General features: G+C 40.0%; 2 protein-coding genes across 8 annotated transcripts; both read right to left on the bottom strand.

Moving 5' to 3' along the window:
• Positions 1 to 1,223: 1,223 nt before the first annotated feature.
• slc51a (solute carrier family 51 member A) lies at positions 1,224 to 26,958 on the bottom strand. The gene is made up of 8 exons (XM_072262292.1): positions 26,829 to 26,958; positions 23,563 to 23,717; positions 21,878 to 21,951; positions 19,029 to 19,187; positions 17,352 to 17,463; positions 16,659 to 16,805; positions 3,352 to 3,457; positions 1,224 to 2,654 (listed from the first exon to the last, which is right to left on the bottom strand). The coding sequence occupies exons 1-8, from the start codon at positions 26,902 to 26,904 to the stop codon at positions 2,524 to 2,526; spliced, it is 960 nt and encodes a 319-aa protein (XP_072118393.1). The 5' UTR covers positions 26,905 to 26,958; the 3' UTR covers positions 1,224 to 2,523.
• Positions 26,959 to 55,106: 28,148 nt separating this feature from the next.
• On the bottom strand, positions 55,107 to 85,558 carry LOC140199067 (zinc finger X-chromosomal protein-like). 7 transcript variants are annotated; one of them, XM_072260524.1, is made up of 12 exons: positions 85,330 to 85,557; positions 83,409 to 83,545; positions 77,320 to 77,403; positions 76,392 to 76,429; positions 73,847 to 73,944; positions 72,115 to 72,681; positions 65,873 to 66,031; positions 65,194 to 65,337; positions 63,985 to 64,026; positions 62,064 to 62,201; positions 60,518 to 60,658; positions 55,107 to 57,230 (listed from the first exon to the last, which is right to left on the bottom strand). In XM_072260524.1, exons 5-12 carry the CDS (start codon positions 73,911 to 73,913, stop codon positions 56,035 to 56,037), a joined length of 2,454 nt encoding a protein of 817 aa, XP_072116625.1. In that variant the 5' UTR covers positions 73,914 to 73,944; positions 76,392 to 76,429; positions 77,320 to 77,403; positions 83,409 to 83,545; positions 85,330 to 85,557; the 3' UTR covers positions 55,107 to 56,034. The 7 variants fall into 7 exon arrangements, with proteins under 7 accessions (XP_072116625.1, XP_072116624.1, XP_072116626.1 ...); XM_072260523.1 differs by having other exon boundaries at positions 85,336 to 85,557; XM_072260525.1 differs by lacking the exon at positions 83,409 to 83,545.
• Between the last annotated feature and the right edge of the window lie 30,391 nt (positions 85,559 to 115,949).

The raw sequence follows: 115,949 nt of genomic DNA, 5'->3' as shown, positions 1-115,949 counted from the left end.
ACTACAGAGTAAATGCTGACATAAATAAAAAGAGATTATTTGGTTTTCTATATATATATAAAAAAACACAATTCACGCCTTCTTCATAATTGCATCAGTATCTTGAGGCCCAGGATATATCTTAAGAGAGGTTTACACCCAGGAACTTCATGCAGTAATCCACCACACTACCAATTGTCATATTATCTGCATACACACACATTTTTAAAAAAATATATATGTATATACACACATATATACATACATACACACGTACATACATACATATATATACACACACACACATACAAACACACACAGTATAGATCCCAGTGGATCACCACTCATCAAACATCCAGCCAGAATAAGTCTTCTATTGGCAAGCCAATTTTGAATCCATATATCCAATTCACCATAGATCCTATGCAGCTTAATCTTCCGGAAGAACCTCCTCTCATGAGGGACCTTGTGAAATGCCTTACAAAAATCTGTGTAGACAACATTCACAGCCCTGCATTCATTAATTAGCTTCATCATCTCTGTAAAAAAATTCAATCAAGTTTGTAAGACACAACATGCCCCACACAAAGCCATGCTGACCATCTCCAATTAGGCCATGATCTTCTATTTGCTCATAAATCCTATCCCAAAGAATCTTCTCCAGTAATTTCCCTAACACTGATGTAATTTCCAGGATTATTTCCATTTCCCTTCTTGAATAATAGAATACTATTAGGTACTCACTCATCCTCTGAGACCTTGCCAGTGACTAGATTAGACACAAAGATGTCAGTCAAGGTCCCGGCAATATTGTTTCTTGCCTCTCTCAATAACCTAGGGAATATCCCATCAGGTCCTGGGAACTTATCCTCCTTCATGTTCTTTAAGACACCCAATACTACCTCATTTTTTAAATCTCAAATGCTCTGGTATGCATTGGTGTATGCAACCATATCAATGACCAATATGTTTTTATTCATCAGGCAATAATAATTTAAAATATAATGGTTATAATTTATTTATAGGCACAAGCTTAATGTTACACAAAAGTTACAAATGCAAAGGGCAAGGAATGTACACAACAACACAAGTGTAACTGAAGTAACTGATATTTGATTAACTGATATTATCTTCAATTTTTTTTGCTTTTTCTTATTTCATGTACAACTGGATTATATTACCAGACATAATTTGATATTAAAGAACACAAGTATACAAACACGTTTTAATTTCTTCATGTTTTATTAAATATTACTAGTTACAGGGCAGAACCATGAAGAAAAAATAAAAGCAACAGAAGTGTTTTAAGATGTACTGGATTTTAACTACTTGTATCTTTCTTGGAAGCTAGGTATAAAAATCATATAAACATTTATTGGATAGATGTAGTTTGTCAGTAACATTAAGAGAAAGGCACTTTTCACCTTAAGTATGGCACTCAGTCAGAATGAACAAAGATTTCATCAGCAACACACACAGAATGCTGGAAGAATCCAGCAGGTCAGGCAGCATCTATGGAAAAGAATAAACAGTTGGTGTTTCAGGTCGAGAATCTTCTTCAGGAAGGGGGAAGAGGCCAGAATAAAAAGGTGTGGGGAGGCAGGAAAAGGATAGCTAGAGAGTGCTAGGTGAAGCCATACGAGTGGGAAAGGTAAAGGGCTAGAGAAGAAGGTGGGGGAAGGGTATTTTTGTTTTAAATTGGAAAGAGAAATCAATATTCATACCATCAGGTTGGAGGCTATCCAGATGGAATATAGGGCATTGCTCCCGCTACTTGAGGGTGGCCTCAACTTGGCACAAAAGGAGGCCATGGACCACCATGTCAGAATGGAATGGGAATCAGAATTAAAACATATGGCCAGTGGGAAGTTCCAATTTTGGTGGATGGAGCAGAGGTGTTCAACAAAACAGTCCCCCAATTTACAAGTTGTAATTCCTCTAAGTTATTAATTTGTAATGTGTGAGAGGTTCATAGTTTCCTCAGCTTCAGATGTTGATCTCCCTCTTAAATGAGAAATCATATGGAGAATTATTTAGCCCTGCGTAAAATTTTGAACAAGTTGACTGACTCCCCCAAAAAATAGTCTAGATAAGAAATGGTATCAACAGCAAAATATTGGCAAGCCTATTGCAGTTTTCATATTTTTTATTCATTTCATTTAAAATCTACTCTATAATTCAGACAGTACACCCATAATTTCCTGACCAGAGGCTGATGTGGACATGATATCTGGTTTGTCAGTGCTGTGCAAATAGACTTGTGGATAACATACAAGCACACTTTCATCCCACTGATTAAAATAGTAAAACTATTGTCGTATTATTGAAGACAGTTGCTTTGTGATGACAAAACTATCAATTAAGTCAAACGTAAAAGCTTTCAGAATCTAATCAAACATCTTTATTGAAAAACTGGTGTTACTGGAATGCCCAAAAGAAAACTGGGAAACTGTCAATACCTCAATACAAATCTAGTAAACAATGTTCAGTTATTGCCTTATGCTCTTGAGATTTTGCTTTATGCCATACTATAATTCACAAGGTTTAGGGTATTTGTGTTTTTATTGAGGTTTGCATTTCATCTATTTCTAGGGGATTGTATTTTCTTCTGTAGTAAATGCGTGATAGCATAGTTATAATAAACATCTCCATTATGAGAAGCTGCTGGTTCATATCTGAAAAAGACAGAAGTATATTTTGTTAGTTGAGACACTTGTATTTTAAGAAGATTTCCAAATTAAAGGATACAGAGGCAACTAGTAACAAGACAAAAATATTTACTTATAACTTCATGAGTCTCTATCACAAACATGCTCACTACAAATGCTAGTTGGAGGATTTTTCACCATTTTATATTCCTATCTTGGGCTAAAGCTGTAACTGACTTGTGCTATTAACAGAAGCTTAGCAAGTGCCATCCATTTCTGAGGAATAGGTTTTTCTTCTAACAGAACTGAACTTTTTCAAAAATAAATATAGGAATATGCAGTGACAAAGAAAAAAATCACTGCATTTCATCTGGCTGGTAGCAAGTAAGCTTGCATGCTTTTTTCTCAATCTTAAATTGATTTTAGAGTAGGTCAAAAGAGCAGCACAACATTGTGGGCTAAACACCTATACTGCTCTATGTTCAGGTAGTAAAGAAATACTGTTCTTCAGTGTTTTCACCATCAATTATGTTCTTTTACTCAAAAGGAACATGATATATATTCATTTAGCACACCACATGGCAAATCCTGGGAGTTGTAAAGCGAACTCTTCTGATTTTGCAGCATATTATTCAGATATTTATATTGATATTCAAATGGTATCATGGTTTAGAAATTTATAGCTATTATACAATAAATCTACAACAGTGGATAAACAACGTACATGCCGCTCTGGCTGTTGGTGAAAATGGAGGTGCACAGGCCAAACCTCCTGACAATGCTGTTATGTTGATAATGGCAGATTGGAGCTGAGTAAGAATGAATGAAATCTGTGGAGAGAGAGGAAGAAAAACACAGAAAATGAAAATTAGCAAGTATAACCAAAATAAGAATTGTACTCAGAAAGAGATAATAACAGTTCATAATTCTTTTACATTGGTCAACCCCAGAAGTCAAAAAGTCAGTCACATTACTTGAATATAAAATGATATTTTCTCTCATACTCACACTGTAAATAGATCTTCAGCCCTGGGCAGGGTGCTGGGATGCATTGGCCTCTGAGATTTTTAGAGCACCTGAATTGGTTAATTGTTGTTATTAATAAGAGTTATTAATCATTTGGAGTTCCTTGTGTTTTTCCTGAACAACTGCTCTTTGTCATTCAGACTCTGTTTAAGCTCGCTAAATTTATTTTGATAGACATTCTGTGTTACTTGTGTTGTATAAGTGGAAGCCTGATTACTGATTAGTTTTGAGAATGTTACTTCTCACAGTGTTGCTTGGCCGAGCCGTTGTTCTTTTGGAATTATGAATAAACTTTCGTCACAGGAGTTTGTCTTTCCTCCACACTTGTGTTTGAATTTTGCTAGTGCACATCATGACAGAAGGATCCCACCAGGTAATGGATCCAGCAGAGGTTGAACAGCTGCATTTTGGCATCAGTCAGCTTTAGGTGAGAATGCCATCTGTTCCCACCTCCATGATTTAGTTTTTCACGTTTATATTTAATCACTTGATGAAATTCATGGTACATAATTGTACCATGATGCTGAGGATGTTCTACGAGTCTGTGGTGGCCAGTGCGATCATGTTTGCTGGTGTGTGCTGGGCAGCAGGCTGAGGGTAGCAGACACCAGCAGAATCAACAAACTCATTCGTAAGGCCAGTGATGTTGTGGGGATGAAACTGGACTCTCTGACAGTGGTGTCTGAAAAGAGGATGCTGTCTAAGTTGCATGCCTTCTTGGACAACGTCTCCCATCCACTACATAATGTATTGGTTGGGCACAGGAGTACATTCAACTAGAGACTCATTCCACCGAGATGCAACACAGAATGTCATTGGAAGTCATTCCTGCCTGGGACCATCAAACTTTACAACTCCTCCCTTGGAAGATCAGACACCCTGAGCCAATACGCTGGTCCTGGACTTATTTCCTGGCATAATTTACATATTACTATTTAATTATTTATGGTGCAACTATAACGAAAACCAATTTCCCCGGGGATCAATAAAGTATAACTATGACTATGACTATGACTATACTGTGAAAAGTGAACTTTCATATAACAAATGAAGCTAGTTCAGCGATAAGAAGAGCCTGTCTATCCTGCCTGAATCGGTAGAATTGAAAGTATAGCCTTCTGTATTCTAATTACCTCTATGAGCAAGATCCTTCCCTAGGTTTTGAGGTTAAACGGCTCCTGTTTTCCAGACCTCAAGGGTTTTTCTGGGTCTAACTGTTCAAGGTTCTCAAGGTCTCCCTTGGACCTCCAGGTCACCATGGTCTTTTCAAGGTTTCTAATGTCTCAAGGTCTCCCAAGTCTCTCTGTCTCTCAAGGTTTCCAAGTCTCTCTGTCTCTCAAGGTTTCCAAGTCTCTCTGCCTCTCAAGATTTCCCAGGCATCTCTCTCTCTCTCTCAAGGCCCCTCTCCAGTTTCTCAGGTCTCCCTCTCAAATTCCCCAGGTCTCAAGTCTTCTCTGGATCTCAAGGCTTCAGGTTTCCTTGGGCCGTCAGGTGCCGGCCATAGGGAGGAGGGTTCTGTAATGGGCCCTTTGCGCCTCTGCATTGGGCTCTGAGGTTTTTAAGAGCACCTGAATTGGTTAATTGTTGTTTAATGAGAGTCATTAATTGTTTAGATTTCATGTTTTTCTTGAGCGACTTTCTCTTTGTAATATGGTCTCCTGGTGCTTTCTGTCAGCTTGTTAAGTTTATTTTGATAGGCCTGGGGATTCTATGTTACTTGTATTATTTAAGCAGATGTCCAATTAGTGCCAGATTTGAGAATGTCATTTTCTTTTTTTATTTTATTTTTATTTGGATAAGGTATTCACAAGTAATACACAAACTTTTTTTTACATATATAACCTTTTCCATTTTTTATATGAGTAAGTCTATATTAATTTGTACATTCACAAGTGCACATTGAGATAATATAGAAAATAATTAGGCACTCAAATAGATGTTTATGTGCAATTGCAATTCTACTCTATTAAACTAAATAATGATAATAGTTGTTATAAAAAAATATTGATAATAGTGGTTGAATACTAATTTCCATGTATCTCTTCTGGTCCATTTCTTTCTGGTCCAAAATTTCCCCAGATCTTTACTTGTGTTAATTCCACACTTTCCAAAAGAAAGAACAGTAAACCTTCAAGTCAAGGGTGCTTACATTAACACTATTACTCTGTTAGTGAGACAAACAGTATAAACTGTTAGGAGAGTCATCTGAAGTCTGCTCGCTCTGGGGTTATAAATTCAATCGATTTATTCCAAATTTGATTTAAAAAATTTCTGTTGAATTCTCAGAGAGTAGGTCATCTTTTCCATTTTAAATATTTCCAGAATGATTTCATGCCAATCTTCTAATGTAGGTGATGTTGGATTTAACCACTTTCTGGTGATTGATTTCTTACTTGCCGCTAAAAGGGCCTGCAGCAGCTTTATATCTTGCTTCTGTTCCAAAAACAATACATGCCCCAAGTAAAGCGTCTCAAAGTTCAGAGGTATCTGAGTCTTAAATACCTTAACTAATGTTCTGTGAATACCTTCCTAATATAAACTTAATTTAGGGCAATCCCAAAAAATATGGAAATGATTTGGCTCCTTGGAGCCACACCTTCTCCAACACGCCATGTTTGTGTCTTTATATTTTTCCTGGTATGGGGTCTTGAAGTATCTTATAATATTTTTCCAACAATGCTCTCTCCAAATCAAAGAGTTAGTCAAAGACCATTGGAGCTGCATATTTTCCCCCAAGCCTCCTCTGAAAGTACCAACCCCGCTTCTCTTTAATATACAATGTGTTTTCATTTTTGGCATGAGAGAGGGCATTATATAATCGAGAAATTGATTTACTTAGTATTGAACTGTAAGCTGAATCCAGAATCTTGAAATATTCTAATTCTACTGTTGATAAGTCTGTATATCTACAACTTTGGTTAACATGTTGTCGTACTTGAAGATACCTAAAAATGTCATTGTGTTTGGGCCATGTTTGTCCTTCAGGGATTGAAAACTTTGTAACAAACTTTTATGTGTGAATGAGGGGTAGGTTGTAAGACCTTTCTTTATCCACAGTTCAAATCTTTTATCTTCTCTGCTGGGAAGAAATTTGGATCATAAGCACACTATCTGAAAAGTTTTGACATGTTATTGATTCCACATGAATTAGCCACCTTCTGCCATACTTTTAATGTGAGATTTATCCCGCTGTTTTTAGTCTTTTCCAATTGGGCCATCAATCCTTTATCAGCTATTGAGGCCTGTAGAGGAAAACTGTCAATCAATCCAAATTCTATTTCCTTCCATCTAGCCTTATATTCCCTGTTGCACCAATATAACAGAGGGGTTATCTGTGAAGCATAAAAATAATTTCTCAAACAAGTAAGTGCCATACCTCCTCCTTCCTTTCCTAACTGTAAAGTGTTAAATCAGATTCTAGATTTCTTTCCTTGCCAGATAAAGCGGGAAATCCATTTGTCCCATTCCATGAAATGATTATCATCCACCTCCACAGGTAAAGTCCGGAAAAGGTAAAGTAACCGAGGGAGAATATTCATTTTTACGGTATTTATCCTTGAATTTAAACTTAACAAGGGGATAAGATTCCACCTATGTATATCTGCTTTTATATCTGAAATTAATGGCCCATAATTTACCTGTGACAATGTTGAAAGATCTTTTGGCAGGGTTATTCCTAAATATTTTAATGATTTAGCTTCTCACTTAAGATCACATATATCCTGCAGTTTTTTGGATACTGTATAATTTAAGGACAAAACCTGCATTTTCTTTACATTAATTTTATAACCTGATATTTTTCTGAACTCATCCAACAGTGTAAACAATCCTATAAATGATTTTTCTGGTTCAAATAGACTAAAATGTCATCTGTGAATATCACCACCTTCTGTTCAATCCCTGCCACCTTGATACCTTTTACAATTTCGCTCTGTCTTAATAGTTGGGCAAGAGGTTCAATATATAGTGCAAAAAGGAGAGGAGAAATTGGGCATCCCTGTCTAGTTCCTCTCTCTAAAATAAAAGTGCCAGAGAGGTCCCCATTTATCTTAACTTGAGCTGTAGGGCTGTCATATAAAGTCTGGATTACTTTAATAAACTTTTCTTGAAAGCCGTATCTACCTAACACTCTGTATAAGAATACCCAACTAACTGAATCAAAAGCTTTCTCAGCATCTAATCCCACTACCATTGTCTCTGTCCTGTTCTAGTATGTGTAAAGTTCTCCTTATGTTGTCCTGAGTTTGTCTTTGCTGAATGAATCCGGTCTGGTCTAAGTGGATGAGGCCAGGTAGAAGCTTTTCCAGTCTACGAGCTAATATAAATGTAAATAATTTGTAGTCCAAATTAAGAACACTGATTGGCCACTAATTACCACATTCTAGTTTATCTTTACCCTCTTTAGGAATAACTGAGATAATCGCCTCTCTCCAGGAAGGTGGAATTTCTCCTCTCTGTAAGATCCAATTAAAGGTGTTAAGTAATAATGGAACTAACTGTGACTTCACCGATTTTTACCACTCTGAGGTAAACCCCTCAGAGCCCGGAGACTTTCCAGCCTTTAATCTAGAGATGGCCGCGTTCAGTTCTTTGGCAGTTACTGGTTCTAATAGGCATTCATTTTGGAAATCTCTGAGTTGGGTAGATCTAAAGAATTCAGGGAAGTGTCTATATGGGGCTCATTGGAGGCCCAGGATTGAGAGTACAGCTCCCGATAATGTGTTTCAAAACTCTCTTGAATTTTCCCTATTGTATTCTCCACAAGCTTTGTTTTTGGATTCTTTATTTTATGAATTGTATTGTCTGCTTGTTGTTTACGTAACTTATATGCTAATAATCCAGCTGATTTTCCTCCTACCTCATAATTCTTTTGTAAGAAAGTTTCTTTGAGTTTCTTATGTGTATATATCATCAATTTCACTTTGCACTTTCTTAATTTCCTGTTTTAAATTAGAACTAATTTTGTTGCTATCTACAACTTGAAGTAGTTTTAATTTTCCTTGAAGGTCTGCTAATTTTTGTGCATTGAATTTTTTCATGTGAGTAGTAATGGAAATAATTTTCCCTCTCAGTACAGCTTTCAATGTATCCCATCACTGGTGATGTTTCTCCCATGGCATTATGGTCTAAGTATTCTTTGATTTCTCCCCTTAATTTCTCCATTACTTTCGGGTTATTGAGTATACACCCCGCCATCCAAAGGTACAGCATTTCTATGAAATGGTTCGTAAGCCGAAATGTCGTAAAGCAAAGAAGCAATTACCATTTATTTATATGGGATAATTTTGTGAGCGTTGGCAGACCCAAAAATAACCTACCAAATCATGCCAAATAACACATAAAACCTAAAATAACAGTAACATATAGTAAAAGCAGGAATGATATGATAAATACACAGCCTATATGAAGTAGAAATATTTTTCCACAATCATTACTGCACTGTTCTCCATAGCGAAAATCTCACGCAAGTGCAGTCGGCAGAAAATCTCATGCAAGCGCTGTTGGCAAAGCAGGCGCCCTCCAGTAACCTTTAAGCTATGAAGCTGCCAAATCATACCAAATAACACGTAAAAATACACAGCCTATATAAAGTAGAAATAATGTATGTACGGTGTAGTATCACTTAGGGGAATCTGGAAGACAGCGCCGAGCACACTGATGATGGTGTGTTAGGCTGAGTCGGAGTTTGGGTGGTGCAGTGGCACCTACCCTCCAGGCCGCCGAGCGATACATTGCCGCGAAGCATGCAGGGGTGCAGTGGTAGCCGGGAGGCACACAGCACATCTTTAAGAAAAAAGCCGAAACAAACATGCTAATTAATCAGGTGCCGCCCGGCACGTAATTGTCAGCCCAGATCAGTGCCGATTTCCGATTGCGTCATCTCTGATCTGGGCCGACAATTACGTGTCGGCGGCACCTAATTAATTAGCATGTTTATTTCGGCTTTTTTCTTAAAGATGTGCTGTGTGCCTCCCGGCTACCTTTGCGTTCTCTGCGAATCGGTATCTGTCCGTGGCCTGGGGGCTGGGGTGGTGGGACACTAGGGTGTCATCTCGTCATCGTCTGTTTCCATTAGAGCAGGCAGGTCATTTTTCTATCACACAGTTCTTTGTAGGGGCTAAAACCATCCTGCAAATATCCCCTAACCGACGTACCCTTTCAAAATTAAAGTCGTACTTTATCATTACTCATTCGGTTTCAATTGTTATCCTTTTTTCTTCCAAATGCATCAGCTCTTCATCTGTCAGTTCTTGGTCATGGGATGCCAAAACCTCTTCAACATCATGTTTGTCAGCTTCCACAAGCCAAACTCACTTTGTCCTTACTTCATTCACCACGATCAAAACGCTTAATTATGTCTAGTTTTACGCTAAGTGTAACACCCTTACGAGCTCTTTCAGGCTTTTCCAACACCTCAGAACTCATCTTGCAAACGGCTGCTCACAAGCACGTGTTTAAGCAATGCCGTTCTGAATCTGGGGAGAGCGGTTGCTCAGGGCGTGCGCTGCCTTTTATCGCGCACTGATTTTTTATCGCGCGCTGCTTTTTTTTCGTAACAGTGAAAACACCTTCTGAAAGCGAAAACAGGGTACTAATGTAGATCTTTCATAACAGTGAGGTTTTGTAAAGCGAACGTTTGAAAAGTGGGGGACACCTGTATACAATACTAAATATTTGTCTAATTTCGACTTTGGGGCAGTTTACGTTCTTTTTTGTCAAGAGACCTTTTCCTACGCTGCCATTCTCTTGTTGACCCGGAAGTCCTCCAAGAATGTCATTCTCATGGTGTCACTCGATGATCTTCTGGAATTAGGAATAAATTCTCAGAGTCTGTCTTCTCCTCCGCACTTGGGTTCCGATATTGTTAATGCACATTGTAATTCTCTCACACTGCCTCTTTCTCTCCCCCCACGCTTTAGAACCTGCAGATCATGGCCATCAGATTTTCAATTATCTAGTTTGCTCATATCCACATGATAAACCAATGAGTAGAACCCCCCCCACCCCATTATTATTGAGGGGAAGTTTTGATTGTTCTCCAACTTAGACAAGCTCAAATAATCAGTGCTGTAATGTGTCACCAAGGAAATGCAGTCCTTTTTCAAGAAATGATAGCAGTTCTAATGAAAGGTCATTGACTTAAATTATTTACTCTGTTTCTGTCTCCACAGAATGCTGCCAATCTAGCTGAGTATTTCCACCATTTTTTGTTTCTTTTAGTTCAAGTGTACAGCATCAATTTTTATTATTAATTACAAGCTTCCAGGATTTTTGCAGACAATTAACAATCCTTCATTGTAATTTGCCTATCATATTCTAACTAGTAGTATAACTTTTCCTAATGTGTAAGAAGATGTAGTACTGCCCATATAACCATTGGGAACTTATCCAAGCTGTTACATATTCCATTGTCAACCACGCTGTACCTTTCAAAATCTAGACCACCAGCCAATTCCATTAATAATATCAAGTGTAGAATACTCCAAGAATGGTCACGGAAGTTTATTTTTGTCTTTGGGCAAAGCTTAAGATATTGAGAGATATTGTTGTCAGATGTTGATAGAAAACACCTTAATAATTTCTACTCTGGATGCCAAAACATTTAGGCAAGTTTTGATCTTCTCTAATGGAGGGAGTGCTCAAGCAAAGTACAAACAGAAAAAAACACTTGAAAAGTGTCCACCATCTAAGCTTAAACCATCACTTATCCATTTGAAGACATGATTTTGTTTTTGCCCAGACCACTCCAGAATGCAACATCGGGAATGATTTGCTGAAATACTATAGGATAACCTTGACATAGGGAACAAAATAACATCAGAAAACAATATAACTCAAGACTACAGTACATTTATAAACCACTTAGTTTATCAAGTCTCTACAGAAGCCTCGATATCCATGCGGAGACAAGCAGTACATGTGCTGTTTAACACGTGCAAGCAATGGGATAATATTGCAACTGTGAAATAAACATAGAAAAGCTGGCCCCAAACTTGATCAGTGGATAAGTGCCAAATCTGTTTAATCTACTTTAGATTAGATTAGATTATGAGAGCATTCACTCCTCTTTTATTATCATTTAGAAATGCATACATGCATTAAGAAATGATACAATGTTTCTCTGGAGTGATTATCACAGAAAACAGGACAAACCAAAGACTAACACTGACAGAACCACATAATTATAACATATAGTTACAGCAGTGCAAAGCAATACCATAATTTGATGAAGAACAAACCATGGGCACAGTAAATAAAGTCTCAAAAGTCCTGGAGTCGATTGACTCCCAAGTCCCCGGTAGCAGGCGGCAAAAGTGAGAAACTCCCTGCCATAAACCTCCAGGCTCCGTCAACTTGCCGATGCCTTGGAAGCAGCCGACCCTGAGTCCATCCGTCCGAAAACTTCGAGCTACCGACCAACCTCTCCAATACAGCCTCCCAAGCGCCATCCTCTGCCAAGCGCCTTCGACCTCGCCCCGGCCGCTGAAACACACAAAGCCGAGGATTTCGGGGCCTTCTGCTCCAGAGATTCCAGTTACCACAAAGTAGCAGCGGCAGCGAAGCGAGCATTTCATAAGTTTTCCAGATGTTCCTCCGTACTCTCACGTCCATCTCCATCAAATCAGAATTGTGCATTAAATGAAATAGCGGCATATTTGGATAGCAGTGACAGGATCGGTCCGAGTCAGCGTGCATTTATGAAGGGGAAATCATGCTTGACTAATCTTCTGGAATTTTTTGAGGATGTAACTATGAAAATGGACATGGGAAAGCCAGTGGATGTAGTGTACCTGGACTTTCAGAAAGCCTTGGTAAGGTCCCATATAGGAGGTTAGTATGCAAAATTAGAGCAAATGGTATTGGGGGTAGGGTACTGACATGGATAGAAAATTGGTTGGCAGACAGGAACAAAGAATAGGGATTAATGGGTCCTTTTCAGAATGGCAGGCAGTGACTAGTGGGGTACCACAAGGCTCGGGCTGGGACCGCAGCTGTTTACAATATACATTAGTGATTTAGATGAAGGGATTAAAAGTAACATTAGCAAATTTGCAGATGACACAAAGCTAGGTGGCAGTGTGAAATGTGTGGAGGATGTTATGAGAATGCAGGATGACTTGGACAGGTTGGGTGAGTGGGCAGATGCAGTTTAATGTGGATAAATATGAGGCTATCCACTTCGATGGCAAGAACAGGAAGGCAGATTACTATCTGAATGGTGTCAAGTTAGGAAAAGGGGAAGCACAACGAGATCTAGGTGTCCTTGTTCATCAGTCACTGAAAGTAAGCGTGCAGGTACGGCAGGCAGTGAAGAAAGCTAATGGCATGCCGGCCTTCATTACAAGGGGAATTGAGTACAGCAGCAAAGAGGTCCTTCTGCAGTTGTACAGGGCCCTGGTGAGACCACACCTGGAATATTGTGTACAGTTTTGGTCTCCAAATTTGAGGAAGGACATTCCAGCTATTGAGGGAGTGCAGCGCAGGTTCACGAGGTTAATTCCCGGGATGGCGGGACTGTCATATGTTGAAAGATTGGAGCAACTAGGGTTGTATACACTGGAATTTAGAAGGATGAGAGGGGATCTGATTGAAACATATAAGGTTATTAAGGGATTGGACACGCTAGAGGCAGGAAACATATTCCTGATGTTGGGGGAGTCCAGAACCGGAGATTTAAGAATAAGGGGTAGACAATTTAGAACAGAGTTGAGGAAAAACCTTTTCACACAGAGGGTTGTGGTTCTGTGGAATGCTCTGCCTCAGACGGCAGTGGAGGCCAATTCTCTGGATTCTTTCAAAAAAGAGTTAGATAGAGCTCTTAAACATAGCGGAGTGAAGGGATATGGGGAGAAGGCAGGAAAAGGATACTGATTGTGGATGATCAGCCATGATCACAGTGAATGGTGGTGCTGGCTCGAAGGGCTGAATGGCCTACTCCTGCACCTATTGTCTATTGTGCACGGTCCCCTACTTAACAGATAACAGACATCACCACTGAAGTGGCTGCATGCGCTGCTGTCGCGCCGCCATCTTCTCCTCCTCCTTTACTTTCTGAACCTGTTCAACCACTCCTTTCCTGATTTGATCGTAAATTCAACACTTCATTGTAACCTACTCTGGTAACCTTTATTATCAAGGATCTATCTTTCTCTGCCTTAAAAAAAATGCAAAGGTTCTGATTCCGCTGCCCTTTGAGGAAAAGTTCCAAATCCATCTTAGACAAAAACAAAGCATCATCCCATCTCAAATATGTGATTTTTTTTTAAAACAGAGCTCCTTAGTTCTAGATTCTCCTTTGTGAGCAAATACTCTTTCCACATTCTCCCTGTGAAGGTACCTCAAACTCAATTGTCATCTAAACTCCAGATACAAGCCGAGCCTATCCAACCATTCCCAGTAAGGCAGATATCCCACCTCTCCCGGAAGTTCCAGGAGTCTCCCGCATATTGATAGTGGCTCCCATATGCCTGCAAATTATATACAATATCCCAGAAATTGATTTTTTTTGAGCAAGCGCAACAGCAAGAGCGTGCGGGGGGAGTGTGAGACTGCGTGCCATGGCAGAGTGTTCCAAAAAAAAATATATAAAAAGTACCTCACCCCAGACTACACCAAAGTGTACCCCTGCCTAATAGGGGTCAAAAATAATGACAGTGTTGCTCGCTGCACTGTTTGCAACAGTGACTTTTCTATTGCCCATGGTGGGTTAAGACTGTAAAAGACATGTTGAGGTGAATTTAACAGGTGTCATTCGTTCATTGGCATAGCTAACGTTATTTAAACTAGCTGGCTCACTGCTAAAGAGCTACTCTATTGCAGACATCCTACTTCTCCTGGAAGTTCCAGGAGTCTCCCGCAAATTGATGGTGCTACCTTCCTGAAATGAGTTTTTGCAGGGTGGGATGTCTGAGTAAGGTAAACCAGCCATTCCAGGTGTCAGACCAGTAAATGCTTCAAATGTGTTTATATCCTTCCTTAAATAAGGAGATCAAAACTGTAGTCAGTACTCTACTCTCAGCAATGCTCATATGACTGGAGAACATCTTCTCTACTTTTGTTTTTTTATTTCCTTGAGTTGCAGGCCCAAAGAGCTCATTACCATTACCAGGGAAGCCTGAAAACTTGAGATAGGCCTGCTTTCAAGTTTCTTATTAGAAAAATTAGACAGGTTAGACAATTAACCCATGAACACTTGTTGTTGAGTCATCGTTGACGAATGGCGACCCTATTGATAGTGTCGTTCTCTACAGGGTTTTCGTGGCAAGATACAAAAGTAGATTGCTACACGTTTCTTCTGTGCAGGTACTGCTGCTGCCCCGTTTGGGACTCAGCCAGATTTGAAATCAGGACCATCCATCTCAAAGTTCAATGCTGATGCCACTTCAGCACAGGCCAACCCAATGATGAACACTACTTCACTATATTAGCTCTCTTTTTGCACTACTTATTCTTTATATTACAGTACTGTGGGAAAGTCTAGGGCACATATATACAAGTCATGAGCAGGACAAAGCCCAAGTGATTTAAAAGTCACAAACCATTTGTAAATGAAATTATGTCCAAGTGAATTTAGTGTCTGCTAAGGCTGAAGTTATCAAAATAAGTGCCCTGGAGTGTACTGAGTCTGCACACTGGGTAACAGCACTAGATGATGGCTCAGTTCCAATCAGATAACATATGAACAGAGACAAGACTGACTGATAAATGCAGGATGATTTCTGCAAGGTCTTTTGGAACGTCATGCAGATACAAGAATCTCGCTCAGTCCCACAGATAGCGTCAGCATCTACCAACAAGGAGCACACACAGCCCAATGAGATAGCTTAAACCAATGCGGTTGATTTGCCTTGTGATCCAAGTTGTAATGTTACTATTTGTCCTCATTAGTGCTTTACCAATTTTTCAAGCATTTGGTGATATGAAATCAGATACAAATTGATAGATTGTTTCAACTCAGATGATATGCACAGAATCACAGTCAGGGAAGATACTATTTAACCCCAGTACTTTGCTCCTCAAGAATCAGAATCCAGTTGGAATCAGAATCATTATCAGATTCATTATCACAATAAAATGAATATCACAGTTGTATATGGTGATACACTTTGATAATAAATTTACTTTGAACATTATACTCAGATGAGAAGGGAGTTCGTCATCTAGAGGGACTCTGAATTTTTAATCTCTAAAGCAATGTTAAAAATATAATTTCTCAGTTTATTTTAAAGCTTGTTTGTCTATACATTCTTTTTGGCAGCCTTTGTTGCTTTTTGTTCTATAGCCATGGCTAGAGAAAGAGTAGGCTTTCTGACTCCAGCTGGAGACATTCCCAGAAATTTCAGCAAACAACAAGACCGCATTAGCATTGATTTTCAAAGGAGGAGCATTTTTGGCCATCTAGATAGCCCTAGACAGCCTATCTGGAAATTTGAAGAGATGATGTGTTCCTTGTACTTCCAGTTCCCCAGCTAAGACTGGAAATTTCATCAAAGTAATAAAAGAAACTCGATGAATTGTGAAAAAGAACGTGGAAGTGTAAGATTTTCCACAACATTAATGTGAATAATTCAAATACACACTCAGGTCAACAACTTATGATTTAATAATCAACTAATTTGCAATAATACTGATAACTGCCCAACACGGTACTATTTTTCACCTTTAGAACATACTCATTAGCCTATATAACCACTAGTGAAATTGTCTCTTGGTTTAAACAGCAATTGGTAACCCTTTGTTATGCCAACGCAGTCAAATCACAAAGTCAATAATATCAGCACAGAGGAATCACTTTCATTTCCGCTGAAGTGAAATAAAAAGGCAACAATCAATTTGGCAAACTTATTTTGTTTAAGATATTAAGATGTTGGTATTCTTTGACGCTTACTTTCCTAACTATCCAACGTATTTTATGTTCATTGACATTTACGTTTTTTTATATTTTAAATAATGCAAAGCAAATATGACATGACTACTTTAAAACCCCACAGAGTCCATTCATACCTGATAAAGGGTGAATTTAGGGATTATCTTCTGATTTTTAAGTTCACCTTTGACTTTATTGAAAATGATTCCAATTGGCCACAATGCAAATATTGTGGAAATGCCAAGGGAAGTGTTAATCCAAATCGCAGGTCCACTAGGTGTAAGCTAGAGAATAATAGGATATACACTATTAAGCTCAGTAAAAATATTTCCAACTATTCTTAGCTCTAAACAATAAACTAAGTAACTTTTACATAGAATTTGATCAAAGTTAAAGGGTTAAAAGGACCTTGATAAATGAATTGGAGACTTAATTTAAATCCATCAAGGCAACTGCAAATTTTAAATTCAGATTAGTTAACAACACTCAGAATGATCGAAGTTAATTTCAGTAATGGTGATCTTAACTATCAGATTTTTTTGTGAAACCCATATGGTTTGCGTGCAAATACATACACACAAGTAAACATGTTTTCTAACTCAGATCACCTTTAATACGTTTATTCTCACTGAGTGGTACAATTCACAAATTACATGGTTAAATTTTAAGAAATAGTTTTGGGATTAACTCGGGAAACTTCATAAATTGTGTTACTTAATCAACAGACCAGATAGAGAAGATAATTCCCAACCCGGTGCTTGAAATATGTCAAAAAATTAACAATTGCTTTGTAAACTAGATATTAGTTGGATAATACAACTATTGCTTACATCATCAAGACTAAAAGTCCCATTCACCCAAAGGACCAATGTGAAGATCATCAGAACTGGACGCAAGAAAGCCAGCTGAAATGTGCCCAATTTCAGCAGGAACATCAGGCGCCTTAAAACAAAAAAAAATAATAATCTTATGTCCACATCCAAAAATCAAAAAAATAAAACATTAACTTGTGCTTCCACTTAGAGGTTAACATTGAGAAATAATTGGACGTACTGAGAAGTGCCTTAGGATATTTATGTTGTTAGTGGACCAGATCTTTTGCTTGCCTCAGGGTCAACTGCTGCCTGGTCTTGCACTATGTTGCCTCTTGTAGTGCAGTCACAGGGATGGCCTTCCACTGGAGGGCTCACCACCAGATCATTGGTGCAACCAAGTGCAAAAAAAAGTCTCTCCTGCCTGAAGTGGCTCACTGTGCCCCTGGAAAACTCTTGATAGCGGGTGAGACTCCACAGCAGGTGTCAAATCCCTCACTGGAAGTGGATGTCTGTGATGCCTCTGGCATTCAGAAATATTCCAAAACACCCGAGAAGTATTGGAAATATCAAACTAATATTTTAAAAATACATCATTAAAGACAAGCTGGTACTATATTTACACATTAATTTTTGACATTTCTGTACTGGAGAAAATACGAAGTTTGGGCTTTGAGATATTAAAATTATCTCCTGGAAAATCTGTTGCATGTGAAAATTAGGAAATGAAAATCTTATTATTTGAACTTACTTGAGCAAATAACTAATGCCATCTAAACTTTCTGAGCTCTACCTCAAGCTAACAAGTGCTTACAGGAAATGTTTGTAGTAATATGAGAAAAATTGTAGTTACAAGAGAAGAAGTTGAATTTGATGTGTCTCTGTCAGGTGAGACTGTTATGGAATAGCTAACAAAAGCAGGGAAGGACAGAATTATCTCAATGTGTAATGAATATTGGCCACGATCTTACTGAATAATGGAGCAGACCTATTCTATTCTACAATGAAAAACACAGTACTGAATTAACGTTTTACTTAGATAGTCAGCATTGCAACTCACCCTTCCAGTCCAACAAGCTAATGCTGTCCAATTACACCCATGTGAGAATTAACTCGCACATCTTTGGAATGTGGGAGAAAACCAAAGCACCTGGAGGAAAGCAGTGTGGTCATGAAGAGAGCATACAAACCTCTTGCGGGCAGTAGTGGAATTGAACCCGGGTCACTGGTACTGTAATAGCATCATGGATGACACTGTGCTATCAGGATGCCCCCATTTTTATCTTTTTTTTAAAAAAAAAGAAGCATTGAGGTCAAACTTGAAAGGACTAAGTTGACGTCATTTTAACACATTTCAAGCAGAACCAAACCAATCAACCCACCATGGTGGAATGCTAATCTAATTCCATCATTGTGGGGTGGATTATAGATAAATAAATAGGTAGATAGATACTTTATTGATCCCAAAGGAAATAACAGTGTCACAGTAGCACTACAAGTGCACAGCTATACAAATATAAGAATAAAAAAAATGTTACCTCAAACAGTCTAACAGGAGGGGGCCATCACTTCCCCAGCTATAGATTGACTATAGCCTTATAAATTTTGGCTTCAGTAACTCAGAATATATTGTGTGTTTCTATGAAAGGAATAACAGACTAAGTACATCATCCTCAAAGTCATCTAAAAACTTACCTTGAAATCCTTCCAAAAGGCAAACATAGGCAGCAGCAACACAAAGGTCCTGTACTAATCTTCACAGGAGTATTTTCAAAATGTTTCAGGAACGCTTCATCACCTCCAAATTCTTCTATCATCATCCGCTGGAACTTATGGATGACAATTGCGAAGTATCTATCCACATAACAGACAGTTACTCTTCAAAAATGTTCTTTCATTTAAAAATCGCCTTGCTACTATATAGTTGTTACACAATCAAGAACATTGCACAGTGTATTTTATTTAACACAGTCTTAAGTTTCAATGAATTTACAAATCTCTTTAGGCATTTCTCCACACAAAATAATTCTGAAGTCAGAATCTGTCACGTAACCAAGATTCGCAAACACGAGGAAATCTGCAGATGCTGGATGCTAGAGGAGGCCATAGATAGACACCTCCCTCCCCTTTCTTGATCCTTCTGTCTCTGGAGATAGCTTATCTACTGATGTCCACTATAAGCCTATGAACTCTCACAGCTACCTGGACTATTCCTCTTCCCACCCTATCTCTTACAAAAATGCTATCCCCTTCTCGCAATTCCTCCAACTCCGCTGCATCTGCTCTCAGGATGAGGCTTTTCATTCCAGGACGAAGGAGATGCCTTCCTTTTTTAAAGAAAGGGGCTTCCCTTCCTCCACCATCAACTCTGCTCTCAAACGCATCTCCCCCATTTCACGCACATCTGCTCTCAATCCATCCTCCTGCCACCCCACTAGGAATAGGGTTCCCCTGGTCCTCACCTACTACCCCACCAGCCTCCGGGTCCAACATATAATTCTCCGTAACTTCAGCCACCTCCAACGGGATCTCACCACTAAGCACATCATTCCCTCCCCCCACCTTTCTGCTTTCCGCAGGGATCGCTCCCTACACGACTTCCTTGTCCATTTGTCCCCGCCATCCCTTCCCACTAATCTCCCTCCTGGCACTTAACCTTATATGCGGAACAAGTGCTACACATGCCCTTACACTTCCTCCCTCACCACCGTTCAGGGCCCCAGACAGTCCTTCCAGGTGAGGCGACACTTCACCTGTGAGTCAGCTGGGGTGATATACTGTGTCTGGTGCTCGTGATACGGCCTTCTATATATTGGCGAGACCCGACGCAGACTGGGAGACCGTTTCGCTGAACACCTACGCTTTGTCCGCCAGAGAAAGCAGGATCTCCCAGTGGCCACACATTTTAATTCCACGTCCCATTCCCATTCTGATATGTCAATCCATGGCCTCCTCTACTGTCAAGATGAAGCCACACTCAGGTTGGAGGAACAACACCTTATATTCCGTCTGGGTAGCCTCCAACCTGATGGCATGAACATCGATTTCTCAAACTTCCATTAATGCCCCTCCTCCCCTTCTTACCCCATCCCTTATTTATTATTTTTTATCTTTCTCCTTTCTTTCTCTCTCCTTTTCTCCCTCTGTCCCTCTCACTATAACTCCTTGTCTGCTCTCCATCTTCCTCTGGTGCTCCCCTCCCCCTTTCTTTCTCCCTAGGCCTCCCGTCGCATGATCCTCCCCCTTCTCCAGCCTTGTATCCCTTTTGCCAATCAACCTTCCAGCTCTTAGCTTCATCCCTCCCCCTCCTGTCTTCTCCTATCATTTCGGATCTCCCCCTCCCCCTCCCACTTTCAAATCTCGTATTATCTCTTCTTTCAGTTAATCCTGACGAAGGGTCTCGGCCCGAAACGTCAACTGTACCTCGTCCTATAGATGCTGCCTGGCCTGCTGCATTCCACCAGCATTTTGTGTGTGTTGCATGTACCAAGATTTGTTGTCAAAGAAAACTTGGAAGCTAATTTTACAAAGCTTCAAACATCTGTATTCTTGTGAGCAGTTATATAAGAGAGTGAACATCGGAAGGTTTATCTTCTTAAGTTGTATGGTGATACTAGTTCTAATATCCATTGAGAGGAGAAATGCTTCAATAGGAATACAGAGTGTTTTCAAGTCAGGCATAAATTGTCCTTTAGAAAAAAAGTCATTTGGCGAGCATGACTGCACTTGCATTTTCTGCACAACCTTGAGCTGTCAACCTCTTTCATTCTACAGTCAGGTCATGGTAAGCAGAAGCTAAACACTGCCTTGGGGAAGCAAGATGTGCATTCCAGACTCACTATCAAGCATATAGTTGCTGCTCTCATACTGCAGAGGTATCATATCTGAGAACAATTGTCTGCTTCACTGGCAGAAGGCCAAGAAAATTTGAAAACTGAATTAAATATTCTATTGTAAACACTAGAGATTGACATTGATTCTGACACTTGAGGGTTTGTTTTAGGTCTAAAAGTCTGCCATTAACAGGGGATTCAGGAAAATAAAATTACCTTCAACCTTCATTCATTGTAAGCACTGACCCCACTGTTGTGAAATTACCCATTTTGGAATTTAATGCCATCAATTTAGACCCTGTATCATTTAATGAAATAAACTATTATGCAGTTCCACAAAATGAAAACAAAAGCCTGAAAAGGAATTGCATTATTTCCATTCCCATTTTTACCCTGCATCGTGTCAAGGAAAATTGTTCAACATTTACTGGTAGCTATCATCTTGAATTCCTTTTTTGCCCTGCAGCTAAAAATCCTTATTGGAAACTCCAAGGAAACATTCAGACCTTCAGTAAACATAAAAGTATATTTCTGTACAAAAACAGGACCTCTAATTGAAGAACTCTTTATCTTGTTTGATAAATGGAATATAATTTTGATGATACTTTGCAAAATGAAGAACATTAAAATTTAATGTATTCCAGGGTTTAAATTAAACAACTTAATTTAAAAATGGGATAAATTAATAAAAATCTCAAAAGAAATACATACACTGCTATTGTCAAATCTGTGATCATTGATGCCAAAGGAATCCACATGCCAATACAAGATGCTGACGCTATCACCTGAAATAAAAGTTTAAAAAACTATGTTTAAGTATACTAAAAATTAACACTTGATTCATATACGCAAACACGAGGAGATCTGCATATGCTGGAATTCCAAGCAACACACATAAAAAATGCTGGTGTACGCAGCAGGCCAGGCAGCATCTATAGGAAGGGGTACAGTTGACGATTTGGGCCGAGACCCTTCGTCAGGACTAACTGAAAGGTGAGATAGTAAGAGATTTGAAAGTGGGAGGGGGAGATTCGAAATGATAGGAGAAGACAGGAGGGGGAGGGATGGAGATAAGAGCTGGAAAGAGCCTCCCATCCCATGATCCTCTCATATCCCTTTTACCAATCAACTGTCCAGCTCTTAGCTCCATCCCTCCCCCTCCTTTCTTCTCCTATCATTTCAGATCTCCCCCTCCCCCTCCCACTTTCAAATCTCTTACTAGCTCTTCTTTCAGTTAGTCCTGACGAAGGGTCTCCGCCTGAAATGTCGACTGTACCTCTTCCTAGAGATGCTGCCTGGCCTGCTGCGTTCACCAGCATTTTTGTGTGTGTTACTTGATTCATATTATTTTTTGTTAAAGATTTCAAAATAACCTGTGTAAGAATACATTTTTTTGAATCGATACATGCAGAGAGTAAAATGACAAATGAAATGCAAGCCTCATTGACTGGGGTCGGTTATTTACATATTAAATAATAAGCAGCTTGATTTCTTAAACAGTCCAGCAGAATGAGAAGTGACCTTTTGAAACAGAGTAAACTTATAGAAGAGTTAAATGAAGCTGCAAGGAGCTAGTATCCCTGACTAGGGTGTCCAAATCAGAGGTCATGGTCTCAATCTGAGGTCATCCCTTCAGTGTACACGAGGAGAGTTTCCACCACCAACACAAAGTGAATCTTTGTAATTCTCTATAAGCAAGAGCTGCTGAGGCTCAGTTTATTCATGACAAAAATTTAAATCAAGTATAAGAAAACAATGCTAAGATAAAATGTTAACCATTTTGTTGAATGAGGGGGCAGGCGCGTGGGGGCTCTATCGACTGCAGGTGCTCAGGGGCTCTATTGACCGTTGAACGAGAGGGCAGGCGCGCGGGGGCTCTATTGACTGCAGGTGCTTGGGGGCTCTATCGACTGTTGAATGAGAGGGCATGCATGTGAGGCTAACCACCAGTACAAGCACCATAGTTTTAAAAATATGTGGATTTAAAAAACACATTTATTAAAAATATTACATGAAATAAAGCAAAGTAAATAAAAAGGATGGCTGCACCTACACCAATCAGATGGATGGCAGCCCTACATACACCAGCTATGGATGGCATAAGGACAGAGGTGCAGATAAGCAGTGTGTCCACATCCTCAGCACCAGATTTAAGGATTGCCTTTGGGTTCAGGGACATTCAGGGGTAGAACAAGTTGCCAGATGCACCCTATCCTGGCCTGCAGCATGTCCCTTACTTGCACTCACACAATTTATGAGGAAGTTTTCTCACTTTGAAAAACCTTGGATGAATTATGTTAAAGCAACGAAATATGATATTTGAAAATGTATGATGAGTTGAAAGCATTTTCTGAAAAAAATAGTATTTCCCAGCTGGGTGTTATAACAGCACTTACCGGTGCAGCCCCGCTGACCCATATTATAGTCGCTCTCCTGTCTGTAGATGGGACTTTTCTCAGCAGATATACAACTTCCTCGCAATACACAAGATTTGCAATTACAGCCATTAGAGTGAGAACACTGTATAAAATGCTGGCAGGCAAATTCAGATCTGTGGGGTGGGGGGAGAAAACATTCACTACTTGAAATGAGCTGTCTCCATTCACAAGCCATTTACAAACTTAAATTTGCACATTTATTCTTATGCTGAATAGATGCAAAGCCTTGCCTCCAATGCTAAACTGTTGTTGAAGTGCAGTGGGTGGTCATATTTCACGGATGAAGATTATCACAAAAATGTAAAGCATCTTATGAAATACAGCACACTGATTAGGAACTGGAATCAGTAAATTTCCTCCGTTGCCAATGAGTAATTAAAGTTAATTACACACATGGCATATTTCTAAAGTTGATTCTGTAATTACCTGACATCCTTCCCCAGAAGTCATCTTTAATGAAACTATTATTTCTATATTGATTTATTTTCTAAAAAGTCTGCAGAAAACAGGAATTTACAGCTTCCATTTCAAGGACAAGCAAGACGGGAGAAATACAAAATTTTACAAATGAATCCCCAAACACCACTGACTAGATTGCACAGATTTAGTTTCACTGGATTGACAGCTTCAACCACTAGTGTCCCAAAATATTTTTCTCAACTTTTTTCCCCCAACAAGCAAATGACAGGCAAGAAGTTTTTTTGGGGGGTAAAAACATGCAGATAGGGCTACATAAACTAAGACTGAAGAAGGCTCATGCAGAGCATAAATACCCTCTAAGCCAACTGAGCAAAGTAACTTCTGAAATTAATTATCATTTTCTCATAAGAAAAACATGTTTGGCTTTTACTGAAAGGAATTATGATATATTTTTAGTTCAATTAAGTATTCATAGATTTACACCGTACAAGGGGGCCTATTAGATTATTAGGTCAGTACTGGCTCAAAGTTTTTCCTGGAACTCTATTTTGCAATTTTTTTTAAGTTAACCATTTCATTTTTTAAAGTTAAGCACATCATCCATTATAGTTTCTGAAAGTGCACCCAACATTCTAACAATTATTTGTGAGGGAAAATTCCGCAATACTAAATAAGGACAGTGGGGTTAAAGAGTAGAAATCTGGAAAATAATTTAAACATTCATTTCACTCAGCCAACTAAACTCTGAAAATTAACTTCATGCTTCTGAGGTGATGACATGAGTTCAAAGGAATTAATGGTCCATTTAAATTTAAAGAAATTCTGAATGAGCCATAACATATGATTTTGGGTTTTTCCTTAATGTCAAGCACTTCAGAGGAATAAATCATATTCCAAATATGATGCAATTACATGAATGTTTAACATGAATAGTACCATTGATTAGAAAAGGAATAATATCAATAAACACCATAATATCATAAGAATATTAAAGGAAATTATGGCAAACAAATGAGAAACATCATAAGTGATATGAAAGGCAGGTATATAACCACTTGTAGAAATGTCTTGTCGATGTAAGTTAACCAGGATGGCGTCCTTACACATGCTCAATCATTGTTTATGCTTCAAATTGTAAATGTGAGCCAGAATTTCAAATGAACGCGTCTGAGAATCAGCACAAGTATATTTATTATTTTTCATCTTCCAGAACAGCAATAATTGTCAAAAGAGAGGCACGGTGTGAGGTGGGGAAATAAATGATCAGTGTGGTCTGGCTATTTGGGAAGTCAAGGGATTTCCACAGTTTTACACTACTGCGTCTTTGCCTCCCCCTCATTTTCTAATGAACATCCTGCGCCGCTGACACAGAGCCTGGTTGTCCTTGGAAGCTATACAGATCGAGTTTCCACTGCACAGAAAAGTGACAGCCACAGTTTCTCTGATAACTGTCGACATAGTCTGTTTACTTTGGTGTGTTCAGGTACTTCATTTTTGAGCGTTTTGTATGGGTTTATTCTCAAGTATTTAACAGTTACGGAAAAAATATTCCACACCGTAACGACCCAATAATAAACACTCCACTCCATCTAAATCATTCACTGATGGAAGTGCATTGTGATCGGACACAAGTCTGTCATTCTTCTTTTCTGATAAGGCCGAACTCATTTTATCAGCAGTGTTTTCCAATAACAGGTAGTAACGATTATATTAACAATGCAACAGCAAGGTCAGGGTGTGGCTGAAATGTGTTTGTTTATTTGCCAAAATAGATCTATTTTATAAAACATCGAGAGCTGAGACGATCTGCACGACTCAGAATCGTGAGATTGGGGGGAAAAGCAGATCCAACCGGCACTGAAGCACTTGTTTGCAAATAACTTACAAAATATACTTTCACCATCCGTTTTCCATGCTCATTGGTTTTTTTTATGACCTGATTTTCAAGCCTGACAGTCAGTGGGTGGCGTCAAAACCACTGGCTTTTCTGTCTTTTATCCAGCTCTTTGATATTTTGGGGAACATCGCTAGAAGCAATATTTTTTTCGAAGCGTATGACGAATTTTAACATCACTTTCTTGTTCACAAATCAACCAGTTCAACCACACTTTGAAAAAATATTTTGAAACTAGAGCGAAAAAATATATGCAAGATTCTGACTCCGTAAGCAGCATAGCTATAAAGGATAAGGGCTCACTTGGATGTCCGGTTACAGTAACTAGAGTTTGGTGCCAACCACAACAACGACGTCTATCCTTGGTATTTGACAGCATTAACAGAAGAACTGTTGCAAATAAGTTACGGAATTGACAAAAGAGTAGTTAACTCTTGGCGTGCTGTAAGACGTGGGGATAGGAATAAGCCTATTTGGAATTTAAAATTAAAAAAAGATTAATGAATGCTTCAAGAAATAAAAATATGGGCATTGTTACTGTGCGACTTCCGCCCAATAATCTCTAAGAAAAGCCGTTTTCTATCTTTTATCACAAGAACCCGCAGGACTTATTTAGGGAAGGTTGGAGCGCTCCTGCCTGGGCTGAATGTGAGATGATTGAAACCCCATCTTCGCATCAGCGTCCACCCACCCCAGTGTCCAGGGCAGGGGAGAGGCTGAGCCGGCTCGTCTTTCAGCCCCGAACCGGGCTCTGTGCTGCTCCCGTCACCCTGACGTCTCTGTAGAGCGAAGCCCACAGAACGGTCACCGCGGCAGTTCGGGTGTAGCCGGTGTGAGGGCGCCGTTCCCCGTGCTGAAGGGTGAAGCTGGGAGCCAAACCCGCCAGGTAACATTCAGTTTGCATACTCACTCCGTAAGATTTCTGCGGCTTTGGGAGGGCTGGAGCCGCAGTAGAACTCCAGGCTCACGTTCCCATAGTCAGTCATCTCTCCGGCGTACAGACTGCGACTGGACTTGCTGCCGAGTTTCCCGGGATCAGTGTCCCCTGCCCCCTGGCCGCTTTCCCCGCCTGCCTGAATCCAGATGCACGGAGCTGGTTGGCTTGAGTCATTTTCGATTACTAGGCGTCCACGTTCTTTTGCAGATAAGCATCAGCTCCTAAAGTTGTAAAGCAATCTATAATACAACCGCTCCTTAAACTAAAATTGCCCAGTAGTTAAAAGGTAAAAAACAAAGACACTTTGGATATCCCAGAAGTTCAGGTAATCAGAGTGCAATGGCCCCGAGAGCATTGTTCGACCTCAAATCTGCCAGACAGCGAACTCGAAATTAACGAGATTGAATGGTTACTTCAAGTCTCCTTCCCACTACCAAATGCAAATTGGATGAACTACACCTCATATTCCCCTTGGGTAACCTATAATCAAATGGTATGAATATTAACATATATAAACATTTCCGATTCCATGTTAGCCGCTTCCCCGGCTCTCCTCCCACGCACATTCAACCGTCCATCTCCCTTTGTTAATCCTCTCCCCGCCCTCCGCCATTCCCACCACCCTTCAAAACCTGGTTTCACCTGTCCATTACCCCTTCCTCAGTTTGGCTCCAGCTACGTGATGAAAGGTTCTGTGGAGACAAAAGGTGTGACACTATCTTTCCAGTCCCAGGAGTGAGCGGGAACGGGGAAGATTGCCAGTATAAAACAACTGCTACGGAGCCTGCAAAAAGCATTCACCCACCCACTTCATATCTGATTGTTTTACAACATTGAATCACAGTAACACTCACAACACGCTGGAGAAACTCAGCAGGTCGGGCGGCATCCGTGGAAACGATCAGTCAACGTTTCGGGCTGGAGCACCTCGTCAGGGCTGTAGAGGGAAGGGGCAGAGGCCCTACAAAGAAGGTGGGGGGAGGGTGGGAAGGAGAAGGCTGGTAGGTTCCAGGTGAAAAACCGGTAAGGGGAAAGATGAAGGGGTGGGGGAGGGGAGGCAGGGAGGGGATAGGCAGGAAAGGTGAAGAAAGGATAGGGGAAAACACAATGGGTAGTAGAAGGAGGCAGAACCATGAGGGAAGTGATAGGCAGCTGGGGGAGGGGGCAGAGTGACATAGGGATAGGGGAGGGAGGGGGAGGGAACTACTGGAAGTTGGAGAATTCTATGTTCATACCAAGGGGCTGGAGACTACCTAGACGGTATATGAGGTGTTGCTTCTCCAACACGAGTTTAGCCTCATCATGGCAGTAGAGGAGGCCATGTATGGACATATCTGAATGGGAGTGGGAAGCAGAGTTGAAGTGGGTGGCTACTGGGAGATCCTGTCTGTTTTGGCGGACGGAGCGGAGGTGCTCGACGAAGCGGTCCTCCAATCTGCGTCAGGTTTCACCGATGTAGAGGAGGCCGCACCAGGAGCACCGGATGCAATAGATGACCCCAACGGACTCACAAGTGAAGTATTGCCTCACTTGGAAGGACTGTTTGGGGCCCTGAATGGTGGCAAGAGAGGAGGTGTAGGGACAGGTGTAGCACTTGCGCTTACAGGGATAAGTGCCAGGTGGGAGATCTGTGGGGAGGGACGTGTGGATCAGGGAGTCGCAGCGGGACCGATCCCTGCAGAAAGTGAAGAGGAAAGATGTGCTTAGTGGTGGGGTCCTGTTGAAGGGTGTGGAACTTGCGGAGGATAATGTGCTGGATCCGGAGGCTGGTGGGGTGGTAGGTGAGGACAAGGGGAACTCTGTCCCTGTTGTGGTTGCGGGAGGATGGGGTGAGAGCCGAAGTGTGGGAAATGGAGGAGATGCGGGTGAGGGCATCATTGATGACAGCAGAAGGGAAACCATGATCCTTAAAGAAAGAGGACATTTGAGATGTCCTGGAACGGAAAACCTCATCCTCGGAGCAGATGCAGCGGAGACGGAGGAACTGGGAATAGAGAATGGCATTTTTGCATGTGGTGGGGTGGGAAGAGGTATAGTCAAGGTAGTTATGAGAGTCAGTGGGCTTGTAGAAGATATCAGTGGACAGTCTGTCTCCAGAGATGGAGACTGAGAGATCGAGAAAGGGGAGAGAAGTGTCCAAGATAGACCAAGTGAATTTGAGGGCTGGGTGGAAGTTAGAAGTAAAGTCGATGAAATTGATGAGCTCAGCATGGATGCAGGAAGCAGCACCAATGTAGTCATCAATGTACCAAAGGAAAAGTTGGGGAGCAGTACCAGGGTGGGTTTGGAGCACAGACTGTTCCACATAACCAACGAAGAGGCAGGCATAGCTAGGGCCCATGCGTGTTCCCACAGCTACACCCTTAGTCTGAAGAAAGTGGGAAGAGCCAAAAGAGAAGTTATTGAGTGTGAGAACCAGTTCCGCCAACCAGAGGAGGGTAGTGGTGGTGGGGAACTGGTGAGGTCTATTATCCAGAAAGTAGCGGAGGGCTTTGAGGCCTTCTTCATGGGGAATGGAAGTGTATAGGGATTGAACATCCATAGTGAAAATGAAGCGGTTGGGACCGGGGAATTGGAAGTTATTGAAGAGGTGGAGGGCATGGTATGTATCGCGGATGTAGGTGGGGAGGGACTGAACTATGGGTGACAAAATAGAGTCCAGGTAGGCAGATACAAGTTCGGTGGGACAGGAGCAGGCAGAAACTGTGAGTCTACCGGGACAGTCAGGCTTGTGGATCTTGGGGAGGAGGTAAAACCGAGCGGTACGGGGTGTGGGAATTATAAGTTTAGCGGCTGAGGATGGAAGGTCTCCGGAGTTGATAAGGGCGGTGATGGTACGGGAGACAATGGTTTGATGTTTTTTGGTGGGGTCCTGTACCAGGGGTAAGTAAGAGGAGGTGTCAGAGAGCTGCGTTTGGCCTCAGTGAGGTAGAGGTCCATCCGCCAGACTACTACAGCACCACCTTTGTCAGTGGGTTTGATGGTGAGGTTGGGATTATCTTTCCCCTTACTGGTTTTTCACTTGGAACCTACCAGCCTTCTCCTTCCCACCCTCCCCCCACCTTCTTTATAGGGCCTCTGCCCCTTCCCTCTACAGTCCTGATGAAGGGTTCTGGCCCGAAACATTGACTGATCGTTTCCACGGATGCTGCCTGACCTGCTGAGTTCCTCCAGCACGTTGTGAATGTTGCTTTGATCCCAGCATCTGCAGATTATTTTGTGTTTATTGAATCACAGTGGATTTAATTTTTTTGACACTGATCAGCAGAAAATGACTATTTCATGCCAAAGTGAAAGCAGATCTAAATTAATCACAAATATAAAACATAAAATAGTTGATTGCATAAGTTTTCACCCCTTTAATATGACACACCAAATCATCACTGGTGCAGCCAATTGGTTTTGGAAGTCACATAATTAGTTAAATGGAGATCACTGTGTGTAGTCAATTGATTGTGGTAAAATATACCTGTATCTGGAAGGTCCAACTGTTGGTGAGTCAGTGTCTTGGTAAATTCACTTTTATTCAATGTTGTAAAACAATAAAATATGAAAACTTCCAAGGGTGGTTAATACTTCTTATAGGCACTGTATGATACACAGAGGAGGGAGCATTCCTAATAAAAATGTCTGTATTGTGATATTCCATAAGGCTACAAAATCTATGTATTGTGATATTCCATAAGGCTACATAATCTGTACAAGTAATGCAAGCTGAAAGTAAAATAAAAATTGAAACAAATTTTGTGAGAGGATTTTTTATTCTGTACCTCAGGTTTTTTCATCGTCATTTGTGAACTTACATTCTCTGAAATGCTATAACGTGGGGGTCACCTGTATGTCGCAGTGGGGGACGGAGCTTGATAGATGATGAGGATCGAAGAAGATTTTAAAAGTTTTTAAGAAGTCAGCTTCTCACTGTTCAGAACAACATCCTACCCTCTGGGTCCTGCGAAAACTGCTTGGCTACGTGGAGAATTTTTAAAAGAAGGAGAAAATGGGCCCCAAGGGTTCAGCCTTTTGACCGAGAACCAAATGAGTTCACTCTGCATGGGTTCCTAGTTTCAGATCAAAGGAATACAGGGAGAACTCCAGACAGCTGCTCAGTTACTGAAGTCAGTTTGGAAACAAAAGTTAAAGTAATAACATTAGTGCAAGTCTGCAGCCAGTGGATACACAGGGTAAAATACATAGGAGGCTTGAGGGCTGCAGCACTTTTTTCCCCCAGGAAAAGGAAGAAAATATCAGCTTAAGTACAAATGGGCCTCACACATATCCTGGGGGTTGTATATCAAAGCCCCTGGATTACTCACATCCTATTTGTAAAGAATGGAGTTGTTTTCCTAGACCAATAATATTCTGGACTCAGTTTACAAATGCACAAGTTTTGAATGTTGCAGAGAGAGAACAGAAGAAAGAAATGGTACTTGGGGAATCAGCTCGAAAGTGTGTCATAGAATGATTAACTTCATAGCTCTGCCAAAAGCTGCAGATATACTTTACCTGAGTTGTAGTTCAGCAGGTGAGATAATATTTCAACCTGCAGCTATTAGATGTGACAGAAATCTATAAATTATGGGAGGAACCATAAGTAATTACATGGTTGTAATTAAAGACCTATCAAGGTACGGTAACATTGGAACATTTATGCATTGTAAAATCTGAGAAAGGTGAAAAAGCACTTTGACCTGTTAGGCACAGAAAGCTTTAGGTTTAATTTGGTATGTCTGATTTTGACTCCCATGGAGATGGCAGGTAAGACAGACAGGACATTCAATCCTGTACAAGCCAGGAAGAGTAATGCTCAATTCTTTAGTTTAGGAAAAAGCAGGGAGCATCATGTGGCACAAGCTGGAAGTCATCCATCATGCAGCCATTCTTAGAATTAGAATCAGGTTTAGTCCGTGAGCCAGGACCCCAAATTTGGGCCACCGCTACCATCTTGGGGGAGTAATTCTTATAGTGATTTTTGGCAAGGTTTTCACCCCTAGTGCTGGAAAATATGTGATAGCATTGCAGCCGTGGTAGCTTTCTGTGATCCCATAGTGATTTGCCTATGGTAAGATGAATTATGCCAGGTACCCGTCCCCTTACTTTGCACAGATGATGAACCTCCCAGAGAAGAATCCTGTGTATGAGGCCTTCAAGACAGGCCAATTCTCAGTGCAGCTGTCATGTAACAACCTCTTTGGGCAGATCCCTGTGGACCAGGCTGTTGAAGCCACAGTGAACAAAGACACACAGACTCCTGGAGGCACATCGTGGTTCAGCCTGAATGCTGGAGCTATCAAGTGTTACTACATAACAGCTGAACACCACAGTGCATTCCTGGGTCAGTTAAAGGAGAGGGTGCAAGGCAACAAATCAGAGCTTTGTCATGTGGAGCTACAGCGGCCAAGAATCCAGAAAGATGAGGAAGCAGTTTCAGCAGTGGTTAGCCTCACACATGAATGGGTCAACCCATTTGCAGAGAAACGGGACCTCATTAGCATCTCTATGGCAAAGGCAGCCCCAAAGAACATTGCCTTCGACCTGATGAAGGCATATGAGATTGGTGAGCAATGCTATATAACCTTCAAGGATGAGAGACTAGAGGAAGATCCAACAGCAAAGAAATTCCATGACCCAATGAAAACCAACAAGCTGAAAACATTCAGTGATACAGCATGTGTAAGAAGAGAGAAGTGAAATCAAATGGGAGGGCAATCACGTTGAAAGCAGACAGGTCTTTGTTTGGACGCATCATAGTGATGGCACAAGGGTGCAGTCCACGTATGGAGGATATCCTTTCTCATCCCCTTGGACCATTGCCCTGGGCCCTGTCCACACCAGAAGGATCGCTGAGAAAGACAAATAAAGCTACTTTAGCCACAACCTTGCAGAAAAACGTAGCAGTAGAAGAGCAACTCCCAGGAAACTCTGCTACAGTGGTTGACGGAATGAACTTGGTCCAAGGGGTGAAAGGTGATCAAGTTACTTTCAGAGATGTTGCCACAACAATTCTGGGTATAGCTCTGAGGGAAGGCAGTTAGAGTAGCAGAATAGATGTTGTGTTGGACACATACAAGGAGAACTCTATCAAGAATAGTGAAAGATCTCTATGGGGTGAAGAGACTGGTCATGAGTTGCAAGGTATCACAGGCACACAGATGGTGAGGTAGTGGAGGAGCTTCCTGACCAAAGTCAGTAACAAAAATAGTCTCATTAGCTTCATAGTCCATGAATGGAGGAAGGCGGAGTACAGAGCAAAGCTACAGGAGAAGATTCTGTATGCAACTTTGAATGACAAATGTTACAGAATCACATCTCAAGCCAGTGAGGAGGTGTCGGCTCTTCAGTGTCAACAAGAAGAAGCGGATGGCCGCCTACTTCTCCATGCTGCCCATGCCACAAGAGAGGGATACCAATCTGCTCAGAAGACACAGATGTCTTTATCATGCCTTTAGCATTTTGTGACAAGATTGAGCCCCCATTGTTCCAGAAGTGTGGCACTAGAACCCGTACAAGGCTTGTAGACATCAGAAAGGTTGCTGCCACTCTTGGCATAGAAGTTTGTAGGGCTCTCATCGGTTTGCACACATATACAGGATGTGACACTGTAAGTGCTTTTGTGTGACACTGTAAGTGCTCTTGCAGGCAAAGGGAAGACAAGTGCTCTAAAACTTCTGACCAGCAACAGGGAAACTCAGGACACACTCTTAGAGTTGGGTGAGGAATGGGACCTCTCCCCAGAACTGATGGACAAACTGGAGGCATTTACAAGTCTCCTGTATGCCCCAAAAGCATCGACCACCAAGGTCAATGAGCCCAGGTATCACCTTTTCTGTGCCAAAAAAGGTGAAATCGAAAATCATCAACTCCCACCATGCAAGGACTGCTTAACAAAACATGCACAGTGAGCCAACTACCAGGCTGGTTAGTATATGGAGAAGATGTTTGGAGAAGGACCCACAAGTGCCAAGCCCTGTTGGCAGAGGATGGAAGATGGAGAGAGAAGAGGAAGCTGAACAGTTAGTGGTGCACTGGATGGAAGGCCAGCCAACACCCGATGCTGTCCTGGATCTACTGGCCTGTAACTGTCCAAAAAAATGTTCACTCCCAAGATGTATATGTGTTGCAAATGGCCTCAGGTGTACTGACATGTGTAGACTGGCAGACTGTGAGAACCTCAGAGAGTGTGGAAAGTTCAGATGAAGATGTGGAAGATGTGGAAGATGGAAAATTATTATGACTATTAATAGGTTATGAAAGTATGGAAAACAAAGTATGGAAATCAGTCTTTGATTAAATATATTCATTTTACAACAAAATGGAGCTTAGGTTATGGCCATGTGGAACCCCACATTTGAATTATTATACTGTAATTCTATATGCTATGACAAAAGCTTAAGATTGTTTTGATTTGATACAACAATATGGAAAATATCATGACATCAATAAAACTCCAGAAATCTCTTCAAATGAGGTTTTTTACCTGGGGGGGGGGGTAACATTTTCTGCTGTACTGATGTTAATGTGGAATATATACAAAAAGTGATTACTTATTTGAATTCCTGAATAAATTCTCCATAAATCCATGTGATTATATGTGTCCTAGGGTTTTTATTGACTTTTCCAAAATAAACAACAGACAAATATTTTTCTAAAAATGAAATGATTCACTCTACTGAAATCGGGCACTGTACTGCGGGTGCCACCAATGACATAGTTTTCAATGTGGAATTTTATAACAACATTTGATGAAAAGTGCTTGTAATGAGATATCATTGTGACAAATTTCAATGCTGAGGGATCACTCATGACAAAATACCACTAGGTTGAATATATATTTTGTACTTTATATTGTCCACTTTTCAGAAATGCTTATTTTAGGGTAGTGTTATGAAATGCATGATATCACACATAAAGTGCAATGCTATCACGTATTTTCTAACTCTAGAGATGTATACCTTGCCAAAAATCACTATGAGCATTATTCCTCTCAGATGGTACCGACCAACCCTACTGGCTCACGGACTAGTTTATCATCACTGTCTTATAAGGTGCTATTTCTAAATCATTGAGTGTGGGTCTTCAGGCTTCTGTACCTCCTCCCTGATGGGAGTAATGAGAAAACGCTATATCCCAGACAGTTGGTTATGGATACTACCTTCTTGAGACACGACCTCTTGAATATGTCCTCAATGGTGTTGGGGGAGGGGGGGTTGTGCCCGTGATATCGATGGCTGAGTCTGCATCCCTCTGTAGCCCTGGCCACTGTAGCTTCCGTACGGGACTGCAGTGTAGTCTGAATGCTCTCCATCGTACGTCTACAGAAATTTGCAAGAGTCTTTGGTGACAGACCAAATCTCCCCAACTCTGAACAAAGCAGAGCCTTCTTTGTGTTGGACCTAGGCCAGATCCTCCGAGATGTTGACACCTAAGATATTAAAGCTGTTTATTAGTCTTTAACATTATCTCGGTGCTGGAAAAAAAGCAGCAGCTTCTTATATGAAACACAAGGTAGAAATGATTCAAATACTGAGTTCCACAACACAAACATCAATACAAGCTTCCCATGAGAACATCAATGCTCACAACCTTCTACAGACGAGCACTTGATAGCATCTGAATATGCTGCATCACTGCGTGGTCTGGAAACTGCACTGTGGTGGACAGGAGGGCTCTACAATGGGTAGTTAAAATCAGTCTCAAAGCAAATCCAAATCATCAGTAAGATCTAGTCATTTGGGTGCAACAGCCAAACTGATTAAAGTGGCTTGAAAAAATTAGATTGAGAGATTTACCAGCAGTCAGACAAGGAAGTAAATATATTTTCTATTGAAAAACAGGAGCAGGTAGAGGAGAAAGAAGGGACCTGGGAGAACTTGGCATTATCTGAAAGGTCAACATTGTCCAGGCTTCGGACCTTCACTCACCTGCAATGAGCAACAGTAGCGTCCAGAATTTCAAAGAAAAAGAGGGAACAATTACAAATGTAACATCGCAGAAAAACCAAAAGGTGAGTGGTGATTAGTTCTGTTTTCCTTCTGAGTTGAGGTTGTCATATAAATTACATTTAAGAACGAGAAACTTGTGACTTTGCGGTGGTGAATTTGTGGAATTTATTACCACAGGCTGCTGTGGAGGACAGGTCATTGGATGAATTTAAGGCAGAGCTTGATAGGTTCTTGATAGGCTTTTGACTGTACATGGCATCAAAGGTTACGGGGAGAAGGCCAGGGAGTGCAGCTGAGGGGGGAAAAAAGGATCAGCAACCATTGAATGGTGAGCAGATTCGATGGGCCAAATGGCCTAATTCTGCTCTTACATCATATGGACTTAAACAAGATTATTTACTCAAAAAGATAATTATAAGTAGCTGAATGAGTTGGTGACACTTCAAAACTAGCAAAGTATATTTAAAGAATAGGCGTCATCCACAGGCAAAAATTTTAATTGGACTATCAGAAAAAGGGATAGAGAAGACATAAGTTACTTTCAACACAGATGGGCAACTGTGAACTACTACCTGGAATTTCTGCTCCATCTGTAAATTACAAGATGCATGTATTATGAGGAACCACACAAGTAGAAAGATCCCCAACACCCATGAGAGCTTATTCAGGGCTTCTAAGTTTGAGGATCAGGGTCACTGTTAAACCTATAGGAGGCTGAGTATTGCCTTAAGTACATATTCTAAGGGATGGCCATCCTGCAACCACAAGAGTTTGTGGTAGAAATGGGCTCAGCATCTAAAAGGGCAGGATGAGCGGGAAATTCAGGGTGTGAGTTCCCCTCTAACCAGTACTCATAACTAGAGACTAGGGTTGGGACTTATCACAGCACAAAGGAATGCAGCTGAGAAGAGGACACATGCCATCTTCGCAGACAAAGGAGTGCACAGGTGATTCTACAACTGGAGAGCAGTAAAAGTGGCATGTAATCATCAACATGAGTCTTGCATTGTGTGTTGCTTCTTAGTATCAGGTTCAGGAGTGTAACATTAAAAGGGCAGGAATTAAAGTTTAATTGTCAGACCTTCACCATCTTGGGGAGAAGTTTGAGAAGAAGGACCATAAGATGGTTTGCTCAGAACAAAGTACACCTATAAGATTAAGGGTAGGATTGGCCAGATTAATGTGCTGATTGGGGATGTGATGCAGGAGCATTGGACACATTTTTAAACATCCTTCATTATGCAGAATGAAATTCAGCTTGGACAGACTGAAGAACCTCTCCACTGCCGAATCCCTCAAAGCTACAGTTGGCAGAAAACTTGCACCACTGCTGACACGTGGCAAAGATGCTGAAGTTTTGACAGCTAAGTTCAATGAAAGTATGACAGAAACAGCTAATGAGTTGCTTGGATAACACCGCTGGAAAACCCAACCCTAACAGAGGAGATCCTAGAAGAGACCCGAAGAAAACTAAGAAAACAACAATAGCAGGAGCTGTAGCATACAGATAGATCTGCAACCAGAAAACATAATCAAGGCCAAAGAAGAATGGGTTGAGAGACAGTGTACCAAGACGAAACAGAGATGGTCACGAGTCAGCACCATCCAAGACAAAGAAGGAAATTGTCTCACAGAAGATGAAGATATTCTCAACAGATGGACTGAGTATTGTTCACACCTTTACAACCATCAGACCCAAGGAAACCCCAGCGTACGTGAAAGCCAGGACCCATCAAACAACAATGAGCTCCCAATTCTGCCGGAAGAAGTAGAAGCAGCCATAAGATCACTGAAGAATAGGAAAGCTGCAGGAATAGACAACAGGAATAGATCCTTTTGGATCTCCCCCTCCCCCTCCAACTTTCAAATCCCTTACTCACTCTTCCTTCAGTTAGTCCTGACGAAGGGTCTCGGCCTGAAACGTCGACTGCACCTCTTCCTACAGATGCTGCCTGGCCTGCTGCGTTCACCAGCAACTTTGATGTGTGTTGCTTGAATTTCCAGCATCTGCAGAATTCCTGTTGTTTGGAATAGACAACATCTCGGCTGAGCTGATAAAACATGGAGGAGAGACAGTGATAGATATTCTTACTAATATCTGCAACACCATCTGGCAGACTGGGAAATGGCCAACAGCCCAGACAAAATTACTCATCATCACTCTCCACAAGAAAGGTAACTTACAGCAGTGCCAGAATTATAGAACCATAAGTCTTATCAGCAATGCAAGCAAAGTGATGCTGAAAGTCATCTTGAACAGACTGAAACCACAGGCAGAAGAAATATTTGCCGAAGAGTAGGCTGGATTCAGAAGTGAAAGAAGTACAACAGAACAGATATTCAACATCCAAGTACCGTGCGAGAAATACAACCAACTTCAACAGGACATCTTCCACGTGTTCACAGACTTCAAGAAGGCATTCGATAAGGTGTGGCACGATGCACTCTGGGCCACAATGAAGAGATACAACCTGAGCCAGAAGCTGATCCAAATCATCAAGCAGCTCTACACCAAAGCTAGCAGTGCGGTACTTGTTCAAGGCACAGTGGAGAGTGGTTCCACACATCAGCTGGAGTCCGACGAGGCTGCCTCATTTCTCCCACACCGTTCAACATTTTCCTGGAACAAATAATGAAAGATGTCCTGGAAGACCATAGTCACTATTGGAGGACAGATCATAAAGACATTGATGGGGTGGTAGGAAGTGAGGATGAATTGGCTGACCTTGTGAACCGTCTGGACAATACATTGACCAGATTTGGCATGGAGATCAATGCGGAGAAAACCAGGCTGATGAGAAACAGTGAGGAGCCAATCACAGCAAAGACCAGTCAGAGGACAAGAACTAGACTGTCAAACGGTTGAAGTATCTTGGCACCATCGTTAACCAAGAAGGATCAAAGTCTGGAGTCCTGGCAAGAACAGAGCAAACAACAGCCACTCTGACTAAACAAAAACCAGTCAGGAGAGACAATAACGTCGCTCTCAGACCCAAGTTGAAACTCCTGCATGCACTCCATCTTCTTGTGCACATGCGAATCATGGACTTTGACAGCAGAACTGCAAAAGAAGATCCAGGCAGTAGAAATTATATGCCTCAGAAGGCAGCTCGGCATCTCCTATACAGACCTTGTCTCGAATGATAACTGGTGCAGCACCCATTTATACAGCACCCACAACCCAGGTGGGGTGCAGGATCCGGAACCATAACAATAACATTATGCAGCAAATAATCAAACAGGAGTAGCTCTTCATTACTTCCCAAGGGAAATAGTTCAGTATGGTACCTGGGGCTAGAGACAATTTCTATTCATTATAGGGCAGATCCCAGGTTCAGTGCTGGTTGTTTTTGCTCTGCCAGTTTGTCAGAGTGTGAATTTGTTGCCCACCTAGCTGGAGTTGCCCTCTGGGTATAAGCACATTGGCACCAATTCTCAAGCAGGTAGCTTATTGCCTGATACCATTGCAAGTTATGTCCACCATTCTCAAGGTGGTGGTTTGTTGCCTGGTAGTGGCACAGTGAGTTGATTTGATTCTGTTGTGTCACAAGGTGTGAAATTCAGTCCCTGTTTTTTGTTGTACAAGAGAAATTTTTGTTAAGCAAAGAATCAAATGAAGTGAAACCCTTCACTGAAGCAGCATAACCATATAACAATTACAGCACGGAAAAAGGCCATCTCGGCCCTTCTAGTCTGTACTGAACTCTTACTCTCACCTAGTCCCACCGATCTGCACTCAGCCCATAATCCTCCATTCCACTCCTGTCCATATAGCTGTCCAATTTACCTTTAAACGACAACATTGAAACTGCCTCAACCACTTCTGCTGGAAGCTCATTCCACACAGCTACCACTCTCTGAGTAAAGAAGTTCCCCCTCATGTTACCCCTAAACTTTTGCCCTTTAACTCTCAACTCATGTCCTCTTGTTTGAATCTCCCCCACTCTCAATGGAAAAAGCCTATCCATGTCAACTCTATCTATCCCCGTCATAATTTTAAATACCTCTATCAAGTCCCCCCTCAACCTTCTACGTTCCGAAGAATAAAGACCCAACTTGATCAACCTTTCTCTGTAACTGAGGTGATGAAACCCAAGTAACATTCTAGTAAATTTTCTCGTAAACACGAGGAATTCTGCAGATGCTGGAAATTCAAGCAACACACATCAAAGTTGCTGATGAACGCAGCAGGCCAGGCAGCATCTTTAGGAAGAGGTACAGTCGACGTTTTGGACCGAGACCCTTCGTCAGGACTAACTGAAGGAAGAGCTAGTAAGAGATTTGAAAGTGGGAGGGGGAGGGGGAGATCCAAAATGATAGGAGAAGACAGGAGGGGGAGGGATGGAGCCAAGAGCTGGACAGGTGATTGACAAAAGGGATATGAGAGGATCATGGGACAGGAGGCTCAGGGAGAAGGAAAAGGGGGAGGAGGGGAAAAACCCAGAGGATGGGCAAAGGGTATAGTGAGAGGGACAGAGGGAGAAAAAGGAGAGAGAGAGAAAGAATGTGTGTATATAAATAAATAACGGATGGGGTATGAGGGGGGAGGTGGGGCATTGGTGGAAGTTAGAGAAGTCAATGTTCATGCCATCAGGTTGGAGGCTACCCAGACGGAATATAAGGTGTTGTTCCTCCAACCTGAGTGTGGCTTCATCTTTACAGTAGAGGAGGCCGTGGATAGACATATCAGAATGGGAATGGGATGTGGAATTAAAATATGTGGCCACGCATCTGACTATCCACATGATCAATGCCTCTCATAATCTTGTACACATCTTAACATGTGCTAAAAATGATCAGGCCCATTGGCTGCTGATGTTAAATGAGCAACCAGAATGAATAAGCGAACCACCAGAAGGGTGTCTGCACACGTGACCCTCACCATGTCATATTCAATTGTGATCAACTTGAGTGCCACTGTCTTTTTACAGGATTTGCAAACAAGGCAAAGGTTTACCAACACCCATCCAGTGACACCATCTTTTCCTAGTTTCCATGAGACATTTCGTTCAAAGGAGGAATTCACAAGGAGTGTCGAACATCCCCTTACACCAAACAGTTTTGTGAAAAATTCACACGGAGTGTCGAACATCCCCTCACACCAAATAGTTTTGTGAAAAATTCACAAGGAGTGTCAAACATCCCCTCACACCAAACAGTTTTGTGAAAATGATGTCAACATTGAGCAGCCAAGATATTTTCATCATGAATTCCTTCCGAGCCTGGAGGGAATTGTAGCCTTGTACAAATTCATGAAACTAAAATCCGCAAATCCGTTACCTTGATGCATCAATCATGGAAAGCATATGTGATGACAACCTGTATACAAATATTTAAAGATGATGGAATTACAAGATGAAATGCATGCTTTTGGAAGAAATCATGAATGAAAAGTTAACCCTGTTTCTTTTTCCATGGAAGTTTTCAGCATTTTAATTCTCACTTTATATTTCCAACATTTGTGATTTTTGATTGTTGTATAAAACGAGATCTGATAAAGCTGGGGAGATTTCATTCCGGTGAGGTTTCATGATTTTCCATTATATATACTGCCTGTAACCTATAATGTTAATAATTGGTCTGAAATATCCTTCTGGCTCTTGGAACTATAATTCCATTCTGTGCAAACACTTACCTGGTTTCAAATAAAAGGTTAATTGCATTTATCAGTAAAGTGGCTCAGAGCCAATCCATATTCCTTACAGGATTCTTGATTATTTAACCATTTAAAGACTGTGACAGAAGGATTAATTAGATTATGAAAACACTCAGTCCTCTTTTATTGTCATTTAGAAATGCATACATGCATTAAGAAATGATACAATGTTTCTCCAGAGTGATATCACAGAAAACAGGACAAACCAAAGACTAACACTGACAAAACCACATAATTATAACATATAGTTACAGCAGTGCAAAGCAATACCATAATTTGATGAAGAACAAACCATGGGCACGGTAAATAAAGTCTCAAAAGTCCCCGAGTCGATCAACTCCCAAGTCCCCGATAGCAGGCGGCAAAAGGAAGAAACTCCCTGCCATAAACCTCCGGGCACCATCAACTTGCCGATGCCTTGGAAGCAGCCGACCACAGTTAACACTGAGTCCATCTATCGGAAAACTTTGAGCTTCTGACTAGCCTCTGCAATTCAGCCTCCCGAGCGCCTTCGACCTCGCCCCAGCCACTGAAACAGGCAAAGCCGAGGATTTCGGGGCCTTCTGCTCCGGAGATTCTGGTTACCAAACAGTAGCAGTGGCAGCGAAGCTGGCATTTCAGAAGTTTTCCAGATGTTCCTCCGTATTCTCACGTCCGCCTCCATCATAAATAATAACCATTTTTCAACCATTTCCATCTCCAATGCCTTGCAATAAGTATATATTACCATTATCAGACAGAAAACAAATCATATGTAAACACAAGAGATCATACAGATGCTGGAAATTGGAAGAAACAAACTAAACACGCTTATTTTCATTTGTCTTGTTCAAAGCAATAAATAATTAAGTTTCATCAGGAAATCTGCAGGTGCCAAAATAGACAGACAAGTGATGAAGGGTCCTGATGACAGGTCTTGGCCAAAAACGTTGACTGTTTATTCTTTTTCATAGATACTGCCTGACCTGCTGAGTTCCTCCAGCATTATATGTTTGTTGCCCAGATAATTAAATTTCATGCCTTTATTGTGGATAATGATCGAAGTGATTGAACTTCAAGCATGAAAATCAGATTCCCAAGCTGTATTTGTTTTTGTTTTCTGTTATCAAAGGAATAAACATAATCAAGTCCCATAAAATTTTGTATGTTTTAGAAAGATCACCCTTTGGTCCAGGGAACATAGGCATATACTACTCAGTCTCAGCTCACATTGCCAATAACTACAGGTATAGATTGAGTAGAATTATCCATTTCTGTGGAAATTGTTTCAGGAGCCTTTGTTGTAATCCATTGAAATGGTCCACACAGTTCGTGGTGCGTCTCATCATATCCATTACAAGAACAGAAAAATGTATTTACTTATACACTTCAAAACCCTGTAATAAAGGGTTTCCCTAATTACTTGCTTCACTGCATGAAAACTTTATGAATCATATACAAGGGAAAACAAAATTTCCTGGTCTCTCACGATTTACAAGTGATATCCTTCCAAACGATGGCTTACTTTCACATTTCTCCATATTATATTCCATGTGATTTTTTTCCTAATCTCTTTACATATCTCTGTCTTCACACCTTCCTCACAGTCTATTCTCCCAAATAGCTCATTATCCTGAAGAAACTTGGATCGATCACTCTCAGTTATTTAAATCATTCCAAGTATGAAAACTACAGATTATAGGCTGGAGGTCTGGACCTGAATTTATATAGTGCCATATTCTGGGAATTTGTTGATCTTCAGTGCGTTGGTTTCTCCTTTGCTATTACTGTGCTCTAATCAGTACACCTATGCTCCTGATTGTCACTACACCAATGGCCCTTCACCGTTTTTGTGTATGTTACCACAATATGGATGCTCTCTCAAATACAGCAATTGTTCAATGTTACTGTATTTCTTTATTGCTAATTTTAATTAATTATACCATGCTCACTTATGTGACTCATATTTATTTTCAACAGTCACCTTTTAACAATGAATGAGAAATGTTTACACTGCAAGCAAATTTCTTTGTTTCTCCTATCATTGCTGCAACACCCTTTCGATTTTTGAAATTCCTTAGGATCACTTATCTTTTTGGCAATATAATAATCTGCTACTATTTACTACTTTCTAATAGCCACAATTGGACTACATTTTTATGTAAGAACAATTTTTCCAACACTTATACAATTTTCTTGAAGAACTAAATAGATTAACATTTACGTAGAACTTATCTACAGCCATAATCAATCTCAGTCAACTTGACCTTTATACTTTCCTATGTTTTATTTAGATTTGCCCAGTTCTAGCCTTATCACAATTGCAAACACGATAAGATTCTATTACATTACAATCACTCTTTCCAAGAGACTTCCTTATTGCAAGTTTAGCAATTGATCCTGTTTCATTGTTCTCTACTGTATCTAAGATTGCCTTTCACCTCAATACTATTACTAAAAAAAATTGCTTTTCCAGTCTTGGGGAGTATCAGCTTCCTAGTTACATGCACCTTTATTTTCTTGTTTTACAGTTTACCCAAAACTTCATTCCTGTTATGTAACTCCCATTGTTGTAAACAGCCTCATAAATTTTAGCTCCACCCAAAGGATTGCTACAACATCCAAATTTTCTGATAAAAACTTTGCTTCCTTTATCCAACTTTTGTCATCAAGGTTGAGTAGAACTGTCTATTTCCGTGGAAATTGTCTCATGAACCTTTGTTGTAATCCATTGAAATGGTACACAGTTCTTGATGCATCTCACCACATCCATTGCAAATGCAGAAAATGTATTTAATTATACACTTAAATACACCCATAATAAAGGGTTTTCCTAATTACTTGCTTCACTGCATGAAAACTTTGAGTCATATACAAGGGAAATCAAAATCTCCTAAACTCTCAAGATTCACAAATGAAATTCTTCCAAACAATGGTTTACGTTCACATTTCTCTGTATTATATTCCATGTGATCTTTTTTTCGCTATTCTCTTAATACATCCCAGTCTTCACATCTTCCTCACAGCTCCCATTGGTGTAAACTGTCCCATAAATTTTAGCTCCACACAAAGGATTGCTGCAACATCTTGATTTTCTGTTTTTATCCAACTTTTGTCATCAAGGTTTCCACTACATTTTTCTCCTCTTATCTGAAAGTAACTCTCCTGGAATATTTGTTCAAGTTTAAAGTTAAAATTTCAAGTTTATTGCCATGGGCATATGTAATCAGGTGACTGTTGAATATCATTTTTTATTCTTAAAGTCCACTTTTGTATTCACTTTGGTTATGCTAAAATAGCTGCCTGTGCCTTTAAGAGAAAATAGTGATGTCATATTGCATGGGTGGAGTAGAACGAAGAATTGCCATGTTCTAGAGAGGACGACGTTCAAATGCTTTCCCCACATTTGGTGAGGAAAGATGAATAATATTTGATAATATCCATGTAAATTCATTTATACTTGTTTGTAAATCTAGAATATCGGTAATTTGACATGTTTTACATGTAGATGCTTTAGATTTTTGTGAGTAAATTGATCAGCGCTGGAATAGCGCTGGAATAATGCGAAGTTCATTATTGGCCTAGTAAGTTCATCATTTTAGTAATTCAACTCCAAGGCAATATATTGTAAAAGTTTATTTTTGTCTGCCTTTATTGTTTCATGACCGAATGTGAAGGTAATGGAGTAATGAGAATGTGTTAATCTCTGTTTACATTGTGTGAGCAAGGAGAACTCATTTCAGGGTCTAGCCTATATGTGTTTGGAAGCTAAGCATATGTGTATCAAAGTATCTCTTAGTTAAGATGAGATGTATTTATTCATATTTTTGATGTTGTGTATAAGGTACAGGGTTGGTGGGAATCTAATGTTGTTTGTATTTTTTTTAAGAATTGCCACTACTGCATTGGTTTTGTATATTTTGTTTTAGTTATTTTCATACTGCATATATAACAAGGGCATGATCTGAAATTTAGCTGAGATTGTAACAGTGGAAACTGTTCTTTTTAAATTCATTTTGTCATTTTATTTTGATACCCTCTTTCTCCATTAAAACATCTAAAACAGATAAACTAATTTAAGACCCAAGAAAGTATTTGTTGTCCTGTGTGTGTAGTTTTCCCCAGGCTACACAACATACGTACTCAGGGAACACACATCAAAGTTGCTGGTGAACCCAGCAGGCCAAGCAGCATCTCTAGGAAGAGGTACAGTCGACGTTTCGGGCCGAGGCCCTTCGTCAGGACTAATGTCAGAACTTCGTTAGTCCTGACAAGGGGTCTCAGTCCGAAATATCGACTGTACCTCTTCCTAGAGATGCTGCCTGGCCTGCTGCGTTCACCAGCAACTTTGATGTGTGTTGCTTGAATTTCCAGCATCTGCAGAATTCCACGTGTATACATACTCAGGGCATGTAATTTAGCTTTTTACAGCAACAATGCAGTACATTTCAAACATAACCACATAAATTACATTATCAAATTATTGTATATTATACAGAACGTAAGTTGGTACCACTTTGCCAAGGTTAATAATTGATTTGGTATCATCTCAAAACTATAATTAGAAGAGGTTAGTGGCATACTAAAAGGAAAGAAATAATAAATTCAACTAAAAATCATTTAGTTTTCGAGGAGATGGGTCATACACTATCTGTGGCAGGAAAGAAATTGATGTAGGGTCAACAAATAATTTTCCTTCCACAGATGCTGCATGACCCACAGAGTTCTTCCAGCACATTGCTTGTTACTCAAACTTTTGTACTGATATGTTGTGTTAAAAACAAAAGTACATTTTAGCAAAATGTAAACTTTGGAATCAAATATACGACATATGACAATTACACTGACGATCTTAGTTTTTGGGAATAAACAGTCCTCAAAACCATTGAAAGGCATGCAATTAATGGATGGACTCCCATAAAGAAATGTTCCGCATATCTACAAGTAGTATACGAATTGTTTTGCCAAGTGTTATCATGAATATAAATAGAGAAAGTTCTTCCAACATGAGAAAATAACTGAGGTACTATAAAGAACACTAAAAAATTCAATAATTTAAACTGTGTTTTACTTTTACCATTGCTTTTTGCAATAGCAATTACTGATACCAAAGATCTGTTGGAATCATTATTTAAATACAAGATTTCTCATATTTACTATTTTATTGAATCTTGTAGATTTTTTTAATGTCTTGCGCTATACTGCTGCCACAAACCAACAAATTTCACGATGTGTTAGTGATAATAAACATGATTCTGAATATCTCACTTGAACAGCTACAATGCTTCCATAATTTTTGGTGGCTATTTTTGTGTTCTCAGAATACCTTAAATAACATTCCTGTGGCTATTGTTGCCATTCAGATTGCATTACAAAGTACTGATGAAAACCAACACAATTTTCAAAATGCTTCATGTACAATTCAAATGTAGGAGGATAAATTTACACAAATATGCTCTAGAGTTTTTAAGCAAAATCGCCACAAAGTAAGTGGTGTTCTGTGGAGAAGGAAACACATCTAGCATTTCATGTCTTTCCACTACATCTGCCAGAGTATTTTATACATTTTCTGCTTCTATTTCCAGTTTCCAGCATTTGCTAATTGATAACCATGGACCACAGCATTACACCAAAACCTCCTGAAACTGACTTAAAGGCCAGGACTTTGATTGATGTAATCAGACCCCATAGGTCGGCCAGAGTTTGTCTTCCCAACAAACATCTTTTTAAAAAAAATTTTGGTAAAAGTCACATCTATACCCTCAAATTTGTTATTTTTCAGTGCTGTCACTTTTGAAATGCATTTAAATGCCCTGACATTGTTTTCAGCATTTCAAAAATCTTTAATAATCAAACAAGCAATCACAAAAATAAAGAAAATATTGTAAATGTAAAGGAAATACATTTTAAAACATTTTAAACTATTTAAGAACATAGAAATATAGAAATCTGCAGCACATTATGGGCCCTTCGGCTCGCGGTATTGTGCCAACCATGCAACCTACTCTAGAAACTGCCTAGAATTTCCCTACAACATAGCCCTCTATTTTTCTAAGCTCCACGTACCTATCTAAGACTTTTAAAAGTGCCCTATTGTATCCGCCTCTACCACTGTTTCTGGGAGTGCATTCCATGCATCCACCATTCTCTGTGTGAAAAACTTACCTCTGACATCCCTCTTGTACCTACTTCCAAGCACCTTAAAACCATACCCCTTTGTGTTAGCCATTTCAGCCCTGGAAAGAAGCCTCTGCCTATCCACACGATCAACGCCTCTCATCGTCTTACATTTTTTAAATGTATTACAACACAAATCAGGTTTTAAAACAGTCACTAAACTCATTACTACCTTATTTTCTAACAGCTGTAAAATCTCCATTGAAAAAAAGTATGTTATTCCCAACCTAAATCTTGCTTGCAGTTGGTAGCGTAACGTTGTCTCCAGATTATACTTATGCACCAACTTTCTCTAGAGATCATTAAAGAAACAGAGCAATGCAGTACCCCCACAGGGAAACTTCAACCTATATAAACCATGTTTCTTCATAATTCTATTTAAGAATTCTTATTGAGACCCACAGGAGTTGGATATTGAATTATTTAATCAATGTCAAGCCATGTATGGCAAGCTAAATATAGAAAGAGAAAAAGTAGTGGTATTAAGAGTTAGAATTAGAAAAACTGATTTATTTTAAACAACTGATTTGGAGACACAAGAGAGACTACACTGCAGATGCTGGAAATCTGGAGCAACTCACACAAAACACTGAAGGTTAGACAGCATCCATGGAGGAAAATGAATAGTCAATGATTCAGGCCTAGATCCTTCATTAGAACTCAAAGAATCTTGAATTTGTAGGAATGAATCTCCAAACATATGAGAGTTAATTTTTAGTTTTAGCATGAAGAGTTAACATGCTATGTGCTAAATTAAATGAGATTGTTTTCCAAGTTTGTAGTAGGCATCCATGTCAAATGTATAATATTTTACATATTTTAATGACATATGCCAATGTAACAAATTTTGTGTGGCTCTGCAGAACAAGTCGGAGTATTTAATTCAAGGTAGAACCTTCCACAGAAAGCAAACTAAAAGGCGGCAAAGAATGGTGGGATTAAGGAAGTTTAGATGCAGAACAAAAGCATACGGACATTTGAAACTACGCAACACATTAAGGCAATCATCTCAATTATCCTAAATGCTAAATCTTGAGTCTGATTATTGACATTCATCTAAAACGCATAAACATATCAACGTATTAAATCCAGGAATTCTTTATCTGTAAGCAGAGCAGAGGGCCATTGTCATATACACTGTGTAATAATTTGATTTTTTTTTGGAGCAAACCTAAACAACCAGAAATCTACATTTTCTGCTTTCATGAATTTCCATCCATACGTTTTCAGGACAATTTCAAACAACAAAGACTAGATCTGGCCAGGGTAGGAATGACTTTGGGACAGTTGTTGTCCCAATTTCAGTCAAGCTCAAAGCAGACACTTTACTCCAGTGGAGCCTGACCCAACCATTAGGAGCTGCTCCTAAAAAGTTCCAACTCCCAGGAACCCCTACACTTCACCTGATAATTCTCCTGGTAGGATGCACTTGGCATTTTGCTGTTTCTGTCTCACAGCGTACTCAAACCCAAAAGACAACTCAGTGAGACCAAGTCTATTTGACAGGCAGTATTAAGGGAATAATCCCACCACTTTGCCACAAAACCCAGGGTTCTGGAGGATTAGGAATAATGGTAGCTAAATGAGGGTAGCAGTGAGTATGAGGAGAAATACAACAATTGGGCAGTGGCTAGAGGAGGTGGCAGTGAGTAGAGATTACACACAATACTCCAGCTGTAACCTAACTAATGTTTTATATTATTACTATCTTGATCAGTTAATAAATGCAAGAATGCCTTCTTAACCATCGTGTTAATGCTGCTGCTGCCTTCAGAGATCTTTGCACAACTACATCACGGTACTCAACACTTTCTTAAGGGCATACAGTACTATTCCATATGGACATCCTAGCCTTACTAGTCCTTCCAAAATGCATTACATTACCTTTTACAAGATTTAATTCCATCCATCATTGTTTTGTTAGTTAAGGGGTAAATATTGGACAGAATATTGACACCTGGGAATGTTGTCAATATCTTTGCTTCTATCTCTTCTGAAAGACAATTCTGCATTGTACCAGAAATATTAGTTCAATGTGTTGTTGGGTGTGTATCTTCCAAAACTAGTGCTGAGATAATTTTCATGGACATCCTTAAAGCAAACATAGGCATACCACAAAAAATATCAGCAAAGGCACATTGATTGGGAAAAGTAATAATAGGCACAGAGTATAATTCTAAAGGCAAAAGTACTGAGAATGCTGAGACATAACTAAGAGAGATATACATCTCATTTGAGAGTATTTAGAATGAACCCTTTCTGAAAACAAATTGAGTTTACAAGATGAAATGTGCTTTTTGTTTAATCATGAAGAATGTCTTTCATGCCCTCTGTAGATAAGCCAGATTGGTTTTCCAGATAACACACATCTGATTTTTTGGCATCTGCGGATGTTCTCTTATTTGTGATTGGTTTTCCAAATATCCATATGTATTTAATGTGGCAAACTGCATTTTGACCTTCAATGCAAAGGCTTGGAGTTGAAAAACAGGGAGGTTTTGTTATAATTGTACAGTATGTTGGTGAGGTCTCATCTGGAATACCGTGTGCAAGTTTGGTTGGTTCCCTTACTTAAAAATCTTTTGTAGCATTGGAGGCAATACAAAGCAGATTGGGAAGAAGTCAAAGTAAATTTATTATCAAAATACTTGTACAGAATGTCAGTATATACTAATCTGAGATTCATTCTCTTGCAGGCAGTTACAGGAAAGGGGTATCCAACCAAATGAGATTAAATAATTTGGTTCTGTATCCCTTAGCGTTTAGAGAATGAGGGGTAATCTTGTTCAAACATACAAACTCCTAAGGAGAATACTGGAATATTTTCACAAGTGGAGAATCTCAAACAAGGGAACGTAACAACACGGAAAACCGAGGTACTGTACTTAGAAATTTCTTCTCAGTGAAGCCCTGGCATTCTTCGCCTCAGCAGATAGTGGAAGCTGGATCAGTAGAAGATTTACAGTGAATGTGTGTAACTATTTGATAGATTGAGGAATAGATGGTTCTGGAGAACTGGCACAGGAGTTGTCATCAATAAGCTCTGATCATGCTAAATGGCAGAATAGGTCTGATGAGTCCACTGGCCTCTGCTCTTATTTTGTGTGCATTCACTTTATATTCTTGTATTTATATTTTTTAAATCAGGGAAGCAGGTTAGAGCACCATGAATATCAACAAAATAAAGAGATAAAAATTATAGTCTGCTTATCATTTTTCAGTACTGGCAGTTTGTCAGCAAAAGGTTATGCTTAAGTAACTATTTCAAGGTTTTTAATTCAGAATTTCACTCTTGATTAATCATACAATCTCTTCATGATCATTTAGTTTCAATTACTAAATACAAATATTAACCCCATTTTCAAAATACAACCTGCAAAATTAAATTTGTAACTTAATAAATTAGTTCAGTAGCCCTGAGAATACAATAACCTAGAGGGAATTATTGCAGCAAAATAGAACTAAATTTATTATCAAAGTACATACATATATATCACCATATACTACCTGAGATTTGCAATTACCATTACAAAAAACACAGCAGCACCTCTACTTCCTTAGAAGTTTCCTAAGATTTGGCATGTCCTAAGACTTTCACAAACCTCTATTGCCACAGCAACAACCTTGCACTCAACGTCAGTTAGACCAAGGATTTAACTATAGACTTCGGGAAGGAGAAGTCAAGGGAACACACACCAGTCCTCACCTTGGAGAGGAGGATGCTGACTGGTTGCACTACGGCCGGGTATGAAAACACCAAAGCCCTTGGAATGGAAAAACCTACAACAAGTAGTCCATTCTATCATGGGCTGGTTGCACTATGGCCGGGTATGAAAACACCAAAGCCCTTGGAATGGAAAAGCCTACAAGAAGTAGTGGATACAATTCATTCCATCATGGGCTGTGCCCACCATTGAGCACATCTATAAGGCATGCTGTCAAAGGAAAGCAGCATTCATCATTAAGGATCCTCACCATCCAGGCTATCTTCTCACAACTGCTATTGGGGAGGAGGCACCAGAGCTTCAGGTCTCACACCACAAGGTTCAGGAACAGTTATTATTCCTCAACCATGAAGCTCTTGAACCAGAGGGGCTAACTCAATGACAATCAACACTGGCGGACATCGACGGTGATCTGTACACCCATGACTTTGTGACTAAGCGCAGCTCAAATGGCATCTATAAATATGCTGACCACACTACAGAATTTCAGATGGTGATGAAGAGGCATACAGGAGTGAGACAGATCAGCTGGTGGAGTGGTGCCACAGCAACAACCTTGCACTCAATGTCAGTTAGATCAAGGGTTTGATTATGGACTTCAGGAAGGAGAAGTTGAAGGAACACACACCTGTCCTCATCGAGGGATTGGAAGTGGTAAGAATGAGCAGTTTCAAGTTCCTGGCTATCAACGTCTCTGAGGATCTATCCTAGGCCCAAAATATTGATGCGATTACAAAGAAGACACGGCACTGGCTATATTTCCTTAGGAGTTTGAGGAGGCTTAGTATGTCACCAATGACAAACACAAATTTCTACAAATGAACTGTGGAGAGTATTCTTACTGGTTGCATTACTGTGTGATATGGAGGGGCTGCTGCACAGGAACAGAAAAAAAAACTGCAGAAAGGCGTAAATTCAGTCAGCTTCATCACTAGTCTCCCCAGCATTGAGGACTCCTTCAAAATTTGATGCCTCAAAAAGGCAACATCCATCATCAGGGACCTCCATCATCCAGTACATGCCCTTTTCAAGGATGTGGTAGGACAGCCTTAAGACACACACTCAACGTTTCAGGCACAGCTTCTTCATCCACCATCAGATTTCTGAATGGACAAATCCATTAACAAACATTTTACTTTTTCCCCTCTTTTTGCACTACTTTCTTTATATCTACACTAAAGCAGGGATCTAATTCCTTATCTTCAAAGTTAAGCAGGAGTTATTTTTGTTCAAGGAATTAATTTTGTTAATAGGCTTTGAAAAGGAATGCAGATGTTGCTCATGTCACATTATTTGTGTATACCCCTGAAGAGAGCAGATGTATAACAATAAAATCTGCTGCTAGTGCCCATACCTTAACAATTCACCAGAGATTAACTTAAAACCTTTCAAGATTTTTGACTGGAATGCATTTCTGATTCCCATGTGGTAACTTAGCTTAAAATATCAATGGTTATGTTCAGCTTTACATTAATGGGCAACTGACTGTACTGTCATTATTCAATATTTCGTTTATTCTGCATTTTTACATCATCAGCTTTACCATTGATCCATTGCAAATGTAACATATATCAAGTTATTTTATCTTCAGTTTTTCTGTACACTCTTCCACTTAATACACAAAATACATGCTGTGACAGCCTGTGGATAGTTCTCCTTCTCAAGAATGTAAGTGGAACTATCACCATGGTCTTTATTTTGAATTTTCTGATGATAGCAGAAACTGGTTTTGAATAAAACTGCAGTTCATCCTATTAACAGTGACACACAATGTTAAAATACAATGCATCCTCCCTCCACCATGTCATGCCTATCAACATTAGTTTGATATGCCTTGTTCATATTGGTCAGTAGATCAGTGCATAGTTTTCATTATCCCAGTAAATATCCTTAATGCTCCTCATTCTGATAGAACTGAAATCCAAATCATAAAAAGGACAATAAGTGATAACCTGCAGAAATATTTTGAACTGTAATAACCTGAATTTTAAAAAATAGCAAAAGTAGTACTCATTACTCCTCATAATCCAGATGGCTAATCTGCTACTAAAGCGAATACCATACAGGTTCATTGCTAACAGTGAGCAGCAAAATTACTACAAATATTATTTCTAAAAAGCCATTGGGGACATTCAGTAGGTGATGTTGTGGAAAATAATTTGAATTTTATTTTGTTTACAGATTAGATGTACATTGTTTAGCATAAAAGTGACACTGAAAATGGTTTTGTTTACAGGTACAAGGATATAAAGCTTCCTTCTCAAATCAACTGGCTTTTAATTAGTTCATGTTTAATCCCAGTATAAAAAAAAAGTCTACACCTATTCAAAGAATTCTCTTAGCTGCCCTTAAAAGTGTATTAAATCCAATTCAATTGCTCAACAGTTTGTATTCCCTCTCAAGATTTGTACAATGAGCAATTGGTAACATTAATAAGAATTTTTTTAATAAACATATACATTTCCCTATTACCCACTCTCCATAACTTTCATTACTCTTCAAAAGTAAATTTTTCCTCAGAAATTCTGTCCAACACCAGGCCTGCATTATGATAATGTACAACACTGCTTCTTGCTGTATGGTACAATGAGTACACAAACCCAACCAAAAGAACTGCATTTGTTGTTAGTGCAATTTTCAAAGCTCCCAATGTCACAGTACAAATTAAATTCCAAATATGTATCTGTCAAGATAAAAATGCAACATAATTTCATCCACATATGATTATTTTATGGTATTGTGAATTACAATTACAAAGTGCTACAAGGACACTGGGGCACTATTGTAATATCAGGTTTGTGTTAACTTAGAAATCATGATGGGGAGAAGATGCTCAAATTGCACTGCGGGATTCAATTTCATGCGTTCCAATTCTGATACTTTAAACAGATTTTAGACAACTTTATATTCTCTATATTTTGTAGGGATGGTGGGGGTCAGGAGTCAGCTAAATTACAAAGATTATGTTCAGAATAAAATTAGTATTCCTAATGATTTTAACAAATGTATTGCTTAAAACATGTACATTGCAAGTACGTATAACATTAAAGACTTCTGAAGACTTTTTTGAGTAAGTAATGTTAATCACTGTGTTGTATAAATTATTTAGTACCCCTTTTCTTTTAAATACTGTAATTTTCTCTCTTTTCATCCAACAGTGTGCAAATTCTTGAGAATATATTGAGGATTTAGTCTGCAAGTTATATAATAACGATCATAGATAGTTCATTTAAAATTAGTTTAAACTTAGATGCTATTTTAGGCACTAATGAATATAAAGCCCAACTTATACTTGAAAACTTACAGGATCCTGTAGAAATCTGATGTTGCATGCGGCTTTGAATTAAATATTTTATAAAATATAAAAACATGAAATTTTGGAATTATGCTGTACTATTCAGTTTCCCTTCACCTTCCAAATTAATCCTGATCTGCTGAAGACTTCAAGAGATTACTCCGTATGCATACTTTCCATTAATCATTTCTCAGTACTTTTAAAAAGTTGCACCCCACTCCCCTTTTGCTTTTTTGTTGGAAAGATTTAATGATACAGAAAATACTAATCTCTGTTACTCACCTCCACCATGAACCTCAATCCAGTGTAACTAGATTGAGGTACATTGTGTAAAATAGGGTATTGCTAACCACCTGAGTTATTTCAAAATATAACTTTCATAAGTTATGCAGAACTGACAATACAATTTTTAACTTGCTAACTTAAGATTAAGCTGCAGTGTACTACAGAAAGCACTGGACCTTTTTTTTAGAAAACATATAGTGCTATTTCTTTTATTTATACAAGATACAGACATTGGCAAAATATAATTTTGGAAAAAAATGTGTACACTTGTAAAAACATGAATAATGTCATTCTTTTTACACAATATCTGGAAAAGTAAATTAGCTGAAAGAACTCTGCCACCACGATGCTTTGCTAGACCACACAATACAGGAATGAAGCGCATCTGGAAATACAAGTAGAACGTGGAAAGGCGGAGGAGGCCTTTAGGCTCAATGGTATATCACTGAAGAATTTTCTTTTAAAAGATGAAATTGTAAAAAAAAATAATTCAAATAAAAACAGAAAATATACTATTACCATAATACATTGCAGCTTCAGAAGCATATCGGAAAAAATTAACTATAGCGCAAACAAAAAGGAAGTAACAAAATACAGAATATGCTGAGAATGTGTTCAGCCAGTTAGCACAAAAACTGTAGCACTCCAAAAAACTGAGCAATAAGACAAACTGATAAATGGCCTCATTTGCCATCAATAGTTAATATGAAGCTAAATTGTTCTTGAATACAGTATCTAATCTTGGGTCCAGTAATTATAATGGCAGGGACCATGATCTGCAGCTGACTGGTTGCAACTAGATTGTTAGTTTCATCTCTTAAAAGAGTTGACACCATGTTGCAAAAAAAATGTCCATTTAATGGATTTCCAAGTCAAAGGACATACAACTTTCAATTCAAGCTAAAGCTCCAATCCATGACACAATACAATGGAGAGAGAGAGAGAGAGAGAGAGAGAGAGAGGAGAGAGAGAGAGGGAGAGAGAGAGAGAGAGAGAGAGAGAGAGAAGTTAGTTCAGTAATCAGCATGAACTTAAGTTTCCAAGTCTTTAACAATTAAAGGACACAAATATTCCTTTTTTGTACAAATGATGAGAAGCAGATGCTTTCTAAATTGAAAATAGTTCACGATAGCCCCTCCACCAAAACAACATCTTTATGATGTCGAGAGATATGTTGGTTCTTTTCTGAAGGCCTTCGGAAGCCCTTTTTGCAGTAATCACAACGATGAGGATAGTCCTTTGTGTGAATAGAAATAACGTGTCGTTTAAAGCCCGAGGCATCGGTAGTGCTATACTCACAGTACTCACACTGATAAACTTTTTTGCCACTGTGGGTCTTCATATGCTTCTTGAGCTCAACCTGTTGACGAAAGCCCTTTTTGCAACGTTTACATCTGAATGGAAGATCCTTGGTGTGGACTGAAAGAATATGCCGACTAAGAACAAAAGGATCTGCAATTTTAAAGTCACAGTGCCTACACTGGTGCAGTTTTTTACCCTTGTGAGTTGACATGTGTTTCTTGAGCTCTGAGGGTCGATGAAAACCCTTGTCACATACCTCACATTTGTGTGGATAGTCCTTGGTATGGACTGAAATAATATGGCGCTTCAGATCACTGGAGTTAGAACTCCTGTGATCACAATGTGTACATTGGTGGGTTTTGTGTCCTTGATGAATGGCTGTATGTTTCTGCAGTTCTTTGGCATCCGTGAATGTCATTAAACAATGCTCACACTTGAAAGGCAGATCCTTGCTGTGCTTTGTCTTCATGTGGGTCTTAAGATTGGAGGCATCTGCTGACTTATAGTCACAGTACTGGCACTGGTAGGGTTTCTCCCCAGTGTGGGTTCGCATGTGTTTCCTCAGTTCTGATGGATGGCGAAAACCCTTTCCACACTCCACACATATATGAGGGAAATTCTTGCTGTGCACAGCTAAGAGGTGTCGGTTCAGAAGCCCCTGTTCTGCAGTCTCATAATCACAAAATTTGCATTTGTGCATCTTTGTAGCTCCCTTTTCCCGGTGAACCAACTTATGGGAAACCAGAGCTCCTGGGTGAGTAAATCTCTTGCCACATTCATCACACTCATAGGTCTTCTCCACCTTGTTCATGAGCATATGGCTTTCCAGATGATTATGTAAACTGGTCTTCTTGTTGGTAGTGTAATCACAGTCTGTACACTGATATTTTTTCTTAGTCAGTTGCTCCGGATGATTCTTCATGTGCCTCTTCAGAAAGCCTCTGGACTTGAACTTTTTTCCACAGATCATACACGGATAAACTGTAATAGGATGCCCATCAGGCCCTATGATGATTGCTGTATCAGAATAAAGAAACAAAAGTAACTTAATTGGCATGATTGATAACAAGGATAGAGAAACAAAATTGAGAGAGGGATCATCAAAGTTCTTTAACTAAATTTTAATTCTTCACAAACCTATTTTATGTAGATTTAAGCAAAACCCTTTATTTGGAAATTTCTTGTCCCCAAGTACAATAAATCAAGACCTATCAGCTTCTCAGAGTAAAAGTAAACCCTTAATATTTGCTTCCAGCCCCAAATATTGAAAAGATCATCTGTGCAGATAAAAAAAACTGGAATATGGTGCAGGTTTGGGGGAATGGAAGGTTAAAGGAGTGAATAATGACATGACTCAGTAGCTTTATGAGGAAATGTGGTGATGGGAAAAAATAATGGGTTCCATTTTTTGACAGCCATTCACTTACAAGGTCTGGAAGCAAATGTTCATGCTTGGAGACATTAAAGCAGCCGGTATACTAAGTAATAAAAAGGTTCAATTTACCGAATACATTCACAGCATTTGGACACCCATTAAGTGCTAATCTTTGCAGAGTTCTACATATTTTTCTTTACTGAATGAGCATGGTGATTTGCCTATATTTTGTTACAATTTGCAAATCCATCTTCCAAAAACATCACACATCTATACAATGTAATCAGCCTTGGAGAACTCCCATCCATTGCCACCAAAAGCAATTCCCTTATCCCACACTGCTGGCTGCTACCTCCTACAAAAATCCACAAAACTGACTGTCCAGGTAGGCCAATTATCTCTGCCTGCTCCTGTCCCACTGAACTCGTGTCCTCATATGTCAACTCCCTTCTGTCCCTCTTTGTTCAGTACCACCCCCCCTACACCACGACACTTCTCATGCTCTCAATCTTCTCACTAACTTTCAATTCTTTGGCCCTGACCGCCTCATTTTCACCATGGATGTCCAGCACTTCTATCCTCCATCAAAAAGCTCTTTCCCTTTCTCTTATGGTCCACTCTCCTTTTCTCTCATATTCCTTACTCTGCAGCCCTTTACCTTTCCCACCCACCTGGCTTCAGCTATCACCTTCTAGCAATCCTTCTTCCCACCTCCCCCCTCCATTTTATTCTGCTGTCTTCCCCCTTCCTCTCCAGTCCTGAAGAAGGTCTCAGCCCGAAAAGTCGACTGTTTATTCATTTTCATAGATGCCGCCTGACTTACTGAGTGCCTAAAGCATTTTGAGTGTGCTGCTTTGGATTTCCAGCACCTGCAGACTTTCTCATAGCTAATACATTGTACTGCTGCACTACAAATTCAACCATGGAGTAACAGACTTACAAAATATAAAAAATGGCCCTTCAAGATAACTCATCCTTGCTAACTAAAGTACCTTCCTAAGCTACATCCAGTTGCCTATCTTTAGCCCATATCTTTCTAAACCTTTGCTATCATTCTATCAATTCAAACAGCGCCTTATAATTGTAAACACCTCTACTTCTTCCTGTGGCAGCTTGTTCCACATACCTGCCACCATTTGTGTTAAAACACTTGCCCTCAGATATTATATAAGTCTTCCTCTTTTCATCTTAAACCAATGCCCTCTAGTTGTAAACTCCCCTACCCTGAGCAAAAAAATATGAATATCCACCTTCATTAATACCCCTCATGATCTTGCACCAAGTTTCTGCAAAACATGTTGAGGTATAAAAGTGTCAAGAGACAGATGTTTCACTTTATGATCACCACATGATAAATTGCTCTCAGCATCACCAAAGGTGGTACCAAGAGAAGATTAGGAACTTACCTGCAAAGACTTAAAATAATTCTGTTTCAAAATAAATGACTGACCAAGTTTTCGTAATCACTCACTCACATCTAAGGGAACAATTTATTTGCAACAATAGAAGTATTCAGTCAGTGAATAAAGCAATATGTAATAAAATAAGATAATAAATAGAAGAAATTGATAGAATATATCCTTTCCTCCTATCAAAACAAAACCATTTCAACTACTTCCTGAGCATATGACTGTCTAAGTTTATTATTTGCTGCTTTAGGAGCAACAGGAGTCAATTAATGGAAATTTTTAAAAAATTAAAAATAAATTAATTATTTAAATTTGGGAGAAACGACATTACCTGCATATGTGAGAGCAAGAAAAATGCCAGATTTTTCTGTTTGGGTAGCTGTCTCCCCCGCCATCTGTCAGTGGATCACAAGCTTCCTGACTGACAGGGTGCAGCAAGTGAGGCTGGGGAGCATCATTTCTAGCACCCAGACAATCAGTACCGGTGCCCCCCAGGGATGTGTGCTCTCCCCACTGCTCTTCTCCCTTTACACTAATGACTGCACCTCACAGGATCCATCTGTTAAACTCCTGAAGTTTGCAGACGACACAACTGTCATTAGCCTTATCTGAGACGGTGATGAATCTGCATACAGACAGGTGGTGGAACGGCTGGCCCTCTGGTGTGGTCAGAACAATCTGGAGCTAAATACGCTCAAGACTGTGGAGATGATAGTGGACTTCAGGAGGAGCCCCCCAATACTCCCCCCACTCACTATACTCAACAGTATTGTGTCTGCTGTGGAGCCCTTCAGGTTTCTGGGTGTCACAATCTCCCAGGACCTGAAGTGGACACCCAACGCGGACACTCTTATCAAAAGGGCTCAGCAGAGGTTGTATTTCCTATGTCAACTCAGGAAGTACAACCTGCCTCAGGAGCTGCTGATTCAATTCTATTCACGAATAATCCAGTCTGTTCTCTGTTCGTCCATCACTGTCTGGTTTGGATCAGCTACCAAACAAGACAAGAATAGACTCCAAAGAACCGTCGGGGCTGCAGAAAGGATTATTGGTGTGAAGCTGCCCTCGATCCAGGACTTATATGCATCTAGAGTCAGGAAGCGAGCGAGCAGCATCATTGTAGACCCATCACACCCTGGGCATCACCTGTTCCAACTCCTTCCTTCTGGTAGGCGCTTTAGATCACTGCATGCCAGGACAAATAAGTACAAGAACAGTTTCTTTCCATATGCCATCAGTCTTATGAACACTTGAATTTTAGTCTATTATAAACCAAGTCCACCTGTACATACACAGGTATACCTCATTGTATATAGTTCACGATTATTTGCACTATTGTTTTGTTTGCTTTTTGATTCTGTACAGCGAGAGCTCAGGGAAAGCGGCATTAAATTCCCTGTATGCGTCCACATACTTGGCGATAATAAAGGATTCTGATTCTAAGTATTAAAGAGCCTTGCAAAAAATGTTTTCAATGCCAAGCAATGACTCATAATAAAAGATCAAGGAAAATTAAGTACCTGTCTGATATTGTCTACTTTCAAGTCTCTTCCTTTTCCTTGATTTTGGTTTTACCAGCCTGGTAAGCTCATTTGTTCCATCTGCCTGGAGGAGGTGACTGCCTGTTTCATTTTTGTTGTCTACAGCATCCGAACTGTTACCTGAGATGACAAAATGACCAGTTTCAGGTATCCATTTTATTTACAGATTTTAAGTTAATTCATATTCTATATAACCTCAAAAGCCACTTTATTATGTAGTTCTGCCGTTGTAGTCCATCCACTTCAAGGTTCAATGTGTTGTGCTTGCAAAGATACTCTTCTGAAGACCTCTGTTGTACCACTTGGTTATTTGAGTTACTGTCATCTTCCAGTCAGTTTTAAGTTGTCTGGCCATTCTCCTCTGACCTCTCTCATTAACAAGACATTTTCGCCCACAGACTTGTTGCTCACTGGATGTATTTTGTTTTTCACACCTTTCTATGTAAACTCTTAAGAAAATTCTTGACCATGCTTTTAAGCATTTGAGTTGCTGCCACATAATTGGCTGTTTAGATATTTGCCTTAACGAGCAGGTGGACCTAATAAAGTGGACACAGTGTATATAAATCACTCTCATAATTCATCAGCTTTAGCCATTACAGTCCTTACAAAGGGCTAGCCAAGCAATTTTAAAATATCAACTCAAATCAAAAGTGGATTTAGAAAAATTGTCAAACCCAGTAATTGGAGTTGATTTTGTTTCATATATCATAATTCTTTGCAAGCAGGAAAAAAATGAACTTTGATCCATTCACAGATTTGTATCAGTTACATGTGATATAGATCCAAAAAATTGTGCTGTTGATCTGACATTATCAATAATATGATAACAAAAACAATGTCAAAGTTCAACAAGTGCGTAACAAGTACTGCAACTGTATACATAGTCTCCTAGGTATCAATATCTGGCTTGCATGCAATAATTTAAAAACAGACTGAGCAAGCAGCTATGAGGTTAAAAATGGGTGCATGGTCTATATGATATATAAAATTACTGAATTAATCCAAAATTCTTGGAGGAAGTCTTCAACAGAAAACAAAAACCCAAGTCTTGTGCTTTCATTATACATACATTGACTGAAGAGTTTTAAAAATTGTCAGAGACCACCACTCACTGGCCTCAGTTAACATGTATCTACAACGTGCTACTGCAACAAAAGCTTTTGTTTTGTGAGCACTGATATCAGTGAACATATTTTTTATTTGATTTTCACAGCCAAAAATGGAATTAAATGATTTTATTTTAAAACTTCTCAATCAGTTAAGCAAGTTTTTCTCTTTTAAGTCAAACTTTTAGCTTCATTTGTGTTTAGGGTTATGATGTTCCCTAATTAATGGCTTAATTGCTTTGGTAATAGTCCGTAACTTATCTTCTGAGTGCACTGTGGTAACAATTTTCCACAAACTTATGACATTAACTACTCAGCACAAGAGATCAAACACTAGTTACTCAAACTTTATTCTAACTGGAAATAGCATTGATCACTGATCTTAACTGGTAGCTTTTAAAAAAAAAGATACTTACCATATGCAGTAGCCCAAGCTACCGGAACAAATGTTTTGCTAATATCTGTTTCTTCAACTTGTTGTTCATGGCTAACTGCTGCTTCATCTTCTCCTACTATGACTTCCATGTAAACTTCATCTGCAATGTCAGCACAATCTGGGGAAACAAGCACCAATAAAATCTATTTCAATTCCTTCAAATAAGTTAATTTTGCAAGTTTCGCACTTTAAAAAATCACTTGGAATCACAATTATTATGCAGATAAACAAATCTCTATCAGTTATGTATTTGCAAATTTGATTGGACCATAAGCATTTACTGAAAATGGAATTTTAGCCCAATCAGCCATGCAGTTCTAAACCTTCTTCTTGTGTACTTAACCCTGTGGAATACCACTGTAGCTCAAGCCCAGTGAAGAATGATTCAACATTATTCTGCTCAATATTGGATTTATACTGAAGGGATTATACAGAGGGAGGTTCTTCTAGTGAGAGGACGTAAAATGAGGGATTGTATAGTGAGAGGGTATACAGTAAGTGGTCTTAAAGTGGATATTGTACACTGAGTGGACCTGGTGGCCTTACATGGAGGGGATTGTACTACAGGTGGTTTTATCATGAGGGTATTGTACATAGTGGTCTTAGAGTAAGGGGATATACCCTGCAGGGATACTGAGGATTATGTGGGGGTGGGGGGTGGGGTTGGGTTCAATGAGTGGTCTTACAGTAGGGATTGTATAGAGTGACCATACTGACTGCATGGACAAGAGGGATTTAGGGGGCTATGGGACTTGCATCTCTGGGCAATGCATGATATAGAATAGAATCATAATTATGGATATGGTTGGCTGAAGTGTGTGCTTTTATCCAGTAAGACTCAATGACTCTTTATTGTTTATAAAATGACGTAAAGACTCATTGACCATGCAGATGAGAACACCTACTCAACACCACTGAAGTTCCAGAATACCAATCAGACAACATTAAGGCATTAATTCAAACTCTGAAGCAATTTATCTGCATGAAACAGGCCTATTATCGCCTGAAAATTGAACTAAAATGAAAAAAATTAAAGTCACTGAGACAAGAAGGATAACTGTACAGTGACTGAATTCATACCAAACATAAGTCAAGATGGTTTCGGCATTGCATACCAGTCGTAGCAGCCCCAGAACCTGACAGCAAGTACTCCTCAGAAGGCATAAGCATCAGATTAATTCCCTATTGTACGGCTTCTGCACTTACTAAGTAATTCAATCATTACTTCAGCACCATAGTCTTTCTGACCACTATCTGAAAGATGACAACTGTTATGAGATGTCATTGCCATAGATAAACATCACAGTTCAACATCATGGGGTCCTGAAATTCCCTATCCAACATGGTTCTGAAGTATTTTCACAAAAGGAACTGCAATGGTTCAAGATGGCCAACCCTTTTTAGGATTAAAAAATGCTGCTTCATTACGCACAAATCAACAACATAATATTTTTCAAAAAGTTGGTATTAACATTTATACCAGCAGATAAATGGGGTAAATAAACTGTTTGTATTTTAGTCTAAATGTAATCTTACACCTGGTCAAACCTTGAGTACCTTATTAAGTATAAGACTCCTGTTACTAGTGTCAATGCTGCCTCCATTCAATTCTGTCTTTATCTACTTCATTAAATTTATAAAATTTTCCAGAGCTAATGGTATATAAATAATCTATATATTCAACAGATAGTATGCAAATACATTAAATCCACAATATCTATTTTCAACTGATAAACATTTCCTTGTAGTAAAAATCATGCAAATTGTACAGTATGTACAGTTTATGATAGTATTATGTACACAGCAATAATTTGATTAATAAGCCACCTAGAATTTCTGGGTGTTCAAATTTTTGAAACAACAAATTTTAGGAGCAGTGAAATAAAACAATAGGCACTTACTTGCTTGAAGGTAGCAGTTCTCCTCATGCTGTGTTGCGTTCACTATGAGATAATCCATTGAAATGTATTAACTACTTAACTGTAGAACATGTATATACCACTTAAATTTAAAAATTGACCCAATTTTAATATAAATTACTAATTATTAGTTTTAGTTTAGGTGATTAGTTTTCTAAACTAGCAAGCCAGTGGTTGAAAACTGAATGCACTTTGCCAAGGAACATAGTGGAGTTCAATAAATCTTGTAATTCTGGGCTCAATATAATTACTGCAGCCTGGCTAATCTAGTTGACTAGCCAATGGATGAATGATATGATATAATCTCTTGAAGACCATGTAGAATAATCACTCAAAGCCTGCCTTTTCTGCCAACAAGTAGTGCCTGTATTACCCATACTCCAATAGTAGCCAAAATGTTTCACTGACAAGGCTGAACAGATATATTAAGATTAATTAAAATGGATTCAATTTTGCAGGATTTCCTCTCAAACAAGTCAGTGGTTTACTACTGTGCTCCTGAATGTGTTCCAATGGTGGACTTAGACATCAGGGGAAAAAAAACAGCAAAACTTCTGCTAATTCTGCAGTGGAGAATTTGCATGAACATTCTGTATCATGCAAATGTTCATTACTTCAGTTAAGGTAAAGAGCTATGCAAGTCTTAAGTAGAAGATAATCTGGATTTTTTAAAGCTCTTAAATAGCTTTTAAATGTCATACAGATTCAAAGATTTTGACAATCATTGCATTTGGTTTAACTGGCTGTCAAAATAGCTTTAGGATTTTTATGGGTGGCGATTAAATTATTCTCTTTTCCAACATTTGATTGTTTTACACTGGGGTAGACCCTGTAGGACAGGAATTGAATAAACTTCAAACCACATGGCATCAAACTGTCATCTACATTTCAGGCATCAAGAGACTACTCACATGACCTACTATTCTAATACTCATCATTAGTGGTCACAAAATTTCACCCAACACAAACGCCAAATTAAATTATTTTAAAGTACCTATCTTAGATTCAAAATTGCATTCTAATTGGTATTCAAGCAATGTCATCACAGTTTAAGGTGGATTTCTAAAAGATGCTTGGAAACAGTAATCCATTCTGACTCACTAAATTTCTTTAACTTGCTCTGGAAGGACTGTATTTACATTGGGGCTCTATTTTATTAAGTACAAAACCTTTTTAGAAATCTGTACTTACTGATATCCTCATCTTCTTGATTAGGGTCATTAACAGTCATGTACACCATTTTCTCTCGCGATATTCTGCCCACGTTGCCCTGATCCAGTAGTCCAACCCCATGATCATTATCAGGTTCACTTTCGCCGATGTCTACAGTTCCACCTTAAGTTGCACAACACAAAAATTCATTATATTTCACCATTAAGCTAAAAATCCCCATGAATTGCACATGATCACTTTGTAAAAATAATTATTTACCTCCCCTTACACCACTCTTCTCCCCTATCTAAACACTTAAATTATGTGGAAACTTCAAGGGAATTTACAATGAAACAATGGAAGTACAAGATAAAATGGAAATTGTCTCGAATAGCTTTTGTTCTTTAAGAGTTGTCCCAAATAAGTGGCTGCCCTGATTAACTGATAGCCCAATTAACCAGGATCCACTATATAAGCAAACTAATGCTTTTTGACTCACCTTCATCAGCTACAGTATTTCAAAACCAGCAGCACAACAAAAAATACAAAGATCCTTACATAAAATGAAAGAAATCAGTGTGTCAAATATTCTTAATTTAAGTAACTGGTTGAATCACAAATTATGCCCACAATTCCTACTTGCCCCACCTAACCATGTTTTTTTTGGTAGGATTCAAAATGGAATACTAAAATGACATTGATCCACCTGATTACTCACCTAAATCATCCTCACCATCATCTGCCTTGAAAATGTAAACTTTAATGACATCACCACAGGTACTATCTTCTTTTAAATTTTCACTCTGTGTTGACAGTCCACTTTCAATTTTCAGCTCACCATTTCCTCCATGTTCAATCTTTCCTCCATCATCATCCACTTAAAAAAAACAAAGTTTAGTATTAACCACACACACGTCCTGAAACATGCAAATTAGGTTTTTACAAACTGCTTAGTGATCTGTGTCAAAGTAATTGTTTAAATATTTTCATTTTGTACAGAGTTGCATAATTCATGCTAAACAAAAATGTAGCTTTCTACAGGGAAAATACAACAAAATTCTGAAATACGAAGAAATTTTTAAAAAGTATTATTGGATAAAACTATTTCAATAAGTAAAAGCATCCTAGTAGCACTTGCTTTTCCTGGATAAAAATACCATGTAATTAGCAAACAACTTCAAAAATTAGAAACTATACTTAATCCCTTCTTATAGTCAAATAGTCATTATGGACAGATAGTCTGCGCTGGTAGTTGTTAAGTGTAATGGCCTGGTTAAGATTTCTGCCACTATGCTGTGAGGTAGTTTTCTGTAAAAGCAGTGTGCTATGCTGGAAAGTGTGTTTTGGCTTTGGTAAGTTGATGACCCATGTCGTTCAACATAGGATTACAAGTCAGCCAATCAGGATTGTGGGATGTGACAGAAAGTTCTAGAGAGCTGTGGGAAGGAGTTTCCTTGAGAACAATAGTGTAGCTTGAAGTCTTTGGCAGGAGCTGCAGAGTAGGGCAGAAGGGAAGATGCTGCAGAATGCTATTGGAAGGAGAGTCCCTGTTGCAATAACTGTTTTGTACAGATGAATGGCTCCAAGGAGGAAGGGCCAATATTCCTAAGAGAGCCAGTCCATTCAAGATAGTCTTCGAGGGGAGTTCAGAATGAGGCGCAGACTGTGGGTCCAGAGCATGAGTCAAGAGATACACCCCTGACCTCTCCAGTATGAGCTCCAACATTTTGTGCACATTGGACTGGTTTAACAGTTATGGGCCATTTTATATTTCCTTTCTTTTTCTGTAATTGTTTGTTAAAGTTGAAATTTGGTAAATATATTTTCTTTATAATTTTATGCTGGTGTATGATCTGCCATTTCTGGGCGACTGATAACTGTGTATGGGCAGTATTTACACAGCATTCACTCAGAATCGAGGTTTCTTTAATAGGAATATCACTAAGTCCCTTTTTGGTTGAACCCCAATCATACTGACCCTAGACATATATTGTTTATGAAAGGTGGCCTTCTCACCAGTCACGTGGCTGTTCGCAGAGTTAGCTTGCGAGCCCTGGTGAGAGGGTCACATAAGCAATAAATGGGTGGTACCTTAATGAATGTGTTTTCTATCATTCAACCACATAGTATGCATTTTCATGTTTTTGTAGCTACTAACTTTAGCAGGAACACAGAGTACCCAGTGACTGCCTTCAAATGTGCTTGTGATATAGCAATAATCCCGACAACTTCAAATTCAATCAGTGACCCTTTTCCCAGCCAGTCAATCTCAGTAGATAACAGCACAGGTTACGACCACTCTCGGCATCAGAGGGAAGAGGAAAAACAATATTTCAGGGTATTTATTATAAAAGCTAAGATGGGAAGGATTATTTAGAATACCAGATAAGGATAGGGCTGCACCTGGCTATGCTGAACTCATGGATAGGTAAGTTACTGTCCAGACTTATAAATGATGAGAAAAATTGTCACTAGCAGCTGCAAAAACATACACCACTAATGGAGAAAATAGAAAGAAAAAACACCTTAAAAGTTCACAGTTGTAACCAGCAAAAGCATAAACGCAAACCAAACTGATGCTAGAAAATAAGTATCAGGGCAAACAACAATGCAGGAAACAACGGCACAACAGGAACATTGAAACATAGTGAAAATAACACAAAAATTATGCACCTTTCAAGGCACTATATGTCTAGGAATAATTATTATGCATCAGGTTTAAAGCAAAACAAAAGTGACACTTGATTATGACCAATAAGTTAGAAACCATATGGCCTGAATACCAAAGGATGCCTATTTTATAATTAATGTACTCCAGGATAAAACATCAAAAAGTATACACAATAAAATGATACAGAATGAAAAAACAAAAAAAATGTCTACAGTTAGACAGGGAGAAAACAACCCTAAACATTCTCCCCCTCTTCCCTCTCCCTCCACAACCCTAAACAACATTCTCTAGAGTCGGAAATGAGCTCTTCAGGGTAACATGTCCATACTGTTTTGCCCATCTACTCGAGTTCCATTTGGCCAGAATACAACCATATTCAAGTGCTTGCCTAAATGTCTCCTATGTGTAATAATTGTATCTAATTCTACCACCTCATCGGACAATGAGTTCCAGATAGCAACTACTCTCTGTGTTTAAAAAATGTTCTCCTTGAAATTTCCTTTAAATTCCTTTCTTCTCAACTTAAAACCTATGCAGGGCGAGAGAGACTCTGCCTCTCACAATTTTATACAACTCCATCAAGTCACCCACCAGCCTCCTTCAACACAGGGAAAGCAACACCTGATCCAATCTTTCTCCAAAGTCCTCCAATCCAGGCAGCATCTTGATGAATTTCTCTCCAGCACAACTACAATCTTCCTTTCATGTCACAACCAAAACTGCACAAATGATACTGTGCTGGAATTGTATTGGTCCTCTGTAATTAAAATAGCCTACCATTATTAATTAACAAGGGTCATAAGTAAGACCAACTTGGGCAAGATATTTGAAAGTACCCAATGCTTGGGCAGGAACATTCGTCATCACTATGGAAAGGAGAAATATTGCTGAGAAAAAAAGACTGGTTATAACTTTTAAAATCTGCTGAATCTCAAGGCACATGAGTGACTTGACACGACTCCATAATGTGTGAACACACAAACAACTGGATAGACATACGTATATTAGGAAATAATTTAGTCAGCTAAGTTCTTGGAAATTAAAGTTAAGAATCTATCCCAAACGTGCATTTTGTTTTACTAATCAACAAAAAGTGAAATAATTATCAGACCCAGTAGTTATTTTATAATAAAACCCATAGAAGCCTCAAAATGACTTAAAAACTTATAGCATGTTAATTAAACAACTAGTTAAAATTGAAGTCTGGCTTTACAGGTCAGCAAAGCAAGTTTAAACAAACTTGTAAATTAAATTAATGAAGGACAGGATGCAAAGCTTATGTCAAAAGTGCTAAGAGAATCTGGGACTATAGTGCGTAACATCTGAAAGTCATCCTCTGCAACAACCTCAATTTTGATGTGGAATCGTTACCCTAACTTAACATATAGATTCAGACAGCACAGACATAGATCCATTTGTCCAGCTCGTCCATGTTGCCTGTGATGTTAATCTATGCCAACCACATTTGTCTGCATTACACTCATTTCCATTCCCAATCTAACACTTATCAAGATAAAACTTAGATCTCCTCTAAATTTCTCCTCTCATTCAAACTTGTGTCCTCTATTTATAGACTCTACTGTCCTGGGGAAAATAGACTCTAATCATCTACCCACTCTATGCCCCTCACAGTGGAAACAAACACAGCCCATACAATCTCAAAAGTACAGCCCTTCATTATCCCGCTGAATCTCTTCCACACTCCCTCTATTGATACATTGCTTCTGTAGTGTGGTGACCACAACTTTTATAGCTACAAGATGATGCCTGACTCTTGTACTGATAGACTCAGGGTATCAAGGCAAGCATACCAAAAGCTTTCTTCACTGCCCTGCCAACTTGTGTCACTACTTACAGCAGCAAGTTATGGGCTTGCATCAAACCAGGTGTCAAACTGCAAAAGTAACTGGCATTAATATATATTAGCAACAAGGGTCCCTACAGCAATCCTTGCAACATACAATTTTTTACAGACTTCCAGTCAGAAAAACATCGATCCACCATTGCATTGCCTCCTTTCACTGAATCAATTTTCAGTCTAGCTTGCCAACACTCGCTTGTGCCTTAATCTTCTGGACCAACCTAACCAGCCGGAATTTGTCAAAAACCTAACTGAACTTTTCAAACTTGCACCCAAGTGATGCCAGTGAACCAACAATACACCTACTATTTCAATAGCAAAGCACATATTGAATATAAAATTAAATTATTTTTATTTCATACGTAAGGATGTAAACCCCACCAGCCTTATACTGCATTCATTCTAAGGACTGGATATAATACAGGCAGTTAAAATCAGTTAATCCATGACCATCCTAAACCAAAATTACCTTTTTAAGCTCATGGACTAGATTTCACAATTCTTCACTGAAAACAAATGTGTAGGTGCAGCAAGCAGTTCATAAGGCATGTGGCATTGTAAGAGGTTTTGAGTACAAAAGCAAGAATATCTGACTGCAGTTGTACAAAGTCTTATGAAGATTCATCTGGGGTGTGTGCAGTTTTGGTTTTCATGTCTTAGAAAAGGGATTTACTTGCTATAGGAGTACCAGAAATGTTCATCACAATTCTGATAAGGCTAGATTACCTAGATATGGAGACGGCATTTTTCATGCCTGGGTACCTAGAACTAGGAGCCACAATCTGGGCAAGGCATTTGGACCAGAAACAAGGAGAAATTTCTTCATTCAAATGGTGACGAAAAGGTGTAATTTTCTACCACAAAGGACCATGAATAAGTTAAAGAATTGGATAGGCAGATTGTTATATACAAAAAAGGATCAAGGGTTTGGAGAGAACAAGAATATTAGAATAGTTGAATCGTACAGTTCAGAAACAAGCCCTTTGGCCCACCATGTCCAGGACAACATTTTTGACAATTTGTACTAATCCTATAATCCCACATTAGTACTGAGACAGAGGACCAGCCATGATTGCATTGAATGGTGGAGCAGACTCAACTGTTTGAATGCCCTCATCCTCCATCCACTCTTGTATTTCACTGAGCTAGATTCTTGCAAGTACATATTTAATATAGGAGAATAAACAACTTTTATTTTTCCCCACAGCTAAAAATCCATCTCAAATTTACTTGCTCTTTGGGACTGAGCACATGACGAAAATTTGTCTGAACTCAAAAGGCATGTTCTAAACCCTTTCACACAACACATATAATTGCAATTCATGAAATTAAGCTATGAAACCAGGAACATTCACCATTTAGCTTGAGGGCCAGTTTTAGCTACCCTACCCACACTGAGTTTGAATTTTTTTTCAAAGTTTCTGGATCATGGGGGCTTGCAATTTAAACCATTTTAGTATTAAAAATTCATGGTGTAAATCATGGGCTCAGGGTGGACAAGCAAACTTGAGAAGGACTTTGTGCATTGGGAAATAGTGACCAAACAATAGAAGATAGTGCATAATTTGCAGATATGGAAACTGCAACTCTGGCAGTGCCAAAATTATCACAGTATCCAAATCCCAAATATTTACAGCCCCCATTAATGACATTAAAGTGAACAAGAATATGGCATCGAAATGTACTGAAGATATAGAGGGAGTTGGGAAAGCAAGATACGAACAGAGACACACAGAATTCTCACACACTAAACATGAGAAGCTAGTATGTCAGCAAAGTAAATAATGATGATGGCAAGTGGAATATTGGCACATTTATTGTATACACTGTAAATGTACCAATGGCACAAATATTGGCAAAAATCACACCTAGCGCAATGTGTACAATTCAGATCTCTTAATACGTGGAAGGCTGCTCAAGCAGGTTGATTCGTGGGAGGAAGGGGCTTGTCTTGAGGAAACATTCAGAAAGTAGGATCTTTACATTGGCATCTAGAAGAACAAGTGATGTAACAGAAACATGAAAGGTTGAGGCACTTTAGTAGGATAGATACTGGTAAGATGGTTCCTTTGTGAAGGATTCCAGAAATAGGGACTATGGTTTCAGATAAAAAGGGAGTTGCTCACTTAAGACTGAATTGATGGGAATTTCTTCTTTCAGAGGGTCATAAACTTCTGGAATTCCCACAAAGTGTGACAAAGAATGAATCCCATTTCATATATTTTACAATTATAAAGTAAGACTTACTCAAATTAATTTAGATTGCAATCACTTTTTAGACTTGAATGAAATATTCAAAAGTTTTACAAACAAAATAATTTTATAATATCAAGTGAAACATTATGATTGAGTCAACTTTTGTGCAGGGACAAAGAACAAATTCCATTCATTTTCCATGTGCCAAAGGCCTACCTCTCTCGTCACTTACAGGAAATCATTAAATAATCTTCACTAGTGCCTTTATTTCCTACTGGAGCCTCGATGGTTACGGGAACTGTCTCCTGACTCTGAAGGTGTAAACTGCGTGCATCTATCACAGTCTCCGCAGTAGAGTCTGTCACCAGAACCTCTTCTACATCAGGCAATAAGGCATCTGTGACTATTTCAGCTTCACTGACTGCAATGTGCTCAGCAGTGGCCATATCAGACACATGTATCGACTCACTTGTCAGTACATGTTCAGCTACACACATGGCCTCTGAGGTAATGTCAGAAGCTAATACGTCTTCAGGGATTGTAGTCAGCGTTTCCTCTGTGCCAACATCTGTGTCCAGTACTTGTTCAGGAACAATTATGGTTTCTGGTTCCTCAATAATATCAGGGCAGTGGACATCTTCAGCCACTACGTCTTCAATGGCATCCTGTATTACAACAGAGTCAGTATCATCAGAAACAAAGTGGGATTCTGGGTCAATAGTGGAATCTACAAAGACGGTTTCTTGAACTTCCACAAGAATATGATGTCCATCAATATGCTGTGAAGTCACTTCATGAACTAAAAAATTAAAAAAAAAATCAATTAATATGCACAAACAAAACCTGGTTACTTTACTATAATAAGCAAACAAGCATCAAAATTATGACACAGGACTGTCATTTTGTCCGTTACAATCAATATAAAACTATCAAGTTTAACTCCATCTTACAACACTTGGCTCTGCAGATCACAACTTCTCAAGTTTTTATGCAATGCAGATTGTTGTCTCTACCATCCTACCTGTGAACACCTGCCACCCTGTGGTGGAAACATTCTCCCTCACTGCCTTTCCAAATATTCACCAAATGACTTTAAATAAATGCCTTCTCTTTTTGAAACCTTGGCTTGGAGAAATTAATCTTCCCTATTTGCTTCTTCTAGTTCTCACATTCATTCTACAAACACAACCAGTAAGACAGAATAGTTATTCAATTTATTGTCTGAGAGATCCTGTATATGAATTTGACAGTAAAAGTGTCCATGAGGACCACGGAAAAAATATAACTGACATTTCCAAGTCCTTTGCATCAATTGTTTATCAGAGTATTTTCTTTTGCTCATGAGTGGAGGATATACACTAGAAATAGAGCACAAGTCTTAGATAGCTTTATAACTGTCCAGTGCTTAAATCATATAATGGCAAATCGAAAAATAAAACTTTCAAATTAAAAACATACTCAGAATCAGATTCTGGCTTACTATGACTGACATATCATGAAATTTGTTAACTCAGCAGCAGCAGTTCAATGCAATACATGATAATATAGAAAGGGAGAAAAAAGTAAATGAATTACAGTAAGTGTATATATATATGAATATTGAACAGACTAAAAATAGTGCAAAACAGAAATAATATTTAAAAATAAGTAAGGTATTTTTCATGGGTTCAATATCCATTTACAAATCGTATGGCAGAGGGGAAGAAGCTGTTCCTGAATTGCTGAGTATGTGCCTTCAAGCTTCTGTACCTCCTTCCTGATGGTAACAACGAGAAGAGGGCATGCCCTGGGTGATGGGGTCCTAACATTGGACGTTGCTTTCCTGAGGCACCCTCCTTGAAGATGTCTTGGGTACTGCGGAGGCTAGTACCCGAGATGGAGCTAACTAATTTTACCACTTTCTGTATATAAATATTGCTCAAATATTCTTAATATTCCAGTAAATAATATAGATTGTTTATTACCTGTGTTATCAAAAATCACCTTGGGCTCCTGTTGTTGCAGTTCAAGCCCTCCTACATCTTCATCCATGGTCTGCAAATTTCATCAGTCACCAGGGTATCTGTTAAACAAATAAAAAAGTTTAAAGAATGCTTTACAAAATATTTTGATTGTCACATCAGTTTGTACTCAAATTGAATAATCACAATACACTGCTCCTGAAAGAATTTGGATAGTTCATACGCTATTTGGCCAGTAATAGGAATCGAAAATTAGGCAAAATGTACATTCAACTATCTGCTACACTTCGCCACTAATTTCAAAACGTCAGTACTCCTTAGATATGCCAATGATCTATGAAACGTAAATGAAGAAAGAATAATACATGTTTTCAGAATTTGGGATATTTCATGCAATATTTGGCCATTAATGGGAATCAAAAATTGAAATGTTACAGCTAGACCATATTTACTCAGATTTCATTGTTCAGAAATTCAGAAAATTTTAATAGCTAGGCTATTAAATTACTTTTCTGAACCATGCTATTTAGTAATCAGCTATCGAACCTACAAAAACTACCGTGTTCATTATTATTTCTCTCACGCTCACAGCGCAAAGTTCCAATAATCTTTCAATTCAAGGGACTCAATTCTTTAACAATAACAAATATAAGAAGCAGTACTAAAAAAGCTATCTTTGCATGTGTAGAATTGCATTCACATCTGTAAACTCTAGTCAAAATCCCCAATCTCAATTGTGATGGAAGGAAGTAGCAAACAGCAGATTACCATTTCCCTATAGGGAAGGAAAGAAAATCAATGGAGACAACGTATGTAATAAACTACACAGTATGTCTCACAGAATGTAATTTCAAAGCATCAGCGATCTGGCAGTAGACAGATTATGAAAACTAAGAAGGGAAATGGATTAAACTCGGTTTGCTAATTATCTGCCATTTTGTAGCTTTCTGAAGCTTAAAGCTCAGTCCAGTTGCAAGTACACAAATGAACATATTAATCACTATTGTCTTGTCTCTTATAGTTCAATATTAAAATACCATTGTTAAACACTTATAAATAAACAGAAAATTGTCCGAGACAATGACATCTATTGGCTTTAGTATAAAGTACCTCCACATCACCCTACCTTAAAGGCAGTATCCGAAGAAAGGAAACAGGAAAGTGAGAATAAAGATAACTTGTTTAATCTGCAATCTCATTGGTTGCTTTTATTTTAATACAGTCTGCGTAGACTTTCAACTTACAATCAATCAGGAAAATGGAAGATTATTTCCCAAGTCTAATGTCTTAATAGGTGACGGTTCCTCATCTACTGTGTATTGACCAATGCCTCCTACAAACACTATTTGCTGGTTATCTGGCAATGAATAGTTATTTCAGCTCCCCCCAAATGTGTATTTTAGATTTAAATGTTAATATGAGCAATATTTTAAAAAACTAACACCAAACCACAGTTGGAGATATTTCATTCCTCCAAGAACTTCAAGATACAAGTAAAAGTTGTGGAAAAGGAAAGCAAAGTAAACAGGCAGAGAGATTTGAGAAAGCTACTCTGGGACTTAAGACTTCGGTAATTGATGGAATTGTGTCAGCAATGGTAATGCATTTAAATTTGGAGTTTAAAATATGTGATATTGTACTACAGAGCTGAAGAAATATGACTTACTGCAGACATGGACACAATGTAAGAAATTCATTTGGAATCAAATATGACATTAAGATTGTGAACAATCTGCTTCAGTAGCCAGGAAGGGTGTATAGAGTTAATAGCTAAGGAATAGAGACCCATTTTCAATTTTGTGCTTTGTTATAAGTTAAAGAAACAATCAGATATTTTACAAATGTTGAGGTCAGGAGAGATGTTGAAGCAAAGCTGGATTTCCTCTGTTGAAACTAATATGACTTGAATTTAATAACATTGCTAATGGGCAACATAAGAAACAGAAGAGTACATGTACAGATCTCTGAGGAATCGAAGAGGCAATGCTGGAAACATGAAAAGAAACATCACTGGTGACTGAATACAATTGGGTAGACAAGAATGTAACTTGATGACTAGATCCCAGCTGTGTGACAGGAAAGGCACTGGTGGAAAATAAAATGTTCAACAGTATCAAAGAATGCACAGATTGGTTGAAAAGGAAAAGATAGGCACAGAAAACAACAGCTCATTTGTACAGTAATATCAATTATAAAAACTTACATGGGTGTACTTATGTCGCACCTAATTTGGAAAATGTATTTAGAAACCACATCTGCCTGATATTCGCTGCTGAAGGCTGTAGTTAATTAAAGAAGGCATATTCATTTGTCCAAATGACTGAAATATCATTCACACTGCATCTAATATATTTGGTTGGCCCCAGACTGGTGAAGAGTGTTAATGAAGTAAAAATTTGAGCTTCAAGCTCAGTGAATTCACTTCAATTATTCATGTAATAAAATGAAGTAACCAAAATATTTTTATTAGAAGAGGGAAAATCTTGTCTTTTGACTAAACTACCATCTTCATGTTTAAGATTAAATTCTCTTAAAAAATATTTCTTACCTTAGCCCGGCCTTCCTTCAAATGTTCTCTGCTATAAGCTAAGGTCAAAGAAAGGAATTTTAGTTTACCAGGCCTGCAAATAAATGTATCAGCATAAAAGCTAACCTTTCAAGAAAAAAATAAACAATGGACATCTGTAACAGAAATCTCGAGCCAGTGCCTTGCGCTTGATTTCCTTACTTAAAGAAGGGTGTATGTGGGAATTGTGGGAAGCAAATTTATTACTTGGGCAACATTACAGACAGAAAGGTATAAGTACAGATCTCTGAGGAACAAGAGACAATGCTGAAAACACAGAAAGAAACTCATCCCTGGTGGCTGAATACAACGGGATAGACAAGAATGTAACTTGATGACTAGATCTCAGCTGAGTGACAGGAAAGGCGCTGGAGGAAAATACATGAAATGTTCTTCCCATGAGGAAAAATTGAGTTAAATGTGCTTATATACTTTGTGGATTCAAAGAATGTGAAATGGTATCATTGAAAAATATTAAGATTCTGAGAGGACTTCCTAAACACTGTAATAAACACTATGAGGATACTTCCTTTAAAAGTGGAGTCCACAACGAGAGGATATAATCTCAGACAAAGGGTCAACTAATTAAGGTTGAAACAAAGAGATTATTCATCAGGAAATTTCTAAATATTTGGACTTTTGAGGATTTTGAATACTGAAGTCAATAACCAATAATTTTTAAGATGACAAGACATGAACTACAATAAATCAAAAGATTTGGAAATGCGAGGAAAAGTGAAGTTGAGGCCATGAACCAGAACACGTGTGTAAAACTAATGTTCATTTATGCCCTTTTCCATGAAATATCTCTTACAACTTTCTTCTTAAGATCATAATGACATACACAGCTGTTTTTGCATAGACCCTTCAGACTTGTTATTTAAGAACACATCTCTTTAAGAATAATTACCATTCAAACTAATTTTTCACTGTGTATAGATGTCAATCACCATTTGGACATAGGTTTTCAGATGCATCTACATGAATAAGCCACCTGGTAAAAGAAGGAAATAAAGTCAAATTCAATATCATTACTTAATCAGACCACAAAATCTGCACACCCATTTATAAAACATGCCTACTGTACCTGAATCTAACATTTAAATTCCCTACATGATACTTTAGATTTCAAAGGTAAAATTTCACAAACCATAAACTCTGGAATCTCCCATGGCTGTGAAAGACGACTATAACTACAAGCCTCCTTTTTTCCATGTCAAAAGACTGTGTGTAAATGTGCCAAAACGTACACATACAGGATTTCAAATAAAGGTGATCCCTTTATGTAGACATAAAACATCTAATGTCAGTTAACTATCCACCATGAAAAATAGAAGCATTGGTAAGAATGAGGGAAAAGAATAAGCTACAGCAAGATAGTTTCTGATAAATGGGAAGTTCAGTATCAGAACTAGAGCTCTAATCATTGTTGTAAAGGTCATGAACTAACAGTCAACATGCATTCAACAGTTGTATGAATGAAGTATCGTGGACCTAGCTTTTTAAAAAAAATTTGGCAGCTTAGTTAAGGGAACAGCATACCAGTGAAATTTCCAACTCTACCTTTCACATCCACCAGAGGGCAGATGGGCTTTAGTTTTATATTACACATGAAAAGCTCCCTTCCTCTACAGAACTGTATACTATAAAAGACTAAATAGGCCCTTTAGTCACTGATATTCCACTGAGAGCAGTACTTATACCAAAGAGGGAATGTAAACAATTAACTCTGTCTGCCAGGCATCTTGGTCTGCTACCACAGTAGAATCTACTTGCTCTGGGAATACCCAATATAAGCACTCCTAGGGCAAGAACCCTCCAGAGATTACCCTGGGACTTGTATCTTTCTGACCATATTTATTGTACAAATCATATTGAATTGTAAGCATGACAAAAGTCGGGAATTGCACATCTGGAGTGACTTATTGGTTTTCACTCTAAGAAATCTCTCCAATTGTACAATACAGAAAAAGACATGCCATAGGCAAAGGAACTTCAGATCAACTGTGGGTAACTCTTGCTTTAGGGCGAGGATTGATAACGTGAAGCCTAATCTCAGGAGTAGAACAGATATGTGGTAAATTATCAGGATCCCTTGTGATGCTATGTAACATCAAGGTAGCTCAAAAATATCTGCAGCAACTTGGATTTCCAAAGTAGCTCTCTCTCATTATCCCTCAAAATTAGTAGTCTGCTAATCTACAATCATTTTTTTATTGTTTTAAAAGCTGTTGATTATGTCACTAAAATATACTAATTAAACATCAAAGGATCAACATTTAAAAAAATGATATGAAGTAAAATGATTTCCTAGCTTCCCTCCCGGCCAGTTAGCCAGAAAAGAACAGATGAACATATCCATTAAGACCATGCTGTTGCATGTGGAATCACTGCAATGGATCACCACACATGCCCAGCCAATGACAAGTAAGTGTTAGGGAAGGGGAGGTGGGTGGTGTAATAGTTTCTTTTGTGCTTCCAGCTTAGTCTTCTTTCAAAGGGCTGTATTTGATCATTTGCAATTAAATACGGTGCTGCATTTTTTTGCAATCCTCACTTACGTAAATTAGCCCCAAAGTTATTACAGGTTGGATACCCTTTATTCAAAATTCTTTTTTTTTTCTTGAGTGCTGTTATCACAAATGCAAAATTCCACAAGACACTGGGAACGTTCGCAAGTAATACACACATCTTTGCACAGCAAACAGTCCTGACAAGTGTCCTCACATATGTAATGAACAGATGTTAATGAAAAATATAAAAACACAGCAATAAAGAGAAAAATGAAGATCTCAATTGTGTATTGTCAGCGTTGGAATGAACATACGCTGCTCATGAAACAAGATCTATCATAGCAAACTGAACACTGAGGGTAATTGTGAATATTCAGCAAGTTGGTAGCAGAACTTAAAGAAAAGGCACGGCATTAAATTTTTGAAGTGTCGCTGATGAAAATCTAATACAAGAACAAGTCTAGAGTGCTGTTTATCTTTTATCTTAGATAAAACCTTTAAAAAAGTTAGTGTACTGTAACCTTTTAATCACAACACGGCATTATAGGTGGAAACTGCCGCTGTGTGTTGTTCAACAGCTGATTCGTGTATTCTCCTGATGCTGCTTTTGTTACCCTGCACATATTATATTTTCATTATATTAATGGTATGTAATAATTTTGGCTGTTAAGTACATATGTGTGATGAAGAAGTGTAAGATAAAGACTGCTTACCAGTAACACATAAATTCAGTCAGAAATGATAGCAACCAAGTTATTTCATTAACTATTACAAATCCAAAATACTTCCAGCCCCAAGCATTTCAGATAAAGGGGTACTCAACTGTATATCCTAAAATGCTGAATGCCTTCAGGTTCAAAGACTGAGTTTTATGTTTTAATCTCCCAGTATCTTACAAACCCTCTAACCAACATATTTCCCATTTCCTTAACAGAAAAAAATTTAACTGCTTTTGACAAATTTTGTGCTCATGCTTCCTAGTGAATAAGTTAATGCAAGCTGTTTACAAATGAAACATGCTTACCAAACTGCTCTCTAGTTGTCATTATGATAGAGAAGAATGTATAAAATAGGTAATAACTGAATATTTTTCTTCACTGAACTGATAGCAGTTTTGATAAAAGGAAACCTCTAACTCCAGCTTTGCCTTCAGACAAAGCCCAAGGCTGCATTTAAGACCTCAGCTGCAGTCATCTTTCAGACTTCAATGCCCATCTTTGGAATGCAAAGGTTCAGATCAACAGGCTCTCGACATACAACCCATATAGATGCAAGCATGCAGGGGCGGATGCAGCATTTCCAGGAAGCCAGTTGATTCATTCTGAAGCATGAAACACAGTGTCCTTGAAGAACAAGTAGATGACTTTCAACCACCTCATTTCTCAGCTGATTCAAGATCTAGACCATAAACATCTGCTTGTCTGACACTCTCCACATGTCATTTAACTTACTGAATATTTCCAACTGATGGTGTTTATTTCAGCAATATTTTCATATTTTTCTCTGCAGAAATTGATCATTTTTGGAGCATGTGTAATGGTTAAATCTATGTGTTAACATGTAGGAAGATGATGTGGTGCTAGATGGCACTCTTGTTCCAGTTTCTCCACAAGTAAAGTTTACAAATTTACTTCAATCGACAGTAATTCAAATCTTTTGAAACCAAGAGGGCATACATGAACACTCTTGTTTGACAATACTTTATTAAAATTGGAATTCTCAGTATGGTAACTCAGTGGAACATTGACAATCAGCATTAAGGATGTAACTAGTAGAGTGGATAGGGGAGAACCAGTGGATGTGGTATATTTGGATTTTCAAAAGGCTTTTGACAAGGTCCCACACAGGAGATTAGTGTGCAAACTTAAAGCACACGGTATTGGGGGTAAGGTATTGATATGGATAGAGAATTGGTTAGCAGACAGGAAGCAAAGAGTGGGAATAAATGGGACCTTTTCAGAATGGCAGGCAGTGACTAGTGGGGTACCGCAAGGCTCAGTGCTGGGACCCCAGTTGTTTACAATATAAATGACTTGGATGAGGGAATTAAATGCAGCATCTCCAAGTTTGCGGATGACACGAAGCTGGGCGGCAGTGTTAGCTGTGAGGAGGATGCTAAGAGGATGCAGGGTGACTTGGATAGGTTGGGTGAGTGGGCAAATTCATGGCAGATGCAATTTAATGTGGATAAATGTGAGGTTATTCACTTTGGTGGCAGAAATAGGAAAACAGGTTATTATCTGAATGGTGGCCGATTAGGAAAAGGGGAGGTGCAACGAGACCTGGGTGTCATTATACACCAGTCATTGAAAGTGGGCATGCAGGTACAGCAGGCGGTGAAAAAGGCGAATGGTATGCTGGCACATATAGCAAGAGGATTCGAGTACAGGGCAGGGAGGTACTACTGCAGTTGTACAAGGCCTTGGTGAGACCACACCTGGAGTATTGTGTGCAGTTTTGGTCCCCTAATCTGAGGAAAGACATCCTTGCCATAGAGGGAGTACAAAGAAGGTTCACCAGATTGATTCCTGGGATGGCAGGACTTTCATATGATGAAAGACTGGATCGACTAGGCTTGTACTTGTTGGAATTTAGAAGATTGAGGGGGGATCTGATGGAAACGTATAAAATCCTAAAGGGATTGGACAGGCTAGATGCAGGAAGATTGTTCCCGATGTTGGGGAAGTCCAGAACAAGGGGTCACAGTTTGAGGATAAAGGGAAAGCCTTTTAGAACTGAGATTAGGAAAAACTTCTTCACACAGAGAGTGGTGAATCTGTGGAATTCTCTGCCACAGGAAACAGTTGAGGCCAGTTCATTGGCTATGTTTAAGAGGGAGTTAGATATGGCCCTTGTGGCTAAAGGGATCAGGGGGTATGGAGGGAAGGCTGGTGCAGGGTTCTGAGTTGGATGATCATAATAAATGGCGGTGCAGGCTCGAAGGGCCGAATGACCTACTCCTGCACCTATTTTCTATGTTTCTAAGTAACAATCTGAAAACACGTGTAAAGTGCCTTCAAGCGTAGCTTAAGAAACATAACATTAAATAAGCAGGAACACAACAACCTTGCTTTCAACAAATTCTCAGCATTTGTTTTGCAGTTTCATTCCTATTTGAACTCAAGATAACACTCCCTCACACCCAAATTATGTTTCCATACTGATTCATCTCATAGAATCTGCACTCTATGCTGCTGAGATTCTGACATCAGGTGCGCAAAAAATTCTATTGTCATCTCATGGGATCTGTAGTGTAAACACATGTGGAGTCAACGGAAACAAGCAAGTCCCTGACCCCAGTACTACAGGCAGGTGTGTGGCCAGGAGCTGATCAGGTGTGATCAAAACATGAGCAGGTGTGCCAAGTGGGTCTATGAAAGGCTACAATGAACAAAGGATTGAAGATGCAGCATAAACTCAGGTAGCTAGTTGGGAAAGTCATTCTTACATACAGAAACACCAGACATGGGAGGCTCACTAAATAGAATAGATATTGCTAACTCAAACAATATATTTTCTTCCAACTCTGCTTAAGATGTGTTTGTCACTTTTTTTATTTCAAAAAGATAATTCTGCAATCTATGGAAAACTAAAACTAATGAAACCTATTGAGATGACTTTGAATTAATCCCATTTGTTATTTAATATTTTATTAATTTCCTTGCTCCAGGTGGATCCTTGGTTCCATACTCTTTCCACATTTTGATTAATTTTTCCCTCATGATGACAAATACAGAAGTATTTAATACTTCTACAATTTTTCTGGCATTCCTTGGAATTACCATTCCTAAAACTTTACAATTTACACATTTTAGAAGCTGTTATGATCTGTATTCAGTCTCTTTCAGTGGACTATTTTCAATTACCATAAGATGATAAGACACGGAAGCAGTAGGCCATTCAGCCCATTGACTCTGCTCTGCCATTCATTCTGGTTATTCTTCCCCCTCAACCCCGTTCTCCTGCCTTCTCTTTGTAACTTTTGATCAATTTAGAACCTGTTTTAAATATACTAATGACATTGCCTCCACGGAGGTCTGAGGCAATGAATTCCACAGATGCACCACCTTCTGGCAAAAGAAATTCCTCCTCATCCTTTTATTCTGCAGCCATGTCCTGTAGTCATATACCCTCCCATTACTGTAAACATCATCTACATATCCACTCAATCCACACCTTTCAATATCCAGTAGGTTTCAATGAGAGGCCCCCACTGTTCCCCACCACACTTCTAAACTTCCGCAAGTATGGGTCCAGAGCCATCAACGCTCCTAAATTAATCCATTTCATCCCCAGGATCATTCTCATAAATCTCCTCTGGGCCTCCTTCAATTTGGGGCCCAAAAATGCCCAAATATTCTTAAAACCCTCTCCTCCACATGGTGGTAGAAGCACAACTTTTCAATATTTACAATTACACAGATAGATTGAAATACAATGAGTAAAGCACTTCAAATCAGATTAATCATGATCTCTTGCTCCTTACCCACACGCATCATGGAAGCTAATATCTTTCCTGTTACAGCCTTTCATAACTATATCAGCATTCTTGCTCCAAGTTCTGTTACTAGCAGCTCTGTTCTTCTGTGATTGTCCAGCCTGTACCTCAACAGAAACAGTGTCCTGTCCCAAAACATGATATTGTTAAATATACATTTACTGATATTAAAAATCACTGCAAACTGCACAATACTGAGGGAAAATGAGAAAAACTATTAAAAAGCCTGCACCACTCACTACAGAAAATTACTTGGCCATCTAGATAAAAATCAATAAAATTAAGTTTGATTTTTTTCCGTGTTCAAAAGTTGTGCATTCTTCATAAATATAGGCATATCTGAGTTTTCCCATATCTTCTTTTAACATTTATACCTCATGGTTATGTTGAAGAAAGTAAATGGCTGAACAAAATATTTCATGCCATGGTGTAAACTTTCACATGCAGACACTGAAGAAATTTCTTAAACGTATGGAATTTGTTTTCAGAAATAAAAGCCTTTTCATCTTCTCGGTATACAATTTGATAGAAACAAAGCAGTTATAGGGCATCTAAATATCAAGTATTGCATCTATTTAAATATAGGCTTCTCATCTCCGAAAATTGGATTTGTTCCAGCCAACAAATATAGGGAAAAGACAAGACATAGGATCACTGCTACGTGAATCGGTAAGAAGATAGCAAATGCAAATGAGGCAAAAGTACCTATCCTACCCCGGACCAAACGAGTGTTTTTTTTTAACCGATTAAGTCCAAATTCATTATGGTAATGTTTCAAGCATTGTACTGGGAAAACATTAAAATAACCAGTTCCCATAGCATCAAAATGACCTATGTTCACGGGCGATTCTGAACTACTTTGAAGTAGCCCAGAATATACTGAGTGCACAATATCTCTTTTGATATCGCTACGATTAAGCCCGAGGTGTAGGACACTGGGATGAAGATGGACACAGCAGGGCATTCCCCACGAACAGTGTCGTGACCTGGCAATGAATGGCGGCGGTAGGAGAATCAAGCCGCCCAGCGTTTGACAGTGCCGAGTGGCGGCTCGGAAGGACGCAGTGCGAATTACTGTCAGAACAAGTGGCGCGCAACGCTTGGCGCCCATTGACAGCGAGAGAGAGGGAGAGAGAGAAAGAGGAAGGGAGGGAGGGAGGGCGCGAAAGGGCCACCGTGACGACAACCATATTGAAATGGCGGGCTGGCTGAAGCATGCAAGCTGCCGACTCCTGGGACACCGACTGAACAGCGGCCAAGACCGACGGACTTCGCCGCGGGATTCCGGAGGGGCAGATCGTCTGCGCGCCCTTCTTTTATTTTCATAAATTAAAAATAGCGTTGGATTTTTTAAAAAAAATCTCCTCTCCGCCCCACCAGCTCTTCTCTACGTACGCTGTGCGAGAGAAGAAAGAGTGGGGGAAAAGCAGAAGGTAACGCGGCCGTGGGTTGGCAGGGTCAGGCTCCGTGCTGCCCCTCAGTGAGAGGGAGAAAGAACACATTCACCGCCAAGATGGCGCCGGCGCCTTGCTCCAACCGCCGACATTTTGTCTCCACCATCCGCCGCAAGATATACCTTCGCTTCAACTGCTTAACGCCTACATTTACCTAAAAAAAACACTGAGCGCGCGGCGACCTCGTAGCAAATCCTCCATGCAACATGATGTTTTTCCCTTATATTTTTTAAACAATTTTCGGAGCGGCCTGAACCTCGAACCCAGAGCGGAGCCCTTTCCCAGGAGTTTGATCGCTTGAGGCCTAACTGCGGCCTCCTCGAGGCCTACTGGCCGCCATTAACTCCCACGGCGGGGCTCGGGCTGAGACGCCAGTGCCGCCTCGCCGTTCGCGCCCGGGAGAACGGCCGCATGTCCGGAGGGAGGCGGTCGGGAGCCCGGAGCGGCGCCTTTACCTTTACCTGGTGAGTGTGTTGGGCGGGCGGAGGCCGATTTCGGTTCGTTTCGACTCCTTCCTGGGCTTGGTTTAGGCTCAGCCTTTCCTGGCTGGGCCGAGCGCTGGCGGGTCGGGTCGGGCCTAGCCCTGCCAATCAGGCTTTGTTGTTTGATGGCTGCGGGGAGGAGGAGGAGGGGCTGACTACTCGGCTCTTCGCTGCCGCCGCCGCCGCCGTCGTAATACGTAACGTCAGAGTCTAACCCCTAGGAAAATGCGGAAGAAGCAAGTGCTGTCAGGCCAGAAGCGGGAGAGCAACCAAAGCCCTCCCAGGTTTAACGCCCTGATAATGGATTCCCGCGAAACTAGACTCGTCACTCGGCCGGGATCTCTTGCAAGCTCCTTGAGGGTTTAAATTTAGTTTATTTTCTCTCTGCGGCTTGTAATCAGTGCTCTGACCTCAGTCAGGACACGGCGATCGGAGGCCAGACTTCGGGTGGAAGGGTTGCCCGTTGTGCCAGGCCGCCCGAGCGATTGGACAGTCTCAAAGGGCGAGAAAAGGAGATGACTGCCATTTACTCCAAGGTGGCCGGGGAAAATAATGCTCCTGGCCCCTGTGTTGAAGGCGCTGGCGCTTAAAACGTTCTGAATTGTTCACAGTAATTGGATTGAGCCTCATTATTCCCAACCCGACCCCGCCATTTTCCCCTCTCGGGCCACCATTTTACCATAGTAAAAGTCTTTTAAGTTTTTCGATTGTATCCAGTTGTTCAGGGGTGATGTGCAGAGCAGACAGTACCACACCACCCCTCCCCAGAAAAAAAAGTAAATGAATATTTGATTTGCACCAAGCAACGCTCACGTTTTTCCTCTGAACATCTCAGGCCAGGATTGTTTTTCTCGTAGAGATTTTCGTTAATATGGGGAGATGGCGTTAAAGACAAGGGGATTGAATTTGCTGCATGTTCTTGTAGTTTGAATTCTTGAGTTTAATAGACCACATCTGTTTTTCGAACGTTGGCTGGGGGGGGGGGGAGGGGGTGGTGCCTGGGCGAAGAGTTGATTGGAGATCACTTTACCCTCACTGAAGCAGTGAATGGAAACTTGAGGGTAGGTATGTTTGTATTTGTTGAAGGAGATGCTGTACTGTAAAGCATTTATAGTTTATATATGTACAATAGTCCCTCCCAGCAGCCCGCTACACAGACATCACCCGCCCCATCTGCCATTCACTTCTGCACTAGTGGTTCCTATAATGACATCAGCTCCCAGCACTAGTGTACCTGGTTATCTCCCTCCAGTAGCTGTCTCCAATCTTCGTATCTGCCCCTCACTTTTTCTTTGCAACCTCTATCATTCATCTGCCACTCTCCCAGCCCCGCCTCCTTTACCTAGCACAATCTTACTGCTTTTTTTTATATATCTTTCACTCCTCAGTCCACCAATCACTTTGGACTGGTGTCTCACCACTCTCCTTCAGGTCATTATAATTTCCCACCAGATTGTTGTGTAATAATATGATTAGAGAAATGTTAACTGGCAAGAAATTCTGACATGCATGGTAAATTGTTCCCTTATTAAGTTAGGGTTAAGCGGGTTTTTCAGGTGTTGCTAGGGTGGCGTGTTTCCAAGGGCTGACTCCACACTGTAAAGCTAACTAAAAAATGTGTTGGGAATCTGAAAAGGCAGAACACAGCACTTGTTGGGAAAGAAAACTTAATATTTCATGTTGACCTTTGCAACAAAAATAGTTAGGAATAAAGAGGTTTTTATCACCCAGATAAATGGAAAGTATTTTGGTCCTGGGTGAAAGACTTTGGTGTATTGAATAATTCTATCAGGAGTGGAAATTGGTGAAGATGGAGTGAACTTGAGAATCTTAGAACCAAAAGTCTTTTCAAAAGGAAGGAGGGGGAATCTACAAATGGAGATTTTAGTAATTGTTAAATGTGGAGTGTGGAAGGCAAACAGGGAATGCTATCAGCTTCTAGAAATGGGAAGAATCTGCTTATAAAATTGTGGAAAATGGGAAGGTACACTATTAGTCAACTTGTAGTGAAGGGGAATCGATAATTTAGGAAATGTGATGAAAACAGAACCTGAAAGTGTAGAAAAGTTGGAAGGTGATGTATTTTTGAGTTTGGAGATGAGCCAGTGGAAATTAGCAGTAAAAGACCATTTTCCATCCCTTGTCCTTCACACCCTGTAGTACTGCTGTTAAAGAAAACCTTGCACTATATATTCTGTAAAGCCTTCTCAGAACCTCTTGAGTTCTTATTGGTGCAATAAGCTCACCAAAAAGAGAAAAATTGACTTAGGCCTATTTTAGTATCAGATGACTTTAGGAATTGATAAACTTCTTGCATTTATTGGAGTCTGGGAAGCAGAATGAGGCAAAGAGGAAATTAAATATGTGGGTAGGTAATTATCAATACAAATATTCTGGAGTATTCTTCTGGAATTACAGCCCAATAATATTGGAAGGTGCTAATTCAATTTTATTTTTGATGAAAGTAGTTGTGCATTTATTAAACTCAAATTTATCTTCTTTGTGCATTTATTAAACTCAAATTTATCTTCTTTATACTTGAAACACTGAAGATAAAATAATAGTAGGGAATTTACTCTGATTTTGACAGATGAAGTTTTGTTGGGTATAAAAGCACCAAAAGATTGAATAAACCAGATAAAAATCTATTAGCAAAAGAGAGTCAAAAGGCTTCATTTGAAAACAGCTTGTGGAGAATTCTTTCCATGGGTGGATTAGATGGAAGTGGGTTTGCATGGGGAATATAATGATTAGAAATACAGGATATATGGTTTGTATTAGTGTTGGTGATTCTGATTTGCATTAAAGAGTTCACAGGATTTGGCAAGTTTGACAGTTTGAGACTTGATAATAAATTGAAAGGACAGGGTCTGTGAATACATTATTGCGGAGATTAAGGAAGCCTGGAGTTGGGAAGGGGGACAATTTAAGGTGCTAGAAAAAAAGGATGAATGTGTAGATTTCCATGATAATGCTGTATATGACAAAACTTTGGCAAGGAATAATGTGCTACTATTTGTGAGCTGGTATACCAATGCATTCTTCCAGAATGAGGTAATTTGAATAAATATGTATATTGAAAAAAGTTTTAGAGGGAGTCTGTGAATGCTGATCTTTGGATTATACCTGTATATATTTATGAGAGAGTTGGTGAGAGAATATGGGAGTTGCCACTCATACATGAGCAGTTATAAATAATTCAAAGAACTTCTGGATATTGTCAATAATGACATGGAACATGTAGAAATCTAGGAAGTTGAGTAAATCAAATAACAATTTCCCAAGCCTCACTATTGTAATTAAAGATAAAATTCAGGCAGTTGCTGCACAAATATTTTGGTCCATCCTGTCCCATTTCTCTACAAAGTTTGCTACACTGGTTTTTTACCCTGCAGATTGGCATTGAGACCCAGAAAGGTGTGAACTTAAGTTTCATTCAAGTATACATGAATTTTTGACAGCATCGTCAGTCTTAGACATACATGACTTTACCAATTATTTTGTGATGAAACTTCAATTTTACATTTGAGTCTCAATTTTCTTGCAGAAGTTATTAGAGATCAAACAAAAATATTTTACTTTAATCTCTTTTGTCTGTTCACACTTTCTTCCAAGAGAGGGGATGCATTTTGTGAAGAAAAATTGCTGCGAACTTTTCTAAAAATTAAGGAAAATTGCTGAACAGAGGAGATGTGGGGTTAAAATGCTTAGTTCCCAGAAAGTGGCAATACAAGTAAATAGGGTGGTGAAGAAGACGTATGGCAATTTTACTTTCATAAGCCAGTATATGCTGGTTATCCATCATGTCTGACAATGACAGGTACCTCTGCAGGAGAGCTTTGAAAGTGGAAAAGCTGTTGTAGTGGAGCAGCTCCATTCTCTCAACCTCCGAAATCTGGGTCCAGTGGTACGAACAAGCGTCAAACTGAGGTCTTCCTTGGTTGCAGTGGATGACTGTGACTTCTTCTGTGTCTTGCCATGCCCTTCGCTCTTCACGGAGTGCTGCAGTCCCACCTTCATAGCCATTGGTTCTCACTGTAAATCTCACCCACCCAGTCCGCTGGAACTGACTTTGCATGCTCTTAGCGGAAAGTGAGGCTGCGGGCTACCCTCACCTGGTTTAGCCTGCCTGTCAAATCAGTGTACCATGGTGTAGCTGCTGTCATGTGCCAACATCTACTTGGAGCCACATGTGAGCTGTGTCCTGTGGGGACCAAAGGTGAGTGAGTTACCCCAGAATGGACATGACTAGCCTCTACACCAGAGGTGCTTCCTATACCTTTGGACACCCTATGCACCCCAGTCGGTTCCCTGAGGTTGGTTACCTGAAATAAGTAGCAATGCAGTTAACTTCCCAATGTATCTTCCTCAAAAAACAGATCAGTAATGATTCACGGCACTATCTATAGTCTCCCTCGATATCCACTCTACCTTTGTTCTCTCCAGCCCTCCCATTTCTGCAACTTGAAAACAGATTTGTTTCGAATATGAGTTCTGAAGAAAGATTAATATTTTGATACATTGTGAAATCCCTTATGTATATTCAAGAATGCTATAGCAGGTCATTATTAAGTCAATTTAAATATTGAACCTGCATGTTGAAATCACCCACAACCATTGTAACATTGCCATTTTTACTATCTCCAGATGCAATTTGTACCACATCCTGGCTACTGTCCAGAGATCTGCATATATCATTTTACAAGACCTCTTCAGCTTTTACTCTTCATGCCATCCCTCCCCCCCCCCCCCAAAAATGTCTTGTTGATCCATTACATGATTCATACATCTTCAGTAATAGTTTTTGCTTCTTTTCCCATATGATCTCCCGGACACCCATTGGTCCACTTCTTTCAGGAGCTGTCAAATAATAGCTTTACTTCTCCACGATCATACTTGATTCCAGAATTGATATTGCTGTCTAGTGCCAACTCTCAAGACACCTCCTCCTACTTGCTCCTCGAACAAGACCCCACTAAGGAACGCAGGCCATCATGCCCCACTGAGCTCATATTGGCTTACTTTGACTCTGTTTTATCCCCCCCCCCCCCGCCCGTTCACTCCCTTCCTACCTACAACTGTGACACCTCTCACACTCTTGATCTTTTCAAGGATTTCAAGTTCCTTGGCCCCCATCATCTCATTTTTACTATGGATGTCCAGTCCCTATACACTTCCATCTTCCACTAGGAAGGCCTTAAAGCTCTCAGTTGTTTTCTGGACGTTATGTTAACCAGTTCCTTTCCACCACCACCCCCCTCTGCCTAGCAGTACTTGTTCTCGCTCTCAATAATTTCTCCTTTGGCTCCTTCAAACAAAAGGGGTAAACATGGGCACTTGCATGGGTCCCAGCTATGCCTGCCTGTTTGTCAGCTATGTGGAACAGTCTATATTCCAAGCCCACACTGATGACTGTCCTACACTATATCAACGACTGCATAGGGTCTGCTTCCTGCACACGCACTGAACTCATCAACTTCATCCACTTTGCCTGCAACTTCCACCATGCCCTCAAATTCATCTGGTCCACTTCTGACACCTCCCTTCCCTCTCTCGATCTCACTGTCCATCTCTGGAGACAGCTTATTCATCAGTATCTATTACAAACCCACGGATTCTCACAGCTACCTAGACTACACCTTGTCCCACCCTACTACTTGTAAAAATGTCAACCCCTTTTCTCAATTCTGCTGCATCTGCTCTCAGGATAAGGCTTTTCATTCCAGAATGAAGGAGATATCTTCCTTTTTCAAAGAGAGGGGCTTCCCTTCCTCCACCCTCAACTGCATCTCTTCTATTTCATGCACATCTGCTCTTACCCATCCTCCTGCCACCCTACTGGGATAGGGTTCATTTTGTCCTCGCCTACCACCCTACCAGCTTCCACGTCCAGCACATAATTCTCTGAAACTTCCACCACCTCCAATGGGATCCCACCACCAAGCACCACTCCCCCCCCCACCCTCTCACATTCTGCTTTCCACAGGAATCGCTTCCTACGTGACTTCCTTATCCATTTATCCCTCCCCACTGATCTCCCTCCTGGCACTTATCCTTGCAATCAGAACAAGTGTTCACCTGCCCCTACATCTCCCCCCTCACTACCATCCAGGGCCCTAAACAGTCCTTCCAGGTGAGGCGACACTTCACCTGTGAGTCTTTTGGGGTCATTTACTGTGTTCAGTGCTCCCGCTGTGGCCTGTACATCAGTGAGACCCGATGTAGATTGGGAGACCACTTCACTGAACATCTATGCTCCTTCTGCCAGAACAAGCGGGATCGCCCAGTGGCCACCCATTTTAATTCCACTTCCCATTCCCATTTTGATATATCCATCCATGGCCTCCTTCACTGTTGTGATGAGGCCACACTTATTGGAGGAACAACACCTTATATTCAGTTTGGGGAGCCTCCAACCTGATGGCATGAACATTGATATCTCAAACTTCCAGTGATGCCCTCCAACCCCCACCCCCTCCATTTCCCATCACCTTAGCTTGCCAACCAACTTCCCAGCTCTTTACTTCATCCCTCCCCTTCCAGGTTTCATCTATTACTTGGTGTTTCTCTCACTCCTCCCCCTGCCTTTTAAATCTACTCAGCTTTTTCCCCAGTCCTGCTGAAGGGTCTCAGCCCAAATCATCAACTGTGCTCTTTTCCATTGATGCTGCCTGGTCTGCTGAGTTCCTCCAACATTTTGTTTGTGTTGCTCAGATTTCCAGCATCTGCAGATTATCTCTTGTTTGTGGTTTGATTGCTACCTAGACATTCTTTTGGATGAAACAGCTGAAAACAGTTGTCACATTAAAAACCACGTGCAATGACATAGAACGTACTACATGAAATAGACCATTTAATTCAATAAAGCTATACAAATGATAGAATCTTCTTGGGCTTCTAGCTGGGCATAGGTAGCAATTTTAACCAATGTCTCAATGACAAACTCTGTTACCTTCCTCATGATGCTTGGGCATGTCTAGGTCATGGGATAGGGATAATGCCCTTGCCCTGGCATCTCAGAAGAGAAACTAAAGAACAAAGAAGCCTTGTCTTTTCTTTATGCAATGATTCAAAATGATGAATATTGCAGTGAACTCCCCATAGAGGTAATTGGAAAAAGAATCTAGTGCTTTCACTGTGCATGTGACAAGTAAACTCTTCTCCGGTTTCTCGCCAGGTAGACATAGCAATTTTAACTAATGTTTTGATGACAAATTACCATCTTCATCTGGGATGATGCCTAGATTCTCCTTTCATGTGTTCTTTTTATGTACCTCAACAATTCAAAGTAGTGAATTATGAGAGGAGAATGTGGATATGATAGTGAAATAGAGTATCAACCATGACCAAATTGAATGGTAGAACATACTGCTGTACCAGTGTAGTTACTGTATCTAAATTTCACATTCAAATGACTCCATAAAAGTGTTTATCTTTCATGTATTCCTCCAAGTTTTGTTTTCCTCCACATGGTATGGTCTTGTTATCCAGTAATAACTACCTAAAATTTCAGATCTTTGTTTAGTATTTCTTGGTAAGTATAAATTCCCAATTTTAGTATCTGTTCTTGTAAACCTTCTACCCCTTTCTTCCTTAAATGCTCTGTAGCTTCCCTTCAAATACAATATCATAGTCACATCAATTATTATCATGTGGTGCCCAATTCTACATGTACACTCGTGTATCTAGATAACATTTTCAAAGTGTTAACAATATTTTATTGACAATCTGCAGTTTTTGTTCTTCTCCAAAGTAGAAACATTCACCTTTTCAATGAAAGACTTCCATAACATTGAAGAATCCAATTAGATAATGCCTCTATTTTCAATAAAATGCCCACTATCAATGCTTTTCTGTTGGTTCAACCTTAATTCTATTACCATCTTCCAAATCTTTGATGCACCACCTTATCTAGTGCCCATAAATCATTTATGTAACAACAAGCAATTAACTTAACATTGATTTTACAAAGCTTCAGTGTTTTTGAATTGTGTCTCTCCAATAATAAACTCAAATGATTCATTTGTGTTTTATTTGGGTTATTAAGATATTAGGGATGTGTCCTGAGATTGTAAACAGTTTTATCAATGTTTGTTATCTGTTGAAATTAATTCAGCCATTAAATGCCATAAGACATAGGAGCAGAATTAGGCCATTTGGCCAATGGACTCTGCTCCACTATGGATGATTTATTATCCCTTCCAACCCCATTCTCGTATCCTTTGACACCCTTACCAATTAAGAACCTGTCAAACTCTGCCTAAAATATACCCAATGTCTTGGCCTCCACAGTTGTCTTTTGCAATGAATTCCACAGTATCAGCACCCTCTAGCTGAAGAAATTCCTTTTCATCTCTGTTGTAAAGGCACATTCTTACATTCTGAGGCTGTGCCTCTGGTCCCCCCCCCTCCCCCCATTACAGGAGACATCCTCTTCGTGTTCACTCTATCTAGACTTTTGAATATGATAGGCCATTCTTCTAAATATCAGTGAGTACAGGCCCAGAGCCAACACTCATATTCACTTCACTTCAATCCCAGGATTATTCTCATGAACCTCCTCTGGAACCTCTCCAATGCCAGCACATCCTTTTTTAAATAAGGGACTCAAAAATGCTCACAATACTCCAAGTGCAGTCTGACCAATGCCTTATAAAGCCTCAGCATTACATCCTTGCTTTTATATTCTAGTCCTCTCAATATGAATGCTTGCATTGTATTTGCCTTCCTTGTCATTGATTTAAAGTGCCTTACTAATATCTTCTTGAACCTCAACCCCATAATTGGCTGCTGCCTTAGAGTGCTCAGGAAGATCTAAAAACTGTGTGACAAGAATACACATAGATTAAGATGTTAGCTGTCCTGTGCTGGCACCAGTGGGATCAGCAGTTGGTCTGCCACCTGTCTTCAGGAGAAAGAGAGATAAGGAAAATAATGGAACAGCATTTGGAGATGTTAATGAAGGGACGGGAGACAGTAACGGAAGGAGAGCTGTCAAGATCGGCTCCCCCTTTGAACCTTGAACTGTTTGAAGTGATGGACAGGCGATACCCCAGCAGGGGGATAAAGGCGGACAGGTTCGCTAAGGCAGAACACACACGACACCCCAAGGTAACGAGACCCTGGAAGCAGTGCGTCTCCCACAAGCCGGTGGGAAGTTCTTGGACGGCTGATCGCGGAATCAAGCCATAGACGCTCAGGGTGGAAAGGCACGATCGGTGGGAAGCTGGTGTGTGTCCACCCTTGCCTGGGTGCCGGGTTCACCGCAGAGAAACGATCGTATCGGGAAGCGGAGGGGTCGCGGTCGGTGACCTCAGATGACATCACAAAGGGCTCGCACAAAAGCTGACTGCGAAGGTCTGTGTGGAAGCCGTTTTGAATATTCATTCGTTTTGCTCTCTCTCTCCTTTCCCCCACAGTCTGTGAACTGAACTGAACTTTGCGTCACTTGAAACTGGTCATTTACCCCTAGACAACGATAGAGCTTGATTGATCCTGTTATCTTAATTCTGTGCACATGTGTGTTTATCATTGCTGAACTGTTGCATTTATTATCCTTTTGATTAGAGTACTGTGTTGCTTGTTTCTTTAATAAAACTTCCTTAGTTCTAGTAATCCAGACTCCAACTGAGTGATCCATTTCTGCTGGTTTGGCAACCCAGTTACGGGGTACGTAACATAAGTGGGGTTCTCGTCCGCGATTTTGAACGCTAAATTTGGGACGGAGTAAATTGATTGGGTCAAAATTCCCGAAAGAAAGAAAAGACAAACAGCAGAAATGGAGGCTGAGGAATTTATAAAGGCGCTGACCTTGGAGGCATTAGAGGATGCCAGGAAATCAGAATTGGTAGTTGTAGCCAAATGGTTGAATCTTGCTAAGGGGAGGTCGACAATGAGAGAGGAGATACACAGAGCTATCGTAGAGCACTATGTATCTAAAGGTGTGTTTCCCCAGAGCGAGCTGGAGGTGGTGTCCATTGAAAAACCTGCTGGAGACGCGGTACAGGTGCAGCTTGAAAAACTGAGACTGGAGCACGAGTTCCGGGTACGGCAGTTGGAGAAAGAGAGGGACAGACAGTTGGAGCGAGAAGAGAAGGAGAGAGAGTTAGAAAGGCAGGAGAAAGAAACAATTAGAAAGGCAGGAGAGAGAGAGACAGTTGGAGCGAGAGGAGGAACAGAGGGAAAGGGAATTCGAGCTGGAGAAGTTAAGGATAAGGGCAGAGCAGGGGCCCGTGCCGAACCAAGGTGGAGGGTTCCGGGCGACCCAGGAGGTTAGGCTGGTTCCCTCAGTTGACGATACCGACGTGGATCGGTACTTTCTCCATTTCGAAAAAGTTGCTACAAGTCAGGACTGGCCAAGGGATAAGTGGGCTGTTTTGCTTCAGAGTGCACTGAAAGGGAAAGCCCAACAAGCTTACTCAGCTTTGTCCGCGGAAGATGTCCAGAGGTATGAGGTGGTGAAAGAGGCCGTCCTCAGGATTTATGAGTTGGTCCCGGAGGCATACCGGCAGAGTTTCCGGAATGCGAGGAAGCAGTGGGACCGCACGTATTTAGAGTTTGCCTGTGAGATGCAGACATATTGTGAGCGTTGGTGCGCCTCGAAGGGGGTAGAGGGGTATTATGACAGACTGCTACAGCTGATCCTGATTGAGCAGTTTAAAGGTTGTGTCCCTGAGGGTATGAGACCCTACTTAGATGAGAAAGAGGCAGCCACGTTAGCCGCAACTGCTAAGTTAGCAGATGAGTATGCGTTGACGCATAAAATGAAGTTTGCCCCGAGTAAAGGCTACCAGAAGGGTAGTCAGGACGGTGGGGAGAGTCCGCCAGAAAAGTCAGAAAGTAAGCCGAGGACTAGTGAGGAGGATAAGGTAGACCGGGAGCAGTCTGGTAAGAAGTTTCCTGGGGTCCTCTGTTATAATGGCGGGAAAGTCGGACACCTTGCGTCCAGGTGCTTTCCCCCAAAGAAGGAGACTGGAAAAGGAAAAACTGCGATTTTGACTGGCTGTATCGAGCTGGTAAACAAACCGCTAGGACAGGACAGGTCTGCCAAAGTTCAGGAAGGGCGCGAGAGGTTTACCTCGGCCGGATTGTTGTCAGTGAAGGAGGGGTTAAAACCAGTTCCAGTGCGGATCTGGAGAGACACAGGAGCGTGTCAGTCACTAATACTGAAGAGTGTATTAGAGTTTAGCTCAGAGACCCAGACTGGGGAGGTCAAGGTCAAAGGTATTGGGGAAGGGACAGAGGCCGTCCCTTTGCACCAGATACACTTACGAAGCAACCTCGTCTCTGGACTAGTCACGATCGGGGTGAGGTCCGAATTACTGATGAATGGCGTGGAAGTCTTGCTTGGTAATGACCTCGCCGGGGGAATCGTGTTCCCAGCAGTGAGATTGACAGGTCAGCCTGCCAGCATTGAGGCCCCGCCCATGGACTCACAGGTTCATCACGGGACTGCGGAAGTAAATTTAGCTGAGACGTTTCTGCCAGCCTTGTACGAGAAGGGGGTAGAAAGTGAAAAGAAGGAGTGTAGTGAAACAAGAGGTAGTGAGGGAGCTGAGACAGACTTAGCATTAGCCAGGAAAGAATTTGTGCAGGCGCAGGAGTGAGACGAGGGGCTGATGGTTTTGGCAGAGACAGCTCTCTCTGACACAGAGTTAACAAGGGAACCAGTAGGCTATTGTGTGGAGGAGGAAGTGCTAAGGAAGAAAGGTAAACCAAGTACCGTACCTGCAGATGAGGAATAGAGGGTGGTGCAAAAGAGTTATGGGGATGAGATTTTTAACCTGGCCCACAAGGTACCCCCCGGTGGACATTTTGCGGTGCTGGAGGAAACAGTTGGTGGAATCATGAAAGAGGTTTACTGGCTGCCCAGGAGGAAGGATGTTATTGATTATGGCCGACGCGAACTGAGACGGTCACAGGCTTTTGATATGCTAACAAACCTAGTCGGTGTTAGCGCGGAAATCAATGAAGCTAGGGTCCCCCTGATAGAGAAAAAACCATTTTGAAAAGATGAGTATGATATCGACCAGATGGGAGAAAGCTATTGTTTTGGCCAGCTCTGCTGATAAGGTCTCTCCCTTAATCCCCGAACAAAGCGACTCTTTAGGAGAAGTAATTAAACGACTTGCACACGTGTGTTTGATTGTCCCGAGGCGATGCAAAGAACTGGGACGTTGGGTGGTGTTTGTTACCCTAAGCCAGCCTAGCGAGCAACACCCTATAGAATAGTGACGAAAGGGCTGACGAACACAGAGGTATGTATTGGCGATGTAATATGGCTGTCTGAAGCCAGCTTGATAGTGAACCTTGAAAAAAATGAGTTTGGCCACACGAAGGTCACTTACCTGGGAATTGTGGTGACACAGGGGCAGCTGGCAACGATGCAAGCTAAAGTGCGGGCTATCTCTGACATCCCAACCCTGACAGACAAGAGGGCCCTCAGAAGGCTCTTGGAGATGGTGGGGTACTGTAGGAAGTTTTGCAATAACTCTGTGGTTACTACCCCTCCCCCTCCTACTAAGCCCTTGCGAGAGAAAACTAAGTCGGAATGGGACAACCCTTGTTATTGTGGTCCGGGATGAAACCAAATGAGAGGTTACATTGATCGCAATTCATCAGTGTTTTTGGCCACTATGAAGTTTGCTAAGTTGGAGCCTGGTCTAGGGGATTATTAATAACACATATAAAAGGAACAGAAAATGTGATGGCTGACTGTCTGTCAGGTGTTGACAACTTCAAATTCGCTGTATTAGCCAAATAGCTGATAAAGATGTGTATTTGTGTGTATCAAATAATGTATTCATGTTTGTAATTTTTACCCCGGTAAAAATCCTTAAAGGGGGGAAGTGTGACAAGAATACAGATAGATTAAGATGTTAGCTGTCCTGTGCTGGCACCAGTGGGATCAGCAGTTGGTCTGCCACCTGTCTTCAGGAGAGAGAGAGATAAGGAAAACAATGGAGCAGCATTTGGAGATGTTGATGAAGGGACGGGAGAGAGTAACGGAAGGAGAGCTGTCAGGATCGGCTCCCCCTTTGAACCTTGAACTGTTTGAAGTGATGGACAGGCGATACCCCAGCAGGGGGATAAAGAGGGACAGGTTCGCTAAGGCAGGACACACACGACACCCCGAGGTAACGAGACCCTGGAAGCAGTGCGTCTCCCACAAGCCGGTGGGAAGTTCTTGGACGGCTGATCGCAGGATCAAGCCATAGACGCTCAGGGTGGAAAGGCACGATCGGCGGGAAGCTGGTGTGTGTCCACCCTTGCCTGGGTGCCGGGTTCACCGCAGAGAAACGATCGTATCGGGAAACGGAGGGGTCACGGTCGGTGACCTCAGATGACATCACAAAGGGCTCGCACGAAAGCTGACTGTGAAGGTCTGTGTGGAAGCCGTTTTGAATATTCATTCGTTTTGCTCTTTCTCTCCTTCCCCCCACACTGTCCATCTCCCACGGCAGCGATTACTGCGAACTGAACTGAACTAAATTGAACTGAACTTTGCGTCATTTGAAACTGGTCATTTACCCCTAGACAACGATAGAGCTTGATTGATCCTGTTATCTTAATTCTGTGCACATGTGTGTTTATCATTGCTGAACTGTTGCATTTATTATCCTTTTGATTAGAGTACTGTGTTGCTTGTTTCTTTAATAAAACTTCCTTAGTTCTAGTAATCCAGACTCCAACTGAGTGATCCATTTCTGCTGGTTTGGCAACCCAGTTACGGGGTATGTAACAACAGAAATCTGAGAAACACTCAGCAGGTCAGGTATCTGTAGAAAGAAAACAGATTTAGTATTTCACTTTTCAATTTAGTTTCAAATTGTGGATTTAAATAGGGAAGAGATGGACCAGAAGGAAAAACAGACACCATTGAAGGTGAGCAAGGGACGAGCAGATAGAATTCACATTGGAGAGATGCAGAGCTTCATCAAGGTTTGCCACTCCTGGATTTACCAGTAACTTAAAAAAACACAAATGCTGGAAATCTGAATTAAAACAAATGTTAGAACCATTCAGCCAATCTGTAGGAGGACAAAAAAACTTAATTTTTCAGACTGAAGATGCTTCATCAGGACTGGAAAAGTGAGAAAATTTAGGACTGAGAAGTCCTTGCCCAATCCTGTAATTTCAAACCAAATTCTTTTCTCACTTGCCCAACATCTTGAACGTGACCTATTAACACTGTTTCCTTACCACCAACACTGATCTTTTTTTTCAGTATTTTATGTTTTTATTTCTGATTTCTAACCTGCAGATTTTTTTTTGTTTTTCTATCAGCGACAAAAGTAAGAAAGTGGCGTTGGAAGGAGATTGGTTAATTTGGCCAAGTTGATGATTGGAAAAAATGAGATGAATAGTATCACAGCAGGCCAGGCAGCATCTGTAGGAAGAGGTGCAGTCGACGTTTCAGGCCGAGACCCATCGTCAGGACTAACTGAAGGAAGAGTGAGTAAGGGATTTGAAAGTTGGAGGGGGAGATCCAAAATGATAGGAGAAGACAGGAGGGGGAGGGATAGAGCCAAGAGCTGGACAGGTGATTGGCAAAAGGGGATACGAGAGGATCATGGGACAGGAGGTCCGGGAAGAAAGACAAGGGGGGGGGGGACCCAGAGGATGGGCAAGAGGTATATTCAGAGGGACAGTGGGAGAAAAAGGAGAGTGAGAGAAAGAATGTGTGCATAAAAATAAGTAACAGATGGGGTACGAGGGGGAGGTGGGGCCTTAGTGGAAGTTAGAGAAGTCAATGTTCATGCCATCAGTTTGGAGGCTACCCAGACGGAATATAAGGTGTTGTTCCTCCAACCTGAGTGTGGCTTCATCTTTACAGTAGAGGAGGCCGTGGATAGATGTCAGAATGGGAATGGGATGTGGAATTAAAATGTGTGGCCACTGGGAGATCCTGCTTTCTCTGGCGGACAGAGCGTAGATGTTCAGCAAAGCGGTCTCCCAGTCTGCGTCGGGTCTCGCCAATATATAAAAGCCCACATCAGGAGCACCGGACGCAGTATATCACCCCAGTCGACTCACAGGTGAAGTGTTGCCTCACCTGGAAGGACTGTTTGGAGCCCTGAATGGTGGTAAGGGAGATGTCTTCCTCTTTTAAAGAAAGGGGCTTCCCTTCCTCCACTATCAACTCTGCTCTTAAACGCATCTCCCCCATTTCACGTACATCTGCTCTCATTCCATCCTCCCACCACCCCACTAGGAATAGGGTTTCCCTGGTCCTCACCTACCACCCCACCAGCCTCCGGGTCCAACATATTATTCTCCGTAACTTCTGCCACCTCCAACGGGATCCCACCACTAAGCACATCTTTCCCTCCCCCCCTCTCTCTGCATTCCGCAGGGATCGCTCCCTACGCAACTCCCTTGTCCATTCGTCCGCCCCATCCCTCCCCACTGATCTCCCTCCTGGCACTTATCCGTGTAAGCGGAACAAGTGCTACACATGCCCTTACACTTCCTCCCTTACCACCATTCAGGGCCCCAAACAGTCCTTCCAGGTGAGGCAACACTTCACCTGTGAGTCGACTGGGGTGATATACTGCGTCCGGTGCTCCCGATGTGACCTTTTATATATTGGTGAGACCCGACGCAGACTGGGAGACCGCTTTGCTGAACATCTACGCTCTGTCCGTCAGAGAAAGCAGGATCTCCCAGTGGCCACACATTTTAATTCCACATCCCATTCCCATTCTGACATGTCTATCCACGGCCTCCTCTACTGTAAAGATGAAGCCACACTCAGGTTGGAGAAACAACACCTTATATTCCGTCTGGGTAGCCTCCAACCTGATGGCATGAACATCGACTTCTCTAACTTCCGCTAAGGCCCCACCTCCCCCTCGTACCCCATCTGTTACTTATTTTTATGCACACATTCTTTCTCTCACTCTCCTTTTTGTCCCTCTGTCCCTCTGATTATACCTCTTGCCCATCCTCTGGGTCCCCCCCCCCGTCTTTCTTCCCGGACCTCCTGTCCCATGATCCTCTCGTATCCCCTTTTGCCAATCACCTGTCCAGCTCTTGGCTCTATCCCTCCCCCTCCTGTCTTCTCCTATCATTTTGGATCTCCCCCTCCCCCTCCAACTTTCAAATCCCTTACTCATTCTTCCTTCAGTTAGTCCTGACGAAGGGTCTCGGCCTGAAACGTCGACTGCACCTCTTCCTACAGGTGCTGCTTGGCCTGCTGCGTTCACCAGCAACTTTGATGTGTGTTGCTTGAATTTCCAGCATCTGCAGAATTCCTGTTGTTTGAATAGTATCACATTGGCATTTCGGTATCTACAGAAGAGGAGGTTAGATAGAAAGGTCTACATGGAATAAGAGTTCTTAAGTGGACTATTGTACAAATTTTTGTTTCTTATTTGATGATGAAATCTTCCCTAATCGCTTCTATTTGACAAGGAATTAGAGTTATACAATTCAGTGTTCCCAAATCATTTGGTTTAAATTTAAACCAGACTAAGTGGGGGGAAAACTCTGACTCAGTCCCCATGCATTTCTCTTTTTTTTTTGATGGCAGTAACTCATGATGGGAACTGAAGTCTAAATTTACCAGAGGGTGCATTTTGAGTTTTTTGTACTTGGATGTGCTAAAATACATAAAATAGAATTCAACTTGACAGATGATTAAGAAAAATGTAAATCATATACTGTGCTATATTCTGAAAAAGGGTTTTATTCAAGAAAACTGAAGGTATATTAAAACCATGAGGTAAGTTTTTGCCCTTGGGAGTTCTCTGAATTGTCCACAGAAGTCAATTAAATGAAAAGCTATAAATCAACTGAATCCTTAAATAATAGCCAGGGAAAAAAATAATGAACTTTAGTGGCTGTACCATTCAGCTGTAAACAGGAAAATTGGTGATATCTGAGAAAGGTGAAAGAGACTATATCCACCTTGCACAAGATGTTTCACGTAGAAGAGAAATTCAAAGAAAAAGCACTTTTTTTTAAACACAGCAACTTGATGACCCAGAGATGTTACTAGACAGACTATATCTGTACAATACTATTTTATATAGATATCGTTGCAAGCAGTCAGTGCCCCCTTTGGATATAACATTAACATTACAGGTGCATATGATGATAATCCTATATCCAAAGAGGGTGCTGTTTATAAATGTATGGTTATATAAATTTTGAAATATTACTAATATTCAGTATAGTACATAATGATAATCTGTCCAATAAAATCAACCCAGAGTGCCCAGTAAATGACCTGTGATAATTTTGGTTGTTAATCACCATTATACTTATGGTACTCTGCACTGGCTATAATACTTTGTAATCAGTTAAGTAGTTGGTCTTTCTACATTCCTCAAGATCAGTTTATCGTCCAATATACTGTAAAAATATACCCAATCCAGAAGTTGTACCAATAAATCTTAATGTGGAAGCTAATTGACTCTACTTCACATGTCCAGTGTGCATCTCCTATTGCCTACAGACCAAATTAGACCAATAAGACAATTTATATCTCTCAATGCAAGAATGTTTTCAGTGAAACTGAATCTGCTTCATATAACATACTATTTACTTCCCTTCTGCCATCAGATTTCTGAATGGACAATGAACCTATGTATATTACTTAAGTTTTTTGGGAGGGGGTGCTTTCTTTTTGCACTGCTGGTTTAATTTAGATAAATTCATGTGTACATATGTGTGTGTATATAAAATGTATTGCACTGTACTGCTACAGAACAAATTTCTTGACATACAGTAGGCCTGTGACATTAAACTTGATTCTGAATCTATAATGGCTGAAATCAGCTTATCTAATTAGTTCTCCAAAACTAATTGACATAACGGGTAGGTTAATTGGTTATTGTCTATTGTCCTGTCATTAGATTATTGTTAGTTGGGGGTTTTTCGGGTGGCATGGCTAGAAGGGCATAATTTGCACTGTATCGCTAAATAAATAAATTTGGTTACAAGCAATCTATGACTTTGTGGCCATATGTGAGAAGTGATTGACAAATTACCCCAGTTCATTTAAACAAGCATCTCAACAGAAACACAATAATAATTCAAAGTAATTTTTGTCAATGTACATATGTCAGCATATGCAACCCTGAGATTCATTTTCTTGGGGGCGTACTCAATAATCCATAATAGAATCAATGAAAGACTGCGCCAACTTTGGTTGAGTGCTGCCTGGCCTGCTGAGTTCCTCCAGCATTTTGTGATAGTTGCTTAGATTTCCAGCATATGCAGATTTTCTCTTGTTTGTGATTTTGATAACCAACTTTGGTGTTCAACCAGTGTTCAAAAGACAACAAACCTTAAATATGAAAATGAAATAATAAATAAATTAGCTCTAAATATTGAGAACATGTGATGAAGAGTCCTTGAAAGTGAGGCCATGGGTTTGTGGGAACATTTCAATGATGGGGCAAGTGAGGTTGAGTTAAATATACCCTTTGGTTCAAGATTCTGATGGTTGAGTGAGTGGTTGGTGGTGTGAGTCCTGAGGCTCCTGTATCACCTTCCTGACAGCAACAAGAAGAGAACGTCCTGGATGGTGGCGGGGTCTGTGATGATGGATGCTGTCCTCCTGTGACAACATTTTGTGTAGATGTGCTCAATGTGGAAATCGCTTTACCTGGGATCCAAGAAAGATATGAACTATTGTGTCAGTAACTTGATTAAAAAGTTTAAAATCAGTTGTATATGGTATTCACTTTTGATTTGCAGTAACCATAGTATATAGTTGGAAGTTATTAACATGTTGAAGCTTACATGCTGTTTTCAATGCATCTTCCTTAGCATTCCCTTGTTAGTAGCCAACATATCACATTTCAAAAGGCAGGATGATCCTATAGTCATATATAACATCAAATTTTTCTAAATATACCTTTCAATTTCAAGTGGTAGTCCAGGCTAAATGCGAAATATAAGTTGTCTCATTTTGCATGTCCAAGTGTCAGTCTCACCTAAAGTACCATATGATTTTAGAAAGGTCATAATTTTATTTGTCATGAAGTCAGCATTGTACAAGAATCATTTAATTCACTCAAAAAAAATTGTTCCCTGATGAATCGTAATACCTTTACCCTATCAACATATGTTATTAATTTTAGACAAGTATTGGCCAGTCTTGGTGGTTTTACTTTTTGAGGAGTAATATCTCTGTCCAGTTTGCCGTGACATTTATTGTTATAGCTCCATGGATCTAAATTCAAATTCTTAGCACCTGTGAATCCTTTCCTTGGACTTTTCCATGAAACGGTACTTTGTATTGAGAACAGGTCGAGCGAACTCAGCCTTTTCTCCTTGGAGCGACGGAGGATGAGAGGTGACCTGATAGAGGTGTATAAGATGATGAGAGGCTTTGATCTTGTGGATAGTCAGAGGCTTTTTCCCAGAGGTGAAATGGCTAGCATGAGAGGGCACAGTTTTAAGGTGCTTGGATGTAGATACAGAGGAGATGTCGGGGTAAGTTTTTTTTACGCAGAGAGTGGTGAGTGTGTGGAATGGGCTGCCAGTGATGGCGGTGGAGGCGGATACGATAGGGTCTTTTAAGAGACTGCTGGGCAGGTACATGGAGCTCAGAAAAATAGAGGGCTTTTGGTAACCCTAGGTAATTTCTAAGGTAAGGACATGTTTGGCACAGCTTTGTGGGCCGAAGGGCCTGTATTGTGCTGTAGGTTTTCTATGTAACTCCATTAAATTATTTTCTTGCCAAAGATAAATAATGAACACCATTATGACTTTTTGAACTTGGTGGAACCTCAGTCTGAAATGCTCAAAACCACCTTGCAATTAAATTTGAAAAAAAACTTTGACAAGATGGAAATTTAGATTCTAGTCTCACTGTTTTTACCATGTCATTCACAAACTTCATTTCTGCTCCCTCCAATGCCAAATACCATGGATTTAACAGAAATATACACTCAGTGACCACTTCATGCACGTTAATGCAAATATCTAATCAGCTGATCATGTGACTGCAACTCTGCATAAAAGCATGCAAACATGATCAAGAGGTTCAGTTGTTCAGACCAAACATCAGAATAGGGAAGAAATGATCTAAATGACTATAATGGTTAGTGCCAGATGGAGTGGTCAGAGTATCTCAGAAACTGCTGATCTCCTGGGATTTTCACACACACCCACCTCCAGAATTTACAGAATATGATGCCAAGAACAAAAAACATGCAGTGAATGGCAGTTCTGTAGGCAAAAACACCTTGTTAATGAGACAAATCAGAGGAGAGTGGCAGACTGGCTCAAGCTGACAGTAACTCAAATAAACGCGCGTTACAACAGTTGTGTGCAGAAGCCTCTTAGGAGCATGGATGATAGAGGAGGGAACGGCAGCATCTTTGGAAATAAATAAACAATCAACGTTTCAGTCTGAGATCCTTCTTCAGGACTGTTAAGGAAGAGGGATGGCGCCATAACGGAAAGGGGGTGAAGGATGACAGCTAGAAGGTGATGGGTGAAGACAAGTGGGTAGGAAAGGTAAAGGGCAAGAGAGGAAGGAATCTGATAGGAAAGGAGAGTGGACCATAGGACGAGGAAACGGTGGTGATAGGCAGGTGAGAAGAGGTAAGAGGGCAAAGTGGGGAGGGGGCGGATCTTTTAGACCGGAAGGAGAAATCGATATTCATAAAGTGCTGTCTCACCTGGAAGGACTGTTTGGGACCCTAAATGGAGGTGGGGGGGGGGGGAGATGTATGGGTGTAGCGCTTAGGTGTTCGCAGTGATAAGTACCGAGAAGGAGATTAGTGGGGAGGGACGAATGGACAAGGGAACACGGAGGAATGAATGAATCCTACAGAAAGCGGTGGGGTTGGAAGGTAAAGATATATTTGGTGGTAGGAGCCCTTTGGAGAGGGCGGAAGAAAGTCATGTTTAGGTTTGTTTTTAAATACCTGATACTACAGTAGCCAAGCAATTGAAATGGTAGATTAGCAATTCATTGTGCTGGTGACGAAACTGCACATCCCTTTTGATGCTTAATGACTGTGGTGTTACTTAGTTAAAATCTCTATTGTTATTTAATTTGTCTGTCCTTACTCTACCACACTATCGTGAAAAAAATTATGTCACCATAACGTCATAATAAACATATGACACTACTGTTTAATATTTTAATAACGATGTCAATTTCTGACGATATGATTTTGCGGAGAAGTAACATGTCATTATTGTGCTTATCCTGAAGTTTCTAGTGGTAGGACTAAAGTCGCTATATTCAGAGGCAGATTAATGCTTGTGCTACTGGCAAACTAATCAGTATTTGCGACCAGTATCACATCAAAGCCACAGACATTTGTATCGCAAGTCGTCTCAGATTGAATAATTGAAAAAAGAAATTACAGCTTTAAACATCATAGAAATTCAACCACAGATATGATTGCATTCTATAGAATTGCAAGTCAAACCAAAAAAAAAGGTTCATGTCTCTGAGTATTCCAGACCAGGGAGATTGTTGCTGTTTGTGATGAATTAGTTCATGTCATCTTAATATTACTAAGGGTTTTCTCAAGTTTTCCATCATACTTAATTGCTAAGCAGTGAGCCCTGTGTCTCTGCTGAGAGATTTGTGTAAATTAGAAGCGCTTGGGTGATGTCTTCTACAGACAGACAGCACATACTATCAAAATATATACGAATGTAGTATAAAATTATGTTTATGACATTTGGTCTAGTTTTTGTCAAACAAAAAGAACTATCCAGCTTCGCCCATTTACTACCTGTGTCTACAGATTACAGATCTTCAAATTTTTATCCATTTAATTACTTTTCTTAACGTGACTAATGTTTCTGGCTCAGTCTCTTCAGGCTGGTAGCATCAAACCAATATACTTAGAGGAAAATAAATTCTTCACATTCCCTCCATTATCTTAAACATTTCACTTCCACTCTCTATTGAATCTCTTGCATGTAAAATATTAAAGACGCATACAGCTCCACAGTTCTCCCCCCACTTGGAATATCATATCAAAACCTGGTTCACCTCATGTCCTTGTATAAGCCCAAAGTACAGTTCAGCAACAGCTAACTACCACCAAGATAGTAAAGAAATAGTCTCCAGAGCCCATTGAAGCCTTGAAGGGCTGCTTTGAGGTTGCTAATTGGAATGTGCGTTGTGAACCATATGGGGAGGACATTAATGGACTTACTGATTGCATCACTGGCTACATCACCTTCTGTGTGGACACTGTAATGCCATCAAGGATTACTTACTGCTTTCCTAACAACAAGCCATGGGTCACTTGTGACCTAAAGACTCTTCTCAACCACAAAAAGAGAGTCTTTAGATCAGGAGACAAGGAAGAATTATATGTGCAGAGGGAGCTAAAGAAGGAGATCAAGGTGGCTATAGAAGAATACTGGAGGGAGCTGGAGAGCACGTTTAGGCAGAGTAGCACATGGGGGGTGCGGAGAGGCATGAAGAACATCATTGGCTTCAATCAGCCTAGATGTAGAACCTTGGAATGCATGGGCTGTGTTAAATCAATTCAATAGGTTTGACAATTGCTCTCCTGTTCACATCCTCCTCAGCACACCAGTCCAGGTGCTGAGGCACCCAATACTCCCTCAGCATCAACATCTCCCCTTCTCCTCCTCCCCTCAGTTTAACACATGGATGAACAACACTGGCTACCACGTCTACATTCCCTTCCTGCCCTGCACCTACCATCCACACCTCTACATACCAATTGCTATCATCCTGATCTTCACCTCTCCAACTCCCGCCTTCCACTAACTCTCCAGTCATCATAGACTCACCTTCACTACTGAGCTGGGGATCCTCAGACACGGCAAAGAATTGGGATCGGATGGTGTGAACCCCAAGGTCCTGAAGAAGTGGGGATCCTCAGACACGGCAAAGAATTGGGACCAGATGATGTGAACCCCAAGGTCCTGAAGAAGTGTGCTGAGCAGCTGCGTGGAGTTCTCCAGAGGATTTTCAATCTGAGTCTCAGCCCAGAAAGGGTCCCGACTGTGTGGAGGATATCACGTATGGTTCCAGTACCCAAGAAAGGTCAACCAAAAGTCTTGAATGACTACCATCCAGTGGCCTTGACCTCATACATTATGAAGACCCAAGAGAGGCTGGTCCTGGCTCCCCTCCAGCCCCTGGTCAGATTAGTCCACAATGCCTGCAGTTCACCCACCAGGAGCACATTGGAGTTGGCGATGTATCATCTACCTGGTGAACAGAGCCCACTCCCATTTGTCTGTTGATTTCTCAAGTGCCTTCAGTACCATACAGCCCTCGTCACTAGGGGAAAAGCTCAATTCAATGCAGGTTGACACTTCCATCGTATCCTGAATAGACTACCTGATTGGCTGACCACAGTTTGTGCTGCTTCAGAGCTGTGTGTCAGACATAACTATAAGCAGCACTGGGGACTATACTGGCTCCCTCCTGTTTACCCTGATAACCTCGGAGTTTAAATACAACACTGAGTCATGTCATCTGCAGAAATTCTCTTGATGATTCAACCATAGTTGGGTGTATAAAGGGAGGATGGGAGGTTGAATACAGGGCCATGGTGGAGGACTTTATCAAATGGTGCAAGCTGAATCATCTGCAGCTCAACATTAGTAAGACAAAAGGGGTGGTGATGGACTTTAGGAAGACTAAACCTGCACTGCTCCCTGTCACTATTGATGGTGAGGATGTGGATGTGGTGAGGACCTACAAGTACCTGGAGGTGCATCTGGATGACACACTTGAGTGGAGCACCAAGACAGAGGCTGTATACAAGAAGGGCCAGAGTCACCTTCACTTCCAGAGGAGACTGAGGTCCTCTGGAATATGCAGGTCTTTCTTTCTCATGTTCTACCAGTCTGTTGTCGCCAGTGCAATCTTCTAGATGGTGTACTGGGGCAATGGCATCAACATGGGTGATGGCAACAGGATCAATAAACTGATTAGAAAGGCTGGCTCTGTTATAGGAGTCAAACTGGACACACTGGAGTCTTTTATAGAACAAAGGCCCCTATGGAAAATCCTGGCAATTCTGGATAATGTTTCTCACCCTCTACATGCTACCTTGCCTGAACAGAGGAGCACTTTTAGTAATAGACTAAGACAACTGTGCTGCTCCAAAGAGCACTATATGAGGTCATTCTTACCCTCAGCCATTAGGCTCTATAATAAGTCAACCAAAAGCTGGGGAAGTGGTGACCCCTTCTGTTAGACTGATTGAGGTTACCTATCTTTTTATTCTTTCTTACTTCTCTTCTAATATTTGTATATCTGTGCACTTGTAATGTTACTGTAACACTTCCCTTGGGATCAATTAAAGTCATAGTCATACTTTATTGATCCCAGGGGAAATTGGTTGAAAGTATCTCTCTATTGGTCTTTTTACTGGAGACAATTCACCCGAGTTGAAAATATATTAAATGTCCCTAGATTCACTTCTTTATCTTAAAAAAAACCTTCTCTTGCCTGACCAGAAGCAGAACCATTAAAAAAAATCAGTGTTCCCTCCTGATTGGCATCACATTTTTCTGAACTCTGGTGATAGCAAGTTTATTACACTCTGGGTACAATTTTCCTGCTTTGATGTCTTATTTCTGGCCAGTGAGGAGAATATTTTACATGCATTTTTATCCACCATTGTGTCTTCAGGGATCTGGTGTGATGTGGTCCAAGTTTCAACTACATTTCTCAGCTTTCCACCATCTTTCATGTGACTCTGCCTGTCTGACCTGGTTCTCCTCCTCATTCATTCGGTGAATTCTGTTTCATGATGTATTGTTTGAGCTTATGGAAACACCAGCAGACCTTTAAGAATTCTCCCCCCCCCCCCACAAATATATAAGTTTTTAAAATCAGTGAACAATTCCAAATTGAAAATATAAATACTTGTGTGTATATTGTATATATATTAAAATCAGGTTCTAATTAAATAGTTTTGAGTAAAAGTACTTTTTTAATAATTTGAGTGAGACTTGTGGGGCAGATATGATTCTCCCAGAAGCCTGACTTTGGCTAGAACTTATCCTAGTTCTGTTAAAAATAATCCTTGGAAGTACAGAACACTAAAGCATTAATTTTTGTTACATAATGAAAGTAGAAGCCCTCCAAATCATGGTCAATCCATTTTCCTACCAGATTACCATTTTTCCTAATCCCCTAACTATCCAGAATCCATTGATTTTTTTTTCCCAGAAATATACAAGATATGTCCATACATTTTGTTAGATACCAGCTCATGTATTGTGGCCTTCTTGGACACCACACTTCAAATCAAAGTCAATTTATTATCAAAGTACATAAAGTATACTATTTTGAGATTCGTTTTCTTGCAGGCATTGTCAAGAAAATAAAGAACAATAGCATTTATGAAAAAGTATACATACACTTTGAGAATGTTAAAGGCTGAGGGAGCATATACAGATTTCCAAGAACAGGAGCAGTCTTGGAATACAACCAAAAGCTATGCAGAATGAGTTCTGAGTACAGAATTCACTGTCTGCGGAATCAGTAAACGGAATTAGATAAGTATTTGAAAATATCTGCTGTGCTATGTAAACAATTTAGGACTTCGGTTGATATCTGTCAAAGAGTCAGGTCAGATATGCTGAGCCAACTGACCTGAGCTTTCATTCTATAATCTTACATGACATGTTTCTTCGAAAATTACTGTATATCCCAAACTAGAAGTCCTTTGTGATTTCTCCAATTCACGAGGCATCTTAAACATAAATATGTATTACAGGGTGGGAGGAAAATTACTGCAAATCTGTGTTCAGTAAATGAGCTAAGCAGAAACAAGCAACACACAAAAAATGCTGGAGGAACCCAGCAGGCTATGCAGCATCTATGGGAAAAAGTAGTGAATGTTTCGGGCTGAGACCCCTCAGCAGGTTTCTGCCTGGCCTGCTGAGTTCCTCCGGCATTGTGTGTGTGTGTTGCTTGGATTTTCAGCATCTGCAGATTTTCTCATTTGTAAGCAGAAACAAGAGAAGCCTGCAATGCTCAGAGTTCACAACAATCCACTGACTCCTGCCAAAGCAAAAGAACTAAAAAGCTTTAAGTATACCCACACATGGTTCAAGAAAAGTACAATGTGAGAACAATGTACTCATCTGGAATTATTTAAAACAAAATATCTGTACACCATCTTTAGACTGGTACTTTAATATCTGGGGAAAAGCTAAATAACATTCATTACTTTAACCAAGATCCAACGCCATGGGGCTATTCTTAATTGTAGAAACATTTCAAACAGAAGTAATGGTTAAAAGTGTTACAATGGACCTGTTGTTGCAAAGCTCCTTATTGTCCATTTGGAAGTTTATTATGAAAGAGGATTTCACTGTAATATGGAGACACAAAAGGCTGCAGATGCTGTAGACTGAGGGAAAAAAAAATTGCTAGAGGAAATAATCAGGTCAAGTAGCATCTATGCATGCAAAGGGATAGTTAATATTTTGGTTTGGGACCCTGCATCAGGACTGTTCTTTTCAGTCCTGAAGAAGGGTCTTAGCCTGAAACGTCAACTGTTTATTCATTTCCATAGATGCTGCCTGACCTGTTGAGTTCCTCCAGCATTTTGTATGTATTGCTTTGGATTGCCCACATCTGCAGAATTTGTTGTTTATAGTTATATAATACTTCCATGAACAGATTGCAAGTAATTTTGGGCAGGTAGGAATACTTCTGGTAACAATTTCTTTCTGTAATATTCATATAAACAGATCAACCCTGAGACATCGACTGTTTAGCTTCACACTGTACGTTAACTATTTTAACCTCAAACTGTAGCCCATTGATTATTGGCAATAACCAGTAGCTTACAAGTTTGAGGTTTAAAAATAAAGACTGAGGCCAAATTCCATCAAGTTTTCCAGAAGGTGTCATGTCCACGTAGCTTTCACTGCATTTTTATCAGTAAACAGAAAATTCATACTAACACTTTATCCTTAATTTATGCAGTAGATTAGAATAGTTAAAACTATAGTTATGATAATTGAATGTCAAAGCCAGCTAATATAAAAATACAAAATCTGAAATTTTCATTAAGGTACATATTACTCATCTTAAATCACAAAGACAAATAAAATATGAAGATATTTTAATTCAGAACTTTCGTTTGTAGCTCGTTGCAGGGGAAAGATTTAGTATACAAGCATGGACTTAGAGATGCATTGTCAATGTGAAAAAAATTGGCATTTCAGGAAGCAGTTCCATTGGCAATCGTTTAGGATAAAATGACCTTTCATAACTCAAGGCTCATAACAAGTTCCGATGAACACACCTCTCTGCATTTCCAGCAATATTTTAATTTCATGCTTCATAATTACAATATTTTACTTTCCAGACATTATTTGATTAGATTTTTGTTGCTTGCTACCAACAAATAATTACAAAATCACTGCACGTTTAATGCAATCTCAGAATTTACCCATTATTCTGAATCATGGCTTTTGTTTTTGCCCTCTATCAATTTTTCTTCTCTTCTGTTGTTTGCTGATGCAAGTATCTATAATGGCATATCGTTGGTATTTCATCCACTGGATGCCTTTGATGACCAAGCTTGGATATTGAATACTGACAGTAGAAGCACAAGTTAATGTCATTGGATCGATCACTTTGCTCTACCAAAGCTAGAATTCAGGTAGTTTCCCCATCCTTATTGTAGAGTTACAGATGTCAACAGCTGCTTAGAATTCTGGTTAGATTATCTATCTGGTTCATTTATCTATTTTAAAAAGCTGAACTACAAGAGTAACCAAGTAGATCACTCTAAATAACCAAGAATCTGTACACAGAACACTCACTTGAAAGTGAGGGAGGAAAACTCTTTGAATCAACCTTTGTTCTTGTGTTCAAACACAGACAACTATAGCCAATTGTTGTCAAAATGTTTTCTCTAGCTAATTAAGGTTTCCTGTTACCATATAATTTTTGTTAGTTTATCTTAACCTCAATGTCTTGAGACTTCCAAGCATTAACACAAGATTGAGCTGGCCAGACAAAGCTCTTGAATATTTCGAATTAAATAATGCGCTTATCAGCTACATAAAGATCACAAAATAAAAGTGATTTCCATTCTCAGCAGCCAAGGTGAAATACCAAGGTATCATCTAATTTGTTGCTACTTTTCACTTTACCCCAATTGTTGAAGAGTTCTTCCTCCTGTATACCTGTGATAGTCTTCATCTCTCCTCCTTCAAATGAAGCGTTCAAAGGTAATTCTTGGTACAGTATTGTGCTGAGGACTCATCTACAACAGAAATCTTTCACACTAGAACCTTATAGACAACTGACTGTTGACTTTCATCTCAAATGATTTCAATTATGAGCTCACACACTGAAGGAAAGTTTTCAATAAATTATTCCAAGCTCAAATGAATGAATAGCTGAGAGTCATTTCCATGGTGAAATAATTTCTCTGAAACAATTGGAAGATGGACACGTTTGATATTTTGTTAAGTTGAAATCAATCAGGACACCACAGTACTGGACAGTCCATTTAGCCCACAATGTTCTGCCCCCTTTCTTTATATCATCCATCTTTCTCCATTCCCTTCATATTCATATGTTATTTAAAAGCCTCTTAAAACTCCACCAACCTGCCTGCTTCCAATTCTACCTCTGGTAACCTGTTCCTGGCACTTACCACTTCTTGCATAAGAAAGTATTTTTCCCCCCTCCACATATTGCCTTTAAACTATCCCCCGACCCAAACCTAATGTTGAAAGTTGAATTTCTAGCCTAGGGGAAAGATTCTGTCTGTCTGTCCCATTGATACCTCTTATAATTTTATAAATCTCTAATATGTCTCCTCTCAACTTTCAACACACTAGTTTGAGGGAGAACAACACAAGTTTGTCCAGTTTCCTTATTGCTCATACCCTCTAATCCAGGCAGCATCCTGAAATCTCTTCTGCACTCTTGCCAGTTTTTACATCTGTCCTATAATGGGATGACGAGAGCTACATTGCGTACACCAAGTATGTCCCACTAAAGCCGCAGCACAACTTCCTTACTCTTCTACTCAGTATACCTGCCAATGAAGGAAAACAAGCCATAAGCCGCCTTTTCTTCCTTATCCACTTGCGTAGTAATTTTCAGTGAACTACAGACTAGGACCCCAAGATCCCTCTGTACTTCATTGCTCTAAGGGGGCCTACAATCAACTGTACATTCATTTGATCTCCCAAAGTCCTCAATTGTTCAGATTAACCAATCACTTCTTTGTCCATATCTGTAACTGATCTATATCCTACTGTATCCTCTGATAGTCCTTTACACTGTCCACAACTCCACCAATCTTTGTGTCTTCCACAAACTTGCTAATCCAGCCATCTACATGTCCATCCAGAATATTGGTATTTATCAGATTCAGGCTCATTTACTTAACACATGTACATCAAAACATACAATGAAATTCTTTAGCACTGCTTCCTTGGAACACCAGCTAAAATAGCAGCCTTCCACCCCTTCTCTGTCTTCGTCAGTTTCAAATCCAAACCTGCAATTTACCCTGGATCCCATGAGTCTTTATCTTTTCAATCAATCTACCACGAGGAACCTTATCAAACGCCTTACAAAAGTTCATGGAGATGACAAATACGCTGCCTTACCCTATCAAGCACCTTTGTCACCTCCTCAGAAAATTCAATCATTAGTAAGGCACATGAACTGTTCCAAAGCCATACTGCCTGTCCCTAAACAGACAAGTCTTTCCAAATGTGCATAAATCCTATTCCTCACTATCCTCTCCAATAACTCCCCTATCACTGACATGAGGCCTACTGGCCTCTAATTACTTGGATTATCCCCGTTTTTTCTATTTAAACAAAGGTGCAACACTTGCTACTCTCTAGTCTCCTAAGACCTCACTTGTTCCTATGGGGACACAAAAGATCCTTGTCAAAGGCCTAGCAATTTTTTCTTGATTCTTTCAATATTCTGGGAGATATGCCATCAAACCCTAGGGACCTATCCATCTTAATATTTTTAGAAGATCCAGCACTACCTCCTCCTGAATGTCAAAATATCCCAGTACATTAGAGTGCACACTCAGTTTTCACTAGCTTCCAAGTCCTTCTCAGTAAATACTGACTAAGTACCCAACCACTTGTTTGGACTCCAAGCACAAATGCCCTCCTTTATTGTTGGGTGGACATACCTTCTTAGCTAACCCTTTTTTTGTTAATACAAGCCTAAAATTCCTTCAGACTTTCCTTGAACTTGTCTGCCAAGGATATTGAGACTCCTTTTGGCCTTCCTAATCACCTACTTTGTGGAATATAAAGATAACAGGAAAGTACTTAAAGGCCCATCTGATTTTAAAGTTCTTAACCTTATGTACACTTCCTTTTCCTTCCAGACTGTATTTATGACCTGTCAGGTCCTCCAAACTTTACAGTTTGTGTTTAAACAACTCACACTTTTGACATGGACTGTCCGACAACTGCTCCCAATCAAAACCACTTAACTCCCGTCCTTTCCCATTGTAATTTACCCACCCCAATTTAGACCTTCCTGCAAGATCCAATTTTATCTTTATTCCTAACTCTCGTAGAACATGAGCTCTGGTCACTATTCCCAAAAAACTCACCCACAATCAGGTCTGTAATCTAGCTTGGCTCAT

The sequence above is a fragment of the Mobula birostris genome, chromosome 6 (assembly GCF_030028105.1).
Source record: "Mobula birostris isolate sMobBir1 chromosome 6, sMobBir1.hap1, whole genome shotgun sequence".
In the NCBI taxonomy this organism is placed as follows: domain Eukaryota; kingdom Metazoa; phylum Chordata; class Chondrichthyes; order Myliobatiformes; family Myliobatidae; genus Mobula; species Mobula birostris.
The sequence above is the reverse complement of the archived record's forward strand: the minus strand, read 5'-3'. Positions and strand labels throughout refer to the sequence as shown.

Excerpts from the sequence above, each read along its gene's own strand:
- LOC140199067 (XM_072260524.1), bottom strand. The coding sequence starts at position 73,913 with ATGGATGAAGATGTAGGAGGGCTTGAACTGCAACAACAGGAGCCCAAG. Across the intron at positions 72,682-73,846 it reads GGTGATTTTTGATAACACAG|TTCATGAAGTGACTTCACAG; the intron begins GTAATAAACAAT and ends TTAATTTTTTAG. Across the intron at positions 57,231-60,517 it reads AAGTAGACAATATCAGACAG|CAATCATCATAGGGCCTGAT; the intron begins GTACTTAATTTT and ends ATTCTGATACAG.
- slc51a (XM_072262292.1), bottom strand. The coding sequence starts at position 26,904 with ATGACTGACTATGGGAACGTGAGCCTGGAGTTCTACTGCGGCTCCAGC. Across the intron at positions 16,806-17,351 it reads GGACTTTTAGTCTTGATGAT|CTTACACCTAGTGGACCTGC; the intron begins GTAAGCAATAGT and ends ATTATTCTCTAG. Across the intron at positions 2,655-3,351 it reads ACCAACAGCCAGAGCGGCAT|ATATGAACCAGCAGCTTCTC; the intron begins GTACGTTGTTTA and ends TGTCTTTTTCAG.